This window comes from Sus scrofa, chromosome X (assembly GCF_000003025.6).
Source record: "Sus scrofa isolate TJ Tabasco breed Duroc chromosome X, Sscrofa11.1, whole genome shotgun sequence".
Classification (NCBI taxonomy): Eukaryota; Metazoa; Chordata; class Mammalia; order Artiodactyla; family Suidae; genus Sus; species Sus scrofa.
In genome coordinates, this window is record NC_010461.5 from 20,352,040 (window position 1) to 20,496,218 (window position 144,179).

The 144,179-nt window shown below is 44.8% G+C and overlaps 2 protein-coding genes and 1 pseudogene across 2 annotated transcripts in view; 2 read left to right on the forward strand and 1 right to left on the reverse strand.

The window, feature by feature from the left end:
• Window positions 14,357–81,356, forward strand: LOC100156694 (transcription factor SPT20 homolog). Its single transcript, XM_001926529.5, is given in 3 exon segments — window positions 14,357–14,455; window positions 79,061–80,242; window positions 80,245–81,356. Coding segments are annotated over 2 exon segments (2,274 nt in total). The 5' UTR covers window positions 14,357–14,455; window positions 79,061–79,080.
• LOC110257842 lies at window positions 26,313–29,142 on the reverse strand (annotated as a pseudogene).
• The window catches only part of PDK3 (pyruvate dehydrogenase kinase 3), a 112,288-nt gene continuing 102,274 nt past the window's right edge, over window positions 134,166–144,179 (forward strand). Inside the window, exon 1 of the mRNA XM_021080538.1 lies at window positions 134,166–134,658. The gene's annotated coding sequence lies outside the window, so the exon portion shown is untranslated. The remainder of the gene's footprint in view (window positions 134,659–144,179) is intronic.

A 144,179-nucleotide genomic window follows, 5' to 3' on the forward strand; every position in this document is an offset into this window, starting at 1 on the left:
GCAATAGCAAAGAGGTGAAAGCGATCCACCCCAATGTCCACTGACAGATACAGGAATAAAGAAAATGTGGATAAAGAAAAAAAAAAATATGTCACGCCACCTTAAAATAAAAAAGGAAGGATGTCGGCATTCCTGTGGTGGCTCAGCAGTAAAGAACCCAACTAGGACCCATGATGATGCAGGTTTGATCCCTGGCCTTGCTCCCTGGGTTAAGGATCTGGTGTTGCCGTGAGCTGCTGTGTAGGTACAGATGCGGCTCAGATCCTGTGTTGCTGTGACTGTGGTGTAGGCCTCAGCTGTAGCTCTGATTCAACCCCCTAGCCTGGGAACCTCCATATGCTGTAGGTGTGGCCATAAAAAGATAAATAAATAAATAAGATGTAAATTTTCAAAAAAAAAAAAGAAGGAAATCTTGTTACATGCTGCAATATGGATAAACCTCAAGGCCATTGTATGCAGCAAGAGAAGGCAGTCACAAGAGGACAAATGCTCTATGATTCCACTTACATGAAGTAACTAACGTAGTCAAAGTCATGGTGTTCTCTTGGGTCGCAGCGGGGTAAGGATCTGGCGTTGTCACTACAGTGGCTTGGGTTGCTGCTGTGGCAAGAGTTTGATCCCTGGCCCAGGAACTTCCACATGCCACAGGCACAGCCAAAAATACAGACATACGTACATACATAAAGCAGTCAAAATAATAGAAACGGAAAGTAGAAAGGTGGTTACCAAGGCCTGGAGAAACAGATGCTTGAGTTTTTATGTTTTCAATGTTTATCCTTTTTTTTTTTTTTTTGTATTTTTGCTATTTCTTTGGGCCACTCCTGCGGCATATGGAGTTTCCCAGGCTAGGGGTCTAATCGGAGCTGTAGCCACCGGCCTACACCAGAGCCACAACAACGCGGGATCCGAGCCGTGTCTGCAACCTACACCATAGCTCACGGCAACGCCGGATCCTTAACCCACAGAGCAAGGGCAGGGATCGAACCCGCAACCTCATGGTTTCTCGTTGGATTCGTTAACCACTGCGCCACGACGGGAACTCCTTAATTTTCTTTTCTTTCTTTCTTTTTTTTTTTTTTTGTCTTTTTGCCATTTCTTGGGCTGCTCCCACGGCATATGGAGGTTCCCAGGCTAGGGGTTGAATCGGAGCTGTAGCCACCAGCCTACGCCAGAGCCACAGCAACATGGGATCTGAGACGCATCTGCAACCTACACCACAGCTCACGGCAATGCCGAATCCTTAACCCACTGAGCAAGGCCAGGGATCAAACCTGCAACCCCATGGTTCCTAGTCAGATTTGCTAACCACTGAGCCACGATGGGAACTCCAAGTTAGTTTGTTTTTTAATTGTTATAGCCACACCTGCGGCATATGGGCGTTCTTGGGATGGGGGCTGAATGGGAGCTGCAGCCAGGGCCTAAACCATAGCCACGGCAATACCAGATCCGAGCCGTATCTGCCACCTAGGCTGCAGCTTATTCCAAGGCCGGATCCTTAACTCACTGAGCCAGGCCAGGGATTGAACTCACATCTTCACAGAGACAATATCAGGTCCTTAACCTTCTGAGCCAGAGTGGGAACTCCTATTTTTAGTGTTTTAAGGAACCTCCATACTGTTTTTCCATTGGGATGGCACCGATGTACATTCCCATAAAGGTTCAGTTCTGCAAGATGAAAAAGTTCTAGAGATCTGTTGCGCAACAGTGTGCATATACTTAAGCACTGCTGAACTGTACACTTAAAATGATTATGAAGGTAAATTTAATGTTATGTGTTTTTTTTAAATCACAAAAATAGCTGATTACCAGGCAGAAAGGGATAAATGCCACAGTAAGTATAGTAAGGTGCTTTGAAAGTTCAGATGGAGAAGAGCTGACAAAGTTGGTGGGAAGGCAGGAGAGGAAGCAGTTCAGAAAGGGTTTTATGACAGTGGCAGCGTTTGTAATGGATCTTCAAGAAGAAAAATGGGAGTTCCTGTTGTGGCACAGTGGTTAACGAATCTGACTGGGAACCATGAGGTTGCAGGTTCGATCCCTGGCCTTGCTCAGTGGGTTAAGGATCCGGCGTTGCCGTGAGCTGTGGTGTAGGTCGCAGATGAGTCTCAGATCCCATGTTGCTGTGGCTCTGGCGTAGGCTGGTGGCTGCAGCTCCGGTTGGACCCCTAGCCTGGGAACCTCCATATGCCACGGGAGAGGCCCAAGAAATAGCAAAAAGACAAAAAAATAAAAATAATAATAATAAAATAAAATAAAAAATAAAAAAAAAGAAGAAAAATGATTTTGATGTCAGGGATGGTGGTAGACATGGAATACAGAAAAGCACCTACATGCAAATGACCCAGTTGAGTACCTGAGATGAGCGTGGTGCCTAGGACACTGCTGGCCATTATGGTGCCTTTGTGCAGAGTGGAAAAAGATGGCTGCTTTCTCCTGAGGGCCTGACTTGGCAAGCAGAGTGTGACTGGGTTTCAGCCAGAGACCCTTTTGCAGTTCAAATGCTGAAGAATAGAATTGGCTGGTCCTAGGTCTACACAGAGATAAGAAACTCAGGGGGGGAGAGACATGTTGTGGTCACTCTGAGGTGTAGTGAAGTCCATGGGTCAGCAGAACATCCAGGCAGAAATAGGAAACAGAAAACTGAAAAGGTAGGACCAGTGTTTGAAGGGAAGTTTAGGATTCCAAGTGTGGACTGGGGAGTCACTTTCATGGTGTTAAAACCATGACTAATAAATTGGTCATCTGGTGCCACTTAAAGCCACATAGATTATAGAACATTGGTGTGGTCACCAAGGAGGCAGACAGCGCCCTCTGGTGGAAATACAAAAAACGCTCCTTATCAATACCACCCACTCTCAGTAAACAATTTGGAGCAAATACAATCCAAGAACATTCTTTTTGAGTTGAAACCGTATTCCCGCTGAGTGTCCAGTAAAACAATCATGTACGCTGTTCACACTTTCTTCCACACCAAGGTCCTGGGCCAAGCAGAAATCCTGAGAAGCCCTCTAACTCTGCCCCTTACAGTCTAGAGAACAGCCGAACTGGGGAAGACCCTGGCCCAGCTCCTTAGCCCCTGGGTCTCCTCTGGTCCCCTCTAAGGCACAGAGCCCCTCCCAAGAATAAACTTCATCTACTCCATCTGACCATCCCAGGGGATGAGGGGAGGGAACCCACTTGCAGGAGGAGAAAGAGAACTTTGATCTCTTCACTCCCCTGCCGAATGTTCCTCCACATTCTGCTTCCTGTTGGCAGAGGCTGAGTGTGGGACCCCACTATATCATTGTGCCCTGGATCCTGCCAGAGACCCTCCCTGATGCTGAGGGCAGCAGGTGAGGGCAGAGGGCTTGAAGACTGCATGGTGCCACTGCTTTACCTTTAATATCCAACCCAATCCTCACAAACAATTCTACCTAAGTATTATTATTATTATTATTTTGTCTTTTGTCTTTTCAGGGCCGCACCTGCAGCTTATGGAGGTTCCCAGGCTAGGGATCTAATCGGAGCTGCAGCTGCCAGCCTACACCAGAGCTCACGGCAACACCGGATCCTTAACCCACTGAGCGAGGCCAGGGATCAAACTGGCAACCTCATGGTTCCTAGTCAGATTCGTTTCTGCTGAGCCATGATGGGAACTCCTACCTAGGTATTATTATTTCCCACTTTATTCTTGGCGAAACTGAAGTTCAGAGAAGTTGCATAACTTTTCAAAAGCCACTCACTAGTAAGAAATGGACCCAAGCAGAGCTGCGTTTTTTTTTTGTTTGTTTGGTTTTTTTTTTTTGGTTTTATTTATTTATTTATTTATTTATTTATTTATTTATTTATTTTTTTAATCTTCCCACTGTACAGCAAGGGGATCAAGTTATCCTTACATGTACACATTATATTTTTCCCCCACCCTTTGTTGTGTTGCAACATGAAGAGCTGTGTTTTTTTAAATTGAAGTAAAATTCGCATACCATAAAATTCATACAATTCAGTGGTTTTTAGCGTGCGCACAAAGTTATGCAAGCATCATCACTGTTGAATTCCAAAGTGTTTTCCATCACCCTAAAAAGGGAACTCTACACATTAGCAGTCACTACTCATTCCCTCCTCTGCCAGTCTGCTTTCTGTCTCTGTGGATTTGTCTCTTCTGGACACTTTATGCAAATGAAATCATACATTGTGTGATCCTTTGTCACTGGCTTCTTTCACTTAGCATATTATTCTCAAGGGTGATCCCTGTTGTAGCCTGGATCAGTACCTCATGCTGTTTTATGGCAGGGCAACATTCCATTGTATAAACCACATATTGCTCACCCATTCATCGGTTGAAGGACATTTGCCTTGTCTTCATTTTGGGGGTATTATGATTAATGCTGCTCTGAACATTCATGTATATGGTTTTCTGTGACTGTGTGTTTTTTTTGTTTGTTTGTTTTGTTTTTTTGTCTTTTTGCTATTTCTTTGGGCCACTCCCGTGGCATATGGAGGTTCCCAGGCTAGGGGTCCAATTGGAGCTGTAGCCACTGGCCTATGCCAGAGCCACAGCAACGCGGGATCCGAGCCACGTCTGCAACCTACACCACAGCTCATGGCAACGCCGAATCCTTAACCCACTGAGCAAGGCCAGGGATCAAACCTGCAACCTCATGGTTCCTAGTCGGATTCGTTAACCACTGCGCCACGACAGGAACTCTGACTGTGTGTTTTTATTTGTCTTGGGTGTATACCCGGGGTGGGATTACTGGGTCATGCAGGAGCTCTCTAACTTTTGGAGGCCCTGTCGGATTGTTTTCTGAAGTGGGCGCACCATTTTCCTCTCTTCCCAGCCATGTGTGAGAGTGCCAACTTCTCCTCCTTGTCACAAGCAAAACTGATTTTCAAATTCTTTCTGCCTCCATCCCATCTCCCTTCAATATATATTTATGGCTTACTATATACCCAGCACCATGCCCAGCACTGGGCTTCAAGACACATACGCCTCCGTACTTGAGGAATCCTCAGCCCAGGTCACACACAGCATATGTTATCTTTGTTTTTTTTTTTAATTTTTAAAATTTCAATTAATTAATTAATTTTTAAAATTACTCAAATGAATTTATCACATCTGTAGCTGTATAATGATCATCACAATCCGATTTCACAGGATTTCCATCCCACAGCCCAAGCACATCCCCCCACCCCCCAAACTGTCTCCTCCGGAGACCATAAGTTTTTCAAAGTCTGCGAGTCAGTTATCTGTTCTGCAAAGAAGTTCATTGTGTCCTTTTTTCAGATTCCCCATGTCAGTGAAAGCATTTGATGTCGGTGTCTCATTGTATGGCTGACGTCACTTAGCATGATAATTTCTAGGTCCATCCATGAGCATATGTTATCTTCGTATGAGGCCCCTGCCTCATGTACTTGGCGTGGATGTCCCAGTCTCAGGTATCACATCTTGCAAAATATAAACTGTAAAGTTTATGCTAAGTAAAATTCACATACCATAAAATTCATACAATTCAGTGGTTTTTAAAAAAAGAATGACAAGTAAATAGCAAAAACAAAACAAAACAAAACAAACAAACAAAAAACCATTAGAAGTTGAGAGAGAAGCTGTGGAGGAAAGGAAAAAGCTCTATAGGGTAGCAGTTCCGATAGCACTCACACTGCTTTTGGAACAAGGCTGTCCCACATTTTCATTTGGCACCTGCCCCGCAGAGCCAGGCTCTGCACCTGGCCGAGTGCTCCATTGGGAGGGCACCACCCAATTATATGGCAAAGGCTGTGGCATGGAGAGGGGTGGAAAATTGGGCCCGCATGTGATTGACCACACCAGGCATTCAGTGACCTGGGAAATTTTTTATTCTGTGAGGACAGGAAGGAGTGGAGGGTCTTACAATGCTCAAATCTTCAACATTTCTTCTCTAGAGTGATACAGGATGACATTAGATTTAATAAGGAACTGTCGATCCTAGGCACATTCTATCTTAACTTTCCACATGGGCTAGAATTTGGAGCCAGTTGCTAGTTTATCTCCCAACTTCAAACACCGGAAAGCCTTAGCTAGTCTTGCTCACTGCTGCCATCCTAGAGAGGGTAAATTACTCTGATGAGATATCCCTTGAGCAGTAGAGCAGGCTAGACGGTGATGGCAGAGAATCAACCACAGAGAGTATCTGACTTCTTCCCTTGTCCCATCACATTGATATCCTTTCTTTACGTGACACTTCTTATCCAATTGCTATCATTTTTGTTACAAATGGACTCATAAATTTGGTGGAAAAGGCAGACATGTGTCCAAGGTCACTTAGCTAGTTACCGTAACACTCAAGGTTAGAACCCATATCTCTTTATTTTTCCTTTTATTGAGAAGGAGATTTGTTCTGTATGTTTATAGACTATCAAGTCATTTTTGTAAATATCATTTGGGGGCAACTTATTTTTATTATGTTTGTCTTTTTTTTTCACTTTAATTGCTGAGATATAAACATCTGTCATTGCCCTCCCCCCAAGTTTAGTTCGCACCAAAGCGGTATCATGGATCATTTTTAAGACTTTGAAAAAGTTCTTCATTGGCAATTCTCTTAACCATCAGACAAGAAATGAGAGAAACCCACCGTCTGCCTAATTCAGCTCTTCAAAAGAGTTGCACTTAGGAATATGTGTTTCCATCCCAGAAATGATTAGTGGATGGTTAAATTACAGGAGGAGGGAGAATTAACATTTTGAATGAAAGGGTATATAATGAGAGAGTTTGAAGTGGAAGAAAATTGCTCGCAAATAGAATAGGATTTTGAACAAGAGACAAACCGGTCCAACTCTATGTGAGCATCACCCATTTCGGTCATTACATTTTGGGCTCCTTTTCAGTTCTGGCCAGGCTTTCTTAACCTGCTGAAGGCTTAAACTTTACTGTCAAGACTTACCTGGCTGAAAATAGAGGTACATTGTCCTGAGGAGGTGTGCAGGCAATTTGATGGCATAGGAGCAGGATAAAGCTACTCTGTCTGCCTTCTCCCTTTTGCTCATCTTCTCACTCCTGGGCCCAGAGGGGTCTGGTCTGTGGGGAGGCACATGTGCTTAGGGCTTTCACCCACAAGGACAGAGACAGCCTCTCAGATTCTGCGGCCAGGGAGAACTAGGCAGAACTCTGGCTAATGACTCATGGAAGAGGCCAAAGGCATCATTTAGGTAAAGCCAGGCAATCCAGGTCAGGTGTACGGTTTTTCAGTGCATCGATACGAGACAACACTTTGGGACTTGATCCTGCTCACATGGTGGTCATAGGAATTGCTGAAAAATTCTCAGGGGCGAAATGGTGGAACTTTTTTTTTTTTTTTTTCTCTTGTCCGCTCATCTCTCATATATTGAGGGAATAGTTAATGTCTGCCAGCTCGGGGACACCTATGAGGGCTGCTCATTTATTCTGGCAAATCCACAGGCCTGGAAGGATGAGGGAGTCAGGGACGACTGACTGGTGGGTCAAGACTTGCCTCTTCTGGGTCTGACGAAGATCTGATGAGCATGCAGAGGTCAGGTGGATCTTCTACAGGCCCTCAGCGGGGCTCCAGTGTGAATGATCCCCATCCCGTGTTTAAACGGATAACTTTGCATAGTGAACTACCTGTGCGGGTTCTGTCACCTTGGGGTCGGCATTCGGAAGGAGCTGAAGCTAAGACCCAGCATTTGTGTCTCTTCAGAAAAAGGGGATGAGGGAAAAGGCATAACTGAAATGCAGGTGCTGTCAAAGACACTGGCAGGCACAACTGGCAGCAACAGCCTGTCAAAAAAACACATGGGAACAGACTCCCAGGATCTCCTGGACCATCCGTGCACAACTAAATTTATTCCCTTGATGACTGATCCAGCTGTTCAAGGGCAGAATGTCCTGACTTGTGTGGACCTGGACCCCACAGAGTAAAATCCCGCAGGCTGCACTTGTCTGCCCTTGGCCAAAAGGAGGGACTGAGGAAATGAAAAATAGCCCCACTGGCAGCTAGGTTGTGATGTTCCCAAGTGAAGATAAATAGCACTTGTGGAAAATGAATAATGTCTAGAGAAGGCCATTCTGACCATGTTTGGATCTAGAGAGAGAGCCAAGGCCACTCCTCAACCAGGAAAATGATTAACAGTCGCTCCTCTCCCTTCACTAACAGGACCTGCTGTAGATCCTTTACCAAGGACAATTCTGGCCCCTTCTTAATCTTCCGACCTCTCCAAGAAAGATGAAGATGCCCAATTATTGCACTGCTTCTGCCTCTTGACAACGTGGAATTCAGAACATGCCCCTTCTTCCTTAAGTTCTTCTTAGAACCCCGCACTGCCTGCCTAAATCCTGTAATCCCCTCCCCATTCCCTCTTTTAAAAAATAGTTTAAAAATTAGAGTGTAGTTGATTTACAATGTTCTGTCAATTTCTGCGGTACAGCACAGTGACCCATTCTTTTTCTCATATCGTGTTCCATCTTGTTCTGTTCCAAGAGACTGGATATAGTTCCCTGTGTTATACAGCAGGACCTCATAGCTTATCCATTCTAAACATAATAGTTTGCATCTACTAACCCCAAACTCCCAGTCCATCCCACTCCCTCTCTCTCCCCCTTGGCAACCGCAAGTCTGTTCTCTATGTCTGTGAGTCTGTTTCTGTTCTATAGATAGGTTCATCTGTGCCATAATTTAGATTTCACATATAAGTGATATTATATGGTACTTGTCTTTCTCTTTATGACTTATTTCACTTAGTATGAGAATCTCTAGTTCCATCGATGTCACTGCAAATGGCATTATTTCATTCTTTTTGATGGCTGAATAGTATTCCATTGTGTACATGTGCCCTATCTTTTTAATCCATTCATCTGTCAGTGGACATTTAGGTTGTTTCCATGTCTTGGCAATTGTGAATAGTGCTGCAATGAACATATGAGTACATGTATCATTTTGAATGAAAGTTTTGTCGGGATACATACATTTCCTCTTACTCAAGTACCCTGTGGCTCCCAGGAGCGAGTTCTTACCAGCTGCCCTGCCGCAAGCTAACTGAAGCTAATTGGGTTTTGACTATAGGTGTGTTCCTGCTCATCTGATGTCTGCACTGGCTTCTTTGCTTGCTACTGTCTGATTGCTACTCTATGATTAGCTTCAAAAGAGATACTAAGGGGAAAAACCCAAATACCACCATTTTCAAATGTCTGCTATTTCTTCTCTTCTCTTTCTCCTGTCTTTGACTTTGTTAGCTGGAATTTCTCTGTTAGTGACTTCTGTATCTGTGCCAAATACCATGCTAATAGCTCCCTCTGTGGTGTGTCTCTGAGTCAGTTTGCCCCATGGTAGAGTTTCTAAAGATGCAGAGGTAACAGCAGGGTCTCCATTGTGGCTCCATATGGTTGACGCTGTAAACTCAATGTTATACATCTATCTTTCTTTCTTTCTTCCTTTCTTTCTTTCTTTCTTTCTTTCTTTCTTTCTTTCGTCCGTCTGTCTCTTTGTCTCTTTGTCTTTTTTGCCTTTTCTAAGGCCGCACCTGTAGCATATGGAGGTTCCCAGGCTAGGGGTCGAATCGGAGCTGTAGCCGCCAGCCTACGCCAGAGCCACAGCAATGTGGGATCCGAGCCATGTCTGCGGCCTACACCACAGCTCATGGCAACGCCGGATCCTTCACCCACTGAGCAAGGGCAGGGATCAAACCCGAAGCCTCATGGTTCCTAGTCGGATTCGTTAACCACTGAGCCACAATGGGAACTCCTATGCATTTTTCTTTTCTTTTCTTTTTTATTTTTATTTATTTTTTTATTTTATTTTTTTTATTTTCCCACTGTACAGCAAGGGGATCAAGTTATCCTTACATGTATACATTACAATTACATTTTTTCCTCCACCCTTTCTTCTGTTGCAACATGAGTGTCTAGACATAGTTCTCAATGCTACTCAGCAGGATCTCCTTGTAAATCTATTCTAAGTTGTGTCTGATAAGCCCAAGCTCCCGATCCCTCCCACTCCCTCCCCCATACATTTTTCTTTTAAACATGGCCCTCCACCATTTCTTTCAACTTGAACTAAGGCTTCCCAATAAGTTGCTTGACTCTCTTCTCTGCAGCCCACCAGAAAACAAACAAAAATAAACCCTCCACACCCCACACTCCAAAATGACATCAGAAAGCTTCTCATTTTATTATGCAGAGCAATTTATTTCACTCAGGCCTCTACCTCAGCTCCCTTCTAGATCTAAGGACTCATTAATGAATGAGAAATGGAAACTAAGGTGAATATCTAGTAATTGCAGACAGTTCAGCATAGTGCATCAGCCTAGTCGACTACCTTGTGGCTGTTAAAAGAGGCCACTAAGGCCACCTAAAGTGAGGGACAGAGGAACCTGATGGAAAGGATCAGGGCTTGGGAATAGGGTGAGGTCAGTGAAGAACTTGCACACGATTTAACAGAGTGCCCAACAAACAGACTTTGGTAATCAAGATAAAAATATTCGAATGCAATATTTTTTAAAAAATCAGAATTAAAGCAAAAAAAAAAAAAATCCACAATAGACACCAGATCAAAATTGTAGGTGAAAGTTCAACCCTGCCCTTGCCTCGGACCTCTCCTGCCTCACCCTAGTCTAGCCCTGGTAAGGACAGTGACCAGCCGTGTGGGACCACCAGCTCCCTCCCACCTCTAGTACTGAACCCCACTGAGAATAAGGGCCAGTCATTATCAACCCCAAAGGAGGGAGACTCCCCCCCCACCCCTTTGGGTAGGGAATGGTTCTTCGGAGGGAAGGTGTTTCCATGTAGTCACATGTCAAGTAGATCATCCGAGGACTCGGGCTGACACAGGGAAATACAGCCAATAAAAGTGCCTCATCACGAAAATCTCCATAAAAAGCTACTCTATGAATGTAACCTAGTTGGGTGACTCATGGAGATTCTTAGGGTGCGAAATGGAAGCATGTCTATGAGTCAGAAGCAGCAAAGGACATCACCATAACAACCCGGGTCCCCAGGGCACCGCTGTCCTTGTAGAAGAGACTAAAGAGGCACATTATGTTTGTGCAAAAATATATGTGGGACAAATCAGAAGCCCCAAGGAACATGAAGGCAGATGTTTGGAAATGATATAGTTGTATATTCCGAAGGTTGGGGTGGGGGCTGATCTAATTGAGATTCAGTTTTATAATTGTTGTAAACCTATTGAATAGCCAGGCTGGGGTCGCCTGTGAAAAATCAGATTCTATATGCAAATAGGCAAGGACCAGAGAGTAATGGCCCTGAACAGAGACGACCGTGTCAGAGAAATCGCGTAATAATTGCGTGAAATCTTTTAAAGTTTTTCTTAGTGCTTTTTTTTGGGGGGGGGGAGGTTATCTTTTCCAGCAATAAAAGGGAAAATGAAGAATGTATCACATCCATGAAATGACCTGCTTAGAATATGGCACCATAGCCTGGAGTCCAGCAAACTTAAACTGTTGTCCAACCCACATTTGTGTGCCTGATGCACGTTGAGGCCACACCAAAACATTGGAGTCTGGAGCAGAGACAGGTTTACTGCAGGACCAAGCAAGGAGAGTGGGCAGTTCATTCTCCAGAAAGCCTGGACCCCTTGATGATTTTGGGGGAAGAGTGCTTATAGGCAAAGTTGGAGGCATGGGAGGCTGCAGGGTGCATGACCTTCTCCTGATTGATTGGTGGTGAAGTGACAGGATGGTGTTCCAGGAATCTCCATCGTCAGCCTTCTGGTTGCAACCAGTCTGGGGTCCACGTGCTTGTGCTCAGCCTGAAGTTACTGTCCTCCACCTGGGCAGGGGCCTCAGTTCCCGTAGACGAGCTCAGAGGCGCAGTGCTCTGTGTGTCCCTTCAGGAGAAACCAGGACCGTGCTTCACTGCGGCACTGTTGTTTCGTGACTGCTCCTCTGTTTCTGCTTTCCTTCCTTTCCCTGGTTAGAAACTATTTAAATCCGCTCTTTGGAACTCAGAGAAGGTCTAGGAGGCCGAAGCCTTTTTCTTGTCAACAAGAAATGGGGGACACGGAAAGGTTTTTGTACCCGGGAGTGTCCCATAGGCCCCTGCTCAGTTTCAAAATGACAGTCTCACATGATTATATGAGCATGAATACATGAGGTTTTATCGAGATCAAGAGCTTGGTTTTCCTAAGGGTGTCCTTACTAGAAACCAGTAGGTCAAGTTGCTATGAAGATAAAGTGCCTGTAGGATGAGGCCTAAAAGAAGCGCTCTGTATTCAAACAAACTAACAAGAGCAACAGCAAAGAACCATGGCCAGTGATTCTCACGTGTAGCCATGACTGAGAACTAATGCGTCCCGTGCTGTCCAACAGGACTCTCTAGAGTGGTGGAAGTGTGATGCCCGCACAGTCCAACGCAGTGTGGCTGTTGAGCACTGAAAGGTGGCTCGTGTGACTGAATTTTTAATTTTGTTCAATTAAATTTAAATGTAGGCGTTCCCGTTGCGGCTCAGTGGTAAGGAACCCAACTAGTATCCATGAGGTTGTGGGTTCGATCCCTGGCCTTGGTCAGTGGCTTAAGGATCCGGCATTGCTGTGAGCTGCAGTGTAGGTCACAGATGTGGCTTGGATCTGGCGTTGCTGTGCCTGTGGCATAGGCTGGCAATTCGACCCCTAGCCCGGGAACTTCCATATGCTGCGGGTGCGGCCCTAAAAAGCAAACAAAATTTTTAAATGTTGAGGTGAACAGCCACAGGTGACTACTGGCTAACGTGTAGAACAGCACAGCTCTGGTGTAGTAGCGCTCAGATTTCAACTGGTCAGAGTCCCCCGAGGAACGTGGTAAAAATGCAGAGCTCCAGGCTGCATTCTACCTCGGCAAGCCTGGGGCTCTGTTCTGTATTAGCTTGCAGGGAGAGTTTCCCATAGCTGCACTCTGCAGACTTTGGGGGATCTTGACATAATGCAGATTCTGATCGAGTAGGTTGGGCACGGGGCCCAGAGTCTGCATTTCTGACAGGCTCCCCTGGGATGCCTATGCTGCTGGTCCAGGGACTACACTTTGGGTAGCATGGCTCTAGGTTTTGGTTGTGTTTGTTTCTTTCCATTCCCTTTTTTTTTGGGTCACGCCTGGGGCATATGGAAGTTCCTGCTCCAGGGATTGAATCCGAGCCATAGTTGCAACCTGCACCACAGCTGTGGCAATGCTTGATCCTTAACCTACTGTGCCACAGGGGAACGTCCTGTATTTGTTTCTTTTTAAGGTAAACTCCTGAATGGATGCTATTAACCATTTTTTTGTTTCTTTTTAAAAATATAGTTGATTTACAATGTTCTGTCAATTTTTGCTGTACAGCAAAGTGACCCAGTCAAACATATATATATATACATTCCCCTTCTTATATTATCTTCCATCATGGTCTATCCCAAAAGATTGTATATATTCCCTGTGCTATGCAGTGGGATCTCATTGCTCATCCATTCTAAATGTAACAGTTTGCATCTATTAACCCTGACCTCCCAGTCCATCCCACTCTCCCTCTCTCCCTTGGCAACCACAAGTCTGTTCTCTATGCCTGATTCTGTTTCTATTTTGTAGATAGGTTCATTTGTGCCATATTTTAGATTCCAAATATAAGTGATATCATATGGTGTTTGTCTTTTTCTTTCTGAGTTACTTCACTTAGTATGAGAATCTCTAGTTGCATCCATGTTGCTGCAAGTGGCATTATTTCATTCTTACTGATGGCTGACCAGTATTCCATTGTTTATATGCACCACATCTTCTTAATACATTCATCTGTTGTTGGAAGTTTAGGATGTTTCCATGTCTTGGCTATTGTGAGCTATTAACCTTTTTTTTTTTTTTTTTTTTTTTTGCTTTGCTTTTTAGGGCCACACCCTTGGCACATGGAAATTCCCAGGCTAGGGGTTGAACTGGAGCTACAGCTGCTGGCCTACACCACAGCCACAGCAACGCCAGAGCCCCGACCCACTGACCGAGGCCAGGGATCCAACCCGCATCCTCATGGATTCTAGTCAGATTCGTTTCCACTGTGCCACGAAGAGAACTCCCTATTAACAATTTTTAAATGTACATGGTGAAAGTTTTTTTTTAATTTAAATTTGGGATATAATTGACATACAACATGTCTACAACACGTCGATTTGATGCACTTATATGTTGCAATATGATGACCGTATTTAGCTCACACCTTTACCATATCACATAATTAGCATTTCTTTCTTGTGGTGAGAACATTTAAGATCTAGTCTCTTAGCAACTTTGAAATATATAATGCAGTATTTGCTGTCTATAATCATTGTGTATGAGATCTCTAGGACTTATTTATTTACTAGTTGCAAGTTTATACCCTTTAATAATAGCTCCCCAATCCTCCCACCAGGGGAGGAAGAGTTTGGGACATCAACTACTCTTTCACTTCCCTCCCCTGTTCAAATCAGGCAGCTACATTTTTTCCTCCTGCACGTTGAACATGCTAGAATCACCCCGAAGGCTGCGCAGAGGTAGAAATCCGAGGTAAGTGGCACCCTGCTAGTACCTGAATTTTGTGCACTGCCTTTTTTTTTTCTTTCATGATTTACTGCCTGTTCTAGAAAAAAAGAGAGCCCGTGTATGTGTGTTGAGAGGGGCAGTCAACATGCATAGTGAAAGTGTAGTTGGCACAAGGCACTGTCGCCAAAAAATGAAAGGTCTGCCCAGCTTATGGCACAGCAATGGGATTTGACCTGTATTTGCCAGTATGAAACAGTTGTATTTCCTATAGATGTTAGAAAAAGTTCCCTAAAACTGTCGCTAAAACTTGACGATAAATATAGACTCCCAATTAGTCAATAGAAGAGAAAAGGGGATTTTTAGTGGGTCACAAACATGGCACTGTCTTAACATGGACTGACTTTTTAAGTCTCAGGAGGTGAAGTGGATCTTTTAATGCGAACTAATGGGCACCTTTTTATTTTTACTACCGGTGTGTTCCACAATGCCACCCATATGTTGGGCAGCTGCTCCTTTCTTAATAGAACTTCAAGCCTACAAAACTCCTATTTCGATAGAGAACCTAATTCTGCACTCTGCATCTCTGTTACAATCTGGTGGAAATTGCAGGTGCAGAAGAAAGGAGGGCAGTGTGAAAAGGCTGGCATCTCCCTCAGCCTGCCTGCCTGCGGGGAAGGAATGCTGTCCCCCAGGTTTTGTCTTCAAAGCTCTGGAGCTGGCCCCTGGGTGGAGAGTCTGTCTGATTGCTTTTCCTGAGATCACCTTTATATAGGTTGAGACCTCCAGAAATTACAGTCACCCACCTTCCTGCTCCTCCTTTAGTTCCTTGGCCATTTCTTCTCAGCCTCCCATTCCAGCTTATTCTTTTCCCAACCCGTAAATGTTGGCACCTTTCAAGATCCATTCCTAGACTTTCTTCTTTATGTATTTCACTGGTATGTTGCTTGGAACAAACAAAAGTTTTAGACACTTGCTTCTTAAACTGTGCCTCTCTCATTCCACAACATCCCTCTTCGGTCTCTCGTAGCTTCTTTCATCTTCACTTCCTCCTTTCCTGATCATAATGTTGTCATTTCTGTTTTTTTCTGGCATTGGCCTTGCTATCTCTTCATTTTTTTATAACTCGTCATTTGGCTACGCTTGGTTTCTTTTTCTTTTTTTGTTGTTGCCACACCCATGACATATGGAAGTTCACAGCCCTGGAATTGAATCTGAGCCACAGCTGTGACCTACGCCACAGCTGTGGCAACACCAGGTCCTCAACCCTCTGCCTGGGCCTGGGATTGAACCTGTGCTTCCACAGTGACCCTAGCCACTGCAGAAGATAACACTGGATCCTTTAACCCACTGCACCACAGTGGGAACTCCTGGTTTTGTTTTTTAAAACTCATTTTGACCTTTTTGATCTTTTGATGGAATTAAGTCCGTTTGTATTTATTGCAATGACAGGTAAACTTGGTTTTATTCCTTCTATGTTGTATTTATACTATGTCATTTGACTTTGATGATTCTTTTCCCTTTTCCTTTTTTTCCCTGGTTTTAAGTTGGCATCCATTCTATTACCCTTGTTAATGTGGACATTCCATTGTACTTTTCCATTCCCTTAATGGCAACTTGTTATATTCTCAGCTATTCTTCATCAGTTGCGTATTTTGTTACCATTATTTGAAAACAAGATACCGCAACTATTTTTCTCACCAAGACAGTCTATTTTCCCCTAAATCCTCTACTCCAATAAGATGATATTGTCAGACTATTTTAATTTCCCTTCCTCTTCCTGTTCAAACTGCGAAATTTCCAATGCTCTTTCTCCATGCTACCTCCATGCTCACCACATCCAACGTCTAGGTCTTTCTGAAATAGTTTAGTTCTAGATTATTATTAAAATTGCCTTTGCCGCACCCTCTTTTGTTTCAAGAATCCTTATCTACTACTGATATTCTAAGACATTTGTTTATGATTGACTTAGATTAAACTACATATTCTTTTGAGGTATCTAGTCATTATCCACTTAATTTAAACTTCAGTCTGTGAGGCCTTTGTTTTTGTTTGTTGTTTGGTTAGAATGATTTTTTAAAAATAATAATAATTATTATTATTATTTTTTGGTCTTTTTGCCTTTTCTAGGGCCGCACCCGTGGCATGTGGAGGTTCCCAGGCTAGGGGTCTAATCAGAGCTGCAGTCGCCAGCCTACGCCAGAGCCACAGCAATGCCAGATTTGAGCCACGCCTGCAACCTACACCACAGCTCATGGCAACACCGGATCCTTAACCCACTGAGCGAGGCCAGGGATTGAACCTGCAACCTCATGGTTCCCAGTCGGATTCGTTAACCACTGAGCCACGACGGTGACTCCTTAAAGAATTATTTTGAAAAAAATTGAAGTATAATTTATTTACAATGTTTCAAGTGTATAGTAAAATGATTTAGTTATATATATATGTATAACTGAATATATCTGATTTGAATAAATACCTGTGTATATATATAAATAAAATCCTCTTTTTTCAGATTTTTTTCCATTATAGGTTATTACAAGATATTGAATATAATTCCCTGTGCTATACAGTAGGTCCTTGTTACTATTTTATATACAGTATTATGTATCTGTTCATTCCACATTCCTAATTTATCCATCCCACCCCCATCTTTCCCCTTTGGTAACCATGTGTTTGTTTTCTATGTCTAAGAGTCTGTTTCTGTTTTGTAAATAAGTTCATTTCTATCATTTTAAAAGATCCCAGATGTAAGTGATGTCATATGATATTTGTCTTTCTCTGTCTGACTTACTTCACTAAGTATGATCATCACTAGGTCCATCCATGTTGCTACAAATGGCATTTCATTCTTTTTATGGCTGAGTGGTTAGAATGATTTTTCTTGAATAGACAAGCATGTGGTTGTTCAACCTCTTTAATTCTTAAAAAATTGCATACAGTGACAGTTTTACCTCTTCTCTTCCTTTTTGGATGCCTTTTATTACTTTTGTTTGTCTGATTGCTGTGGCCTGGGCTTCCAATACTATGTTGAATAACAGTGGTGAGAGTGGGCATCCTTGTCTTGTTCCAGATTTTAGTGGGCAGGCTTTCAGCTTCTCTCCATTGAGTATTCTATTTGCTGTGGGTTTGTCATAAATGGCTTTGATTATGTTCAGGAATGTTCCCTCTGTACCCACTTTGGTAAGAGTTTTGATCATGAATGAATGTTGGACTTTGTCAAATGTTTTTTCTGCATCTATTGAGATGATCATATGGTTTTTGACTTTTCTTTTGTTAATGTGGTGTAGGATGTTGATTGATTTGCATATGTTGAACCATCCTTGTGCACCTGGGATGAATCCCACCTGGTTGTGGTGTATGATCTTTTTTATATGTTGTTGGATTCAGTTGGCTAAAATTTTGTTGAGAATTTTTGCGTCTATATTCATCAAAGATATTGGCCTATGGTTTTCTTTTTTGTTGGTGTCTTTGGTTTTGGAATTAGGGTAATGGTGGCATCATAGAATGTCTTTGGGAGTGTTCCTTCTTCTTCAGTCTTTTGAAAAAGTTTAAGGAGGATGGGCACAGATCCTCTTTATATGTTTGGTAGAATTCACCTGTGAAGCTATCCGCTCCTGGACTTTACTTATATCTGGAGTCTAATATACGGCACAAATGAACCTTTCCACAGAAAAGAAAATCATGGACATGGAGAACAGACTTGTGGTTGCAAAGGGGGAGGGGGAGAGAGTGGGATGGATGGGTGCTTGGAGTTAATAGATGCAGACTATTGCCTTTGGAATGGATTGGCAATGAGATCCTGCTGTGTAGCACTGGGAACTATGTCTAGTCACTTATGATGGAGCATGATAATGTGAGAAAAAAGAATGTATACATGTATGTGTAACTGGGTCACTATGCTGTACAGTAGAAAAAAAATTCTAAAGAACAACAACAACAAATTAAGAAACTTTTTTTTTTACCTTGATGGATGAATGAAATACTGGCTAGGTATGGGATTCTTTGCTACAATTCTTTACTCTCAGTAGTCTCCTAGATGTTATTTCAATATATTCTACTTCTAGGACTTCTAGTGTTGTATAAGAAAAGCGTAGTACCAGAGGTCCCTGGTGGCCTGGAGGTTAAGGATCCAGTATTGTCGCTGAAGTGGCTCAGGTCATGGCTGTGGTGAGGGTTCAATCACTGGCCCGGGAACTTTAGCATGCTGCAGCTGCGGCCAAAAAAGAAAAAAAAGAAAAAAAAAGAAAAACCCAATACCTATCTTACTTTTTATTTGTAGAAACTTATTCTTTTTGACTAAACTTAATAATTTTAATTATTGAGATTTATAACTTTACCAGGATATGCCTACGTGCGTATCAGCTATTGCCACAATAATAGTATGTAACAAGCTACCACAAAAATTGCATTGATATTAAATAATACTCATTTATTGGTCACTCACACATCCACAAATCTAGACTGGGCTTGACTCTAAGATCCAGGTTGGGTCTAGGTCTGCTCAATATATTTCTCATTCTCCTTGAATCAGGAGACTCCCCAAGCATGCTCTTCTCAAGACAGAAACAGAAGTACAGGGTTGTAAGCCCACTATGCAGGTGCACTTCAAGGTTCTTCTTGTATCATAGCCATTAATAGCCCACTGGCCAAAGTGAGTCACATGCTAAAACTCCAAGTCAAGAGTTAGGAAAGTATACAGCAGAAACTGGCACAACATTGTATATCAACTAAAGTTTAATAAAAAAATCATCTAAAAAAAAGAGTACAATTTATTCGCCCATGTTATAGGGGAGGGGATCAATACTTGTTGAAGAGTAATTTAACTTACCGTAATGGGTAGATTGTTTATTCTGATGCTCATAGTACTGGGAACTCAGTGTACTTTTTCAACCTGTAAACTCAGACCTTCGTTTTGTTCAAGGAAAACTGTGTTTATTACTTGCCTGATCATGCTTCACCTCCATCGATTCCTTTTCTTCCTTCTTGTCCTCCTATTTTTGCTTGCCATGTCTCCTCAATCTACCCTCCAAGTCTCTTACCTTTGTTTCCATTTACGTTCCATCTTATAATATTTTTGAGACATTAAGCCTTGAGGTGTTTCTTCCCCTTCACACAGCTCACTAATTCTTGCCATGGTAGTAGCTGTCCTCTCCCTTAATTCAGCTCATGTATGTATGTTTAGGTTTGAAGCCATGGCATCTATTTACAGAAAGTTGGTGATTTTTAAAAAGTTATCTGTCCTTTAGCAATCCTTTTGCTGGCTGCCTGTCCTGCTTTATCGTCCTCCTTTTCGCTGCTGGAAACTCTTAGTTGTCTATTATTTTTCTGTATCTATCGTACTGAGAGCACTTGGGTATCGCCTGTTGTGCACCAGGCTTGGAATGATTTGAATCATCAGCTTTGTTGGGGGAAAGGAAAACTTAAAAGGGAAGGCTAGCAAAATAAGAGAAGGCACAGGGCGCCTTCCTTCTGTCATTCACTGGGGAAGCTTGCCAGTGCACCGCACCCTCCTGGACACGTTAGTATGGGTTCGTGTTCTGATAGAGGGACCTGCACCCTTCCTGTTCTCCTTTTATAGAATGAGCCTGAGAAAACAAAACAGTCTTATCAGTGAGGGGACACACACACTGCTTGAGTGCCCTTGTTGGGGGTTGGACACCAGCCATTTAGATTCGTTGTCTGGGCATTCCAGTTGCCAGCACCTGAAGCCTGTTGAAGGGCACTTCTCCATGTTTCCCTTGTTTCTGCATATCTTGTGAGCAGAGACATTGACAGTCTTTATTCTGGACTAACTTTCCAAGGAGGTTTGTATAGGGAATAGCCTTAGGAAATAGAGATAGTTTCTCCCTAATGGAGCCAAAGACAAGTTTGTTTGTTGACTCTTGTAATAAAGAGAATGTCTTTCTCTAGAGCAAAATTTGGGCAGGTTTGTTTGCAGTGCCTTTAAAACAAACCGTTGTTATTTCTGAAGCTTGGCTTCTTCCTCTGGGACACACACCCGCTGTGTCTGCAGTATTCACTTGCGCCCACCTCTGTGTTGTCCACATGAGACTTGGGTAGGCTGGGGAACCAATGCAAACATGAAACTCATACTTCCTGTGGAATGAGTAATAAAGTCCTTTGTCTCGGACCCAATATTCTTGTCTTCTGCTGGCATCCATGAAATTAAGGCTGACTTGTTAGTTTGCAAGCAAGGTAAAGTCTCAGAGCCTTCACGGTTTTCGACAGAGCTCATAAGATATGACATGCCATCCCATCAAGAAGCTGAATTCACTGGAAGCCCCACTCTCCACTCTGCTCCAGGCTCAGCCCATCTGTGGTCCAGGAAACCCAGAATAAGGCCATTTTGAGATAGTATTTATTCAATACAGTGGATTACTGGCAACTACGGGGTGTTCAATAATTCCTGATCTCTACATGGAGGAAGCCGCAGTCTACAGAAGGGTTGTCTTCCAATAATTTATTTATAGATTTTTTCTAGGATAATAACTTTATAAATGGCAGTTATACCTAGCCCCAGGTTTTCCTAGACTAGCCTTCTAAACTTACTAAGCCGGTTCAGTTTAGTGCTTAAGACTGTGGGTTCTGGAGCCAGACTACCTAGATTCAAACGCTGACCTCTCCTTAGATGTGTGACCTTTGACAAGCTGCATTAACCTCAGTTTCCTCACTGGATGACTTAACAACACGAACTACCAATAGGGTCATTTTAAGTTTTAAATGCATAATGCAAACCTTGTAATCGACTCCTTGCCAAGCTGCTGTATAACCGTTCAATAATCGGGTCACTACATATAATGTGAGCAAACTGGATCACCTGTAGTCTTGTTCATACAGCACATACTGCTGGAGCTGATGCTTATTACCTACTTCTATTTCTAGGGGAGGAGCTTCCATTACAGCAAGTATTTTTTTTTTTTTCCTTTTGCTTTTCAGGGCTGCACCCGTAGCATGTGGAGGTTCCCAGGTTAAGGCCTGAATCAGAGCTATAGCTGCTGGCCTACACCATAGCCACAGGAACGCAGGATCCTTAAACCACTGAGCAAGGCCAGGGATCGAACCTGCATCCTCATGGATGCTAGTCAGATTCATCAATCTCTGAGCCACGATGGGAACTCCAACAGCAACTATTCTTCTTTTTTTTTTTTTTTTTTTTTTTTTTTGTCTTTTTGCCTTTTTCCAGGACTGCTCCCGCGGCATATGGAGGTTCCCAGGCTAGGGGTCTAATTGGAGCTGTAGCCGCCGGCCTACACCAGAGCCACAGCAACTCGGGACCTGAGCCACGTCTGCAACCTACACCATAGCTCACAGCAATGCCGGATCCTTAACTTAACCACTGAGCAAGGCCAGGGACCGAACCTGCAACCTCATGGTTCCTAGTCGGATTCATAAACCACTGTGCCACGACGGGAACTCCCCTAACAGCAAGTATTCTTAACCTGGGGCCCATGGAAACTTTTGGGGATCCATGAGCTTTCCAGTCATATGATGAGCCCACTGGGGACAGGTCTTTATCTTGCCTTATATCTTTATATTCGCTGATCTCTGAGTATTCCCTACAATTGAATATGGATAACAAACCACAACTGTATTAACAAGATCTGTGAATTTGTATCCAATAGAAATTACAGATGACTTCATATATTATTAAATGCTTAACAAAGAAGCATATTTATTATTTATTATAAGGTTATTTATTTATACTTTCAGGGTTGTATTTTAGTGTAATGGGCTTCCTTTGTAATGCCGTATATTTTACTTTATGCAGATAAAAATGTTATTCTGAGAAATGATCCATAGCCTTCACCAAATGCCAGAGGCCTACTGTCCAGGGATTAAGAAGCTCTCCATCAAAGTAAAAATTGGCCTTGCTCTTCCCACTCAGTTCTCCCCAGAGATTCAGGAGTCAGAAGCTGCACCCAGTATTAGGAAACCTGCTTGGTCCAGATCTAAATTATGTCCTTGAATATATGAGCATAACGTACAAAGAGAATATATTGACATTCAGCTGTCTGACTCCCGAATCTCTCTTTCACATGGTATCAAACGTGGCAGAGGTAGAAGTTATTAACTCCTCTCAACCACCAACTTATAGCTAAGTGACAGATTATAATCGGCCATTTCATCCACACCTTGAGGTCTTTCCAGTCATATGATGAGCCCACTGGGGACAGGTCTTTATCTTGCTCTCAGGGAGGCAATGGTGATGTGGTAAAGGACATGGTCTCAGATCCCAGGAGGCTTGGGTCCAAATCTGGGCTCTGATACTTCATAGCTGGGTGACCTTGAACAAATTATTTAAGCGCCCACTGCCTCGTTTCCTCATCCATAACTGTACTTTCCTTACATGGTCCTCGCAAGGGCTGAGTGAGTTAAAACGTAAAAACAGAAGAGAGTGCCTTGCAGGTAGTGAGAGCAGAGGGGAAAAAATCCTGTATTACATAGCTTAAGTGTTTTTCCCAATGCAATTAAAGCAGCTAAGTTTTCTATTTTCCCTGCAGATAAAATACTGAAGTACTGGAGATGAAGGATTATTTTATTAGATTTTTGTGGAAAAGACACTTGACTATCTAAAACACTAGTAAGACTGTTAAGGCGTCCTCTTTTTTGCTAGGAAGAATGAACTTAGCTTTCTCTAAGGAACAGGTGGCCATGGTGCTATTTCAGGAGGCAACACATAACCAAAACCGAACACAATATTGGTATCAGCAGAGAGGTGGCAGAAGCAGGAACAGGACAGAAGCTGGAGACAGTCTGTCTAGCAAGGAACCTAATGTGTTTCTGTTACTTTTAAGAAATAAACAAAAGTTCTTTAGGAGAATTGGGTATTTTCCCAAACTTTGCTCAAAACAGCAATCTGGGATGGAATAACAGGTTTTTTTAAACGTATCATTTATATAAACAAATACATATTCTCTATGCAGATATACATACCTGAACTTCATGAGCTGAGCAGTATTTTCTCTCTGGAGTCCGATTTCCATTATCTCCTCGGTCTGTGTCCTGACCTCTGACTTGGGGTAGGGTGGAGAGCCACTAAAATCTTGAGTCTTCTGCTATTTCCTGTTCCTCCACAGTGGACTCATTTTTAGGCATGCAACATTATTTATTCTATTGAGATTTTGTCATATAGGGCATCAAACAAATTGCTAAAGGATAAAAGTACATGCATTTTGACTAAGATCTACATTCTGAAGACGTATTTACTTTTCTTTGGTATCTGTACTCCCTGCCTCTCACCTGGGGCCTAACATAGCACAGGACATGGGATGACCTCCCTATACAGTTGCTTTGAAGAAAGACAGACTCGAGGATTTTATTTCAAGGGTGACACACCCTCTTCTTCATGAGTGTGGCAGTTGTTCTGAGTTACCAACCTTGATGAGAATCATTAAAAGGAAATACACAAAGACCACCAAATGGTAACCCGAAACAAAGCTGCCTTTATTGCTTGCCTGGGAAGGGAGCATAACATCACTCAAGCACAACTTCAGCTGGTGTCTCCAAGTGGTACTTGAGAGGACCAGAGAGAGGGCAAAAGGCAGGAGGAACACCAAACCCAGGGGGATTCTGAGTTCAGGTGTCCGGCTGGCTCCCAAGGCTGGGTGTAAACTCTTCTTTGCAACTGGTCGTTGCGCTGCTTCACTTCTTAAAAGCTCAGGCACCATTCCTGAAGGTGTCCAGCGTGGGCTACATCGGGCTCTGACGGGTCCAGTGTCACCCCGATGGCATACCTGCCCCGTTGGCATCAAGTCAACCAAATCTTTCCTGAACGGGGTCGGTAGCAGATTAGCACAGCTGGGTTAATTAAGACTCACTGGTTACCTGTCTCTTCACTCATCTCTTTTGGACCCGCCAGACCCAATCTCCTTTGCTTTCCCCTTAGGGCAAAAGGCAGAGAAACATCCACGAGTACTTAGAAAAATAATTTCATGTAGACGGGTTGTCCTTCAGCACTGTAACAGGACAAAACAAAAGAGGCAGATACTTGTACAGAAATGTTCTAGCCACACTATTCACAGCAGCCCAAAGGTGGGAACAACTCTCATGGACATCAGTGGAGGATGGAGCAACAAAACGGGAGGTACACAAACAAGGGGATGTTATTCAGCCCTAAGAAGCAAGAGAAGTACAGGTACGTGGTACAACGTGGGGGCACCTCGAAAACATTCTGCCAAGAGAAGGGGACCAGACAGAAAAGGTCACACAGTCTTGGATTCCATTTTTAGGAAAGAGCTAGAAAGGGGAAGTCAGTCCATGGAGACAGAATGCAGACGGGTGGTTTTCAGGCAGGGGGAGAGGAAGACAGGCAGTGAGTGCTGAATGGGGACAGAGATTCCTCTTGGGGTGATGACAATGTTTTGGAAACAGAAAACATCGTGGTTGCACAACCCCGTAAAAGCAGTAAATGCCGCTGAATTGTACACTCTAAAATGATTGTTTCTTGTGTAAATTATACCACAATGAAAAAACACACAACCACGAAAAAGGAACGGACAAAAGAAAACAGAAACCGTCAGGGAGCTTTTGAGCCCCACTGCAACAAGAAAGGAGGACAGAAGAAATGAGGAAGCAGGGACAGCTGAACACGTGGTGACCCCTCAGCCAGGGAAGGGTAAAGGCGGAGGGGGAGCGGCTCCGCTGCAGACTCTGACCAGGTGGGAAACCCTTGAAAAGCAAACAGATAAACTCCTTTCCAAATGTCCAGCCGTTTACCTTCTGCAAGGAACCAGACTCTCAAAACTGTAAACGATTTTAGAAGGAGAGAAAACAACATCCCAGAAGGGCCTCTTCAAGGCCCGTGACTGCAGCCTGGACTCCGCGGGGACACCGGGTGCAGGTGGGGCCTTTGGAAGGGTTGAGGACAACCATGGGGGCAGGTGCCTCGAACCCATGCTGCACTCTTGCAGGCCCCGCACGGCCTCAGTGTGACAGTGACGAGCATCCTTTTGGGGGCAGTGTTAGCTTTTTCTCTTTTTTTTCCCAAGACAAATGTGGAAAAACTGCATTTCATACAATGTGCAAAAAACTTGTAAACTACATAGACAAGCACCCAAGTGCATTCTTGTGAAAGGCATCTCTCACATTTCATGGCTCGCTTCGGCACACATTAATTACACACAGTGAAACCCTCTGTCAGAAGCTAGGAGCCTCCTGTGGCACGCTCGCCAACACACATGGACCTGGAGGACAGGATGCTGAGTGAAACGAGCCAGTCCCCAAAGGCAAATCCCCTCTGATTCCCACTTCCGTGGAGTATCTGAAGCAGCCAGACTCAGAGACACAGAAAGGAGAGGGCCAGGGGCCAGGGGCTGGGGGAGAGGGAAATGGGGAGTGGGCTCCGTGGGGCAGAGTCTGGCTTCTGCAAGAAGAAAACAGTCCTGGAGATCCGCTGTACCACACACTGAATCCACTCAACACTCCGGAGCGGTCCACTGAAACACCATCAAGGTGGAAAGTCTCCTGTGATGTGCTAGTAACTCACCTAAAAATGTTAAACCATTGGCCATGTCAAAACAGGCCTGATTTTGACTTTACCGCTATTGGGGGTTTATTGCTTTAGCGAAGTTAGAGGCTTCGGGAGTGTCCACTGACCCTAGTTGGGATCTGGACACACTGGAGAACCGCACACTCAAAATAGTTGTCGACAACCACCACCAAAGCAATGGCTTAGGCCAAACCGTCCCAGTTTATTCCATCACCCCTCTGTTTCTATGTAAAAATGGTGGGGTCGAGTGTCTGTATCAACTCTGTACATCCTGCAATATAAAATAGGCACAAACCAAACCAAACCACCCCCCCACCCGCGCCCCAAGTGAGGTCGAAAGGCAGAATCGCCTGGTCTCCGCAGCTGTGCTCTGCAGGAGAAACGAAGGCAGCCTCAGGGCTGGGAGGCGGCCTGCGGGCCTCTGCTCTCTGGACCTTCGGCTGGGCTGGCGGCTTGCTGGCCCTGAGGGCGCTGCCCTGGCAGCACTGCGAAGGCTGTGGCCCCGGCCGGCGCCGCCTCGCCCGGCACGAGCCGCAGGCGCACCTGGGGCCGCGGAGCCGCTGGGGGCCCGGCCCGCTGCGGGGGGAGGCTGGGCCCTGGGCGGCCGCGGCCGGAGCCGAGGCCCGGCTGAGGCGGCAGCGCGGCCCGCGGCTGCAGGCAACCCTGGGCTCCACCCAGGTGAACCACCACCGCCTGCGGCACAGGGGGGACCGGGCCCCGGCCGCCAGAAGCGCGGGACCTTGACCCCAGGGCCGGGGGCTGCCCGGGGCGCGGCGGCGACGGCGGGCGAACCAGCAGCTGGAAGAGCCGCGGCGGCGGCGGGGCCTGCTGCCCGCGGCTCCAGAGGAGCGGACCGCGGGGCAGCTGCACCAGGGTCAGGGGCTCGACACCCACAGGCCCTTTCACCAGCAGCTGGACGCCTCCGCCTCTGCGACGGGCGGCGGGGGGCCGCGCTCCGGCCGGGGCCGGTTCTCCGGGGGCAGAGCCTCTCTCGGAGGCCGGGCCTGCGCCCCCGGGAGCCGCCACGCCGGGGCCCTTCGGGCCCGCGGAGGCGGCCGTCACCGGGGCGCCGGGGGGCCTCTGGGAGGCACCTGCAGCAGACAGGGCGGCGGCAGGGATCCAGCTGACTCGGTGCAGCTCCACAAAGGAGTTCTGGAAGAGACCTGGCGGCCTGGGAGCAGGGGCAGGCGACGGAGATGCCAGAGGGCCGCCCGCCTGCTGAGGAGTCAAACGGTCACCCCGCGGGCTCTGTCCTGCCCTCCAGGGAAGTCTCTGGAGTGGAGGCGGGTGTCTGGCTCCCCTGCCCAGCGCGGAAGACACAATGCACGTGATCTGAGGCTGTTCTGGTTCTTTCCCTGGAGGGGGCCCGAGACCCACTGGGCCATCGGAGCTGAGCGACATCTGCGCTGGACACTGGGCGCGCTCCTGGACCACTTCCTCCGACTGACTGGCCACCTGCCCAGCATCGGTCTTGGGCCTGGGCAGGACACTGTTGGAAAGGTCCCCCGAGGACGAGTCGGGGGGACACAGCTCTCTCTCCAGTGTGGCTTTTTTACAGGCTCTTTTTCTAGGGGCCCTTTGCCCAGAGGCAATTGAATTATCAAGCTGCTGCCCAGTGGTCTGCCTTGTTGCCTGGGACTGGTAGCCAGCCTCGCACCTTCCATCTCGTGCCTCCTTCCTGGGCCAGATTGCTGGCTGTGAGTCATCGTATCCGACAGCCTTCTTCCCCTTGGCATACTTCTCCACATCCACCTGAGAAGGTACCGCCAAGTCACAAGGTCTCTGTCTCCACGTGTCCACACAACTGCCTGCTTGAAAAGCTTTGAGGCCATCGCGCTCACCTGTTTTACTTTCTCTTATTTTTTTGCAAGAAGTCAGTACTCTTAGCTCAGGAGGAGGTGGACACTGAGACAGCTCCTGCTGCCGATTCAGCGAGGCCATGGCATACCTCTTGAAGCTCCTTTTCATGGGAAGAGTGTTCAGCTTTTGCTTGTTATAGAGCAGTCTGTTTGCTGTGCAGGCTACGGATACAGAAGGGTCTAGACACAGGGGTTCCGCTGTAGCCAAGATCAGCTGACTCTCAAGCAAAAGTTTGTCCTCCTGGGTCCATTTCTGGTTATCGCTGGTTATGGCCTGTACATCGCAGACTAAAGTCTGCATCGTGGGGCGTAAGAGAATATGCCTGCTTTGGTAGCCGGGAGGGAACTTCCCACTGGACTGCCTGTAGTCCCGTATTTCTGCTATGACACAGCCACGATGAAAAAGGTTAACTGGAGACTTTTCCAAGCGATCCACCAAAACGGGAGGTAATTCTTCTGCGTCCAAGTATTCGAGCAGTTCCTTTTCTTCATAAGGCAGTCGAATGCTCTCTGAATAGGATCCATTTTTTCCCTTGAGCATCAGCGAGTAGCCCTCCTTTCCTGGGTACAGGTTGACCACCAAACATGGCAAGGACTCTCTCCTAACAAGCTTCTCTAACAGGTTCACGTTGCTTCTCAGCTCCTCTGTAACCTCAGGCTCTCTTTCACATTCTTCAACATAAATGTCGTAAAGTTTTTCATGGAGCGACGGCTTCCCACTGGATGAGTATTTCCTTTTCGGGGGTCTCTGTTGGGCCCTTTCGGTAACATATTCCGCATGATCCAAAGCTTGTTCTAGAGCTCGCTGCATTGTGGTGCAAAACGGGAGCCCTACAAGAAGAGAATATGTGTGCCGATGAACTTCGAAAACCCTAGGTTAAAACCTTGTGTGCAAAATCGACGCGCACTACTGCAAACGCAGCCACTCCGCAGTGGATAGACCAGCCTTACCTCAAAATGGAGACTGAGAAACCTGCCCCCGAAGAAGCAGCGCGCTAAATACTTGCAATTTTCGGAAATTCCTAAAATGCTGTGAGCTTATCCTGCGCTGAGTCTTGCTTGCGGTGCTGCAGATGGACCGGAAGTGCATCGCCGGGCTTTTGGTGCCCGCACCGCCCCCCATACGCCCCCCGCCCCCCCTCTCTCGCGCATCCCAGTGTGCGCATGCGCAAGGCTCAGGCCTCAGCCTTCTATTGCCTCCTGGGCTCAGTGCCAACAGTCTGCACTTCCGGTGCTGCTGCTTGCTTTTCCGCTGTGGGCTGGGGCTCGCCAGGTTTTTCTGTTCATAGAACTTGGTTTTTTGTTTTGTTTTGTTTTTTTGTCTTTTTGCCTTTGCTAGGGCCGCTCCCACGGCATATGGAGGTTCCCAGGCTAGGGGTCGAATCCGAGCTGTAGCCACCGGCCTATGCCAGAGCCACAGCAACGCGGGATCCGAGCCGTGTCTGCAGCCTACACCACAGCTCACGGCAACCCCGTATCTTTAACCCACTGAGCAAGGGCAGGGACCGAACCCGCAACCTCATGGTTCCTAGTCGGATTCGCTAACTACTGCGCCACGATGGGAACTCCATGTTCATAGAACTTTGAAAGCGGGTGCCCCAAAATACAAGCGGACAACAAGAAAAATCCATACTTTTTAGGTGCGGCTTTAGTACACACCACTTTATTCAGAAATGCAGTTGCTGGCAAGGTCATGGAAGGTGGTCATTTTCTCCGCGATCAGGTCCCCAAGAATTATTCACTGTGTTTTGGAAGCCCTTCTTTGTTCTCAGTGGCAGGACTGCTCCTGGTGTCTGTCACCAATTTAACACACCCAGAGAGTCCCCATTCCTAGCTCTTGCCTACGTGGAGGTCTGTTGTATTTGGTGCATCAGAATCCTCTAGAGATCTCCTGCCTGATGGTTTTCATAGAGATGGGCATATAACGTGACATTCTTTCACCCAAGAGTTACCTTTTATTTCCCTAGGTACTACAGGAAGGGCTTTATAATTGTGTAAGTATATACTTATCAGTGTGTGGTGGGTAGTTACATTGTGGTTTACAGTTTAGGATTAAACTGTTTAAAAAGGTGGTTTGCATCTGATAGGGTTGAAAAGTATTGTTCCAGGTGATGGCAGTGCAATTTTTTTTTAGTTTTATTGAAGTATAGTTGATTTACAAGGCTCTGATAATTTCTGCTGTACAACAAAGTGACCTGGTCATATATATATATATATATATATATATATATATATATATATACACACACACACACACATATCCATTCTCTCTCAGATTCTTTTCCCACATAGATTATCCCAGAATACTGGGTAGAGTTCTCTGTGCTATATAGCAGGTCACCACTGGCTAATCGTTGCATATAGCCACTGTGCATATGCCCATCCCAAAGCCCCGGTCCAAGAAGTGCAGTTTAAATGATTACTCTAACTGTAGACCATAGTACCGTCTTCATGGTGGCTTATAGCGATAGGATTGAGGCCTTGGTCATTTACGGGCCATGGTTTTCCATTAATATTGTTGCCTTGAAATCTGCCAGCCTTTCTGGACAGGTTTTCTAAGGAATCTCTTGATGTTTAGATGTAGACATCATGATAATATGGTATTCTTTGTGAAGAGTCACAGATGAGAAGAATTCAAGACAAAATGGTAAAACTCCTGAATTATAGACCTCTGTAAGAGTTTTTCTAACCAATAGCCATTATGATAATTACATATTATAGCAGATACTGTCTGTTCAAAGAGGATTAAAAACTCCTGGGAGTTCCCTTGTAGCACAGCCGGTTAAGAATCTGGCATTGTCACTGAAGTGGCTCAGGTGGCTGCCATGGAGAAGGTTCCATCCCTGGCTACGAACTTCCATATGCTGCCGGCACAGCCAAAACAAAACAAAACAAAACAAAGCAAAACAAAAAGTCAACTCCTTGACTAAGTGTTCCTTAAATATGTGCCTTGTTCAGGAATAGACAAGAATAATTTTCTCCTGGCATGTCTGCTATCTTTGGCCAAATGCCTCCAGTCATGCCCCAGTATCAGCGGGTGGCTGATTCCAGGACCCTTCCCACAGATATTAAAACCCACAGATGAGATGACGAGATTAAGAAGATGTGGTATATATACACTATGGAATACTACTCAGCCATCAAAAAGAACAAAATAATGCCATTTGCAGCAACATGGGTGGAACTAGAGAGTCTCATACTGAGTGAAATAAGTCAGAAAGACAAACAGCATATGATACCACTTATATCTGGAGTCTAATAAATGGCACAAAGGAACCTTTCTAACAGAAAAGAAGCAGACTCATGGACTTGGAGAACACACTTGTGGTTGCCAAGGGGGAGAGGAGGGGGAGGGAGTGGGTTGGACTGGGAATTTGGGGTTAGTAGATGCAAACTTTGCATTTGGAGTGGATAAGCATTGAGATCCTGCTGTATAGCACAGGGAACTATATCTAGTCATTGTGACGGAACGTGATAGAGGATGATGTGAGAAAAAAGAATATTTACACACACACACATATATATGTATATGTATAACCGGTCCCTTTGCTGTACAGCAGAAATTGACAGAACATTGTAAATCAACTATAGTAGAAACAATAAAAATATTACAAAGAAAAACATCACAAACCCTGTAGATGCTCACTCCTTTCAGTAGGCCCTCCTATCCCTACCTCCAGTACTCTGTCCACAGATTTAATAATATGCCATCCAGGGTGGGTTGAAACCACGGATACAGAAGGCCAGTGTACTTGTCGGAGCTTCAGGATGGGGGGGGGTGGGCTTGAAATGAGTTTCGTGTCTTAATCCTTTTGAGCATCCCTCCCTGTGTCTCTTTTCCCACCACCTGCCCACAGTTGGGCTCAGTGTAAGACTGGGGAGTCAAGCCATATTTTGCTCTCCACGCATCCAAATAGCCAACGTTAATAAAGCCCAAATCCATGAAAGAAACATGAGCTCTGACCCTCACTCAAAGCACTGCCCAGTCTTCCGCCTTGAGTAAACGAGCTTAGCTGCCTGCTGGCCTCTGGCCTCTGGCAGGCTGCTCAGCAACCATGATGCCTTCACCTTCGGTCCCCAGAATTTACTGTGTGTTGGGTCTGAGAACGTGTCAGTGTGTAGCAGCAGCATTCCCTTTAGCTGGAGAAGCAAACCAGAAAGGGAAAGCTCCGCTTTCGTGGGGATCCAACTAGGTTATGTTGGAGGAGCAGTGGCCCCGTGGCCCTGTGTGGGGGTCAGGTTATCCTGCCAGAGAGTAAAGGAGTCCAAGCCTTTGGGGGCTGCTCCCGGCCTGCCGACTAGACCCCCAGCTTCTCAGCCTGCCCGAGGAGGAGGGCTGGGACTGGGGTGAGGCCCCCAGGGGCCTAGGGTACAGGGTGCAAGGAGACCCCACCCTCGGGTTGTGCACGTCCCAGCAGGGTGAGTGCCCTGGATGCCTCACTCACCTCACCTGGTCCCAGCCCTGCAGGCAGGCCCCTCACCACCTGGCACCTGCCTCCTTCCCACTCCTCTCTCTGCCCTCTCTCCTGTGCCTCCCGTGCTTCCTGTGCTCTGAGCGTGGTCTCCGTGCTCTTCAGGCCTCTGGGCCCTCTCTGCTTAGTCACCTGCTGCTCTCCACCGGTCTGTCACCTCGGATACCCCCTCCTGACTTCCCAGAAGCACACCTCCTTCTCTCTGCTCTTCTGCCAAATCACACATGCTGTAGGCCTTACGCGAGCCGGGCTTCCCTTTGGGAAGGAATCCAGTGCTTGCGCCGCCCTCCACACCCAGCCTCTGGATTCTCTGAGGGCAGACACGACGCCTCTGCCATCTTTATTTGGTCATCAACTTGGTCATACTTGGCACAAAGCGGGCGCAAGGATGAAGGAATGATTGACCCCGAGTTACTCTGGTTATTTCACCTCAGGCTCACGTAAGTCAATATGTGATCTCCTTTTTGGAGACCAGAAAAGTACCCAGGGCCAGGTCTGCCGCCTCTTGGGCTGTACTGTGCCGGGGCGTCTGAGCCTTGGCCCTAGGGACCTTTGTTGTGCGGGGGGAACTTGCTGTGCACTGGGAGGTGTTAGGCAGCATCCCTGGCCTTCCCCACTGGATGCCATTGCACTCACCCCCCGCCCCCCGGTGCAAGACCCACAAATGGCTCCTGCTATTGCCCAATATGCCATGGGGGCAAAATCGTCCCCCTGGTTCGGAGCTGCTCAGTGCCCACATACTCCGGGAGCCATGAGCCTGATCCCAATGCAGCCCCTAAGGGGACGTCCCTGGGTCCCCTGCCTCCGTCCCTGGGTCCCCTGCCTCCGCGGGGAGGTGTGTCTGCCCACCCTGCCTCGGGGTGGACTAGATGTGCAGCCGTGACGGTGTCTTTGGTCGGGATCCCCGGCAGCAACCCCTGACAAGAGGATTCAAGTGCAAGGCGTTTCTCTGGGAGCTCACCCCACCCAAGAAACACTGTCCAGGGGAAGGGCGGCTGAGTCAGGGACGGGAAAGAAGGTCATCAAAGGCCCCACCCGAAGTGGGCAGAAGGCTGCTCGAAGCAGCAGCCAAGCAAATCCTGCAGGAGGCAGGGCAGAGCCAGCCTCAGGCTGTCCTCCCCTCGAGGCAAGGAGGCTGGGCCCCGGATCCTTGTGGTCTCCTCTCTCTCATGGGCTCAGGCCCGTCCTGGGAGCAATGTTTCCTGTCACTCTGGGCTGCCGCCTGCGAGAGCCGCCCATGCTGATGAGGCCTGGAATGCCCTTGCAGACAGCGTCTCGAGGACTGGTGGAAGTCCTCTGTCCGCGTGGACAGGGTGGCAGGTACCATGGGGAGATGGCGGGGTGCCCCCCGCATCCGCTCCCCCTGGACTGAGAGAAGTGGAAGAAGGCGGCCATCCATTGCCGATGACGGAGAGAATGTGCCGAGTCACACATCTGGGCCCGTGCAGCGGAGAACCTGTGCTCCATCAGGTGAAATGGGCTAGTTCCTGTGCGTTTCTTGTCCGCTCTTAATGCCCAGCAGGCCGACACTGGAGAGCGTGACCTAGTCCTTCCTTCCCACCAGGAGGAGCCCGGGCTACCTGGCCCCGGGTGCGCTGGCTGAGGCTCTGTCCCTGGCTGAGCGTGTTTTCCAGGAGCTTTAGTTGGCCTGGTCAAGCTCCGCACGGCTCAGCCATCCCTTGCACTTGGGCTCCCTAATTGCCGGGTCTTTGCACAAGATAAGGTTTTTAAGAATTGTTCTCAGGAGTTCCCGTCGTGGCGCAGTGGTTAACGAATCCGACTAGGACCATGAGGTTGCGGGTTCGGTCCCTGCCCTTGCTCAGTGGGTTAATGATCTGGCGTTGCCGTGAGCTGTGGTGTAGGTTGCAGTCGCGGCTCGGATCCCACGTTGCTGTGGCTCTGGGGTAGGCCAGTGGCTGCAGCTCCGATTAGACCCCTAGCCTGGGAACCTCCATATGCCGTGGGAGCGGCCCAAGAAATAGCAAAAAGACAAAAAATAAAAAATAAAAAATAAAAAAAGAATTGTTCTCAGTGCAGACCCTCCTTGGAGCACATTAACAAGCGTGCTGGCTGAGTATAAGGATCCAGCTGCTGCCCTCCCCCTGCCCTCCAGCAGCTCAACATAGATGCACATGCTGAGAAAAGTCCTGGCCAGATTAAGACATGCTAGAGGAGGAAGGGACTGAATTAACTGCAAGATCACTTAGCTAGTTCACTATAGTCAACTGGTTTGTTCTAGAGAACACTAAGCTTTAGGTCTAGGTTTTGCTACCTCTCTCCTGCTGTAGCTAATTAGAGGGACAAGCTACAGCCTTGAAATGACAAGGATCAAGGATTGGGGAAGGTGAAGAGACTTTGCTTGTTGGTCTCATCTCCGCTTAACCCTCCGTCACTCGCATTGAGACGTAATGTGTTCCTCCTGTGATCAGACCCCAGCGTCAGTAAAGCAAATCCCAGGCAAGGTGGTAGCTCTGTGAGGTTGTGAGCGGAAATCACGCCCACCGCCTGTTACGTCATTCCGTACATCTCCTAGTTGTTTATTGGATCGAAGGACTTCTCAAAGCCCGTAAGTGTTGCTTTGTGTATTTATTTTCCTCTTTCCCCCTTTTCCTGAAATATGGGTCCCCCTTCAGTTTCTTCCACTTGCACAGCTTTTCTCATTTTACTGAAAAATAAATGAAATGGTATGTTTTTCTGGTTTTATTACTTTGTTAAAAGTTTCATCCTACTCCTTGAGATAAACAGTCCTACCCTGAGTCAGGGTTTCTCAGCCTCTGCCTGTAGACATTGCTGTTAGGTGCTGTCCTGTGCACTGTAAGGGTTTTGATAGCATCTCTGGCCTTATCCAGTAGATGCAAATAGCAGTCCTACCCCAGTTAGGACAACCAAACATGTTTATAGACATGGCTACATGTTCCTTGGGAGGCAAAATTATCCGCAGTTGGCTCACAACCCCATGGTGGGGCAGAGGGAATGGGATGGACTGGGAGTTTGTGGTTAGTAGATGCAAACTATTACATTTAGAATGGATAAGCAATGAGGGTCTACTGTATAGCACAGGGAACTCTATCCAATCTCTTGGGATAGACCACAATGGAAGATAATATAAGAAAGGGAATGTATTTATATGTATGGCTGGGTCACTTTCCTGTACAGCAGAAATTGGCACAACATTGTAAATCAACTATACTTTAATTAAAAAATAAAAAATTTTAAAAGTGCACCATGATCCCATAATATCACAAGATAACTGTGTTTGGAGAAATGAAGCAGCAATCTACAAACCCAAAAATGCTTGGCACCTTGGGAGTTCCTATTATGGCTCAGTGGTTAACAAATCCGACTGGGAACCATGAGGTTGTGGGTTCGATCCCTGGCCTCACTCAGTGGGTTAAGGATCCGGCGTTGCCGTGAGCTGTGGTGTAGGTTGCAGACGTGGCTTGGATCCCACGTTGCTGTGACTCTGGTGTAGGCTGGCAGCTACAGCTCCGATTCAACCCCTAGCCTGGGAACCTCCATATGCTGCAGGAGCGGCCCTAGAAAAGGCAAACTCACACACACACAAAATGCTTGGCACCTTAATTTCTAGGATGGTTCTTCAAATGACTAGATGTGACTTTTGTTTTTTGTTTTTGTTTTTTTGCTGCAATTACTGTTACGGTTGGCCCTGAATTATTTTGCTAATCCTCTAAATTTTCCATTGGACTTGATGAATTGAGTCTCTGGCCAGTAGGAGAGATGCAAACAAAAATATTATTAATTTTTAGAAGGTAGATTTTCAGAAATAAGAGATTTGCTTTTTTAATTCATCTGCCTGATAACAGTCACTAAGGATTTCCAAGTTTTCTAGGTTTACTCAACAACTGAGGATGTTTGCTCATTTCAGTAATTTTTTTCTCTGATCTTCATTCAATATTTGCTCTTTAAGTGTATGTTCCCTACACTTCATTTTGTTTTCTTAATGTCAGACTCACTCCTTCCCCTGCTTTCTCTAATTACAGTCAATTCTTCACTGACTTCATCAAGCCTGATGGCTTTAGCTACCATCAATACATAATTATGTCTCCAGCCTGGACCTCCCCTGGACTACAGGCTCATAATGTCAAAGATACCTATTCAGAATCTCTACATGGATGCCTCATAGTAATGTTGAATTTAATGTGGCCAAGCCCAGTTCCTGACCTGCTACTCAAACTTGTTCGTTTGGCAGTGTAACACTGGAGTTCCCGGCTCAAAAAACACCTCTTTCCTGGCTGGGATACGTCAAATTTTGAGTCAGGTTTTTTTGTTTTGTTTTGTTTTGTTTTTCCCTAGGGGAACCATGCATGGGTTTCAGGAGATCTTTAAACTTCCTAAAAAAGTAGATGAACTTCAGATTATTCCGGAGAACCTGTATGGTTTTGTTTCCTTTTGTTTTTGAGGTGGTGAGGTGGGAGCAGAGAAAGCATAGAGCATCTGCGGGAGGTGAGAAAAAGACCAGAGTCTCGTGAGGCCAGGAAGACATATTCCATCTACCATACAACTTTCTCATGGAGTGGAGGAAAAGACACCACCTAGGAAGAGACCTTGTGCATGTGCCACATGGGTGGGTGGGACAAACTGAGCCAGCCTGCGGGACTCACCATCTATGGCACAAAACGTTACCCATTTGGGAAACTGCACAATAAAACCGCCAAGGGAGTTAAAGTACCCAATCCAACTGTTTAAGATCAGCCTTTTTCTTCCTAAACCCTGAAGGCTAGATGCCACTTCCCAGCTGTTTCCCTTCATAGTTTCTCTGCTTTTGTGATCCCTCAAGGGTCTGTTGATAAGTAAAGAATGTGGAGATCAAATGAGAGCCCAGCCCATTGGAAAAGGGTAATTCAAGAAGACCACAGGTCCCCATTGCTGCGTTGTCTGTCTGTCCAGGGGAGTTTTCTTTGGAAACCCACGGACCTAACACTAAAGGCCGGTGAATTCATTTGAGAAGGAACCACTTTGTTGGAGGGATCTCTGCAGTGAGTTGTCTCAATCTTTGCACATGGGTCTCCCACGGCAAAAATGTTCACTGGCCCTTCTGCTTCTGGCCTGGGATGTCAGCACTGGCAAAGAGGAGTGTTTTGAATTTCCTCCATTAATCTGAAAGTTTTCTTCCTGAACTATACAGCGTATTCCATGTAGGGAAAGGCCTTAGAATCATCATAGTAGACCTTCCATGAATAGGAGCTATGTACCCCATAAGATAGGTGATATACTTCCCAGTTTATAGGCAAGGAAAGAGATGCCAGGAGACTAATCAGAATCATCCTGGCTGATAACAATCAGAGCAGAGTTTCATATCCATGGCTATTCATTAAAGTCACCTAGGGAGATTTTAAAACTAGCAACAGGAGTTCCTATCATGGCTCAGTGGTAACGAACCTGACTAGTATCCATGAGGACGGGGGTTCAATCCCTGGCCTCACTCAGTGGGTTAAGGATTCGGCATTGCCGTGAGCTGTGGTATAGGTCACAGACATGGCTCGGATCCCGCGTTGCTGTGGCTGTGGTGTAGGGTGGCAGCTATAGCTCCGAATCGACCCCTAGCTGGGAACTTTCATGTGTTGAGAGTGCAGCCCTAAAAAAAAAAAAAAAAAAAAAAAAAAAAAAAAGTCTAGCAACACATGGAACCACCCGAGAGCTTCAGTTTTATTAGTCTGGGTGGTGCCTGAGCATCCTTTACTTTCAAAAGCTTCCCAGAGCATTCCAATGTATAACTGGGATTGAGAACCAATACTTCAAAACTTCAGTCTTGTTTACTACCTCTTTCTGCCTCTTCCAGACAGCATCTGGTCCAAAGGTACCATTTTTACAAATAAGAACACTGAGGTCCAGGGAAGATTAATGATTTTCTTAAGGCATCAGAACTAGAACTAACCATTTTTTTAAAAAAAATCACAAATTATAACCCTTCTTTGCCTGTGCATCAGCTAAACGCAAACTTGGCTGAGCATAAGGATCACCTGATTGCTTGTCAGAACTAAAAACTGCCAGGGTCCATCCCTAGATATTACTATTAACTAGGTCTGTGGTAGGATTCTGCTGTCTGTAATTTAATAAGTACCCCAGTGATTACTATGATCAGGTCAATTTGTTGATTCTGTATCATTTTAAAAATTAGATTCCACATACAAGTGATATCATCTAATATTTGTCTTTCTCTGTTTGACTTACTCCACTTAGTATGAGGATCTCTAGGTCTGTCCATGTTGCAGCAAATGGCATTGTTACATTCTTTTTTTCTAGCTGAGTAATATTCCGTTGTATGTATATATACTACAGCTTTTTTATCCACTCATCTGTCAATGGACATTTATCTCAATTCTTAGCTAATGTGATTGTGGATACTTTCTAAGCTAAAGAAAATTTTAATTCTTTTCATGGTGGTACAAAAAAGAACTGAAATTTATTTTTAAAGATTTTTCCCTGTGCTAAGACATTGAGGAAAGGTAACAACCCTCCTTTATCAAACTCTAGACTTTCATTATGATTCCTTAATTCGTTCTTTCTTTGGTTGTTGTTGTTGTTTTAAAATGAAGTGGGTAGCTCCTTAATCAAAATAACATGGATATGCACTTCCGTTTGTAATAATTTGTGAGTTGAACTCAAATGGTTCTAGCTTTGGGAATGGAAAATAAACTGGCTACTACTCTGACCAGTTATCATGCACATTGCCACTCCGCTCTCTGTCCCGAGTTTGGTGGTCTCCAGTCAGGATGGGTGAAGCAGTTGTAGTCTTAGGTGACTATGCTGGAGACTGCAGCTCAGCAACCATTTGTCACAGGATCCCTGACTGAACACGCGACTCTACAGCCATACGCTTAAACTCCAAACTTCAAGGCAGTTTTACTAAGAGATGCAGTGGAAAGAACTTCTGGAATCCAACTCTGAAAACCTAGGGTCCCCCCACCCCCACCCCCACTAGCTATATGACTATGATCAAATCATTTTACTTGCGTGAGTCTTGCTTGCACATCTGTAAGGAGAGGATAATGATATCCATTCTACCTATCTAGTGATGGACATTTGGAAATTACATTGGTTAGCATTGGCCTCATAACAATCCCAAATCTCTGTGGTATCCGACAATATTTATTTTTCATAGATCTACAGGGTCTAGCTAATAGAGGCTGGGCTTCCTGGGCAACTTTGACGATACTGACTGGACTCATATGCCTGGGACATGACTGATCCCAGTAAGGCTGGACAAGGGTGATTAACCCAGACATAATCCCTTTCATGGAGACTGCAGAGCTGCAAGATCGCAAGAGAGCAAGCCCCATTGTGGAAGCACTTTTACAAGCCTCTCCTGTGTCATGTCTACCATTGGCCAAAGAAAGCCACATGGCTGAACTGAAACTTAAGGAGTAGGCTTTTATATCTGGCCTTTTGATGGAAAGATCCATAAAGTCACATACTAAATAGCATGGATAGGGGAAAGATGAAGAAATTGGAGTGTTAATGCAGACTAACACAGTTGATGCTTATAAAATGCTATGCAAAATATACTAATGTGATGAAACTTCTGCGATCCAGAATGACACGTAAATTAACCATATGTGAAGAAACTAACTTGAAAATAACTTTTATGGATAGAAGAGAGTATAACTCAGTTTATATTTCAAATATTTTCCTTTTTCATGGGTTTGTAGGTAGTGTTAAATATCATGCCTCGGTAAATAAATAATTGTGCTCCATAATTGTGCTCTAAGTGATTCAGAGATTTTTTTTCTTTTCTCTTGGTTTAAGAGCTTGAATAAAGCTAGTTGTATATGTCTGAGGTTCATTTTATAGTTTCGTTTTGCTTTTTAGGCCCACACCTACAGCATATGGAGGTTCCCAGGCTAGGAGTCAAAATGCCAGATCCAAGTCGCATCTGTGACCTATACTGCAGCTCATGTCAACACCAGATCCTTAACCCACTGAGTAAGGCCAGGGATCGAACCTGCATCCTCATGGATGCTAGTCAGATTTGTTTCTGTTGTGCCACGATGGGAACTCCCATTTTATAGTTTAAAGCTATGTTTTTCTGGCTGATTCCAGGGAAAAGGAGCAAGATCAGTTGGAGGTGAGCATGGAATATCATGACATGTTGTGAAGTAACGAAGTGATCAGAAAAATGATAGTGACATGCCACAGGTACCGAGGAGCCAGCTCGAAAGGTCTTCCACTGGCTAAATCTTAGACAATTTGAGCACCAAAATAATTATTTGCAATACTGAATTATAAGCCAGTGGAAAAGTAGATAGGTAAATGGATAAATGGGGGAGCAGGCTAGTGGGTTTTTGGCTTTAAATAGAATATCAAGGGCTGGTCAATGTGGAGGGAGTGCTATAGTTGGAAGATTATCATTTTGCAGACATCATAATAAAGCCTTGATGAGGCAAGAATCATCAATGGACACTAAATTTAGGGGAAATTTTGATGGACAGGATATTTCCATGGCTGTTAAGTATCTCCCCAGAGATTGCTCATCAGTAGCAAGGGAAGGAAAAAAATAGTAATTATACAATGGAAAAATTGGACAACACCTAGACCAGGTGACCAAAGTTAACATTACCAGTGAAGGAGAGGTGGACATCATGTAGCTCTAAAGGTGATACCCTGAAAAAGATAATGTTACCTCTTGACTGAGAGTATATGGTCTGAATCTAATCATGAGGAAACAGCCAGACACAAAACAAGGAGAAAGTTGTGGGGGCAGCATTCTTTAAATGTTAGTGTCATAAAACACAAAGGCTGTGTGAATGTTCCAGATTAAAGGGATCTGAAAAGACCTGGCAGGGAGTTCCCTTGTGGCTCAGTGGGTTAAGGATTCAGCATTGTCACTGCTGTGGCTCAGGTGGCTGCTGTGGCGTGGTGTTGATTCCTGGCCCAGGAACTTTCATAGGCCACAACCACGGTAAAAAAACAAACAACCAAAAACCCCAAAACCTGACAGCTAAATGCAACACTTGAGCCTAAACTGAACATTGTACTACAGGGGAGGTGAAAATACCACAGAGGACGTTGTTAGGTCAACTGACAAAATTGAAATATGGACAGTAGATTAGATACAAATATTATTGTTCTGGCCATGTTGAAGGAACAGGGACCAGACTTACCTTCCTACCTTAAACAAAAAGAACCAGATAAAATACATGACATGATGGTTCGCAGACACTGGACAATAGGCAGCACAGGACAGAGATCCCTAAGAGAAGAGAAACAAACGAGGCGAACCCTCTCTTATTGCCTCTGCTCACTGCTTGGAGCAAGTTTCCAAGCCTCAGTGCAGCAGGGGGAAACCCAGACAGAGCCCCCAGTCTTCCTGAGCTGAGGAGACATCGTCGAGAATTTGGAGAGGCCTAGATGGCTAGGATTTGCAGGGCGGAGGACCAGAGAGGAGAGTGCTACATGGAGATTGAACTCTGAAGGTCTGCAGAGGGCTTCCCTTGGGTCACCTGCTTAGCACTGACCTGTGGATGAGTTTCTAAGGATATTACGCAAGGCCCAGGGAATGAGCTCCCAAAAGTATCAGGTGAAAAACTCCCTGGAGATCACACAGGGTTGGGAATAGCTCATCTTCCCAATAGCCAGACTGGAGAACCCTTATATGGGCATTAGGTGGGGTACTTAGAAAGCTATGCTCTCAAGTAGTGGGATCAAGCTAGGCCTAGACCAAAGGCTGCTCTGGTCTGACTCAGCCAAACAAAGCTGAAGAGCAGGATGTGAAAGAAATTATTTCCAATGAACTTAACTACATTCCAGAGGAAAGCTCAAAATTACTTACTAAAAATTACAGAATATTACAAAAATTTTTAAAAAACCCAGAACCTAACAAAGGACCCAATGTCTGCCATCCAATCAGTCTGTAACTGTACTGCGGTTATGTAAGAGACTATTCTTAGGAAGGACACACTGAAATATTTAGGGAGCAAGGGCCATGATATATGACATTGGCAAAGAGGGAAGGTTGGAGAATAGATGAATCTGGGTAAAGAACATATAGAGGTCCTTGTAAAATATTTATTTTTACAACTTTTTCTAAATTTGAAATTATTTCCAAGTAAGTTAATTCAAAAAAGAAATATAAAAACAACGTTTCTTATGCCTCAGAAACTGGCATAATCCTTTTTGGATAATGCTGTGATTGTGCTCATTCCATCCACAGGAACGTGTATAACTTTTAATTATCACTTGCTACAGAGAATTGAAAACAACATTCAGGAGGGATCTTGCAAAGACAGCAAATTGGGGGAAAAAAGAAGAAAAATCTAACAAGTAACTATTTGTTACCATGATGGGCATTTGGAAATTCTTTAAATGTTGGCTTTTCTCCCTCATTAGCCAATGCTTCTATTTTGCTGAAGTGAGGGATTTTCCAGTTTACTTTCCTCCAACCTGTCATGACATTCCTCTCTATTGCATTCTGGGTGAATGGCATCTAGATCCTTTCTAACCTAAGTGTTGAGGAAATCTGACTTACTGGTCAAGGAAGGAACAGATCCTAGTACGAGGCAACCAGTGACGGAGACCTGTTCCCTGTCTCAGTGGGACCTAGCACTTGCGAGTGGAGCCAACAGTTCTCTCTGCAGCACTGGATGCTGCAGTGTTTCCACAGGTTCAGTCTAAGTTGGGGGCATACAAACCTTCAGTCTGATGGGAACTGGATTGACCAGAAGAGTCGGAAACAGACTTAACCAGAGAATTCTGGTTCCTGCTCTTCCTTGGTAACCCTTGAGGTCCTGCAATATGGGTCTAATGTTCTGTTGAGGTCTTCGCTGTTCTTATCTTGTGACCAGTGGGAATTATTTTTCTACATTGTGTGATGATCCTTAGCTAAAAGAAGAAAATGCCTAAGTTTGTGCTGCACCATAGTGATGAATGTAAATTCCCTTATTAGTTTGGATTTTGTGGCACCTGTAATATCCTATCCATTTTGGCCTGAGAGAGAGGAGGAGATATCACAGATTTTCAAGCCAATGGAATAGCCCCTATTTCTGATATTTTGGAATAAATTTGACCAAAAGAAATAGGCTATTAGTGGTGTGTGTGTGTGTGTGTGTGTGTGTGTGTGTGAGAGAGAGAGAGAGAGAGAGAGAGAGAGAGAGAGAGAGAGAGAGAGAGAGAGAGGAGAGAGAGAGAGAGAGAGGAGAGAGAGAGAGAGAGAGAGAGAGAGAGAGAGAGAGAGGAGAGAGAGAGAGAGAGAGAGAGAGAGAGAGAGAGAGAGAGAGAGAGAGAGGAGAGAGAGAGAGAGAGAGAGAGAGAGAGAGAGAGAGAGAGAGAGAGAGAGAGACAGTCCCTGTCTTTAATAGCCCTGGAACTAACTCCTCTAAGATGTTCAAAGAGGTGTTCATTGAACCTTTTCCTGTCTCATGGTATTTTTTTTTTTTTTTTGCTTTTTAGGGCCACCTCCATGGCATATGGAGGTTCCCAGACTAGGGGTCAAATCGGAGCTGTAGCTCCCGGCCATACCACAGCCACAGCAACACCAGACCTGAGCCACATCTGTGACCTACACCACAGCTCATGGCAATGCCGGATCCTTAACCCACTGAGCGAGGCCAGGGATGAAACCCGCATCTTCATGGGTACTAGTCAGGCTCATTTCCACTGAGCCACAGTGGGAACTCTCTCATGGTCTATTGACTTGATTTAATATGTAACTTCTCTTCCCACACTGGTCTTCCCTAATCAGAAACATTAGCAAGCCTAAAGTATTAAGTAGTTTTATTTTGGAAAACCATGAAAATTAGTCTTATCCATGACTAATGAAAATTTGTGATTCAGACAGTCTCTAAAGGTTCTGAAAACCATACAAAAAAATCACTAAGTAAAAACAAAATGGTTAGCCTGACGGGTAAAGGGGATATCGAAGTCATTGATAAGATTCTGCGCTACATCAAGCCCAGTGGTTCTCAACTTTGACAGCGTATAAGAATCATTTGGAGAGCTTTAACCACTTCCATGACCAGGAAGCCAAACACTGAATTGATTAAATCAGAATCTCTGAAGGTGGCTTGGGCATTTGCAGTTTTTAAACCTCTCCATTTATATGTGGAATTTAAAAAATAAAACAAGCTAGTGAATGTAACAAAACAGAAACAGATTCACAGATAGATCAAACTAGTGGTTACCAGTGGGGAAAGGAAAGAGGGGAGGGGCAATATAGGGGGAGGGAGTTAAGAGACCTGAACTACTAGGTACTAGGTATAAGATAAATAAGCTATAAGGATATATATATATTTTGCCTTTTTTTTTTTTAGGGCTGCACATGTGGCACATGGAAGTTCCCAGGCTAAGGACTGAATCAGAGCTGCAGCTGTTGACCTACACCACAGCCACAGCAACTCCAGATCTGAGCTGTGTCTACAACCTACACCACAGCTCATGGCAATGCAGGATACTAAACCCACTGAGTGAGGCCAGGGGACAAACGTACTGATGGACTCTAGTTGGGTTCTTAACCTGCTGAGCCACAATGGGAACTCTGCTACAAGGATATATTGTACAGCACAGGGAATATAGCCAATATTTTATAATAACTATAAATGGAGTATAACCTTTAAAAATTGTAACTCACTATGTTGTATGCCTGAAATGTATAATATTGTACATCAACTATACTTCAATTAAAAAAATGAAAGCTCCCCATGTGATTCCAATGTGTAGCAGCCAATGTTGAGAACCACTGATCTAGAGTGATATTTGACTTTCACCTTCACTGTCAGGCAGTATTTCTTTCTTTCTTTCTTAAAATTTTTTTAATGTGTTCAATTTTATTAGTCTCTCCTTTTGCATGTACTGCCTGTGTTTTTTTTTTCTTTTTTTAAAATTACTCAATGAATTTATTACATTTGTAGTTGTATTTCCATCCCACAACCCCAATTGGCCTGTAGTTTTCTTTCTCTTTTAGTGGTATCTTTGTCTGGTTTTGGTATCAGGGTGATGGTGGACTCATAGAATGAGTTTGGGAGTATCCCTTTCTCAGCAATTTTTTGGAATAGTTTCAGAAGGAGAGGTGTTAGCTCTCCTCTAAATGTTTGATAGAATTTGCCTGTCAAGCCATCTGGTCCCGGACTTTTGTTTGTTGGAAGTATTTTAATCACAGTTTCAATTTCAGTTCTTGTGATCAGTCCATTCATCTTTTCTATTTCATCTTGGTTTAGTCTTGGAAGGTTGTACTTTTCCAAGAATTTGTCCATTTCTTCTAGGTTTTCCGTTTTATTGGCATATAGTTGCATATGGTAGTCTCTTGTGATCCTTTGTATTTCTGTGATGTCCGTTGTTACTTCTCCTTTTTCATTTCTAATTTTATTGATTTGAGTGCTCTCTTTTTTTTTTCTTGTTAAGTCTGGCTAAGGGTTTATCAATTTTGTTGATCTTTTCAAAGAACCAGCTTTTCGTTTCATTGATCTTTTCTATGATTTTCTTTGTTTCTAGTTCATTGATTTCTGCTCTGATCTTTATGATTTATTTCCTTCTACTAACTTTAGGTCTTGTCTGTTCTCTCTCAAGCTGCTTTAGATGTAAAGTTAGCTTGTTTATTTGAGCTTTTTCTTGTTTCCTGAGGTGGGCTTGTATTGTTATAAACTTTCCTCTTAGAATAACGGCTTTTGCTGCATCCCATAGGTTTTGGAGTATTGTATCTTTGCTGTCATTTGCTTCTAGGTATTTTATAATTTCCTCTTTGATTTCTTCAGTGATCCATTGCTTGTTGAGTAGCATGTTGTTGAGTCTCCACGTGTTTGTGTTTTTTGCAGTTTTTTTTCTTGTCGTTGATTTCCAGTTGTATAGCATTGTGGTTGGAAAAGATGCTTGACATGATTTCGATTGTCTTAACGTTACTGAGGTTGGATTTGTAGCCCAGGATGTGATCAATTTTAGAGAATGTTCCATGTGTACTTGAGTATTCTTTTTTTTTTTTTTTGGTCTTTTTTAGGGCCACACCAGTGGCATATGGAGGTTCGCAGGCTAGGGGTCTAATCAGAGCTACAGCCGCTGGCCTACACCACAGCCACAGCAACTCCAGATCCGAGCCTCGTCTGTGACCTCCACCACAGCTCATAGCAACACTGGATCCTTAACCCATTGAGGGAGGCCAGGGACCAAACCCGCAACCTCATGGTTCCTGGTCAGATTCATTTCCACTGCACCACATGAGCACTCTGATAATGTTCCATGTGCACCTGAGAATAATGTGTATATTGTTGCTTTTGGGTGGAATGTCCTATAAATATCTATTAAGTCCATCTGGTTTAATGCTTCATTCAGGGTCTGTGTATCCTTATTGATTTTCTGTCTGGATGATCTGTCCATTGCTGTAAGCGGGATGTTAAAGCCCCCCACTATGATTGTGTTATTGTTGATTTGTCCTTTTAAGGTCGTTAGCAGTTGCTTTATATATTGTGGTGAACTTCTGTTGGGTGCGTAGATATTTAAAATTGTTATATCTTCTTCTTGAATTGATCGTTTGATCATTATGTAGTGACCTTCTTTGCCCCTTAAAATATTCTTCATTTTAAAGTCTATTTTGTCTGATATGAATATTGCTACTCCAGCTTTCTTTTGATCCCCGTTTGCATGAAATATTTTCTTCCATCCTCTCACTTTCAATTTGTATGTGTCCCTAGAAGTGAAGTGGGTCTCTTGAAGACAGCATATATATGGATCTTGTTTTTGTATCCATTCAGCCAGTCTATGTCTTTTGGTTGGGGTGTTTAGTCCATTTTATATTTAAGGTAATTATTGATATGTATATTCTTACTGCCATTTTATCAGTTGCTTTGGATTTGTTTTCGCTGCTCTTTTTTCTTCCCTTCTTTTTTTGTTCTCTCCTCTTCTGGTTTGATGACTATCTTTAGTGTTGTATTTGAGTTGATTTTTCTTATCTGTTTGTGTATCAATTGTAGATTTTTGGTCTGCAGTTATTCTGAAGTTTGGATATGAGTCTATATATATATGAGACTGTTTTAAGTTGTTCTTTTAATTGCAAGCTCATCTCCAGTGTCCTGCATTTGTACCCACCTCTTCTCATGATTTCTGATTTTGTTGGCATAATTGTGCATGGAAGATTTTGTATCTTTACTGTATATATACCTTTACTGGTGAGCCTTGTCATTTGTGGTATTTTTGTTTTCTGTTGCTGTCTTTTCTTTTCTGCCTAGAGAAGTTCCTGTAGTATTTGTTGTAAAGCTGGTTTAGTGTTGTTGAATTCTCTTAGCCTTTGCTTATCTGTGAAGCTTTTGATTTCTCCTTCAAACCTGAATGAGAGCCTTGCTGGGTAAAGTAACCTTGGTTGGAGTTTTTTTTCTTTTATCACGTTAAATATATCATGCCACTCCCTTCTGGCCTGCAGAGTTTCTGCTGAGAAATCTTCCAATAACCTTATCAGGGTTCCCTTGTATGTTATTTGTTTCTTTTCTCTAGCTGCTTTCAAGATTTTCTCTTTGTCTTTAATTTTGGTTAGTTTGATTAATATGTGTCTCGGTGTATTCCTCCTTGGGTTTATTTTATATGGTACTCGTTGTGCTTCCTGGATTTGAGTGAGTGGTTCCTTTCCCATGTTAGGGACGTTTTTGGCTATTATCTCTTGGAATATTTTTTCTGTCCCCTTCTCTTTCTCTTCTCCTTCTGGCACCCCTATAATGCAGATGTTGGGGCATTTAACATTGTCCCAGAGTTCTCTGAGACTCTCCTCATTTGTTTTCAATCTTTTTTCTCTTCTCTGTTCTGCATTCTTAATTTCCACTCATCTGTCCTCCACCTCACTTACACATTCTTCTGCCTCCTGTATTCTGCTATTAGCTGCTTCTAGTGAATTTTTTCAGTTATTGTATTTTGCATCTCTTCTTGTTTCAGTTTTATAGCTTGTATCTCTTTGGTTAGTGTTTCCTGTAAGTTATCCATCTTTGCCTCCAGTTTATATCCAATGTCTTGCATCATCTTCAGCATCAACAGTCTAAAGTCTTTTTCCTGGAGGCTGAGAATCTCCTCATTGCTTAGCTGATTTTCTGGGGTTTTTCCTTTCTCCCTCATCTGAGTTATAGTTCTCTGTCTTTTCATTTTTATAGGTTTTTGGTGTGGTGACCTTTTTCCAGATAATAGAGTTGTAGCCTCTCTCACTTCTGGTGTCTGCCCCCCTTGTGGCTGAAGTGGGTATGGGGGCTTGCTGTAGGCTTCCTGGTGGGAGGGGCTGATGCCTGCCCACTGGTAGGTGGAGCTGATTCTACTCCCTCTGGTGGGTGGGGCTTAGTCTCTGGATGGGATTAGGGGCAGCTGTGTGCCTGAGGGGTCTTTAGGCAGCCTGTTTACTTAGGGGTGGGGCTGTGGTCCCACCTGGATTGTTGTTTTCCCTGGGGCTTCTTAGGACTGATGGATGGGGCCAGATTTTCCCAAAATGGCCACCTCCAGAAAAAGGAACTGCTGCTGAATATTCCCGAGAGCTTTGCTTCCAGTGTCCTTCCCTCACAACAAGCCACATTCACCCCTGTTTTCCCAGGAGGTCCTCTAAGAACTGCGGTCAGGTGTGACCCAGATTCCTATGGAGACTTTGCTTTGCCCTGGGACCCAGTGCACGTGAAAGTCTGTGTGGTGCCTTTTAAGAATGGTGTCTCCGTTTCTGCACAAGCCCCACTGGCCTTCAATGCCAGATGCTCCAGGGGCTCTTTCTCCCAGTGCCAGATCCCAGCATGTGAGGGTTTGACGTGGGGCTCAGAACTCTCACTCCTGAAGGTGAGTCTCTGTGAACCAGTTAGTATCCAGTCTGTGGGGCTTCCCACCTGGGAGGTATGTGGTTGTTTATATCGTGAAATCACCCCTCCTACCTCTTGATGTGGCCTCCTCTTTGTCTTCTGGAATAGGATATCTTTTTGAAGGTTTCTGGTCTATTTGGTTGAAGATTGCTCAGCCTTTAGTTGTGAATTTCGTTGATTTTAGGAGATAAGTTGATATCCAGTCCTTCTATTCTGCCGTCTTAATCCCGTCCTCCTGTCAGGCAGTATTTCAAAGTAGAAAACCCAGGGGATGATTTTCAGTTGTTCTACATACATATATCTATCATGGCTGTTTGGTTAAACTATAAACCCCAAATTCCATTCTGTGCCTTTAAGCAATTTTGTCTTCATAGATTACTTTTTAGGGTATAAAAATATACTATTTTACCACAGTCCATACATTTAAGGGACCGTATATGGAAAATAAAGGAATGGATGGAGATGATGCACATAAAGTGTATAACAAAATGTATTATTGGCATACTGTATTAAGTTAAAATCAAAGAAAAGTTTTTCTTCATATCATCCAAGAATCAATTGGTTGAGAAGGCTTTACAGTAATGTTCCTTATTGGGTGTCTTTGCCCATTCACAGAAATGTAGGCTTTTTCTGGCATGCACCTCAAAACTCCTCCAGTTATTATCCTTTTCCAGTGCTGCTTCCACTTTTTTTTTTTTTTTTTTTTTTTTTTTTAGCAGAACTCACTTCTTGGTGCCAATTTCTGCCTTAGTCTTTTTATGCTACTATAACAGAATACCATAGGTTAGGGTGGCTTATAAACAACAGAAGTTTATTTCTCACAGTCCTGGAGCTGGGAAATCCAAGGTCAAGGTGCTGGCAGATTTTGTATCTGGTGAAGACCTGCTTCTGAGTCATAGATGACCATCTTTTCACTGTGTCCTTATGTGGCATGAGGGTCAGGGGAGCTCTTCAGAGTCTCTTTTATAAATACACTAATCATCTCCCAAAGGCTCCACCGCCAAATACCTTCACAATAGGGATTCGATTTCAACATGAATTTTGGTAGGACACAAACACTGTCTGTCGCTTTGGGGATGAGAGAAGAGAAGCAAAGAAACATCAGAATCACCTGGACAGTTTGTCCAAACCACATGTACTCCTTACCATCCTAGATTAACTCACTCCCTCCTTTTGGAACCACTGTCAATGCTCAGCCTTGAAGAAAAGTGTTAAGGAAGCCTATATCAGTAGGTTGCTTTTGGTAGCAAATGACAGAAAATGTAAATCAAAATGGCTTAAATAACGAAGGGATTTATAACCCTTGCAAGCCAAACATTTACTGAGTAAGTTGGTTTTTGGAGATCCTTGATCCAAAATACATCAGCAAGAATTTTTGTCTCTCTGCTCTGCCTTTTGCAGCCATTCAACCTAAAGATGCATCCCATTGGAGTCTCAAGATGGCTAGAGGCAACACCTAAGTTTCCTTTTTCTTCCTTCACTTCTAGAAAGAGAAAGAGAACTTGCTGCTTTCCCAGAAACAGCTCTAATATTCACTCTGATTGGCCTAGAACATGATGCGTGCCTACCTCTGAACCAATCATTGTATAGAGATATGGAGTGTGTTTATTGGCTTAGTTTTTCTTAACTGCTCCACCCCTGAGAAAGTGATGGCAGTTGGAAGGGAAAGTTGGAAGGTGGGAGAAGGAATTGATATTGGCAGTGTAGCCAACTAAGGCTGTGGGATGGTCTTAAAGTTAAGTGCAAATCAGTAATAAAAAATCATGAGACTCATTTCACCCATTCTTAGCACCAGTCCTGTTAATTTCTAATAGGGCTTCTTAACTTTGGCACTATGGACACTGGGCTAGGTTTTGCCCTTGCTCTGTGGGCTGTCCCATGCATTGTAGGATGCCTAGCAGCATCCCTGGCTTCTACCCACAAGATGCCAGTAGTAACCTCAACCATCACCATTCCCTCACAGATGTGGCAACTAAAAATGTCTCCAGACATTGCCAAATGTCCTCTAAGGGACAAAATTTCTCTCTCCAAACCACTGTTTTATAGTTGAAGCTCCTAGATAAAAATCTCTATCATAGAAGTAGAGATCCATTTTCATCAATTTCTCCAACGTTTAAGAAAATAATTTAAACTGTAGCGTGAAGAAATGTTAGATGTAAAGCAGAATTTCCTATCATCACACATGTGCATACATATTAAATTTATCCATATATTACTATATTATTTACTGCAATTCTTTTTAAAAATGTTCTCACATTTGATGTGAAGCCTAAGATGAAAGGTGTTACTAGATCACTTTTCAGAATTCCTCCTAAGCATCAGTTGGTAAGATTTCTCAGCCTCTTTCAGAGGAGAAGCATTGCACTGAATATTTGTAAATATTATTGATATTTGTAAATATTATGAGTGTGGGTGCTTCTGGTACATAGATCACACTTTGAGTAGCAAAAGGCTATAATTTGGCAGAATGCAGGAGGGGAAGTTTGAGCTCTGCTGTGCTCAACTTAGATCCATGTGTCTTCTCATTCTGGAACCCACCTAAAGAGCAGATACTATCTGGAACTGGTCTCATGGTGGAAGGCAAAAGGTCAAAGAGGGAAACAAAGCCATATCAAAGATACAATGGGGAGTTCCTGTTGTGGCTCTGTGGAAATGAATCTGACTAGTATCCATGAGGACACAGGCTTGATCCCTGGCCTCACTCATTCGGTCATGGATTCAGCTTTGCCCTGAGCTGTGGTGTAGGTTGTAGATGCAGCTCGGATCCTGTGCTGCTGTGGCTGTGGTATAGGCCAGCGCTACAGCTCTGATTCGACCCCTAGCCTGGGAACCTCCGTATGCCATGGATGCGGCCCTAAAAAGACAAAAATTTTTTAAAATGCAAATACAAACACTGTGTGTGCGATGATCGCCCATCATGTTTAAAATCAGAAATCTTTAAAGTGTCTTTAAAGCAAGTTACATGACCCAGCCCAAAGTCATTGGTGTAGGGGAATTCCTACATGTTAGAAAACACATAGTGGTAAGTGTTGCAGAGCATGCACAGGTGGCCCAAAGTACTCTCTACGTGGGAGAGTCAAGGAAGGCCTCAGAGAGAATATGATGGTTAAACCAGATTTTGAAGGATAAGTAAAAGTTCTTAGCAAACTGGGAATGGAGACCAAGGCGGGAGAAAGGGCACTGAAGCCAAGGGAAGAACATAAAGCAGAGAGCTACATGTTCTTCAAGAGGATCTCTATAATCACAGGGGAAGATGTTCAACATCATTAATCATACAGGAAATGCAAATCAAAACCACAATGAGATTTTACTTTATCCCCACTAGGCTGTCTCTAATCAAAAAGAACAGAGAATAAGAAGAGCTAGTAAGATTATGGAGAAATTGGAACCTTTTCACACTGTTGGTGGGAATGTAAGATGGTGTAGCTACTTTGGAAAACAGCCTGCTCCTTCCTCACAAGGTTAAACATGGAGTTACCTTATGATCCAGGAATTGCACTGCAACGTAAATACAGGCATACCTTGCTTTATCGTGCTTCACAGACAGTGCATTTTTTCCAAATTTAAGGTTTGTGGCAATCCTGTGTTGTCAGATGATGGTTAGCATTTTTAGCAATAAAGTATTTTTAAATTAAGGTGTGTATGGTGTTTTTTGGATGTAATGTTATTGTGCACTTATTACAGTATAGCATAGTGTAGACATAACTTTTATGTGCACTGGGAAACCAAAAAAATTCACGTGACTTGCTTTATTGTGATATTCGATTTATTGTGTTGGTCCTGAACCCAACCCGCAATATCTCCAAGGCATGCCTATATATACTCAGGACAACTGAAGGCATACATTTACACAAATACTTGCACATGAATGATTCATAGTTGTACTACTCATGATAGCCAAAAAGTGGAAACAACCCAAATGGCCATCAACTGATGAATGAATAAATACAATGCGGTATATCCATACAATGGAATATTATTTGTCAATAACAAGAAATCAAATACTAATACATGCTATATCATTATGCAAATGAAAGAAGCCAGACACAAAAGGTAAATATATGATTCCATTTATATGAAATGTCCAAAATAGGCAAAATTATAGAAATAGAAAGTATATTGGTGGCTGCCTAGGACTGAGAAGGGATTGGAGAGAAATGGGGAGTGACGGCTAATGGGTAAGGGGTTTCTCTTGTGGCTGATGAAAATGTTCTAAATGGAATTGTGGCAGTGGTTGCACAACTTTGTAGATATACCAAAACCATTAAATTGTTTACTTTTGTGGGTGAATTGTACAGTATGTGAATTATATCTCAGTAAAACTATTAGCAAAAAAATGTTCCACATGGTACACATGGTAAGGCATGGAGGCATAGGAACATAGTGTATTTAAGAACCTAAGCAGGAGTTCCCTTGTGGCACGGTGGTTTAAGGATCCAGTGTTATCACTGCAGTGGTTCAGACTCCTGCTGAGGTGAGGGTTTGCTCCCTGGTCCCTGAACTTCTACATGCCACAAGTGTGGCAAAAAACAAAAAACAAACAAACAATCAAGAACCTAAAAGCAGATTGACGTAACTATTATGGAATGGGAATGGACATGTCTAGGAAGGCAGGTAAGGATTAGATCATGGAGGATCTGAGGGCAGCTCACAGCAAGAAGAACATTTTAGGAATATTAATTCATATATGGAGGCTAGGTCTGAAGGAATGGGATGCAAAGAGGATAGGTAGTTGAGACTACTGAAGTAGATCCAATATTAGTTCATGAGGGCTGAGCCAAAATGATGGAAAGATCTTTCTTACACTTTTTTGTGTCCCTAACAACTTAACATGCCTGACACAAAACAGTGCCCAATACTGTTTAGTGAATGAATGAACGAATGAAGTGGATGATTACATTTTGCATTTTCATAGTTTCTGTTATTAGTTAGAAAATTTGGGGACACAACAAGGGATTTTGGGGAGTGAGCTCAGGACTGTAACATTTAGAGCAAGGATACTTTTTATGAGGGGAATTTCAGGAAGAGAGAAAAAATGATGGTAGGTCCAAAGGTATACTTTATCCCTCTGTTTTGCCTAAGGCCAGCCTACTGTGTGCCTGGGGATTTTTTTTTTTTTTAATGAAGAAATATAAGAGGCTGGTAAACTCCTTCTGACTTTGGTGCCTTCAGGCTTTTGTACCCATTAGCCAAGCAGACATAATCTACTCCCACACATAAGACAGAACCTAGTATACTTTACAGTATGTATGGACCAGATAAATATTTTATTTTATTTTATTGTCTTTTTTTTTTTTTTTTTTTTTTTGCCTTTTCTAGGGCCGCCCCCGTGGCATATGGAGGTTCCCAGGCCAGGGGTCTAATCGGAGCTGTAGACGCTGGCCTACGCCAGAGCTGCAGCAACGCGGGATCCGAGCCACATCTGCGACCTACACCACAGCTCATGGCAACGCCGGATCCTTAACCCACTGAGCAAGGCCAGGGATCGAACCCACAGCCTCATGGTCCCTAGGTGGATTCGTTAACCACTGAGCCACGACTGGAACTCCCAGGTAAATATTTTACTGAGGCTCAGTGACTAAGATTCAACCACCAGAAACCACTTAGATAATTTTGTTTTTCAATCCATTTCCTCCTGGTCAGCTATGGCCACCCTACTCCGCTGTGATACATCCTTAGATGATAAAACTGGAAGATCTAACTTCTATGTACTATAGCTTAGAGTTAAAGGTTGTGACCTAATTTCTAAGCAGAGCAGAAGAATCCTCTCTGGAGAGGGATTACACACAAGGAGATGAAGTGTTTATGTTTGTAATAACGGGATGCCGCCACAGAAGACTATGCTCTGTGTTAATGATTGAAGAACAATTTTATTTGTAGATTTGCAGGGTGTAGGCGTTGGGGAGGGTTGCACATTTGCCTCATTCTGAGCCATCTTCAACCTATTCTCTATGACAAGGAGGCTTCCTCTGGACTTCCTTTCCCTGCCTCAGTAAGACGAGCTTGGGTATGAGTAATTGAAAACTCTGTGCCAAGGGGGAGGGGGAGGGAGTGGGATGGACTAGGAATCTGGGGTTAATAGATGCAAAGTATTGCATTTGGAGTGGATAAGCAATGAGATCCTGCTGTATAGCACTGGGAACTATATCTAGTCACTTGTGATGGAACATGATGGAGGATAATGTGAGAAAAAGAATATATATATATATATACGACTGGGTCATTTTGCTGTGAAGTAGAAAATTGACAGGACACTGTAAACCAGCTATAATAGAAACAATAAAAATCATTACAAAAATAAAAAAATCAAGCTAAAAAAAGAAATAAAAAAGAAAATGTTGTATTTGCCTAATATTTGAAGTATAGACAAGGTAGCCCTGAGTCTAAGCTTGTGGCCACTGCTTGTGCTTACTTATGGCAAAAGGAAAGAATGTATGGAGTGTCCGGGTGTCTCACTGGGGACTAGTTACTAATTAAAATGATTGAAACCAGGCAGGTCAGTCAGGGACACTGTAGAAGAGGTGACTTTAGACCAGGTAAGCCTTCTGAAGAAAAATGTCTTATTTTTTTCCTAATCAAATGGTCTTTAGAAAAGTGTAGGGTTTGGATGTGAGGACCGGTGAAAAATTATGTTGGGTCTTTCCAAGGGCTTAGGCTCTGGTTCATCTAGAAAGACCTGTCTGTCTCTCAGTGGAATCATCCTGTCCCTTTGGGAAATGAAACCCTGTCTGGAACAACTCTACTCTCATTTGGGCTCTTCATGTCTTTGGAGCTCCTAGGGTGTCCCCTGATGTGTCTCAAGCCCCAATGGCTGTGGTCTGAGTGTGCTTCTTGGACTCCCAACAACTACAGCTGTACTTCCTGCTCTACTACATACATCATTTCTGAGCTGGCACAAGGGATCAAACTGACAAATCAGACTTACAAGAATCATACATCTTACCCAGCATCAAACTTTACTACTCATTTCAAAGACACAAGGAATCATGAACACAGGCAAAGCGGGGAGAAGTCAGGGACTACCAGTGCAACTCTCTCAGCCCTTTCTTGCCACGTTAAGACACATACCAGCTCAGATTTGACATATGAGGTCTCTAAGCAATATATGCAGTCATCACTTACAAGACAAGAGAGCTACTTTGGTGATGGTACGTCTCCATTTTCTACTCTATTACATAGCTTACATTTTCTGGGGAGCCATGCCCCATAGATACATACATTCCAAGTTTGTTTATCGCAAACAATGCCAGACAAGCCAAGCGCCTCCTCCTAAAAGCAATCCAGAGATAAAGACTCTTCTACTAATTAATACTATTAGTGTGTTTGCTAGGAATCTGCTTTTAGCATGCATGCAAGGAGATTTGACTGGCTCACATTTCTTTCCTTCTCAGGGAGTCAGTCCTTCCATAGAAGGAGAGACTAGGAGTTCCCATTGTGGCTCAGCTGGTTAAGAACCTGACATAGTGTCCGTGAGGATGCAGGTTCGACCCCTGACCTTGCTCAGTGGGTTAAGGATCCAGTGTTACTGCAAGCTGTGGCATAGGACACAGATGTGACTCGGATCCAGTGTTCCTGTGGCATTCAGCTGCAGCTCCGATTCGACCCTTACCTAGCCTGGGAGTGGGAACTTCTATATGCTGCAGGTGCGGCTGCAAAAGGAAAAAAAAATAGGAGAAACTAGATTGCAGTCTTCTGCTTTTCTTCCCAGACCTCAGAGGACAGGCATGGGAAGCAGAGTGCCTTCTTTGTTTGTTTATGTCTGCCCAGACTGTGAAAGGTCTGGGGCACTGGGAGAAATGTGGGTTTTTGTTTTTGTTTTGGTTTTCGCCTTTTCTAGGGCCGCACCCGTGGCATATGGAGGTTCCCAGGCTAGGGGTCTAATTGGAGCTGTAGCCGCTGGCCTAGCCAGAGCCACAGCAACACGGGATCCGAGCAGAGTCTGCGACCTACACCATAGCTCATGGCAACGCCGGAACCTTAACCCACTGAGCAAGGCCAGGGATCAAACCCTCAACCTCATGGTTCCTAGTCGGATTCGTCAACCACTGCGCCACAACGAGAACTCCAGAAATGTGGGTTTTAAAGTTGGACCTATAGACAAGTGAAGCTCAAGTCTTAGGCCTTCCGCTTTCTGTGTTACATTGAAGAATTCATTACAGCTCAGTCACTCCATCTGAAGAATGAGAATATTTATCTCGCTGGTTTGTTGTTATACCTGCATGAGTCTTTGTGTGTGAAAATACTTCTTAAACTGTTATGAGCTATGTCCCTGCACTCTATTATAGCTGTTCTCAGTGTCTTCAGCTCTTTCTATTTGGGGGTTCACCTGTGGCCTGTTCTGAGGTTGGTGGCTCTGGACTCTGAGTGCAAGGCTTCTTAGTGGTTAAAGCTGCATGTCAGCATCATGGCATCCTGGATGACAGGAAGCCTTTGTTTTGAGAATCTAACCTGGATCCTGGATTCTTCTTCTAGCACCACATTTTTCATTATATTTCTTCTCATAGTCTGTATTATATATTTGTATAAAAACAGTAATAGGAGTTCCCTGGTGGCTCAGTGGCTTTAGGATCTGGCATTGTTACTGCCGTTGCTCAAGTTGCTGCCATGGCATGGGTTCAATCCCTGGTCTGGGAGCTTCTGCAGGTCATAGGTAGGGCCAAAAGAAAGAAAAAGAAGAAAAAGAAAAATACCCCAACAGTAACAATTAATATTATTGAGCATTTACTACTTGCTAAGTACTCTTCTATGTCTTTTTAGGTTGTGGGTTCGATCCCTGGCCTCGCTCAGTGGGTTAAGGATCTGGCGTTGCTATGAGCTGTGGTGTAGGTCACAGACGCAGCTCGGATCTGGTGTGGATGTGGCTGTGGTGTAGGCCGGCAGCTTTAGCTCTGATTTGACCCCCAGGCTGGGAACCTCCATATGCTGTGGTGCAGCCCTGAAAAGCAAAAAATAACTAACTAACTAACTAACTAAATAACTAAGAAATAGTCACCCGTGTTGTTTGCAGTTATAGTTGGTTCATCTCGAAGAAGGTCGGTATATTATTAACCCTACTTAATGGATTAGAAAACTGAGTCCCAGAGAGGTTAAGTGAACTCGCTCAGAATAGCTAGCAGACAGCTGGAATTTGAACTCAGGTAGTTTGACTCCATTCTACTGATCATTATGTTGTACTGTTCCCCATAGCTATTTATTTAATGTCCATCTTCTCCACTATACTGTAAGCTCCATTTTTTTTAACCCAACATCCAGCATTTAGCACATTCCAGATAATCAATAAATATTTCCTGAGTAAATGAATAATGAAGGGATGAATATCAGATTGGGCTGCTTCTACAATTCAGTGTTTTTGCCTAGGTTGCTGTAAGTGCATGAGAAGGTTCTGGATCTTCCTTTTGCTCACTTTGATGAGTCACTCACACCACCTGTGGTCGCAGGCGCCTGTTATCCATTCTGCTAAAGAAAGATTTGCTTCTGTGTCTAGAGCTTGGAGACCTCATCTTTTCCTCGCACCCGAGGGAAACACAAGGGTAATACCACTTGAGTGCTGCTCTGGGAGTTGGAAGGACTCCTCTACAAATTCCTGCCTCTTCCAGTCTCAGAGCAATGGGAAATGATTATTGCATTTTTTTAAAAAATGGCCACACCCATAGCATGTGGAGGACCCAGGCCAGGGACTAAATTTGAGCCACAGCTATGACCTACATCCACTTTAACCCATTGCACCGTGCTGGTAATGAACCTGCCCCTCCACAGCAATCCAAGCTGCTGCAGTCAGATTCTCAACCCATTGAGCCATGGGGGGAAGACTGATGATTGCACTTAAACCCTCAGCTTCTTGTGCAGAGTTTTGATGTCCATGGACGGTTGGTCTGAAATTCAGGATAACTTTTTTGGTCTGGTTTTCTCTTACTTTGTCTATCAGTAAACCTTGTCCTTTTGGTGTCATTGAGGCAGGGACATTCAGAAACTGCTTTTAGTTGTATTCCATCCAAAACAATGTGAGTTTAACTGTGGGGTTTGTGCATCCCAAGCTCATGCTTGATTGCACTCTTCTTCAGGATGAGTGATGAGACTTCAAGGAACAGCCTACTGTCTCCTCTGAAAATTACCTTCAGAGGAATTTTTTTATACCAACTATCTTAAAATCCACAAATGATCACTAGGGAATTTCCAAAATCAAAAGAAGGGGGTCACTTTCTCTGATATTCAGATTTCTTCCAGCACTCTGAAGCCTGGTGCTATAAACTAAGAATTTAAGAAATCATATCAACGTTTCTTTGTATTATTGGCGAATACTTTTTCTTAGAACATTTTAGCCATCATTGTGACAATTCTGTGTACTGGGCAGAAGTAAACCACTTAGATGGAGAAAACCAACCCAAGAGTTAACTATTACCCATCTAGTGGTCTTATTCTCAGTGTTTTCTCCTTAAATGAACGCTATATTCAATCTAGGAAACACATACGTTGAAGAACACACCTGAGTGTATTGTAAGAAAGCTGATTATTTGCACTTCTTATGGTGTAGGATGGGGCTTAGCAAACTTTCTCCCTGAAGGACCAGATAGTAAATATTTTAGACTCTGAATACTCTACAATCTCTTTTGTAGCTATTCTAGCCTGCTCTTCTAGTATGAAAGTGGCCATAACAATATGTAAATTGTTACACTTTATGTGTTCCACTAAAAGTTTATTTACAAAAGCAAGGGCAAGCTGTATTTACCCCACGGGCCATAATTTGCTGACCCCTTGTCTGGGAGACTTGACAGAAAAAAATTAATCCAGGGAACCAAATCCTTATAAAACATAAGTAGAGAAGTAGGTATCTTCCCTAACATTAGCAAATCTTTTACAGAAATATGTACATTCCCCGTGGTGTCCTAAATAAAAAAGTTGAACGTGACAATGAATGATTTCAAATGGGGATATGTACAGAAAAGAGTTAACATAGCAGCCCAGACCTCTGTCCTTTGAAAAGCCTGCTTATAAGGTTGGTTATTGACTGGCATCTGGGAACTTAGATTTGGGTAAAGTTCCCACCCATAAGTGATAAGACTGGCTCACTGTGCATAAACTCCACAAGCAATATGGTTTATGCTGAACGCTTGCTTCCCTTCTGAGAATCTAGGACTTGTATACATGCTACGCAGAGGCTGTCTATGTGACCAGCCTGCAATTAAAAAACCAGCCTTCACTAACAAAGTACTGTGAGTTCTCCTGGTAAATCAGCAAACCTGGAGGGAGTCTTGAGTACCTCTAAATGCAGAATACATTCTTTCCTACTTTGTCCACTTAATATATTCTCCATTCAGCTATGAATCATTGTTAAAGAACAGTATATTCAAGACCCTCATGATGGCTCTAGGACTATTGCAATAGGATTTTCCACTGGAGCAGAGAGTTGAATTCTGCTCCAAATACAGCACAGACAAGTGGGAATTTATAGCCAAGGAGCAGAGTGAGGAGGTGGTCACTGGATGGAAAACTGCTAAGAGAAATATCAGGGGTGAGGTGGGTTCTAGCTAAACCCACCCAACAGGATTCTTTACTGGAGACAGGCTGGGGTGGTCAGATTTCCCCTGGTGGGTGGTGGAGGATGAGAAACCTGATCATATATTGAGGGTGATCAGATAGAGAGGGGAGGGGTTCTGGTTAAACTGACTGAGCAAGGTTCTTGCCCAAGTTTTTATAGAAACTAGATTTTATGAGAAAGGATGCAGATGGGTCTGAGAGAAGGTCCAAGAGCTTGCCTGAAGTTTGGTCAAGCAAAGAATCTCTGTTGCCATCAACTTTTAATTATGGAGATGTTCCTGATCACAGTGAGAAAACCTGGGTTTAACATAATAGGAGGTTTGCAGAATCTGGAGCTAGGAGGTATGAGAAATTGCAAGACAGTGCGTGGTCAGGGACCCACTAAAAGGAACTGAGCCACCGCTTACTGGAAAACTGGTCCAAATCAGCAGAAACATGGCTTGATGATGAAACTGTGACTGTTGGCAGCCTATATATAACTCAACTGCCTTATCTGGGGTCAACATAACAGACTTGATGGGTAAACACATTTGCTAAAAACCACAGCCAGACTTGGGGTTCAGTAAGTAGCCTGTGCTCAGCTTCCTTACAATGAACCAATCTTGAGTTGACAAGCTTGATTTTGTTCAACCAGTCATTCTTTGTGAAACATTCTAGCTTTGCTTTTAGAAGTCCTGCCCTTGCTTTTTGTCTGAGAGGGTCTCCACGGGAGCTGCTCTCCCTTGTGTAGTCCCTAAATGTAAGTAAATCCTCAATACTTTAATTATCTCTGAATTACTATGTGATAGTTGGAAGACTTCATTCTATAGGTCCTAATCATGCTGTATTCAATCAGATTTTCCCTGTCTTGTCCAGAGGTAAACTCACCTTAATACTATGTCTCAAAGTCTTTATATCTCCGTTATCGTCAATCACTTTCAAGCTTGTGTACAGGGAAACCTGGGATGATCTGAATTATGCAGATGTCACCAACTGGAAAAATCAAGGAAACCACCAAAATGAAAACACACAGCAACGGAGAGGAAGACAAAATCCAGAACGTGTGTGTGTGTGTGTGTGTGTGTGTGTGTGTGTGTGTGTGTGTGTGTTGGGGGGTGGGGAGGCGTTCTTTTCCACATCTTAAGAAAAAAGTTGTCTCTCTAGGACACAAGAAATTATTGTGGGGGGGGATACTTTTCCTATACTCTTTTATATTCGGTAGCTGGGGCCTGCTAATTGATAAAAGACAGATTCATAGGAGAAAAGGTTTATTACTTCTGAACATGGGGGCCTCACAGAAAAGGAAGTGGAGACCCCCATAAGGACTTAGATCCGGGGGCTTATATTCTATTTTAATAAAGGGCAGTACATTTGTGGAGAAGTGGTAAGACAGAAAAAGGGGTTGGGGCTTCCAGGGGCAGTAAACTGTGGGAAGGTAAATAGACGAGAGAAACGAGTAGAAGATAAATGCTGTTTAGTAGGGTTTGTTATGCTGACCCATCTCAAGACTGACTTTTTGTCCCAGCTGATAATGGTTGTTTTCCTCTTCCTGGTTTGGGAGAAGGGAGGGGGAACTCTTTTACAGGGGAAACTTGCGATTTGTTTCTAGAAAGATAGGGGGAGGGCAGAGAGCTCTTTCTCGGCCTGTGCTGGCTCTTACCTGCCTTTAGCTCAAAATAATCCTCATGTCAAGGTGGGGGTGCGTATTTGGATCCCCTTAGATTTATGAATTAGTTGTATGCCCTCACTCACTCGTAAATGATCATTTTACATTTATGCCTCTTAAACTAAATGGTCCTTAACTTACAACTTCCTAAAAAGCCAGCTAACATTTCCCATCTCCTCACCCCCACCCTATTTGCTTGGTAAAGGTCTTGAGTACCCCACCCCAAATCCACTTTTCTTTATGTTTGTTCGACTCCCCCTCCTTGCTCTTTTGTACCTTGGACTAAAAAAATATGCACAACCTAAATGTTGAAAGTTATGTTTTATTCGGTGGTCAAAACTGAGGACTTGAGCCCGGGAGGCAGCACCTCAAGTAACCCTGAGAAAACCGCCGAGAAGGCAAGGGGGAGCTAGGATATTTAATAGGAGTTTTTGCAGCAAAGGACAGGTAGGTGGGAAAAAAAGATTACTGTTAAGAAAATAAAATGAGGTATCTCAAGGAATTTAGCACTTTTCTATGTATGGGAAGATGCAAGAGTCTGAGCTTACTGAAATCATTCCTTTGATATGTACCTCAGCTACTTGGCATCAGCATCCTGTATTTTCGCATCCTGAGTTTCCTCCGGGCTCACCCATGGGGGTGGCTGCAGTCTGATGGCTGCTGGATGGCATGTAGTCTTTGTTTCACAGGTGGTTGCAATCATGATGACTATGACACCCTTTGTTTACTGACATAGCGAGCAAGATTTTATTTCTCAATACTCTGTCTTCAGATTTCACATCCCGCCCCCCAAAACTTGCCCTGTCCTTTAAATGGTTGGAGCTTCACCAAGGGGTCTGAGGGCCCAGGGGACAGCATAAATTCCTTTCAGTAAAACAATAGATTTAAAAATTGTTTTCTAAAAAATTTTTAAAATTTTATTTATTTATTTATTTTTTTAGGGCTGTGACATATGGACATTCCCAGGCTAGGGATCCAATCGGAGCTATAGCTGCCGGCCTACACCACAGCCACAGCAACATGGGATCTGAGCCGAGTCTGGACCTACACCACAGCTCACAGCAGCGCCAGATCCTTAACCCTCTGAGTGAGGCCAGGGATGGAACCTGCATCCTCATGGATACTAGTTAGGTTTGTTACCACGAGGCCAGGGATCAAACCTGCATCCTCATGGATACTAGTTGGGTTTGTTGCCATGACAGAAACTCCTAAATGTTCTTATTACAGTTGAATTACAATGTTCTGTCAATTTCTGCTGTACAGCCAAGTGACCCAGTTATACATGTATATATACATTCTTTTTCTCATATTATCTTCCATCATGTTCCATCAAAAACAATAGATTTTAATGGTTAAAAAATCTCACAGACCTCTCTTTTGTGAGGCAAAAGCAATTTAATACTCTAATTAAAGGCCTTTCTCATCCAGCAACAGATGAATGGATAAAGAAGTTATGGTATATATGTATGTACAATGCGATATTATTCAGCCATAAACAAGAAGGAAATCCTGCCATTTTCAACAACATGGATGGAACTTGAGGGCATTATGCTAAGTGAAATAAGTTAGACAGAGAAAGGGGAGAAATAAATTGGGAGGTTGGGATTGGCATATACATACAAATATATACAAAATTGACAAATAACAAGGACCTACCGTATAGCACTTGGAAATCTGTGATAACTTCTATGGGAAAGAGAATCTGAAAAAGAATATGTATATATATAACTGAATCACTGTACAGCTGAAACTAACACGATGTTGTAAGTCACCTATAGACTCCAATTAAACTTTAAAAATAGAGAGAGAGAAGTATAGTGAGATTTCACTTATATGTTTAATCTAAAGAAAAAAAGACAACTAAAAAGCAAAACCCAAACTCATAGAGAAAGAGATCAAATATGTGGTTACCAGAGGTGGAGGATGGGGGGAGGTGGCATTGGATGAAGGTGATCGAAAGGTACAGACTTCTAGTTATAAGGTAAATATACAACTATGTACTGTCATGTACAACTATATAGTTAACACTGCTGTGTGGTATATTTGAAAGCTAAGAGAATAAATCCTAAGAGTCCTCATCATAAGGTAAAACATTTTTTTTCTCTTTTTCTTTTTTTTCTTTTATACCTTACGAGATGATGGATGTTAACTAAAATTATTGTCATAAGCATTTCATGACCAAAATAAGTCGTAGGGACCCTGCTCCAGCCCTAGCCTGGCTAAGGCTCTCTGCCTCAGTAGGGGAGGGTTGTTTTTCTGCTCACGTTTGAGTAGCTGAATAAGTGAGCTGAGATCAACACCACACACAAGCTTTATTCAGAGACCAAAGAATGGACACGTGGGAACTAAGTTTGCATCTTCTTGTCCACAAGGGAGAGGGATTTAATTTAATTTAATTTTTTTTGGTCTTTTTGCTATTTCTTGGGTCGCTCCCGTGGCATATGGAGGTTCCCAGGCTAGAGGTCTAATCGGAGCTGCAGCCACCAGCCTACACCAGAGCCACAGCAACGCTGGATCCGAGCCGCGTCTGCGACCTACACCACAGCTCACGGCAACGCTGGATCCGGATCGTTAACCCACTGAGCAAGGGCAGGGATTGAACCCGCAACCTCATGGTTCCTAGTCGGATTCGTTAACCACTGCGCCACGATAGGAACTCCAAGGGATTTAATTTTAAAGATTAACGACAAAGGAAGGAAGAGTGAGGCTAATGAGGGGAAGGCATCTGCATTAGTCCCCCCAAGAAGGAGCAGGGCTTTTGCCTAGGGAGGGAGTGTTGCCATCCCCTTTCTATCCTTTTCTGATCCTTGATGTCTGGTCCTGGCCACCCGTCATTTAATATACTAATGTAGGTCTATGGCCATACCACCTGAAAGTGCCTGATCTCGACTGATATACTAATGTGGTAAAATCAGCATATAATGAGACTCAGAGCCTGTTGGAGGTCAGATTCATTGCTTTCTTGATCCCAGCTTTTCCCATCTGGTTGTTTGTTTTTTTTTTCATAGCTTCCTTTCTTATCTCTGGACCCTTTAGGTTAAAGATTTATGTTAACTCCTGCTAAAGGTGGGGGTCGATAGGTTTTAAGCAAAGACCTGGAACAGTTCTGGCAACAATTTCACAATATATGTTAAGTCCAATCATCATGCTCTACACCTTAAACTTATACAATGCTGTATGTTAGTTATATCTCTATAGAGTTGGATACCAATGGGAAAGAGTTTGCATTCTGAAAACACCAAAAAAAACAAAAACTAAAATGAAAACAGAAACCCCACAACCTTTCTTTTGTAAAATGTTTCCATTGTTCTTACCCTCCCCTACCACTTTATTATTTTTATCTTTTTTATTTTTCCTCTATTTAGGAATTTACTGCATTATTTTGATACTTCATTGCTTTTTTTTAATTCAACATGTAAGAAATGTTTATTGATCACATAACTCTGGCACAGTCATTCGAGATGCAACATCGAGCAAGAAACAGTTCTTATCTTTGACATGCTTCCAGTATAGGGACCAAAAAAAGGGAAATGAGCAATTATGATAGTATGTACACTAATGGAGTAAGCAAGTCATAGGAATATACTGGAGAAACACTCATCTCAATATTAGGCTCTATCAAACAGTCTAAAGCAGAGACACTCGCTTTGTTTCCATTTTTCAAAATCACTGTCATGGAGACCACTGTATTTGGCTGACCTTTGTTCATTGTATTCTAGTACATCACAGATGACTTTTTCCATGACCCCAGACCAGGCGATAACGGTGCATTCAGTAGTTTACAGAGGATTCTTCGTTCACAGTGTTCCTCTAGTTCTACCCATCCTTTCTCCTTGCTATAGATGATTGTGTCAAGGATTGAAACTCCTTGGTAACAGCCAATTGTATTTCTCTCCTGACAATTTGAAAAAATATTTACAGAGATTAAAGATAGAAGATGCCCGACCTGACCAAGGCAGTGGTTCTCAACTTTGAGCATGCATCGGAATTCCTGGAGGGTTTATTAAAACTCAGATCGCAGGACCCACCTCCAGCCAGTGTCTGAGGCGGGAGTCAGAGCATTTGTACTTCTAACCAGTTTCCAGATGCTGCTGCTGCTGGTGGTCCTGGCACCGCCGCACTTTGAGAACCACTGGACCAGAGAAAAGAGAAGTGTTCCTCTCAAAACCCCTGCTGAGTCTTTGCATTACTAAAAACAGCCCTCGGGGTAGACGGCTTGTTCTTCCACAAGAGCATGTGAAGGGCACGTTTCCTATGTCCTGTTGGCATCTGGGCAGGAGGTAGAAGAGGGGAGGAGAATCAGCTTGGCCAATTATAGAATCTAATTTTGGGTACAGCACTTCTTTGCAGGTTGCATTGCTTTTGGGAAAGTTTGTCCTGTTTAATTGGATTTGAATCTATTGCTGAGGATGATTTTCTTGTCCTTGGGACAGATGTTTATTTTGCCCAGCATTTACCGGCTGGGGACGGCAGCAATCAAGGGCTCAGTTTCATCCCAAGCTGAAAGGAGAGGGAATTCAAAAGGATTTGATTTATCACCCCAGAGACGCTGGGCTCTTCTGCTGGACTTTGGGAATATACTGCTTGAGAATTACAGAGCCTTTGACTTCATCTAAAAATGCTTAGAGGGGTGCTGCTTTATTTAGGTTTATTCCCCAGAAGAAGACCTTGAGATGAGGATTTGTATGAGAGTGGTGATTTTTTTTTGAAGTAAGTGCTTCCAGGAAGACCTTTCAAGGGATGAAAGAAGCTGGACTCTGAAGGGATGGAAACCCGAGGCCGTGCCCTTCAGGCAAAGACCCAGCCTCATCCTGACCTCGCGCCATGCTCTGGAGTAGAACTCATGCCTCTGAGTTTGTCCGAGCTTCAGGCCTGGGGTTTGGGCTTTCACACTCTTGTGCCTGCCTGGCTCTGGAACTGGCTCTGGCTCTTTACAGTGGTTTTAATAGCCTAAGGGTAGTCTTCCAAAAAGGGTCTCAAATGCAGACGATGAGAAGCAAAAGAACACAGAAGCTGGGAGAGGATTGTATAGAGACTGTAAATGGGATCCACGGGGGCTGGGTGAGGCGCAAAGGGAGTGAAAACTGTCCCCTGAACACATTTGAAGAAGGGGCTCCTTCTCTCTGTCCAGAAGGGAGAGGGGACAGTGAGCCTGCGAGCAAGGCTGAGAACTGGGATGCTCCTCATTGATGGTGTCCTTTGTTCTTTTCCCTTGGACTATGGGAGAATTCTTTTGTTTTCTTTTTTTTTCTTTTTAGGGCCGCACCCGTGGCACATGGAGGTTCCCAGGCTAGGGGTGGCATCAGAGCTGTGGCCGCCGGCCAACACCACAGCCACAGCAACCCCAGATCCAAGCTGCGTCTGCGACCTACACCACAGCTCATGGCAACACCAGATCCTTGACCCACTGAGCGAGACCAGGGATCAAACCTGCATCCTTAGGGATACTAGTCGGGTCTGTTAACACTGCGCCACGATGGGAACTCCCTGGGAGAATTCATATTTAGCATCCAGTTCAAAAGTATTTTCTACCCTGTGATACCAATAAGTTACCCCCAACTTGTCAGTCGAGTCTTAAAGGGAGGGCAGGCCCCTGCAAGGGTGTGGTGCACCCTTCATTGCTCCATAATACCATTGTCACATGGAGCACGACAGGGCTGCCTGGGGTAGTCCAGAGCCGGAGCTCACAAAGCAGAAAAGGAGGTGCTAAGTGAATGACTCTAGAGCAGACAGATAGATGACAGCCCTCCTTTTCTCCAAATATAATAGGAAAAAACTCACCTTTGAAGAGAGTAGGGAGAAGCTACTCCTAGGGTTGCACTTAGAGTGTAAGTGTCATAGCGGATGTGAGAGGTTCTTACAAGAGATGATGCCTTCTTACCTTGGCCTTGCAAAGACTAGGTTGTTAGCAAAATGGCGATGGCACGAGGCGTTGACTCTCTGAGACAGATGAACCGATAATGAATGATATTTCCAGAAAAATGTAGGCCAGGAGTCAGATCCAGCTTTTATATATGACAAAACTACAATTATAGTTGGGGTTATCATCTTTTCTTAGTAATGCATTTCAACTGTAATTTGGTATTAGACAGTGTTATATATTTAGTAACATTAGTCAGCCTTGTTAAAATGGATCTGATGACATAATTTTTTTCCCTTTAAAAATATATTAAGTTTTTACTCTTTTCAAAAGGTAGGATGACTAAATCGGAGATACTGTGTCTATAGGAACTTCTTTGGGTTAGGCAATATAGTATCCTTGAATATCTATATAACTTTAATATATACATGTGTTATGTAAACATTAAAATTACATATTCCAAAGCTGACTCTTTTCCCTTCTATTTACCACATCTATTTATCGACTTTGTATATTTATTACTATTTAAATAATAGTTACATAAAATTTTAGCATTTATAAAATTGTAAAATATATACAAATGTCATTTTATTTTTCAGAGTGCCAAGCATAACTTTCCATTTTCTGAGCTACATCTGGTAATTCTTGAAAAAACGTGCAATCTATGGACTGGCTTGGGATTAGAGTGTTTGTGGACAAAGGTTTTTGGTTTCAGCCTGAGTCCACTCTCCAACCTCAGCGGGTATCATCTAGTGGATGTAACTGAATGACAATGCTCATCTTGCTTTGCTTCCAGATCCTGATTCTGCATGTTACTTTCATTATAAATCTCCTGGGAATGAATGTGTTTTGGATCTGCCCATTTTCTGGTGATTTCCCCCTTCCCAGTGTTTTGAGGGTCAGCTAATTGAAGTTCTGGTGGACTGTCAACCTCCTCTGAAGACATGCTTCACCTTGGGAAGAATTGGAAATAGGAAATAAGAAAAGAAGCAGCTGTGATTTCTAAAGTCCTTTATAGAACAGCTGCCATTTTCCATAGAAATGTTAGGAAGCCCAAAGGCTTCTTGGCAGCGCGTTTTAATTTCAGGAGAAAGATAAGGTTTGTTTTGGAGTTCCCGTTGTGGCACAGCCGAAACAAATCTGACTAGGAACCATGAGGTTGTGGGTTCAATCCCTGGCCTCCCTCAGTGGGTTAAGGATCCGGCGTTGCTGTGAGCTGCAGTGTAGGTTGCAGACGCAGCTCAGATCCTGTGTTTTTGCTTTGGCTGTGGTATAGCCCAGCAGCTATAGCTCTGATTCGACCCCTAGCCTGGGAACCTCCATATGCCGCGGGTGTGGCCCTAAAGAGCAAAAAAAAGTTTTGTTTTGTTTTTCCAGGAAAAACCAAAACCAAGAGGGATATTTCACTAATGGGGTTGTTTCCAAGTGTGCTTCTCCTAGGCCACTGCTGATTGCATTGAGGAGGAAGAGGCCACCAGCTCCCCACTTTCCCCTCAGGGGACTGTGGGGGAACGTTCCATTCCTGCAGGCCTTTTGGCCTGGTCATTTTCCCAGCACACACACTGCCAAGTCTTTTCTTTCTTTCTTTTTTTTTTTTCTGACCTCAATTCACAGTTTACACTCAACAAATCCAGCTCCCTGCCCTGGGTGTAACTAGAGACAGAGATCATCCCATGATGTAAACTGAGATTATGTAAACTGAGTTTTTAATGTAAACAGAGATCACCTGCTCTTTAGCTCTGTTGAATTTCATAGCATTCCAGGGGCTACCAGTTATTGAGTGCTCACAGTGTGCAGTGTTTGCATGCCTTAATCTCTCCAAGCCTCTCTAGTCTGGATTTTACAGATGAGGAAGTAGAGACCCAGATTTTAGAACTCGTCAAAGCTCACACAACTGGGACAAATCCAGAATATGGTTTCAGAGCCTGAGTTCCTACGACTATATTGTTCTGGTTGGGTTTCTTCTTCATTTCCCCAAAGACTCTGACCTTCTTATGTGTTTCTGAGATTTGAGATCTTGGAAACAAAGCATTTTATAAACTTAAGTTAAAGAAGAATGACATTAGATGTTCTGGGGAAGGCTGCGTGCATCTTTTATGTACGTCTTCCCCAGCCCCACCTCAATTTCAATCAGACATTAGACAACCAGATAGCACTCTTTTGTTAGAGAGGTATGAAATTCTATAAACCTAGAGTCAGTGAATCACAGGCAGCAGAATCCAGGTCTTCTCTAATTCTCCTCACCATCCATCACATAAAACGTACATTTATTCTCTAGTGCTGCTATAATATTACCACAAACGTAGTGGCTTAAAACAACACAAATGGATAATCTTACATTTCTGGAATGCAGAAGTCTGAAATTGATCTCACTAAGAAAAAATTAAGGTGTTGACAAGGCTGCATTCCTTTTTGGAGACTCGAGGGAGGATTTGTTTCCTGGCCTTTTCCAGCTCCTTGAGGCCATCTGCATTTCTTGGCTCATAGCTCTTTCCTCCATCTTCAAGGCCAGCAGCATAGCATCTTTCAATCTCTCTCTCTTGCTCTCTGACTTTCCTCCCTCCCTCCATCTCTTATAAGGACCCTTGTGATCATATGCCCCCCCCACCCAAGATCAAGGATATTATCTTCATCTCATGCTCCATAGCTTAATCAGAGCTGCAAAGTCTCTTTTGCCCTGGAAGGTAACATAGTCACTGGTTCCAAAAAGTAGGATGTGGACATGTTTGGGGGACCATTATTCTGTCTACTATGAGTACCTGGTTATGTGCAGGGCTTTGGGCTAAGCCCTAGGTAAACAGTAGCAAGCAAAAATAGCAGTCCCTGTTCTTATGGTAGTTTACAATTTAAAGAATGCTACTGTCCCCCAGCTTCCTCCAATCTTGACCCTGCCAAAAAGATTGTGAATTATATGTGATACCACATAAATCAACAGAAGGCACTTATTTTCTTGAAGCTAGCAACTCTGAGTCAAATTCAACTCTTTCCCTGTTTGCAACTCCTGTACGCAATTACTTATCAAGCCCTGCTCAGTCTACCTGAGAAATGACTCAGGTATTTCCTTTGCAACTTCACTAGCATTGACCTCATCTGTTCCCACTGGGCTGTTGTAGTCAGTTCCTAACCTGTTTCCTGCCATCAGTCTCACTCCCTTCCAGTCCACTGTCCTCAGCATGGTAGTTGGTTAACATGCTAAAAGCAGTTGTTCTTTTTCTTCAAACTGTTTATTAGTTTCCCCACTGTCTTAAAGAAATAAAAGTTTTCTGAGGCAATCAGATGGGTGGTGGTGAAGAAAAAAATGTCTAACCAACTTTTAATGAATTCTTACTGTGTCCCAGGCACTTTTCTATGGATATGGTTTTATGAGCTGTGTCACTTAAACTTCAAAACAACTAAACGAATCAGGCCTCCTCCTCTTCCTCCTCCTCCTCCAAATTTATAAATGAAGAAACAGGGCTGCAAAAGAATCAAATAACTTGCTCAAGAGCACACAGAGGGAGTTCCCGTTGTGGCTCAGTGGAAACAAACCCAACTATTATCCATGAGGATGCGGGTTTGATCCCTGGCCTAGCTCAGTGGGTTAAGGATCCAGTGTTGCCTTGAGCTGTGGTGTGGGTTGCAGCTGTGACTAGGATCCTGCGTTGCTGTGGCTTTGGTATAAACTGGCAGCTGTAGCTCTGATTCGACCCCTAGCCTGGGGACTTCCATATGCTGTACCTGCGGCCCTAAAACAAAACAAAACAAAACAAAACAAAAAACAAAACAAAGAGCACACAGATAATTAATGGAATTAGGGTTTAGACCTGACAATCTGTAGAAACTGACAGTATGATTTTAAAATGTGTGGAAAAACAAAAGGGCTAGAGAGAGCCAAAATTACTCTGCAAAATAACAAAGTTGGAGCTTTATCACTACCTCGTTTCAAAACATACTAAAATGCTACAGTAATTAAGACAGAATGGTATTGACACAAAGATAGACAAATAGATCAGTGGACCAGAATCAAGAGTTCAGAAATAGGGCTTTGAATATGCAGTCAATTGATTTTTTGCAAAGGTGGAAAGGCAGTTCAATGTAGAAAGGATAGTTTCTTTAACAAGTGATACTGGAACACTTGGACATCCATGTGCAAAAATGAACTTTGATTTATACTTTACACCTTATACAAAAATGAACTAAAAATGGACAACAAACCTAAACATAAAGATTACTAATATAATTCTAGAGGAAAACATAGGAGAATACCTTTGTGACCTTTGGGTAAGGAAAAGATTTCTTAGATCTGATACCAAAAACACAATCTAGAAAAGGAAAAAGTGATCCATACTGAATCTCCATACTGTTCTCCATAGTTTTTGCATCAATTTATATTCCCACCAACAGTGTAGGAGAGTTCCCTTTTCTCCACACCCTCTCCAGCATTAATTGTAGATTTTGATGATGGCCATTCCGACTGATGTGAGGTGATACCTCACTATAATTTTGATTTACATTTCTCTAATAATTAGTGATATTGGGCATCTTTTTGTGTGCTTTTGGGCCATCTCTATGTCTTCTTTGGGGAACTCTCTATTTAGATCTTCTGACCATTTTTTTGATTGAGTTGTTTGTTGTTTTGGTATAGAGTTGCATGAGCTCTTTATATATTTTGGAGATGAATCTCCTGTCAGTCGCTTTGTTTGCAAATATTTTCTCCCATTCTGTGGGTTTTCTTTCTGTTTTGTTAATGGTTTCCTTTGCTGTGCAAAAGCTTTTGTTTAATTGGATCCCATTTGTTTATTTTTATTTTCATTACTCTAGGAGGTGGATCCAAAAAGATATTGCTGTGGTTTATGTCGAAGAGTGTTCTGCCTTTGTCTTCCTGTAAGAGTTTTACAGTATCTGGTCTTACATTTAGGTCTTTCATCTATTTTGAGTTTATTTTTATGTATGGTGTAAGAGGTTGTTCTAATTTCATTCTTTTACATGTAGCTGTCTAGTTTTCCCAGCACAACTTATTGAAGAAACTGTCTTTTCTTCATTGTATAGATTAATTGACCATAGGTGTGTCAGTTTATTGATAGGCTTTCTATCTTGTTCCATTAATCTATATCTTTTTGTGCCAGTACTGTCTCATTTTGATTAATGTAGCTTTGTAATATAGTCTGAAGTCAGAGAGTCTGATTCTGTTTTGCTCTTTCAGAATTGTTTTGGCTATTTGGAATCTTTTGCGTTTCCATACACATTAAAAAATTTTTATTCTAGTCATATTTACAAGTGTTTATACTAACTTTGTTCATACTCACCCCAAACTGGAAACACCCCAAATATCTTTCAACTGTTAAATGGGTAAACAAACCCTGATACATCTATACAACAGAATATATACAGCAATAAGAAGGAACAAACTAGTAATACAGGAAACAACACGGGTGAATCTTAAATATAGGTATTGTAAGGAAGCCAGTCCCCAAAGCTGTATGATTTATGACACCATTTATATGACATCCTGGGAAAGGTGATCTATAGCCACAAAAACATGGGGTTGCCAGAGACTCTAGATGATGGCGAAATGATTCCTAATATTCATGAGGGAATTTTCTGTGCATGATGGAACAGTTATGTATCTTGACGTAGTGGTGGATGCATGACTGACAACATTTTTCAAAACTCACAGAATTGTACAATGAAAATTGTAAAATTTACTTTACATATATTATAACTAAAAAAATTTTCATGCTTAACCTCAATGAGTATGGAACAAACCAGTTGACTATAGTGAACTAGCTAAGTGATCTTGCAGTTAATTCAGTCCCTTCCTCCTCTAGCAGGTCTTAATCTGGCCAGGACTTTTCTCAGCATGTGCATCTATGTTGAGCCGCTGGAGGGCAGGGGGAGGGCAGCAGCTGGATCCTTATACTCAGCCAGCACGCTTGTTAATGTGCTCCAAGGAGGGTCTACACTGAGAACAATTCTTAAAAACCTCATCTTGTGCAAAGACCCAGCAATTAGGGAGCCCAAGTGCAAGGGATGGCTGAGCCGTGCGGAGCTTGACCAGGCCAACTAAAGCTCCTGGAAAACACGCTCAGCCAGGGACAGAGCCTCAGCCAGCGCACCCGGGGCCAGGTAGCCCGGGCTCCTCCTGGTGGGAAGGAAGGACTAGGTCACGCTCTCCAGTGTCGGCCTGCTGGGCATTAAGAGCGGACAGGAAACGCACAGGAACTAGCCCATTTCACCTGATGGAGCACAGGTTCTCCGCTGCACGGGCCCAGATGTGTGACTCGGCACGTTCTCTCCGTCATCGGCAATGGATGGCCGCCTCCTTCCACTTCTCTCAGTCCAGGGGGAGCGGATGCGGGGGCACCCCGCCATCTCCCCACGGTACCTGCCACCCTGTCCACGCGGACAGAGGACTTCCACCAGTCCTCGAGACGCTGTCTGCAAGGGCATTCCAGGCCTCATCAGCATGGGCGGCTCTCGCAGGCGGCAGCCCAGAGTGACAGGAAACATTGCTCCCAGGACGGGCCTGAGCCCATGAGAGAGAGGAGACCACAAGGATCCGGGGCCCAGCCTCCTTGCCTCGAGGGGAGGACAGCCTGAGGCTGGCTCTGCCCTGCCTCCTGCAGGATTTGCTTGGCTGCTGCTTCGAGCAGCCTTCTGCCCACTTCGGGCGGGGCCTTTGATGGCCTTCTTTCCCGTCCCTGACTCAGCCGCCCTTCCCCTGGCCAGTGTTTCTTGGGTGGGGTGAGCTCCCAGAGAAACGCCTTGCACTTGAATCCTCTTGTCAGGGGTTGCTGCCGGGGATCCCGACCAAAGACACCGTCACAGCTGCACATCTAGTCCACCCCGAGGCAGGGTGGGCAGACACACCTCCCCGCGGAGGCAGGGGACCCAGGGACGTCCCCTTAGGGGCTGCATTGGGATCAGGCTCATGGCTCCTGGAATGTGTGGGCACTGAGCAGCTCCGAACCAGGGGGACGATTTTGCCCCCATGGCATATTGGGCAATAGCAGGAGCCATTTGTGGGTCTCGCACCGGGGGGCGGGGGCGGGGGTGAGGGGTGAGTGCAATGGCATCCAGTGGGGAAGGCCAGGGATGCTGCCTAACACCTCCCAGTGCACAGCAAGTTCCCCCCGCACAACAAAGGTCCCTAGGGCCAAGGCTCAGACGCCCTGGCACAGTACAGCCCAAGAGGCGGCAGACCTGGCCCTGGGTACTTTTCTGGTCTCCAAAAAGGAGATCACATATTGACTTACGTGAGCCTGAGGTGAAATAACTAGAGTAACTCGGGGTCAATCATTCCTTCATCCTTGCGCCCGCTTTGTGCCAAGTATGACCAAGTTGGTGACCAAATAAAGATGGCAGAGGCGTCGTGTCTGCCCTCAGAGAATCCAGAGGCTGGGTGTGGAGGGCGGCGCAAGCACTGGATTCCTTCCCAAAGGGAAGCCTGGCTCGCGTAAGGCCTACAGCATGTGTGATTTGGCAGAAGAGCAGAGAGAAGGAGGTGTGCTTCTGGGAAGTCAGAAGGGGGTGACAGACCGGTGGAGAGCAGCAGGTGACTAAGCAGAGAGGGCCCAGAGGCCTGAAGAGCACGGAGACCATGCTCAGAGCACAGGAAGCACGGGAGGCACAGGAGAGAGGGCAGAGAGAGGAGTGGGAAGGAGGCAGGTGCCAGGTGGTGAGGGGCCTGCCTGCAGGGCTGGGACCAGGTGAGGTGAGTGAGGCATCCAGGGCACTCACCCTGCTGGGACGTGCACAACCCGAGGGTGGGGTCTCCTTGCACCCTGTACCCTAGGCCCCTGGGGGCCTCACCCCAGTCCCAGCCCTCCTCCTCGGGCAGGCTGAGAAGCTGGGGGTCTAGTCGGCAGGCCGGGAGCAGCCCCCAAAGGCTTGGACTCCTTTACTCTCTGGCAGGATAACCTGACCCCCACACAGGGCCACGGGGCCACTGCTCCTCCAACATAACCTAGTTGGATCCCCACGAAAGCGGAGCTTTCCCTTTCTGGTTTGCTTCTCCAGCTAAAGGGAATGCTGCTGCTACACACTGACACGTTCTCAGACCCAACACACAGTAAATTCCTGGGGACCGAAGGTGAAGGCATCATGGTTGCTGAGCAGCCTGCCAGAGGCCAGAGGCCAGCAGGCAGCTAAGCTCGTTTACTCAAGGCGGAAGACTGGGCAGTGCTTTGAGTGAGGGTCAGAGCTCATGTTTCTTTCATGGATTTGGGCTTTATTAACGTTGGCTATTTGGATGCATGGAGAGCAAAATATGGCTTGACTCCCCAGTCTTACACTGAGCCCAACTGTGGGCAGGTGGTGGGAAAAGAGACACAGGGAGGGATGCTCAAAAGGATTAAGACACGAAACTCATTTCAAGCCCACCCCCCCCCATCCTGAAGCTCCAACAAGTACACTGGCCTTCTGTATCCGTGGTTTCAACCCACCCTGGATGGCATATTATTAAATCTGTGGACAGAGTACTGGAGGTAGGGATAGGAGGGCCTACTGAAAGGAGTGAGCATCTACAGGGTTTGTGATGTTTTTCTTTGTAATATTTTTATTGTTTCTACTATAGCTGATTTACAATGTTCTGTCAATTTCTGCTGTACAGCAAAGGGACCGGTTATACATATACATATATATGTGTGTGTGTGTAAATATTCTTTTTTCTCACATCATCCTCTATCACGTTCCGTCACAATGACTAGATATAGTTCCCTGTGCTATACAGCAGGATCTCAATGCTTATCCACTCCAAATGCAAAGTTTGCATCTACTAACCCCAAATTCCCAGTCCAACCCACTCCCTCCCCCTCCCTCTCCCCCTTGGCAACCACAAGTGTGTTCTCCAAGTCCATGAGTCTGCTTTTCTGTTAGAAAGGTTCCTTTGTGCCATTTATTAGACTCCAGATATAAGTGGTATCATATGCTGTTTGTCTTTCTGACTTACTTCACTCAGTATGAGACTCTCTAGTTCCACCCATGTTGCTGCAAATGGCATTATTTTGTTCTTTTTGATGGCTGAGTAGTAGTCCATAGTGTGTATATATACCACATCTTCTTAATCTCGTCATCTCATCTGTGGGTTTTAATATCTGTGGGAAGGGTCCTGGAATCAGCCACCCGCTGATACTGGGGCATGACTGGAGGCATTTGGCCAAAGATAGCAGACATGCCAGGAGAAAATTATTCTTGTCTATTCCTGAACAAGGCACATATTTAAGGAACACTTAGTCAAGGAGTTGACTTTTTGTTTTGCTTTGTTTTGTTTTGTTTTGTTTTGGCTGTGCCGGCAGCATATGGAAGTTCGTAGCCAGGGATGGAACCTTCTCCATGGCAGCCACCTGAGCCACTTCAGTGACAATGCCAGATTCTTAACCGGCTGTGCTACAAGGGAACTCCCAGGAGTTTTTAATCCTCTTTGAACAGACAGTATCTGCTATAATATGTAATTATCATAATGGCTATTGGTTAGAAAAACTCTTACAGAGGTCTATAATTCAGGAGTTTTACCATTTTGTCTTGAATTCTTCTCATCTGTGACTCTTCACAAAGAATACCATATTATCATGATGTCTACATCTAAACATCAAGAGATTCCTTAGAAAACCTGTCCAGAAAGGCTGGCAGATTTCAAGGCAACAATATTAATGGAAAATCATGGCCCGTAAATGACCGAGGCCTCAATCCTATCGCTATAAGCCACCATGAAGACGGTACTATGGTCTACAGTTAGAGTAATCATTTAAACTGCACTTCTTGGACCGGGGCTTTGGGATGGGCATATGCACAGTGGCTATATGCAACGATTAGCCAGTGGTGACCTGCTATATAGCACAGAGAACTCTACCCAGTATTCTGGGATAATCTATGTGGGAAAAGAATCTGAGAGAGAATGGATATGTGTGTGTGTGTGTGTGTATATATATATATATATATATATATATATATATATGACCAGGTCACTTTGTTGTACAGCAGAAATTATCAGAGCCTTGTAAATCAACTATACTTCAATAAAACTAAAAAAAAAATTGCACTGCCATCACCTGGAACAATACTTTTCAACCCTATCAGATGCAAACCACCTTTTTAAACAGTTTAATCCTAAACTGTAAACCACAATGTAACTACCCACCACACACTGATAAGTATATACTTACACAACTATAAAGCCCTTCCTGTAGTACCTAGGGAAATAAAAGGTAACTCTTGGGTGAAAGAATGTCACGTTATATGCCCATCTCTATGAAAACCATCAGGCAGGAGATCTCTAGAGGATTCTGATGCACCAAATACAACAGACCTCCATGTAGGCAAGAGCTAGGAATGGGGACTCTCTGGGTGTGTTAAATTGGTGACAGACACCAGGAGCAGTCCTGCCACTGAGAACAAAGAAGGGCTTCCAAAACACAGTGAATAATTCTTGGGGACCTGATCGCGGAGAAAGTAAATGACCACCTTCCATGACCTTGCCAGCAACTGCATTTCTGCAAAAACCAGTGTGTATTAAAGCCACAGGAAATATTAGAGATTTTTTTTCTTGGCTGCTTGTGCGTTCAAGATTTTATGAAACGAAAATTCCGGTGTGGCCCAGCCCTCAGTGGTAATGCAGGCAGCAGAACTGGATGAGTGGGCAGCTGGTCTCTCGCGCCCAGGAGGCAATAGGAGGATGAGGCCTGAGCCCTGAGCATGCGCACACAGGGACGCATCCCAGGGGAGAGGCGGGTGCCTGGGGGGGAGGGGTCAGGGTCAGGTGTGGGTTAGGGAACACCTCACATCCACTTCTGGCCCATCTGTAGCCCTGCAAGCAAGACCCATCCTGATAGCAGATCACACCCCTTTAGGACTTTCCTCAAATTGCAAGTGTTTAGCGCGCTGCTTCTTCGGGGGCAGGTTTCTCAGTCTCCATTTTGAGGTAAGGCTGGTCTATCCACTGTGGAGTGGCTGCGTTTGCAGTACTGTGCGTCGATTTTGCACACAGGTTTTAACCTAGGGTTTTCGAAGTTCATCAGCACACATATTCTCTTCTTGTAGGGCCCCCGTTTTGCACCACAATGCAGCGAGCTCTAGAACAAGCTTTGGATCATGCGGAATATGTTACCGAAAGGGCCCAACAGAGACCCCCGAAAAGGAAATACTCATCCAGTGGGAAGCCGTCGCTCCATGAAAAACTTTACGACATTTATGTTGAAGAATGTGAAAGAGAGCCTGAGGTTACAGAGGAGCTGAGAAGCAACGTGAACCTGTTAGAGAAGCTTGTTAGGAGAGAGTCCTTGCCATGTTTGGTGGTCAACCTGTACCCAGGAAAGGAGGGCTACTCGCTGATGCTCAGGGGAAAAAATGGATCCTATTCAGAGAGCATTCGACTGCCTTATGAAGAAAAGGAACTGCTCGAATACTTGGACGCAGAAGAATTACCTCCCATTTTGGTGGATCGCTTGGAAAAGTCTCCAGTTAACCTTTTTCATCGTGGCTGTGTCATAGCAGAAATACGGGACTACAGGCAGTCCAGTGGGAAGTTCCCTCCCGGCTACCAAAGCAGGCATATTCTCTTACGCCCCACGATGCAGACTTTAGTCTGCGATGTACAGGCCATAACCAGCGATAACCAGAAATGGACCCAGGAGGACAAACTTTTGCTTGAGAGTCAGCTGATCTTGGCTACAGCGGAACCCCTGTGTCTAGACCCTTCTGTATCCGTAGCCTGCACAGCAAACAGACTGCTCTATAACAAGCAAAAGCTGAACACTCTTCCCATGAAAAGGAGCTTCAAGAGGTATGCCATGGCCTCGCTGAATCGGCAGCAGGAGCTGTCTCAGTGTCCACCTCCTCCTGAGCTAAGAGTACTGACTTCTTGCAAAAAAATAAGAGAAAGTAAAACAGGTGAGCGCGATGGCCTCAAAGCTTTTCAAGCAGGCAGTTGTGTGGACACGTGGAGACAGAGACCTTGTGACTTGGCGGTACCTTCTCAGGTGGATGTGGAGAAGTATGCCAAGGGGAAGAAGGCTGTCGGATACGATGACTCACAGCCAGCAATCTGGCCCAGGAAGGAGGCACGAGATGGAAGGTGCGAGGCTGGCTACCAGTCCCAGGCAACAAGGCAGACCACTGGGCAGCAGCTTGATAATTCAATTGCCTCTGGGCAAAGGGCCCCTAGAAAAAGAGCCTGTAAAAAAGCCACACTGGAGAGAGAGCTGTGTCCCCCCGACTCGTCCTCGGGGACCTTTCCAACAGTGTCCTGCCCAGGCCCAAGACCGATGCTGGGCAGGTGGCCAGTCAGTCGGAGGAAGTGGTCCAGGAGCGCGCCCAGTGTCCAGCGCAGATGTCGCTCAGCTCCGATGGCCCAGTGGGTCTCGGGCCCCCTCCAGGGAAAGAACCAGAACAGCCTCAGATCACGTGCATTGTGTCTTCCGCGCTGGGCAGGGGAGCCAGACACCCGCCTCCACTCCAGAGACTTCCCTGGAGGGCAGGACAGAGCCCGCGGGGTGACCGTTTGACTCCTCAGCAGGCGGGCGGCCCTCTGGCATCTCCGTCGCCTGCCCCTGCTCCCAGGCCGCCAGGTCTCTTCCAGAACTCCTTTGTGGAGCTGCACCGAGTCAGCTGGATCCCTGCCGCCGCCCTGTCTGCTGCAGGTGCCTCCCAGAGGCCCCCCGGCGCCCCGGTGACGGCCGCCTCCGCGGGCCCGAAGGGCCCCGGCGTGGCGGCTCCCGGGGGCGCAGGCCCGGCCTCCGAGAGAGGCTCTGCCCCCGGAGAACCGGCCCCGGCCGGAGCGCGGCCCCCCGCCGCCCGTCGCAGAGGCGGAGGCGTCCAGCTGCTGGTGAAAGGGCCTGTGGGTGTCGAGCCCCTGACCCTGGTGCAGCTGCCCCGCGGTCCGCTCCTCTGGAGCCGCGGGCAGCAGGCCCCGCCGCCGCCGCGGCTCTTCCAGCTGCTGGTTCGCCCGCCGTCGCCGCCGCGCCCCGGGCAGCCCCCGGCCCTGGGGTCAAGGTCCCGCGCTTCTGGCGGCCGGGGCCCGGTCCCCCCTGTGCCGCAGGCGGTGGTGGTTCACCTGGGTGGAGCCCAGGGTTGCCTGCAGCCGCGGGCCGCGCTGCCGCCTCAGCCGGGCCTCGGCTCCGGCCGCGGCCGCCCAGGGCCCAGCCTCCCCCCGCAGCGGGCCGGGCCCCCAGCGGCTCCGCGGCCCCAGGTGCGCCTGCGGCTCGTGCCGGGCGAGGCGGCGCCGGCCGGGGCCACAGCCTTCGCAGTGCAGCCAGGGCAGCGCCCTCAGGGCCAGCAAGCCGCCAGCCCAGCCGAAGGTCCAGAGAGCAGAGGCCCGCAGGCCGCCTCCCAGCCCTGAGGCTGCCTTCGTTTCTCCTGCAGAGCACAGCTGCGGAGACCAGGCGATTCTGCCTTTCGACCTCACTTGGGGCGCGGGTGGGGGGGTGGTTTGGTTTGGTTTGTGCCTATTTTATATTGCAGGATGTACAGAGTTGATACAGACACTCGACCCCACCATTTTACATAGAAACAGAGGGGTGATGGAATAAACTGGGACGGTTTGGCCTAAGCCATTGCTTTGGTGGTGGTTGTCGACACAACTATTTTGAGTGTGCGGTTCTCCAGTGTGTCCAGATCCCAACTAGGGTCAGTCGACACTCCCGAAGCCTCTAACTTCGCTAAAGCAATAAACCCCCAATAGCGGTAAAGTCAAAATCAGGCCTGTTTTGACATGGCCAATGGTTTAACATTTTTAGGTGAGTTACTAGCACATCACAGGAGACTTTCCACCTTGATGGTGTTTCAGTGGACCGCTCCGGAATGTTAAGTGGATTCAGTGTGTGGTACATCGGATCTCCAGGACTGTTTTCTTCTTGCAGAAGCCAGACTCTGCCCCACGGAGCCCACTCCCCATTTCCCTCTCCCCCAGCCCCTGGCCCCTGGCCCTCTCCTTTCTGTGTCTCTGAGTCTGGCTGCTTCAGATACTCCACGGAAGTGGGAATCAGAGGGGATTTGCCTTTGGGGACTGGCTTGTTTCACTCAGCATCCTGTCCTCCAGGTCCATGTGTGCTGGCGAGCGTGCCACAGGAGGCTCCTAGCTTCTGACAGAGGGTTTCACTGTGTGTAATGTGTGCCGAAGCGAGCCATGAAATGTGAGAGATGCCTTTCACAAGAATGCACTTGGGTGCTTGTCTATGTAGTTTACAAGTTTTTTGCACATTGTATGAAATGCAGTTTTTCCACATTTGTCTTGGGAAAAAAAAGAGAAAAAGCTAACACTGCCCCCAAAAGGATGCTCGTCACTGTCACACTGAGGCCATGCGGGGCCTGCAAGAGTGCAGCATGGGTTCGAGGCACCTGCCCCCATGGTTGTCCTCAACCCTTCCAAAGGCCCCACCTGCACCCGGTGTCCCCGCGGAGTCCAGGCTGCAGTCACGGGCCTTGAAGAGGCCCTTCTGGGATGTTGTTTTCTCTCCTTCTAAAATCGTTTACAGTTTTGAGAGTCTGGTTCCTTGCAGAAGGTAAACGGCTGGACATTTGGAAAGGAGTTTATCTGTTTGCTTTTCAAGGGTTTCCCACCTGGTCAGAGTCTGCAGCGGAGCCGCTCCCCCTCCGCCTTTACCCTTCCCTGGCTGAGGGGTCACCACGTGTTCAGCTGTCCCTGCTTCCTCATTTCTTCTGTCCTCCTTTCTTGTTGCAGTGGGGCTCAAAAGCTCCCTGACGGTTTCTGTTTTCTTTTGTCCGTTCCTTTTTCGTGGTTGTGTGTTTTTTCATTGTGGTATAATTTACACAAGAAACAATCATTTTAGAGTGTACAATTCAGCGGCATTTACTGCTTTTACGGGGTTGTGCAACCACCGCCTCTGTTTCCAAAACTTTGTCATCACCCCAAGAGGAATCTCTGTCCCCATTCAGCACTCACTGCCTGTCTTCCTCTCCCCCTGCCTGAAAACCACCCGTCTGCATTCTGTCTCCATGGACTGACTTCCCCTTTCTAGCTCTTTCCTAAAAATGGAATCCAAGACTGTGTGACCTTTTCTGTCTGGTCCCCTTCTCTTGGCAGAATGTTTTCGAGGTGCCCCCACGTTGTACCACGTACCTGTACTTCTCTTGCTTCTTAGGGCTGAATAACATCCCCTTGTTTGTGTACCTCCCGTTTTGTTGCTCCATCCTCCACTGATGTCCATGAGAGTTGTTCCCACCTTTGGGCTGCTGTGAATAGTGTGGCTAGAACATTTCTGTACAAGTATCTGCCTCTTTTGTTTTGTCCTGTTACAGCGCTGAAGGACAACCCGTCTACATGAAATTATTTTTCTAAGTACTCGTGGATGTTTCTCTGCCTTTTGCTCTAAGGGGAAAGCAAAGGAGATTGGGTCTGGCGGGTCCAAAAGAGATGAGTGAAGAGACAGGTAACCAGTGAGTCTTAATTAACCCAGCTGTGCTAATCTGCTACCGACCCCGTTCAGGAAAGATTTGGTTGACTTGATGCCAACGGGGCAGGTATGCCATCGGGGTGACACTGGACCCGTCAGAGCCCGATGTAGCCCACGCTGGACACCTTCAGGAATGGTGCCTGAGCTTTTAAGAAGTGAAGCAGCGCAACGACCAGTTGCAAAGAAGAGTTTACACCCAGCCTTGGGAGCCAGCCGGACACCTGAACTCAGAATCCCCCTGGGTTTGGTGTTCCTCCTGCCTTTTGCCCTCTCTCTGGTCCTCTCAAGTACCACTTGGAGACACCAGCTGAAGTTGTGCTTGAGTGATGTTATGCTCCCTTCCCAGGCAAGCAATAAAGGCAGCTTTGTTTCGGGTTACCATTTGGTGGTCTTTGTGTATTTCATTTTAATGATTCTCATCAAGGTTGGTCCTTGATACTATATCCCCTTTGAGGATCTTAACTGTCTATATTTTCTTTCTTTTTTTTTTTTTGTCTTTTTGCAATTTCTTGGGCCGCTCCCAGGTATATGGAGGTTCCCAGGCTAGGGGTCGAATTGGAACTGTAGCCACCGGCCTACACCAGAGCCACAGCAACTTGGGATCCGAGCTGCGTCTGCAACCTACACCACTGCTCACGGCAACGCCGGATCGTCAACCCACTGAGCAAGGGTAGGGACCGAACCCGCAACCTCATGGTTCCTCGTTGGATTCGTTAACCACTGCGCCACGACGGGAACTCCCTTAACTGTCTACATTTTCTTAATAAATTTTTCATTCCTTTCAGCACCATGAAAATCTGGAGCCTCTTCCCTACCCCAGGTCAGATTCGTGCCTTCATCTGAAATTAGTTTCCTGCAGACTCTATCATCACCACTTAACTGCCGATTCTTCATAGTCTGAGGAGGTTGTATGAAAGCCAGTGGCCTCAAAATTTTCCAAGAGAGCCGATATTGTGATCCAGGTAATGATCATCTAGGAAAATTCTAGAGGGATAGAAGAGCAAAGCAGATCATAGAGACAGAGCCTTGAGCATGATCTGGGTACCAGGTCAGCAGAGGTCACGCCGCCCAAACCTTGGTGCGGAGGCTGGTGGAGACTGGAAAACTTGAGTCACTCTCTTGCTGTCCATATTCAAAATAACCATGAAGAGGCATTAACCATCCCAGCCATCAATTAAAACTCATCTATCCCACCTGTCCCCTGAGGCGCCTGGAGTCGAATCCGAGAGGGAAGAGGGACCTCTGCTCTTTCCCTTTTCCTGTCACTCCTCCTCACCTCCCCGTCCAGTTTCAGGGTCTCTAGCTCCTCAGCACAGATGCCAGCAGAGCGGCTGTGAGCTGGGCGATGGGTACGTACAAGTGCATTATTCTTTCTTCTACTGTGGCATATATTTGAAACCGGCCGTACAGATGTGAATTGCTTTATCGTGTTTTTACTAATGGAAGGTTTGAGCCAACCCTGCATCAAGCAAGTCTCTCGGCAAGTCTTTTTTTTTTTCCCAGCAGCATTTGCTCACTTTGTGTGTCTGTGTCACCTGGTAAGTCTCATAATATTTCGAACTTTCTCATTGTTAGGGTATTTGTGATGGTCGTGTGTGATCAGTGACCTTGGATGTTACGGCTACAACTTGAAGACTCAGATGATGGTTAGCATTTTTTTAGCATAAAGTATCTTTAATTAAGATAGATACATTTCTTAGACATATTGCCACTGCACATTTAATAGTCTACAGTATGGTGTGAACGTAACTTCTATAGGCACTGGGAAACCAAAAAATTGGTGTGACTCACTTTATTGTGTGACCGGCTTTATTACGGTGGTCTGTAAGTGAACCCGTAGTACCTCCCTGGTTGGCCTGTACGTATCCGTGTGAACAGTCAAGGTCCTGATGTTCCTGCAGCCAGCCCCACTCCACACCTTGCCCCATCCCGAGTGTCAGCTTGTGCCCAGAGTCCTGCTGGGCCCTGGCCCTCGGCTTGCCCTTCCTTCTTCCCGGCTTCGCTGCCGTAGCCTCAGGCAGCAAAGGGTGTGCGAGTTAATTGTTAAATTCAGTTCAACAAGTTCCTCATTAGGGACAAATTACCTGAGTTTGAAATCTGCTAATTTTCCAATCAGAGTGAGTGTTTGCACTTGTGATTTGGAAATAATTACCATATGGTAAAAGCAAAACCTATGTGGGGATGAAAGTAAAGGTGAGGGGGGACAGGCGCGTCTTGCTGCATGGGAAACTCAGGACAGCACGTGTGGATTAGGCGAGGTGCCTGGGGGATTGAGATGAGGAGGCTTTTCTGTAGCACCGTTTCGCAAAGGCCGTTTCCTTCCTTTGCTAATCCTCTGAAAGGTGAGCTTGGTCTTGAAGGGAGAGCACTGTGGCCTTTATGGGCCTGAACTGAGTCTGGAAAGAGAAGCGTCTTTTGAGTTCAGTTCTTTCACCTAAAAATACATCCATACTTTTGCTTGGATCTGTCCTCTGTCGGAAGTGGCTGCACGAGTTAGAAAAAAGGACACTTCCTTGGGAGCGGACGTGATGAATCGAACCATCCTTTGGGGGATCTTACGGTGACTGTCTTCTGGAAAGCTCATCTGAGAGAATGTGAAGGACTGTGGGATAATAATTGCTGCAGAATACCACTGTCAACAGGAGGGTAGAAATCTGGGTCCTTCACCTTTCAGTCATTTGTCCCTCCCAATTACTGCATCACTAGTTCTAAAGCTCGGGTAAAGAATAGTCAAGGTTTCAGGTAGTGTACAAGCCAATGCAGAAAAACTCCTCCTGAGACACCCTGCTTTTGAAATTGGGACCCAGAAAAAAGCTCATCACCCCTGAGAAGGTGATAGCCCTCCTCCTTTCTGATACATGGAGTTGTCCACGTTCTCAGGTTTCCCTTTGTGCCTCGGCTGCCAGGAAACTCAAAACCACATTTGAAATGGAAATCACCAGGTTTCTCTTTATGGTTGGTACGTGAGCATTCCTTGCTCCTTATTTTTTAAATTTCTGTTGCCTTTTGTTGTAGACGTGTGCAAATTGTTTGTCAGAGGAAACTGGGAACAAATCGCTCTGTACATGCTTAATTATGCATTATTAAATAGTAGCTTCTTGGAGTTCCCGTCGTGGCGCAGTGGTTAACGAATCCGACTAGGAACCATGAGGTTGCGGGTTCGATCCCTGGCCTTGCTCAGTGGGTTAAACGATCCGGCGTTGCCGTGAGCTGCGGTGTAGGTTGCAGACGCGGCTCGGATCCCGCGTTGCTGTGGCTCTGGCGTAGGCCGGCTACAGCTCCGATTCAACCCCTAGCCTGGGAACCTCCATATGCCGCGGGAGCGGCCCAAGAAACGGCAAAAAAAAAAAAAAGTAGCTTCTATTCATTTATATACATTGCCTCTAATCTTTGGATAACCTCACCCATTAGGTATTACCGTCCTCTTACAAATGAAGAAACTGAGGCTCAGATAGGACTTGCCTGAGGCAATAAAGCTATTAGTGCAGTCCATACCTGTGCATGGGTGCATGAAATTAATGTTAACAGGTCTGGATTCAGTGGTGGACTGTATACATGAAACTATTTGATTTTTTCCAGTCTCTACTTTCAATGCAGCACCAAGCTCCTTTTCCCATCCTTTAATGACATCTTGGGCAGATCTCATAACTTTCTGGGTTATCTTGGTTGGTAAAGCTGACCAGTCCCAATTGCAATTTCAATACGGCATCCTCTGGGAGACAGAAGGGAGGCAGAGATCTTCTGCGAATATGGTCCTTTTCTAGGTCTGATGCTGTGATCTGCTGAGCTGGGGGAGGTGTGTGTGTCTGTGCATCAGGGGCTGTTCTCTTTTTCACCTGGGCTCCTCCTCCCTGGAAGAAGAGCAGCCAGGCTTGCTGACTCCCACCCATCTTTTCCAAGTTCTGTCTGCCATCTCTTGGACAGTCCTCTAAGTAAGCACTGTGCTCCTCCGAATGGAGCTTTGGGAATTACTGAGGTCCTTTTTTGAACTCCGAAGGCTATGGAATCATGGGTCAAGGTGGGTGGGTGTGATGTTCCCATTGTCTTTCCGGGCACACTACCCCTTGATATCTTTTGATCCTCTCTCGTTCAGGTATCTCTCAACCACAAGGGGGCGGCAGACTCCAGGTTCACACACAACACAGAGCGGAGAGCGAATTTGTTAAGCTGTCCCAAGAATTCCTCGCCAACAGCTCTCGGGGCTGCAGGGTGGGGCGGCAGACCTGAGCTGCTCAGCCAGAGTTCAGGCCGGAAACTGGATGCCCGCTTTCCCTTCCCGCAGACCTTCCCCTCTCTCTCAGGGTTCTCCCCTAGGCGTCTGGGTGGGGGGAATAGGGGCACCCCCTCTCTTCGTCTCCCCTCCCCTTCCCAAGAGAAAGCAGCCTCTCACCGGAACAGCGGACTGTCCACCCTCACCTTGCCGTCCTTCCTGTGTTTGCACAGGGTGGTTCCCTGGTGGTTACAGCGAATCAACCCCGTTGCAATAGGGCCACTGTGCCACTCCTTAGCGTTCCTCCTCCCAGGGCTGGAGGAGTCTTTCTTCGGGGTGGGGGAGGAGCACCTGATGCTTTTTGTTTCCAGCTTTGAGCTTTAGCAACTCTGAGACAACAGGAAAAGACACACACACACACACACACACACACACACACACACACACACACACAGCCTTGCACCTCCCCAGCCTTCTCCCATTCTTGTCTATTTAAAAGCTCTGACTTTGCCCGCCCATTTTTCAGTGGGAAAGGGCAGAGGCCTATGGCTGATGAAACCATTTCTCAAAGGACTGTTGGGAGTTTTCTCTTTTTTTCCTTTTTTTTTTTTAATTTTCCCACTGTACAGCAAGGGGGTCAGGTTATCCTTACATGTATACATTACAATTACAGTTTTTCCCCCACCCTTTCTTCTGTTGCAACATGAGTATCTAGACATAGTTCTCAATGCTATTCAGCAGGATCTCCTTGTAAATCTATTCTAAGTTGTGTCTGTTTTTTTGCTTTTTAAGGCCACACCACAGCATATGGAAGTTCCCAGGCTAGGAGTCCAATCGGAGCTGTAGCTACTGGCCTATGCCACAGCCACAGCCACATCTGCCACCTACATCACAGCTCACAGCAACGTCGGATCCTTAACCCACTGAGCGAGGCCAAGGATCGAACCTGTGTCCTCATGGATGCTAATCAGATTCGTTTCTGCTGAGTCACAACAGGAACTTCCTGGGGTGAGTTTTCTAAAGAGTTTATTGTGAGACTTGAATAAGAAGTCTTTGGGGAGGATGGGGGGCCCACTTGGGAAGCTTTAGCCCTCCACCCTTATAATCACTCTGGGGGGCGTTCTTTGATGTGGAAAAGTGGTGTTCTTCCAGAATCTTGTTATGTAAATATGGCTTTGAAACAAGTCCCCTCCTTCCAGTGTCCCCACTCAGCACGATTATTCTTGGGCCCTAAGTGGCCCCTGTACAGAGGTGTTCTAACTTCTACTGGAAATAAGAGGCGGACAGGAAAGGGGATGATTTTAGGAAGTGTTATTTGGGGCTTTGCATCTTCTTCATACCCTTTGAAAAACCGGGGTTATTTTGAAATTATTTTTTTGACATTGTTTGGAGAGTAGGGCATTTGACCTTGAGATTATGGAGGTGGCTGGTTATTAGTAATGAGGTCCAGGGTAAAACCATGGTGGCTGCCTGTGGGAGGTGGTGAACACAGTTATTGGAAGAGAGGACATCAAGGAGACAAGGGGGTGGCTATTGGAAGGACTGTCTATGTGAAGAGTGAAATCACCAAGAATTCTTTTTTTTTTTTTTTTTTTTTTTTTTTTTTTTTGGTCTTTTTAGGGCTGCACTCATGGCATATGGAGGTTCCCAGGCTAGGGGTCAAATTGGAGCTGCAGCTGCTGGCCTACGCCACAGCAATGCCAGATCTGAGCCACATCTGCGACCTACACCACAGCTCATGGCAATGCCCGATCCTTATCCCACTAAGCGAGGCCAGGGATTGAACCTGTGTCCTCATAGATGCTAGTCAGATTTGTTTCTGCTGAGCCACAACAGAATTCCACCAAGAATTCCTATGTAGTGTTGAAGAGTGACAATGAATCAGGCCCTAGAACTTCAAGGTATGTGGGGGAGTTGACTTCCCATAGTGGGGAAGAAGACTGGTTTGATTTTAGGGGTCATTTAGATCAAAATGTCTTTTAATGTTGGTCGAGAATGTGCTTATAGGCAAGGCCTTGTGTGAGGTCCTTGAAGGAGGAGTAAGGCGCATCCCCTGTGGGATTAAAGCCTACTCAGAGGAGAAAAAATTCTAACTATGGGAGGTGAGAGACATTACCTAAACTTACTGTGGTTATTATTTCACCATATATACGCGTGTCAGATCATTATTACATTGTACACCTCAAACTGATAGTGATATATGGCAATTAGATCTCCATCAAACTGGAAAAAAAAATTAAGTCTCCTCCGAGAGAGAAAGCAAAGACATAGATGACTATACCTTAAGGACTCTGGCGAACACTGTTAGAGTCTTACTCGATGGAATTGGGGGCAGGCCTCGCAAAGGAGGTGACCTTTGGGTAGATCTTGGCTGGCTTTTGGTAGGTGGAGCTGGGTGCAGGAAGAGGGTGTTCTGAGAGGAACAGCACGAGCAAAGGAACAGGGGAGGCCGATGGCTCAGAGGAGCGGAAGGGAAGGATGAGGCCAAAATGACAGGTTGGCTCCACATCATGGATCTTCTTGGTCATTAAAATGAAACAAAGCTCCAGTGTTTGAGTGAGGAATCCAACAGCGTCACAACAGGACTTAGAACACTTTCATGCCTAAAGGGAGAGAGAGAAATTCCAAAGCTCTTCTTCCACTTAACAAAGAAATCGGTCAGGTATATTTGTTCCTTTCCACGCAAGCGGAATTGACAGCTTAAGTATGATAATGACCAGAGTGACTCATTAACTACGATGCCCATAGTTGCAGATCTTTAAGTGTTACAGGTTCCATTTTACAAAGCGTAGCAACACACTCTGATGTTCAGGTATCTGAAGAGATAGGCTTCTTTACAAATAACACTTCCCAGGACAGTTTTATAGGAAAGGAAAACAGACAGGACCAAGGCCTTTCATTCAAGCCTGCACACTGGCCAGGAGAGGGGGACAGATCCTTGAGTCACTGTCCCCAGTTCTAATTTGGCGACATGGAACTGGCTTCGTGCCACACAGTGGCGTCTGCTTCTCTGCACCTGTAGGGGAAGAGGAGACATTTTCTCTTTCTGAGACTTTCGTACCCACGGTCGGGACTGGCAGTTCTAAGATAAAGCACTAGCATCTCACAAAGCTTAAGTCTGATAATATGGAAGGGAAAAAGGCTGTAGAGAAGTTTAACAAGTTAAATATGAGGTAGATAATATTAGGTTGGACCGCACAAAATTGCTGATATTTGATCACTTTTGCCCAATGGAAATGGCAATTTCATATGGTCCAATCGAATAGCTACAGTTTAAGTCTTGAAGACCAGGTAGAAATAGGAAGTTAATTCGGTACATATTGGGGAGGCGGCCCTGGGGGAAAATGCTCTGATTGGAGCTCTGATTTAGTACGGTTTATGTGGCAGGAATGTGAAGGAGGAATTGGAGAGGGGAGCCTCTGGATTGTGCCTTACTGTCATATCCATTGGCTGTGAAATATAGTCCTAGATCTGCATCCGTGGGATAAATTGATTAGGAAGCAAAGCTAACATGAACCTTTTGTTTTATTTGTTTATTTATTTATTTATTTTTGTTGTCTTTTTAGGGCCGTACCCGCAGCATATAGAGGTTCCCAGGCTAGGGGTCCAATCAGAGCTACAGCTGCCGGCCTGCCCCACAGCCACAGCAACACCGGATCCGAGCCGTGTCTGCGACCTACACCATAGCTCATGGCAACACCAGATCCTGAACCCACTGAGCGAGGCCAGGGATCGAACTCGCAACCTCATTGTTCCTAGTTGGATTTGTTTCCTCTGCGCCACGATGGGAACGCCTAACGTGAACCTTTTAAGTTAAAGATTGAGAGTTTAAATTGCTCCCCAAATGACCAGCTATACTAGGTGGACTGTAAAAATGGGGTTTTGCACTCTAATAGGCCCAAATCTTGGTGAACTGTTCTACCAACTTGATTTACAAACCACTGACATTAAGGGGGCCAGGAGGCAATTTGAAATCCATGACTTCCCATCCCCACAGATCCCACACAGCCCGGATGCAAAAGAATCCTCTGGAGAAACACAGATGTATAGCTAAACAGTAATACTGGAGCTGGTATTTATCATTTTTAATACTTTTGTGTGTGTGTGTGAATAAGGCAGACTGACAAAGGACTCAAGTCCAAGGGCTTATAAACTCCTCACAGGGCTTTGGGGCAGGCCTGTGGTAGCCGTGCAGCATCTCCGAACAAATCCAAGTCACAGAACAGGCTCAGTAGCAGGCAATACTCGTATCCTCCTCGTTTCTCGAAAATTGGTGTCACCAGGACCCTGGGGTGGGGCCTGAGAATGTGCATCCCTAACAAGTCCCCAGGTGGTGCTGATGCTGCTAGTCCTGGGACCACACTTTGCGAACCACTGCTCTCTTATGGGGAAAGGTCTGACTATGCCAGTGAGAAGGCTTCTCTGCTTCTGAAGAAAGAAAAAGAAACAGGAAAGGTGGGGTGGGGAAGCCTGGAATCCTCAGGTAACCAAAGTTATCCAGACAGGTCTGCAGAGTGGAACCTGAGAATTAGCATTTCTCAAGAAAAACCCATTCTTTGTTGTTGCTGCTGCTCTGTTGCTGGGCCAGGGACCACCCACACTTGGAGGACCACTGTCTGCGTGCCAGTCACACGGCTGCCCTCCAGAGTGAGTGCCCTATTTCCAAATTTAAATCTGAGCTATTCTTAGAGGAGCCCCTTCAAAAATGTGGGTTCTCTGGGCAGAAAGCCAATTTTCTCCCAGACCAAATACCTTTTCTTAGTGAAATGGGTAGAAAAGACAGAGAAGGACCTTGGGGTCGGGGGAGAGGAGAGCAATGGCATCACCCAGTAATCTCTTGCCAGAGACCTGTTGGTTCCCAAGCTGCCAGATCTCCAAGGCTAAATATATATCCATGCGAGTATTTTAAGCAATAGAGAAAAGAGGAAAATATCAAAGGTGATGATCCAGACACAATGTTATTAAGATTCATTTTTTAAACCTGCTGGCTCTGTTTGTTGCATTGAAACCTTTTGAAAGAGAAGAGCAATCACTGCTCTTTGACCTGGACATTCTTGGAAACAAGAGGGTCTTGATTTTTATAAGAATCAACCTGCCTTCTAGAATGCCATTTTCTTCATAAAAATACCCTGTTTGGTATTTCTTTGCTCTTCCTGGGAAGGCGTGCCAATTTTAAAATCCCTTTCTCTACTTAAAAGTGGTATTATCAAATATCTACTTAATAATTAACTGGAAAATAATACTTTATTATATCAAGGATGAGCTTGGAGGCCTCAAGAACTGGTTCCTTACCAATGCTAAGGAGGAGATAGTTATTGGCAGAGGGTGAGGCCTACAGTAAATGGAGGTATAAAGGCACCTCTATTTGATCACATCTTGAAATTGTAGGGTTATTATCAAGTCTCCTTGCGAACTGGCAATGTTCTAGTTGTTATATTTTAAAAACATTTTTTATTGGCGTATAGTTGACTTAACAATGCTGTGTTAGTTTCAGCTGTATAGCAAAGTGATTCAGTTATACATATATCCATTCTTTTTCAGATTCTTTTCCCATATAGGTTCTTACACAGTATTGAGTAGATTTCCCTGTGCTATACGGTAGGCCCCTGTTACTTACCTGTTTTATATATAGCAGTGTGTATAGGTTAATGCCAAACTCTTGATTTATCCCTCCTCCCAAGGTTTCCCCTTTTGTTGTGTTTTGAAGCAAAGCATAAGTATGGTCATAAGAAAATAATCTGGGGGAAAGTTCCCGTCGTGGCTCAGCAGTAATGAACCCGACTAGTATCCATGAGGGTGTGGGTTTGATCCCTGGCCTTGCTCAATAGGTTAAGGATCTGGCCTTGCCACCAGCTGTGGTGTAGGTCACAGATGTGGCTCAGATCTTGCATTGCTGTGGCTGTGGTGTAGGCTGGCAGCTGCAGCTGTGATTTGACCCCTAGCCTGGGAACTTCCATATGCCACAGGTGTGACCCCCCAAAAAAAGAAAAAGAATCTGGGTCCTCTTTTTCCCAGTTCCCATGATAACTTTAACGTGGTAGTCATTCACTGAAGTAATAGAGGCATTAGACAATTAAGGAAGGAAATTTGCTTTATAACCAGTGGCATGACCCACAGATACCATTTCTCCCTGCTACTGTGGAGGGCCCAGACTAGCAGCATCAGCACCACCAGGGAAACTTGCTAGAGATGCACCTAGCACCCAGGATTATCCTCAACTAACTTAGGCTCTCTGGACTGTCTCCCATGTCCCATCACAGCTTGTCTATGGAGCATGGGTTCAGTTGCAGAGAAATTAGTATGATTTTATGAATGATAGTACAAATTTCTCTTTTTAGTCATCAGTTATATTGATCTTCCCAGCCATTGTTTCTCTGAAAATTGTCTTCAAAGAAGAACATCAGCCAAGTGCCCTTCTGGCCATCATAAGGTCAAATCTGCTTCCTCTAGTCATGAGAGCCTTTCAATCAAACTTTCTCTTGGAGGAGGCAAGGTCCGTGTTACTGAGAATCCATAACTAGGATTGCCAGATTTAGTAAATAAAAACTCAGGACCCAATTGAATTTGAACTTCAGGTAAACAATGAATAATTTTTTAGTAGAGCTATATCCCACATGTGGCTATTCAAATTTAAATTCATTAAAATTCAATAAAATGGTCAATGTAATTCCCCACTTGCACCAGCCATATTGTCAAATGCTACATGTGGCTAGAGGCTACTGTATCGGACAGTGCAGATTAGTGTGGATTAGAGAGAATTTCCATCATCAGAGAAAGTTCTGTTGGACAGGGCTGGCTTAGAGCAAACCAGGAAGACGTTCCCGGAGCCAGGTCCCCAGGCAGATGGTCTAGGCTAGCAGGCTCTTGACATGCCATCTCTTCCTCCTTCATGTATAAAAATACAGGGGATCCGCAGAGGTCATAGGAAATGGGCTTGCTTAACCCCGTGTCTATTAGCCAGGCTGATAACACAGGATCTGGGCACAACCAGTTGTCAAATTCTGTCTAGCTGCTCCTGAATGAAACAAATCCTTTATATTTGTGTAGGCCTTTGCAGGAAACAGAGCATTTCCAAGTCCACATAGGATTTTATTCTCACATTAACTCGGGGTGGTAGGCAGTCACCTAAGAGAAATGAGAACATAAAAGGGAAACCAGTGATGGAAGGAATCTCCTCACTCTGTAGTGTGGGTCCTCATACTTGAGCCTGCATCAGAATCTCCTGGAGGCTTTGTTCAAGCGCAAATTACTGAGCCCTGGCAAAGTAGATCTGGGCTGGGGCCCAAGAATTTGTGTTTCTCACAAATGTCCAGGTCAAAAATGCCGGATTTGGAGTTCCCTTCGTGGCTCAGTGGTTAACAAACCCAACTAGGACCCATGAGGATGTGAGTTCAACCCCTGGCCTTGCTCAGTGGGTTAAGGATCCTGTGTTGCCGTGAGCTATGGTGTAGGTGGTAGACATGGCTAGGATCTGGTGTTGCTGTGGCTGTGGCATAGGCCGGCGGCTACAGCTCTGATTCAACCCTTAGCCTGGGAGCGCAGCCCTAAAAAGAAAAAAAAAAATGCCAGACCAGGGACCATACTTTGAAAGCCACTCCTATTGTGTCATGGCCCTCCCCCAGCCTAATGATACAGGGAGTTTGGGTCTTTCGTTGCTCTGACCCTGTGGACTGTTAACTCCATTAGGGCTGCTGTGACAAACTACATCTGTTCACTCATTGGGATCATTATCACATTTATCCTTTGTGCAGCTTTTATCCATCAGCTGGTTTTAATAAATTGATGGTAAGTTGAAGTGAAAGCCATGTCTTTGCATTTGACTCTGGTGTGTCCAGACTGTGGTCTGGCCAAGCGCATTGGGTAGGTGTTTTAAACACACACACACACACACACACACACACACACACACACACACTCTGAACTTCAGAAAACAGAAAAAGGAAATCATTCACTCAGGGTCACAGAGTTAGTGAGAGGTAGAACCAGGATATAAATCCACCAAGATTTCCAACTTCAGTTTTGGTACTAAGAATGCCCAGGGATTTGGGAAAGTGTTCTGATATTCATGGTTTTTAAAAATTGGGGTTCATAGATGCAGATTATTGCCTTTGGAATGGATTAGCAATGAGATCCTGCTGTGTAGCACTGGGAACTATGTCTAGTCACTTATGATGGAGCAGGATAATGTGAGAAAAAAGAATCTACAGATGTGTGTGTAGATGGATCACCATACTGTACAGTAGAAAATTGACAGAACACTGTAAACCAGCTATAATGGAAAAAAATAAAACTCATTATATAAAAAAAAGGTAGTGGAGTCTGTTCTAATTTCAAATGTAGAGGCTTCCAAACATGGCCTGGATGTTGGGACAGTGAGTGGAGATAAGCTGAGCCTTTTCATGCCTCAGCCAGATGACTCTTTCATCTGCTACACTGGTAGTTTTCACCATTTTACAGCTTTCAATTATTTTTGTTCAATTGTTTGACACAATAGATTATGGGTTAAAGAGAGGAGGCCTCAAGAATACTAATTTAGGGAGTTAATGGGATGGATAGGGAGTTTGGGGTTGGTAGTTGCAAACTACTACATTTCCAATGAGGATAAGCAGTGAGGTCCTACTGTATGGCACAGGGAACTATAGCCAATCTCCTGGGATAGAACGTGATGGAATATGAGAAAAAGAATGTATGTGTATGTATGACTGGGTCACTATGCTGCTGTACAGCAGCAATTGGCACAGCACTGTAAGTCAACTATAACAACAAAAAAGAATACTGATTTAGTGCACAGAGTGAGCTACTGAACTGTACACTTAAAAATGGTTAAAAAATAGAATGAATGAGCTAGTGAAGGACATAAACACAATCATCCTGAATTTTGACCTCAGATCTGTAAGGAATATTCGTATCATTTCTTAATACTTGTGAGTATCTCTAGTTCTTCAGAACAAAAGTTAAAAGGAGAAATTTTTATCCAATTTGGCTTTTCCTTTATTGTAATAAAATTATCCAAACCCACAGTGTGTTATTTCTGGAGAAGTACTTGCAAATAGCAGCCAGAAAGTGCTCATGTCTCCTCTTTTAGAAACAAAACACGAAAATTATAATAATAAAGTAATTGATTTCTTTAAAATGCAAAATTCATGAATTCCAAATATCAGGTCATGGAAGCAGTTTGGAGGGTTGTAACACGTAGTTAAATTTCAATCTACTTATTAATACACATTTGGTCCCCAAACAGAATATTATGATGTTATTTTGAATTTGTAGATAAACTATACTCTTTCTTGCATGTTTAATTTAAAATAAAGTAAGCAGCATGCATCACTTGTTAAATGGAGGAAAAGTCAAACTTTGTCCTTGTATATTATGAATATTACTAAGGAACATATTAAAATGGAAATTATAAGGCGATCTTTAGTAGTATACTGATCTAAGTTCATTTTTTAAAGCTTAAAGTTGCTTTCTCTTATACACCACACTGAAATAGCACAGTGATTTGGCATCTCTGAGGAGGTGATGAGATTACAGGTTTCTGCGAATGCGGTTTATGAGGGTGGAAAGCAGAAGAGTGAGGGTGACTGCCGTGAAGAGGGTAGGGTAGGTTGGTGTGTGTCTTGTGTGACTTTTTCTTGAGGCATGGCTTCTGTGCTATACTGTTTCTAGTCAAGTAATGGAAATCCAGTTCCAGCCAGTTTAAACAAAAAGAGGGATTTATTGGCTCAGGAAACCAGCACATCGGGAGGTAGAGCTTGTCTCAGGGACTCTCAGATGCCAAATGACATCATAAGGGCTCTCTGCCAGCCCTCTCCTCTCAGCTCCGAGTTTCCCTTCATGTTGGTCTCCTGATTGCCTAGATAGTCTTCCATGTACTGGGGGGAGAAGGCAAAGGTCATATCATCCCAGCTTAGGTGACCTCAGAGACGAGAGCTCCTCTCCTCTACTGTCCATAGATGGATGGACAAACATTATAGGAGGGAAGCAAGACAGGAGAGAAGAAAGAGACAAAACTCCAGGGAAGAATCCCATTGGGCTCTACTTGGCTCACGCTCCCTCCTCCAGGGGCTGGGGAGACGGGGTGTCATGATTGGCCAGGCTGTGGTGACATGCCACCCTTGTCATGAGGTGAGGACAGAGGACCACACAGGTAGGAGAAAGGCATTTCCACAGGACAGCGGGGCTTCTGTTCCCAGAAGAAAGAGGGCCGAGGTGCCGAACAAAGACAAGCTACAGACAACGGCCCTGGTCTGTGTGTGTGTGTGTGTGTGTGTGTGTGTGTGTGTGTGTGTGTGTAACCCAGAAGTCTTCAGGGTGTCCAGGTAGCCTGGAAAAGAGCGCACGCTCCCATCTGAAGAGTGGCTGCTTCTGGTTGGGGGCAGTCAATGGAGACACTGGCAGGAGATTGGAGGCAGGATGAGAGCCTGGGGTCTTTCTTCCCCCAGCACCTCCCTGCCCGGCAGAGTGGGGCAGCAGCTGTGCTCCCACCAGGCAGCCCTCTCCTGGAGTTACAGCGTCTACCAGTTTCAGAGGCTGCTCCCTTCTGGCCTAGGTGTGAGACTGCTCCCTCCGTGACTTGCCCCAGGGTGTTTCACCAACCCCTGTGGGTTTCCTCTAACCCCACCCTCATTCTGCCTCTTTATTAGGCGCTCCGCAGTTCCACTTTCTAAGCCTGCCATCTTGCACCGGCAGGACCTGCTGGGTATGCTGCCCATCCTCCCCACCATCACAGTTCCAGTCCTCCTGGATCCCATCTGCTAAATATTTCCCAGGGAGCCCTGCTTCTGTACCCACAGAGCCCATCCTGGTCAGGGCTGTCGCCTTGGCCAGCCTGTGTCTGCATAGGTTCACGGGCAGGGAGACTTTTGCTCTCTAGAACTTCGGTCCTAGCAATGGATGGAAACCATTGCTCCTAGCAATGGACAAACTCATAATGTTTAACAGACATTTACTGAAGGTGTAGGAATAACACAAAGAAATAACAAGGTAGAAGGGAAGACAAAACAGTCTGAAAGCTCTGTGTCCTGAGTCTCCTCAGAGAGCTATGTGTGCCCTCAGGAACCTCTCTCTGGTTCCGGGGGCCCCAAACAAATTCCCTTTTATAGGCCATTTTGCACCTGGCAAGAGACTTTGTACTAACCCCTGGGACTGTGCTGGAGGTCACTTCCGTGGGCCTGATCAGCAGAAATAAGTTCTTTGAGGTGCCGATGGAGCTGGTGTATTGGCAGGAACTGATAGCTCAGGTGTTCAGGAGTCGAATTGACTTTAAGAGCGGTGTTGACCAAACTGCTGCTGTCATTTGCTGGCTAAAGGCAAAAAGAATCTGAATAAAAATGTTAGCTGTGTTATAAGAAAATGCATTTAAGGGAGTTGCCATTGTGGCTCAGTGGTAACAAACCCCACTAGTATCCATGAAGATGTGGGTTCGATCCCTGGTCTCGCTCAGTAGGTCAAGGATCTGGTGTTGTCATGAGCTGTGGTGTAGGCTGCAGATGTGGCTTGGATCCTGTGCTGCTGTGGCTGTAGTGTAGGCCAGCAACTGTAGCTCTTAAGTGACCCCTAGCTGGGAAATTCTGTATGCTGAGGATGAGGCCCTAAAAAGAAAAAAAAATGCATTTAAAGTATGAAAAATTGGAGTTCCTATCATGGCTCAGTGGTTAACAAATCTGACTAGGAACCATGAGGTTGCGGGTTTGATCCCTGGCCTTGCTCAGTGGGTTAAGGATCCGACGTTGCCATCAGCTGTGGTGTAGGTTGCAGATGCAGCTCGGATCCCACGTTGCTGTGGCTGTGGTGTAGACCGGTGGCTACAGCTCCGATGAGACCCCTAGCCTGGGAATCTCTATATGCTGCAGGAGCGGCCCTGGAAATGGCAAAAAAAGACCAAAAAAAAAAGTATGAAAAATTACTGGATTGCTCTGTAGCCCTGGAGATGGATGCACACAAGGCCCATTTGGTTTTTAACCAGAGATTTCAACAACGAGAGAATAAAATTATATTGGGTAGTTTTGTGTTACCAGGCTTTATACTCCCATGTCTTCTGAGGACTGGAGAGTCAGGGGAAACAAGAGGCAAACAGGAGGGGACGTGCTTGAATGTCCCCTAAATGAAAACACAAGGCTGCAGCCTGTCAAACTCCACTTGCTGCCGACGTTATCTGGGACCCAGGGGATGGGGGAAGAGGTTACCTCCCCCCCATTCTCTGGCCCACGTCTCAGGCAGCGCACTAGTCACCCTGCAAATTAGGGCGGTCATGAAAGGGATCTCAGTATCGGTGCATGGGAGTCTATAGAAGTTGGCGGAAGAGAAATAATTTTATTTAGTCTTCAAGGGAAAAATCAGCTATGCCAGCCTCTGTCAAGTAGGACTTCCTGTTGTGTTGACTGGGGCGGGGGTGGGGGGGGACCACAATGGGAGCATTGTGAGTTAAGTTTTATTTGGGGGCCCAATGAGGACCATAGCTTGGGAGACAGCCTCTCAGATGGCTCTGAGGAGCTGCTCTGAAGAGGGTAAGGGAGAGGTCAGGATATATGTGACTTTAGTGAAGGTGGATACGTGCAGTCAGGTGCACATTTTGGCCTAAGGCCGCTGTTTGTCCTGAGGCGCAGGTGTCACCATTAATGATTTTACTGCTTTTCTAGATATGAGGACATGCAAGCAATTGGGCTCATAAAATCTTATCTTGGAAATATCTAACTAAGGCCTTTTCTGCCACTTCTCTCCAGAGTACAGAGCGCCTCGCCCTTGATCTCTGTACCCTGAACTCCTTTCAGAAGATGTTGAAGGTCGGCCACTGCAGTAGCTCATGATTAAATCCTTGTAGAGGCAGACGGCCAGTGGCAATTTTTAGTTGGCAGTGGAAGTGTTCTATATCTGTGCTGTTCCATTCTGGCAGCCCCTAGCCACAGGTGGCTACGGAGCACATGAAATGTGGTTAGTGGAACTGAGGAATTGAATTTTAATTAATTAATTAATTTTTTGTCTTTTTAGGGCCACACCCTCGGCATATGGAGGTTCCCAGGCTAGGGGTCTCATCGGAGCTGTAGCCGCCAGCCTGTGCCAGAGCCCCAGTAACGCCAGATCCCAGCCACGTCCGCAACCTACGCCACAGCTCATGGCAACGCCGGATCCTTAACCCACCTGCAACCTGATGGCTCCTAGTCGGATTCATTTCCATTTGCCAAGAGAGGAATTCCTCCTGAATTTTAATTTAAATAGACACATGTGGCTAGAGGCTGCCAACTTAGACATCATAGCAAATTATGCCAAACACATCTGGATTTGGGGCAGGAAACTAGATGGTTTATATAGGCTTGGATTTTACTGCTTGTCACAAGGTTAGGCCTGTGTACACACAACTTGGTTGTATCGTATTTAAGATTTAGACAACCTACTGGGTCTGTAGCCGGAGGAGGTGTTTGAAGAAAGAGGACCAAGGCCAGGGCCGGAGGAAATTGGTGAAGGGCATGATGAATCAGTATCCAGGTGCATACAGGCGCATGGCCTGGCTGAGGGAGAAGCTGCCAGAGGATGGCCACTTGGTCCCACAATCAATGGACTGAGTCTTTGGAGCTGAGACAGGATCTATCCGCATAAAATGCACGGTGAGCAAGACAGGCCCTAATGCCAAAATGCTGCCAAATAAATACATATGTAACTATGCAAATGCACAAATAAATAGAAAAATACACCAATACAACGTGGATCAGAGAAGGACAAGGTCCAGGTCAGCCACGGATATTAGGACCGGGCTGCCTGGATTGATCGCTGGCTCTGCCACTGGTTGTGTGACTTTAGGCAAGTCGCTCACTCTCTTTGTGCTCTGATTCCTCATCATGAGACGGAAGTGCTAAAAGCGCCATCAAAGGGTTGCTGTGGGGATTCAGTGACATACTGTACATGAAGCGCTTAGAACACCTGGAACGCAGGAGGTCTTAGCAGTTGTTGGAGGGCAGAGGAAATGGCCGAGTCGAGACAGGGCACAAGTTTTCATGACCTACATCCACGCAGCGCCTCCTTTACATGTAACCGAAACTGCGGGTGAACAATTTGATCCTAGGCAGAGTTGTTATTTATGGTGTAATGAGCTATTTTCAAGTTGACTCATGTAACAAAAGTTTGGAAAATGTAGGCGGAAGGTCTGTAGGTAAATGTTCTCAGAAGTAGAGCCTGAAATGAGGGTTCAGTTTTCCTAAGGAGGAAAGATCCCAGGCGAGGGGTCAAATTGGAGCTATAGCTGCCGGCCTACACCACAGCCACAGCAACGCCGGCTCCTGAACCCACTGAGCGAGGCCAGGGATCGAACCTGCCTTCTCCTGGATACTAGTCAGGTTCTTAACCCACGGAGCCACAACAGGATTCCCAGCAAGGCGTGAACCTGAGGGAAGTTCTAGCCGAGGCCAGATCCCCAGGGGAGCTCTTGAGGATAAGTTACGCCCCAAGAGGTTGTCCCAGAGCCAAGCCAAGTATCTGGGCTTTCAGATGCCCACACCTGGCAGTCACTGGCTCAGTTCTCCCCCAGGAAGCCTACAGCTCCAGGCACATCTGCACTAAGGGCGAGGCAGCGTCCCAAGCTGAGAGGGCAGGAAATACACACAAAATCGCAGGGAGGGCCACACAGAAATAGTAAAAGTAATGAAGCCCCTGACCCGGCCTCGTGCTCTGGGTTTTGCTGAAGAAGGCTGGGCTGCAGACTGAGGCACATTGATGATGCTGATTGCTGATGCTCACACGCCCTAGCCGCTTATGTCAAAGTTCAGGCTCTAGAAGATCCTTTGCCCAATTGCTTCTAGTGCAGATTCCCAGGCCTCATCTGCAGAAATTCTTTCCAGTCGGTAGAGCCCAGAAAAGCTCATTTGCAACATGCTTCCCAGATAATGCGGCTGTGGGGGTCCTCGGGCCACGCCCCGAGCCCCACTGCGAAAGGGACTGCGGGTGGTGGGCAAGGGGGCTATGTGACCAGCGGTGGGGTGGCTGGCGGCCACTTTCCAGGGAGCACCTAGTCAGCGTCACCAGGAGCTCACAGTGAACCGACGTGGAAAAAGCGTGCAAACTGCCACCTGAGATGCCTTCGCGGGGGGCGGAAAGCAAGCTGGCTGGTTAGGGAGAGGCTGCTGACGCATCTGTGCTCAGTATGTGAGCCCCGAGGGCAGGGGGATGTGACCTATGCATCCACAGTCAAGGGACTTCTTAACACGTGTCCCCTGGAGCAGACGCACATGGTTTACATGGGAGGTGACACCAGGGAGCACCCGCAGGGAAGTGGGGACAAGAGGAGGTGGGCACTCAGGACAGGGCAGGTTGGTGTCAGTGAGCCGGTAACTATTGTGGGCCACCTCGCCCAAGCCCTCTGGGAACAGCTGGGGGGCTGTGTAGCATGCATCTGGCCCCACTCAGCGGTGAGACCCTAGGGTATGTTGCTGTCACATCCCTTTCCTCTGAGCTCGAGGGCTTCTCCGTGGACCCCCTGGCTGCCCCGGGTTTGCAGTGAGCATCTGCTGCAGTTGGAGAAAGCCTCAGGCGGAGTGGCAGATGCTGGTGATGAAAAGTATCACGCGGGCAGGACGCCTGCAGTGTCTCCTAGGGTGGCTGGGACTTGTTCATCTTGCAACCAGGACGGTCTCTCACCAAGCTGCCTGCTGCCCCTGTGCAGAGTTGATGGGTCAGGTGGATCCACTGGTCTCTAACTGGAGGGCAAGCTTCATCCTCTGATGCTCCCATTGGTCTACTCAGCCTGGCCTAGGGATCCTAAGGGGTCCACAGCCTCCAGATCATGAGGTTCCAGAAGACTTAGTCTGCTGGTGCTAAGGAATTAGTGTCTCCAAGGTGAGGAGGCGGCAAGAGCTTCCACCCACCCTTGCCTTGTTGCATTTCCTGTTCATTCTGTTGCTGGATCTTGGAGCCACGAAGGGATTTTGGAAAGCTAGCCCTGCCCCCCCTGCAGCAGACCAAGCCCCAGAGGGCCCGCCAGCCTTCACCGCAGAACTGCCTTTTCTACCGCTTTCTTCTTGGTTTCATCTCTGGCCTTGATCCTTTGCCACTGTCTCCTTTGTTTACCTTTCCTACCTTTGCAGTGCTGATGAAAACACGCGGAGAATGCTCCACCCCCCCTCCCCATTTATCATCAGTGAGGTGACAGAGGGAGGGAGTGATGGGAAACAGGAGAAAATGATCATTCGACCTAGCCAAGAAAGGGATCCCCAGGCATGTCTCTAGCATTCAGGAAAGATTTTTGAAAAAATCTACAAAATAGGGGCATGAGCTCATGGTCAGAGAATCTAAAAGAAAGCTAGAGATGAGCAAGAGAAAATGGTTGCTAAAAAAAGCATTCAGGATACCTCACCACAGAGGAGGCTGGAGAAGAGAGAAAATGGGGCAAGTCTAAGGAGACCGTGGAGGCTGCACAGCCGGCTCTTCGTAGCTGTGATTTTGAAAGGGAGATACGCAAAACCAAAAGTCTGGCGTCATTAAAGGAGACACACAAAGCGTGTCTTATATGTGTCAGGATGGACATCAAAAGACCAGAATAAGCTCAGATTCAAGAACCATACAAATGATCACAGTCAAAAAGCTTTTCTCTTCCAGCTGAAGTAGGAATAAGGAAGGGATGGGTCTGCTTGGGGCAAGCGAAGTGATAGAAATAATGGCAGAGAGAAACACACACACCTTGTGGTTGGTTTCTCCTTTTTCTTAGAGTTTCTTAAGAAACCAGAAAGGGTGGAAGACTCTTGGTTAAACCAGAGGTCAGTGACGAGGTAGGGAAGAGGCCCTGGGTGTTTGGAGCAAGGTCAAGTCAGGCACTCTGTGGGTGGAAGGGGTTGTCATTGAGGGTAGTGTGTTCAGTTTTGTTGTTGTCAAAGAAGCGTTGTCTCACCAAAAGGGAGAGGGCACTTGAGGAATGAAGGATCTGAAAACCATGGGCTGCTGGTGCCGGGCGGATGAAGTTAGAAGACAGGGAGGTTTGCAGGAAGGGGTGAAGGGAGGCCATTTGGAGGACTAGACCCCGCTGTGCCAGGGTGCAGAGTGCAGCTAAGCCCAGCGGGTTGACATTATGGAGAAAGACAATTCGACATTACAACTTCCTAAGGCTGGAATTCCCGTCGTGGCGCAGTGGTTAACGAATCCGACTAGGAACCATGAGGTTGCGGGTTCGATCCCTGCCCTTGCTCAGTGGGTTAAGGATCCAGCATTGCCGTGAGCTGTGGTGTAGGTCGCAGATGTGGCTCGGATTCCGAGTTGCTGTGGCTCTGGTGTAGGCTGGTGGCTACAGCTCCGATTAGACCCCTAGCCTGGGAATGGCCATATGCCGCGGGAGCGGCCTAAGAAATGGCAGAAAGACAAAAAACAAACAAACAAACAAAAAAAAAAAAAACTTCCTAAGGCTTCGAAGTAATTGCTGTTGACTGACTGCCTCAAAACAGTGCTGTCTCCATAGCGGTAAAGTTCAAATGGAGAGTAACTGAATCTGTGGACTGTTGTGGAATTTTCTAATACAGTTAGAACGGTTACGTTAGAATCCCAAGCATCTCTCTTTAGCCTTTTCTTTTCCCTTGTCTTTTCTTTTGTCTTTATAGGGCCACACCCGAGTCATTTGGAGGTTCCCAGACTAGGGGTCGAATTGGAGCTGCAGCTGCTGGCCTACACCACAGCCACAGCCACGCCAGATCCAAGCCACGTCTGCAACCTACACCACAGCTCACAGCAACACAGGATCCTTAACCCACTGAGCGAGGCCAGGGATTAAACCTGTGTCCTCATGGATGCTAGTCAGATTCGTTTTCCCTGAGCCACGATAGGAACTCCGGTCCTTAGCCTTTTCTATGCCATGGACTCCTTTAAGAATCTGATAAAATGCCCTCATGTGCCAACATATCACCTTTTATGTTCAATTTCAAGGAATTCACTTTCCCTGAAACAGGATCATAGTCCCGAGTTTCAGAAGCCCACAACTAAAGGGATTCTTCTCTAAAATACAGCTATTCTAAGTCCTTTCCTTAGAATTTGTACTTTCACAAATCTCTTTCCACTGGTCTGTTGTAAATATTTACATGGCACAGTGAAAGCAAAAAATTGGACAGTGTGCTAATTCATGCAACCAGCTAAGTGGTCGACCCAAAACTTTGTTTCCTAATGTATGATGTCCATCTTGTGGCAGCACTTTCTCTCAACACCTGTGTGTTGGGCACTTGTCACACACTATCCAATGCCACATCCCAAAGGCTCTACTTTTTAAATAGTGAAAGGACTGATTCCAAATTGTTTGCCTTGGGCTTCCTGCCATGGGTATCTCGGGTCAAAGTTATGGTCTAATACATAGAACCACCACCAGATGGCACTATTGGGAAAGTCTTGCTTTGCAAGTTGGTTTCCCAGCTCTGACGTCTATTCTAAACATAGCCTGGCAAAATGCTTATGGAAGAGGGCGGAGAATCTATTACGGGGGAGGAAAAACACCAATGACAAGACAGCCTGCCACTTTCCTAGATTTTGATATATAGAGTCAAGCTTTGATTACTTTCTTCTACTTCTTAATTGTCTGCTTTTGGAGGCAGATGCATAGATTTATATAACGTGTAAGCATTTATTTCATGCACATGCATATAGTTTCTGCCTCTGCTGATGCTCTATGTGATTTAGAAGCTGCTCATAATGGGAGGAAAGAGCCTGTTCTTCTTTTGGATTGTAAACTTGCACATTCATTCTTTTATTGCCTCTGTCCCCCTCTTTCACTTCCAGTAAGAATATTCACTTTGCACGGAAACATCACAAAAGTCCTTTCTGGGAAAGGAAAATCTTGGTTAGATGGGCTCTCTCTGCTGCGAACGTCAGGCCAATTGGAAATATGAAAGGGGAAGGAGGGGCAGCGGTGGGCTTGGATGGAAAGCAGGATTATTCCCTGAAATGGACATGTCTCTTTGATCCTGTCTTGCTCCTTCCGACTTTTTCTGAAATGATTTTCTTTGAACCCATGTTCATGCTACATTAAGCCTCATGTTTCTGTTTCTCATTTTACTGCTTGAGGTGGCCCTTGCTGCCCCTTGGTAAGCTTACTTACATGAGGGAATGATGTTGATTAAAGTTATCTGTGTTGAAGAAGAACCCGCTGTTGGTTGGTGGTCTTTGGCAGGCAGCTAGCTAGCAGCAAGAATCTCACAACAGATGCCGTGTCTCTTTGGGGGCATGGCTTTGGCCAGCCTCCTCTTCATTTTTGTACCTGAAAGTGGAAAATCACCACTTTACGGAACCACATACTCTGTGGGGGAAAAATATTGGAAATTACCCAGTAGAGGAAAGCGTCCTTTCTAATGTCTCTGAAAAGAGGTAGTGCAGAACCCCCCACCACCCTCAAAATAGGGGAGTCTTTTCTCCTTACATTTTATTCCGAAGATCGTTCTGTTAGAAACTTGCATTTCTGAGCAAAGAGATGTGAAGCAGAATTCTGGAGTGGTACAGCTGGAAGAAGCCAGGCATGTCGGCTTTGAAAAGGCATCTTCCCTGGTCTGACTCAGTGCTGGGCATTCCAGGCCAGGAAGAGAGTAAAGAGACACTGTTCTTCTCCTCCAGGAGCTTCCAACCCAGTGGGAAAGACAAATACACAGAGACCCCATGTTATGCCTGGAATTATAGTTGAGTGCCAAGAGCAAAATAAAATCAAAGTACAGCTCTGCTTGGCTGGGCAGGGCTGCAGCAATTGAAAATCTACTAAAATGCAGACTGTTAGCAAAGTCAAATTATCCTTTGTCCTCGAAATGTAAGTCACTGGCTGGATGTGGGCTATTTTTCTTTTTTATACTCTTCTCCTCTTTGTAAAATTTCTAAAATAAGCATGTTTAGAAATAAGCATGTTTTTTGGCTCTTATTATAAAAGTAAGTAGGAGTCTGAAGAGGAAAATGTATGCTTTGGGGGGGTAATACTCACACTAATGTTAACAAAAGCAAACACTTGGTGGTTACTATGGTGCCAGGTGCTGTTCTAAGTGTTTTCGCATATTAACTCATTTAATCCTTCTGGTCACCTTATGAAAGAGGTGCTTGGCTTAAACCCATTTTACAGAGGCAGCAGTTGAGGCACAGGGAAGTTAAGTAGCTTGCCCATCAGCATTTGAGTAGCTGGGCAGGCTGGTTCCAGAGTTGGAATTAAAGTCAATGAGTTCAGTAAACTTTATGAAGCAAGAGTTTTTCCTCCTGAAGTAATTTCCCAGATAAGGGAAGGTTGCCATCCTGTCTCAGGATTGGGCTGAGGAATGACGCGTTCCTGGAGCAGAATGGGACAGGAAGGGAGATGCTGAGATCGGAAGGTCAGGCCTAAAAGGCTCAGTTACTTGGATGAACCTGCAAGTACAGACCAAAGAGTTACCAGCTGGTTGGCCTGGCCTGGCCTAAAGGGTTCTGGGAAGTAGCAAGTCTGGAGTTTCCTTTGTGGCTCATCGGGTTAAGAACCCAACATAGTGTCCATGAGGATGCAGGTTTCATCCCTAGCCCCGCTCAGTGTGTTAAGGATCTGGCGTTGCTGTGAGCTGTGGTATAGGTCGTAGATGCGGCTTGGATCCCGCGTTGCTGTGGCTACAGCTCCAATAAGACCCCTAGCCTGAGAACCTCTATATGCTACAGGGGCAGCCCTAAAAAAAAAAGAAAGAAAGAAAGAAAGAGCAAGTCCCTCTGTAGAAAAGCTCCTCACTCTGGGAGGGAGCATGGATGGGGCAGTTGCCACAGGTAAGCAGAGTATCGTGGAGAAAGGGCTTGGGCTTCCGGTCAGGGTTAGAGTTCATGTTGAGGTTGGGGTTAGGGCTCAGCGTTAGCGTTACGTCATAGGGTTTGATGTGAGAGGGTTGATGGTAGAGTTTGGTACTTGGATTAGGGTTAAGGGTTTGGGTAACCGTTAGAGTTAGGATCTGGGGTGAGGGTTAGAGGTTGGGATTAGGGTTGGCTGTTAGGAGTTAACGTTAGGTTAAGGACTGAAGGTTGGAGCTTAGGGTTAGAACTTAATGGCATTATAGAAACAGCTATTCTACAGGTAACGTAAAAAAATAAGCGAAGAACCTCCCTGAGTATGGGTAGGTATGTAAATGCACGGTCCTTTTGGGCAGGAAAGTGATGCTCTGCAAGAGTATTGCATGCCATCCCTGTGCTGGTGGCGTCACACACACATGCGCACATTGTTACGTACTTGTTGTCAGGTCCTGCTCGTGCCTGTATGTCCTCATGTGTCAGTCAGCTAGTGCAGCAACTGTGATGTATAATAAACCACCCTAAACTCATTCACTCTGTTCACACAGTAATTATTTATTCTTCCTTGTGCACCTGGCAATTGGCTTATCCAGACGAGCCTTGAAAAGGCTTGGTCTAAGATATAGTTGGATCTAGGACTACACCAAGGGCCTCTCACCCTCTTTGAACCAGCATGCTACCTGGGATGTGATCTGCTCACAACAGTGGCAGAAACACGAGAGAACAAGCCTAACCACAAAGGTGCATTTCAAGCCTCTGCCTGCATCCCTTCTGCTAACATCCCATTGGGCAAAACGTGCCACATGGCCAAGTCCAATGTCAATAGGATGGAGGAATCTACTCTACTTCTAGTGAGAGGAATTGAAAAGCCTTAGCACAAAGATTATGATGTGGGGAAGGATGAAGAATTGAAGACAATAAGGAAATCTGCCATACCGCACATTTACCAAACTGAATCACCCCAGGGATGAGCTTTGAACCCTAAACTCATCGTTCAAATCTGCTGAGCTAATAAGCTCTGAGCTCTATAGAGAGAGAAAGAGAATTGCTCTTCTAATATTCAGTATCAGAGTGACCAAGCCCCTCGAATCTTGTATCTCAGGATCAGACTTTTCCAGCTTTTTAAGGCCGTGTCATGTCTGGGCACATGTGGGAGGAGGCCCTGCCTCACTTCTCCATCATTGCTCAGCTATTCAGGGGTCTGACCTTTTTTTCCCCCCTGCGGGATTCCCTTGTCACACTTAGACATAGCACTTACCATCCACTATGGCTGCTACTACTTCTGTCCCAAGGGGTGACAACTGACAACAATTCTTTGACTAAACTTGAGTCAGTTTCCTCTGAGTTCTCTTTTTTTGTTTTGTCTTGCTGTGTTTTGGTTTTTGGCCACACCCATGTCATGTAGAAGTTGCCAGGCCAGAGACTGAATCTGAGGCCACAGCAATGACTCAAGCCACTGCAGTGACAATGCCAGATCTTTAACCGAATAAGCCACTGCAGTGACAATGCCAGATCTTTAACCCAATAAGGACAACTCCTGAGTTGTCCTTTTGACTGTGCCTTAACTGTATGCTTGGTCCTTAGCCTGCTTAGTCCAGTTTTAGCAAGAATCCTGCTGAGAAAGAGAAAGACAAATACTGTATTATATTACCTATATGTGGAATCTAAAATATGGCACAAATGAACCTGTCTACAGAACAGAAACTGACCCACAGACATAGAGAACAGACTTATAGTTGCCAAGGGGAGAGGGGGAGGGAGTGGGATGGACTGAGAGTTGGGGTTGGTAGATGCAAACTATTACATTTACAGTAGATAAGCAATGAGGTCCTACTGTATAGCACAGGGAACAATATCCAGTCTCTTGTGATAGACCATGATGGAAAAGAATATTAGAAAAGAATATTAAAAAAGAATATATATATATATGTGTATATATATATGTATATATATATATATGAATGACTGGGTCACTTTGCTGTGCAGCAGAAATTGGCACACTGTAAATCAACTATACTTTACTTAAAAAAGAATCCTGCTGAGTCAGTTTAGTGAAAATCCCCATCCTTGATGTCCGATCAGATTTCTCAGTCCTCACCCTCGCTATCTCTCATCACCCTGGCCTGCCTTAACCCAGAAACCTATTGTGTCATTCTAGCAAGAACCCCACTAGCCGTGATGTCTCCTCAAAGTAATTTTCCATCCATTGACCCTGCTCCTTGCCCATAAATCTCCATTTATCCATGTTGTGTTCAGAGTTGAGCCCAATTTCTCTTCCCTGCTGCTTCTTCCCCATTGCAGTAGTCCCCTTCTTCTTCTTCTTTCTTTCTTTCTTTCTTTTTTTTTTGTATTTTAGGGCTACACCAGTGGCACATGGAGGTTCCCAGGTTAGGGGTTGAATTGGAGCTGCAGCTACTGGCCTATACTACAGCCACAGCAACTCAAGATCCAAGCCCTATCTGCGACCTACACCACAGCTCATGACGATGCTAGATCTTTAACCCACTGAGCAAGGCTAGGGATCGAACCTGCGTCCTCATGGGTGCTAGCCAGATTCGTTTCTGCTGAGCCACAATGGGGACTCCCAGTAGTCCCCTTCTTGAAGCGTCTTCCTTACTGTCTTTTACAAATATCTGAATAATGTTTTATTTAACAGGGGTGAAAGGAGAAAGCACGGAATGCTGGGTGCTGCAATGTCACAGCATAGTGGGCACACACAGAAATGGCAGACCTGGGTTTGAAATCTACATATTTTGCTCACTAGTCTGTGATTTTGGGGAAGTGTCTCTGACTTTCAGTTCCCTCATTTGCAAAGTAAAGATAACTCTACCTGTCTCACAGGATGTTGTATGGTTCAAGTGATCAAGGTGGTTAACACCCAACGTGGTGCCCAGCACATAAAAGGCACTTGATACTGGTTTATTTTATTTTATTTTATTTTAGGGCCACACCGGCAGCATATGGAAGTTCCCAGGCTAGGGGGTCGAATTGGAGCTGCCGCTGAGAGCCTGCACCATAGCCACAGCAATGCGGGCCCATAAAGAGAGGCAGGAATTTTCCGCTGGGCACTAAAATTCCAAGGGATTCTTGGCATATGAGGGGAAGGCCAGAGAGTGGGAATAGATGGACTCCTCCCAGACTGGGCAGGTAAGGGCTTAAGCACTACGTTTGAACAATTCTAGGCTGAAGGAGGGCTCCTTCGAACTGGAAACCAAAGTTTGGGACCCCAGTTGCAGAGTAAATGTAGGACACAAGAAAACAATATGGAAACATCTTTGCATTCTCAAATGCTAATGGGTATATTCTTATGGTAGTGGTCTCCGGATCTGACACGCACCTTTATTGATTGATTGATTGATTGTCTTTTTTTTTTTTGTCTTTTCTAGGGCTGCTCCTGTGGCATATGGAGGTTCCTAGGCTAGGGGTCGAATCGGAGCTGGAACTGCCGGCCTGAACCACAGCCGCAGCAACCCAGGATCTGAGTCGCGTCTGCGACCTACACCACAGCTCACGGGATCCTTAACCCACTGAGGGAGGCCAGGGATCGAACCTACCACCTCATGGTTCCTAGTCGGATTCATTAACCACTGCGCCACGACAGGAACTCCCGCACCTTTATTTTTTTTTAAATAAATTGTATTGACCTATAAGTTGACTTACAGTGTTGTGTTAGCCTCAGGTGTACAGCAAAGTAAATCAGTTATGCATATACACATATCCTTTCCTTTTCAGATTCTTTTCCTGTATAGGTTATTGTATGGCTTTGAGTAGATTGCCCTGTGCCATACAGTAGGTTCTTGTTACTTTTTTTTGAACTCCAGATTTGTTTGGTCTTTTATTATGGCATGAAACATAGAACATAAAATTTATCATCTTAACGATTTTTAAATGTACAGTTCAATGGTGTTAAGTATAGTCACGTTGTTGTGAGTCAGGTCTCTAGAATGTTTTTATCTTTCGAAACTGAAATGCTCTATCCATTAAAAAACAACTCTCCCTTCCTTTCTCCTCCCCTCCAGCCTCTGGTAACCACTATTCTAGTATCTGCTCTGTGAATTTCACTTCTCTAGGTACTGCAAGTAAGTGGAATCATACGTCTTTTTGTGACTGGCTTATTTCACTTAGCATAATGACCTCAAGGTTCATCCATGTTGTAACAGGTGGCAGGATTTCCTTCCTTTTTAAGATTGGGTAATATTCCATTGTACATGTATACTTTATTTTGTTATCTATTTATTTGTCAGTGGATATTTGGGTTGCTTCCACATCTTGGCTATTGTGTGAATAGTGCAACTGATTTTTTGGTGTTCATTTTATATCTTGCGACTTTGATGAATTTTTTGTTCTAACAGGGTTTTTTTGGTAGACTCTTTAGGGTTTTGAAGTACAGATTTTTTTTTTTAAGAGCAGCTTTGGCGTAACAACAAGATAGTAATGTGAGACTGAAATTATGAGTCTCTAAATAGTTCTTGTGAAAGTAAGTTGAAACTTCACCAAAGAGAAAGTTTATCCACATTCCATTAAAAGTGAAATTCACGGCACCATCTATTTTCCCCCCTCGAGGTAAAAAAGAGTAGAGCGATTGTATAATAGTTACCATTGTCCATTACATAATGGAGGGAAGTGGGCAGACTTTGTCACTTAATCTGTTGTAATATTCATGCATGTGACATTTTTCTTTTCAATGGCATGTCTATTCCTTTATCCTTCTAGGGAGATTTCTGATAACCATAAATAGTTTTCATCATGCCAGTGCAGAACATAAAACACTGCTTAGGGCTTCTGGAGACTTCTGATTACAGTGAGTATATTGGACATGGTATTTCAGCCTTACAGTTACTAAGTTCACAGGAAGAGCTGGTGGTACTAGTAAAGGAAAAGGTCTGACTTTGAGGTTCATCTTATAGGTCAGTGCTAGCATCTTGTCAGGAAGTAATAAGGTTCTTAAGCATACCAGAGAGGAAAGAGCCAGAAATGTATTTGCAAAATCTCATTGCAAAGTAGGAATCTCTTTTTCAACAGATTCCTTCCTTGCCTATAGCCATTCTTCAGTTCCATTTGACATTGATGGCATTCTTGCAGGTCAATGCACATGTGAAAGAACCAAAAGCATTATTTGCTACAAGTTGAAAGAATTTTACTTTAAAGAAAATATTCTGAGACATTGATTTTCATCCCTAACCTTTTGGGACATGCGGCAACATTACTGGATTAATTTTAAACATGTTCTATTCTGGATCCATCAGTTTTTAGTTGCCAACACCAGAATCTACTCTTTCCAGTTTAAGGAGTTTATTTTTTATTGATTGATTGATTTTTCGGCTATGGCATGCAGCAGCTTGATGTGGGATATCAGTTCCCAGAGCAAGGATTGAACCCTGGCCACAATGCTAAAAGTGCCAAGTCCTAACCACTAGACTACCAAGGAACTCCATTTTTTTTTTTTTTGTCTTTTTGCCTTTTCTAGGGCCCCTCCCAAGGCATATGGAGGTTCCTAGGCTAGGGGTCTAATCGGAGCTGTTGCTGCCGGTCTATGCCACAGCCACAGCAACCCAGGATCTGAGCCGGTTCTGTGACCTACACCCCAGCTCATGGCAATGCCAGATCCTTAACCCACTGAGCAAGGCCAGGGATCGAACCCGCAACCTCATGGTTCCTAGTCGGATTGGTTAACCACTGTGCCATGACCTGAACTCCAGGGAACTCCAAATTTTTAAATAGCTTTCATGGAATTCCCATCGTGGTTCAGCGGAAACGAATCTGACTAGGATCCATGAGAACGAAGGTTCAATCCTTGGCCCCACTCAGTGGGTTAAGGATCCAGCATTGCCGTGAGCTGGGGTGTAGGTCACAGACACAGCTTAGATTCTGCGTTGCTGTGGCTGTGGTGTAGGCCGGCAGCTGCAGCTCTGGTTTGACCCCTAGCCTGGGAACCTCCGTATGCCACGGGTGTGGCCCTCAAAAGACAAAAAAGGAAAAAAAAATATTAAATAGCTTTCAGAGTCTTGGGGAGGACCAGAGAGCCAGGCTTGGAGGTGGCACAGCTGGAGAAGCAGACAATTCTCCCAAATGTTCCATGGGACTGTTCTAGAGAAACCTATTCACCTCAGTGTTTATGGTCTTGGATGTACCATTCAGCTCTGAATCCATGCACCCAGCTCACTTCATCATTATTTAAAAAAATAAATGCATTTGGGAATTCCCACTGTGGTGCAGTGGGTTAAGGATCCTGTGTTGCTGTAGCTGTGGCATAGGTTGCAGTTCTGGCTCAGATTCTCTCCCTGGCCTGGGAACGTCCATGTGCCATGAGTGTGGCCAAAAAAATAAAATGCATTTGGAGTTCCTGCTGTGGCATAACAGGATCGGGGATGTCTCTGAAGCGCTAGAACTCAGGTTTGATCCCCACCCAGCACGGTGGATTAAAGGATCTGGCGTTGCTGCAACTGTGGCATAATTCGGAACTGTGGCTCAGATCTGATCCCTGGCCTGGGAACTTCGTATGCCTCGGGGTGGCCACAAAGAAAAAAAAAAATGCAATTGGATTTGAAAATCTTTTAACAGTCTTTAATATGTAATGGACCATGACATTCCCTTACTGACTGAGTTCATTTAAGTTGGGCCAACCCCTCATTTTCTAGAGAAGGAGTGGAGGCCTAATGAGATGATATGACTTGGGCAAGGTCTTCTGCCTCTCAGGCTGTTCTAGCGGGTGAGGATGGGAAGGGGATGGGTCTGCCCCAGTCTGTCAAGGGTGTTGAATTAAAAAGACATTAGTGGTGGTTATGGGTATCATCAATCACTAAACTCCTTTCATTAATTTGTCACCGGGAGGATGAGGTTTGCATCTCCCACCTGCATTTTTTTTTTTTTTTTTTTTGGCTTTTGTCTTTTTAGGGCCTCACCCATGGCATATGTTGGTTCCCAGGCTAGGGGTTGAATCAGAGCTGTAGCTGCCGGCCTACGCCACAGCTACGGCAATGCCAGATCCAAGCCTTGTCTGCAACCCACACCACAGCCCACAGCGACACTGGATCCTTAATCCACTGAGCAAGGCCAGAGATCGAACCCTCATTCTCGTGGATACCAGTTAAGTTTGTTAACCACTGAGCCATGAGGAACTCCTCGATCTCTCGCCTACCTCAATCTGTCCCTAACTAACTCTGGCAGCTTGGGTGACCTCTCTGCCTTCAGTATCCTCATCTCTAAAATCCCTGGAGAACTGACCTTGAGCCTCATACTAAGCTACCATCATTGAGTGCTCTGCTAAGTGCTGTGTGTGCGCCTTCTCCTTTAATTATTATACCTACACTAGGAAGCAGATAGTTTCATTAGTTTCATTTTATGGGTGGGGACACTGGGCCTAAAGAGATTCAGAGCCATTCCCAAGGGGGTAAAAATCAGAGCAGCAATTCAAGTAGAGCGCCGGCTAACGCCAGCGCACTTGCTCTTGAGTTCTGCCTCTCCATCTTTACAGAAAATTCTAGCCCTAACCCTCTATTGTTCTCTGATTGAACCTTGATACCTCCGTGGGATTTGAGTGCCCCGTTTGCTCCTGTAAGACCTGTAATTGCCTACCGAACTACGCTCTTTCTGGTTTGGGCCTAGCGTGATGTAATGATGCTTGTCCCTGTAACAGGGACAAGTGTGAGGATTAACCAGGTGATGATTGCTAAGTGTTTTGAGCCTGTTGAAGAAAAGCTTGGTCTGGTGGGCTTCCGTGTGGGAAAAGAATTATTTTTAATAGGAGTGAGAAGGTGATTAGCATTCATTAGCTAGAAGCATTTTGGTTTTAGGCTATCATTTTGGTTTTAGGCTATCATTTTGTTTAATGATTTCCAACCTGAATAAGCAGTATAACAAGTGAGCCTCAAAATCAGTTAGTCAACCAAAAGGCAAACCTTTTTGTAACCAGGAGAGAGGGGAGCTTTACAGCCTTTAAACAATATAATCCAAGAGCACCCCCGCCATCTTACCAACTGGCAACACAAAATATGTGGGTTTTAATCATTAGTCTGTGATAGCTGAACAGCCAGCCGATAGGAAGCTTAAATCTAGTTTATTCCCTGGGGGGGAAAATAAGCTTAGAATCATGTGGTGTGTTTATTTTATTTATATGTTTTCAAATGGACTGCAAAGGATTAAGAATTCAAATGCTATAAACATAGCAGTCACGTAACACCTTCACCTAAAAACGATAAGCTAAGCCCCTAGGAAGATACAACCAGGGCTCATGGAAGTGGGGCCCTGGCTTTCAGCTCTTATGCTCTAAGGGGTCAACAGTACGTGCTTTGGGCTAGACCCTGGGGCACTGATTGCTTTAGACACGTCAACCTCCCTCATGCCCCAATCTCCGTTAGATCTCCCCTGCTTTCTCTTTCAAGGCACCTTGAACTTCCCTCATAATCTTATCCCTAATTTTTCATCATAATTTATTGATGCTTGCCTCTTCTGCCATGCCATCAGTTCCATGTTTGTGTAGCCAGCACCGAAGGCAGACTCTGGCACCTGGAAATATTTGTGGATTTGTGTGTTCCTGAGGAGAATGGTGAGGAATGAGTGAGAATCCAAAAAAGCAATTGAAATAAGATTTAAAACCCTCTTTCATCTTTCTGAGCTCTTCATAAAAATGCACCTTGCTCAGCTAGACTTTGATTTTCCACATTTGTGCTGCAGGAGTTGGTGTGGGCCGCCTCAAGTTTGTCTTCAGTCCTCTGATGCTGCTTGGTTCATGCCCAAGGTATAGGCATAGGTATACAGTGCAGTGACTCAAAAAGGTGGGATTTAGAGTCAGCAGATCTCAGCTCAAATCCTAGTCCCACTAAAATCATGTGACTTTAGGTTATTGTGGCAGCCATGAAAGGGTGCCACTCTGACCTGCTGCCTCAGGAGCATCATTGACTGAGGGCCCAGCTCCTGCCCCTCTGGATTCCCCGCTGCATGGGCACCTAGGCTCTTTCCCATGGGCTACTCCCAGCCAATGACGAAGCACTGTCAGGATACCAGTGCAGACCATCGCGGGGACATGTGGGACTCCGCTTTGGCTTGAGGACTCCTCATCCTCCTGGCTGAGACTTTTCTAGAGCTGCATGGCTCGTTCTGTCTTTCCTCCGCAGGACCAGGGGTGCTCTGCATTCTCCTCCCCGTACTGGCAGCAGACCCCTCTATAGCTCTTGCACCTCTCATCCCATCTTGGCACCTGCTTCTTGGAGGACCCAGTGAATCAACACAGTTAGTCACCTAACCTCTCTCTGATGCTGATTCCTCATCTGTTAATTCCCTTGCAGTGATGATCAGTGTGAACGGTATCAGAGGAGTTTCCATGTGGTGCAGTGGGCTAAGGATCTGGCATTGTCTCTGCAGCAGCTCAGGTCGCTGCTGAGGTGCAGGTTTAGCCCCTGGCCTGGGAACTTCCATAGGCCATGGGTATGACCCCCCCCCCCAAAAAAAGACCCAAACCCAAAACAGCCTCAGAAACATGGCTGGCATCCTGTACACAAGAGCTATCATTCATTCCCAGCTATTGGCCTTGACATCACCCACTCCAGCTCCTTCCATTGACTCTCTTCACTGAGGTATCTTGTAGCTCTTCCTTTCCATTCCCGAAGTATCAACTAGCTTGATGCACCCCATCTTTGCAATTCACCGGTGTTAACATCCTGATAAGAGCAGCGTTTTTAACCGGAGTCTTCTGTGTCATAACTTGTAAGTCATTCTAACTATAGAACTGAAAGAAATCATGACACTGTATCTTTGGCATCCTCCTAAGTCCCCTCTCTGCCTCTCTTTCTCATCTGCCCCCATCAGTGGTGGAAGGAATAGACTTCAGCTGTCTTGCCTCTGGCCCCGGTAAAGCGCATTGTCAGAGAGGATATGCCAGTGTCTATTCTGTATTTAGCTGCCTATTCCTCCTGCCCAGAGGATGGACCTGCCTGGGCAGCTGGGAGTAGGAGTGATGGCTCTCTGGCTGCCTCTCTGGACCTTGCTTTTGAGCACACCATTCTCAAAGGGCAGTCGCTCCCTCTAGATTGGGCGTGAAGTTCTTGCACCAAAGTGGTTGGCCATGTGGAGTAGATCTTGCCTGTCCCTGCAAGTGCACATGCTTTGGCACAGCACGTAGCAGATACTGTTTGATTCCTCTTGCCTTATTACTCTTATTTCCAACCAGGCTTCCCTTTGTGGGATTGTTCACAGCCACCCGTTTATTTTCTGAGCCTTGATTTCATTAGAACTAGAGCCTAGAATCTGTAGACACACTTGAACCAGGCAGGAAAAAACTTCGAGATGTTGCAAAATGCTGAAAGCGAATGCTGAAGCCTATCTTCCCTTCAGTGGAGGAATTCCCACTGTCTTCAAAATAACTTGGAAGCTCTTGTCTTGTGACTGTCTGACCTGCAGACAGGCCGAGAGTGGTGGCATTCATCCATATATTACCTACTAGTTGAGTTTATTTTCTTATTCTTTGGCTTGAAAATAAATCTAACGGAAGTCAGTGTCTTTCCTTCCCCCGCTACAGTGGATCATCCTGACCACCCCTGGAGGTGTGCGCCCTGCTTTGGACGCCACTGGTTTGCTTGCATCTGGTCTCCACTCCTCCGCCTGTTCTTCAAGAGCCTTCCTGCCCTGCACCCACCACTCCGAGGGCACTCTGTTCCAGTCTGCTCCCTCCTCCAGCCTTTTGTTTGTTCCCACTTCTGACGTGTGGCCTCCCTCCTGCCCCATTTGCATCCGTGGTTTCTTCATCTTTCCTTTCCCATGGGCCTCATCCAAGCTATTGCAGCCCAGAATGATCTCATTCCGTTCCACATCCCTGGAACACGTCTAGCCCTCACCATGCTTTTTTTTTTTTTTTTTTTTAAACACACCACCTACTTAATTTGCCTATAGCTGAACTCTAACATCTGCCCATACGCTTGAGTGCAGAGAAGACAGAGAGCTAATTGGAAGTGACGAGGTTTTTATTAAGTGGCGCCAGGTCCTCCATCCCCAAACCAGCCCATGGGCTGGAGGAACCTCCCGGGCTCTTAGCATAGACTGTGTTCTTTGGCTCTCCCAGCATTTGGCTCCTCTGGTGACTGGCTGCGATGGGTAAACAGTGGCTGGTTTATGGCACGGAGACAGTAAGGAAGCCATAGAGAAATCACTCTGACTTCTAGCTGAGAAGACTAGACACAAGGGTACCAGGCTCAGGGTGAGTTCCCCATGTTTCTCATAGATTCCAGTTTCTGTTCTGCCTTCCCAGCCTGAGTCAAACACATTCAAAATAAGACTTTTGTTTGTTTGTTTGTTTGTTTTTAGGTCTGCTGCATACGGAAATTCCCAGGCTAGGGGTCAAATCGGAGCTGCTGGCCTATGCCACAGCCACAGCAATGCCAGATCAAAGCCACATCTGCAACCTAGGCCACAGCTTGCAGCAACGCTGGATCCTTAACCCACTGAGTGAGGCCAAGGTCTCCCAAAGCATAGAATTTACCCACTTTTTTCAGCTTTATTAAGATATATTTCACCTACTATATCATTCACCCATTTAACATATACAGTGGCTTTTAGTAAACTTACAGATTTGTGCAATCAGTTCATGTGATGCTTGGTGGTTTTTTTTTTTTCTTCTTCGTCTTTTTGCTGTTTCTTGGGCCGCTCCCACGGCATATGGAGGTTCCCAGGCTAGGGGTCTAATTGGAGCTGCAGCCACCAGCCTACGCCAGAGCCATAGCAACGCTGGATCTGAGCCGCGTCTGCAACCTACACCCCAGCTCGAGGCAACGCCAGATCGTTAACCCACTGAGCAAGGGCAGGGACCGAACCCGCAACCTCATGGTTCCTAGTTGGATTCGTTAACCACTGCGCCACGGCGGGAACTCTGATGCTTGGTTTTATGTGTCAGCTGGGCTAGGCTACAGTCTCTGGTCATTCAGTTAAACACTAATCTAGGTGCTGTGTGAAAGTATTGTGTAGATGTGATTAAATTACATAATCAGTTAACTTTAAGTAAGGGAGATTATTTTAGATAATCTGAGTGATTCAATCAGACAAAAGACTTCAAGCACAGAGCTGGGGTTGCCCAGAAAAAGAAATTCTGCCTGCAGACAGAAGCTTTAGCTTATGCCCAGGAGTTCCAGCCTGCTCTTGCTGACAGCCTGCCCTATGGATTTCAGACTTGCCTAACCAGCCCCGCAGTCGCATAAGGTAATTCTTTGCATGAACTCTCTTAATATGTTTCCTGTCATTTGTATGTCTCTGGTTGAACCCTGAGTGATACAAACCCACTTTGAAAATACAGAAACTAATCTCCATTTTCCATAGAAGCTAATCTCCGTTTTTCTTTCCTAAGATCCCTCAAAATCTTCTACCCTTTTGCACTATGTTCTTAAGGGTACTTCTACTTCCTTCCTGTTCCCAGGGGCTGTCTTGGATTTAATCTTTTCCCATGCATGTGGAAGTTCCTAGGCTAGGGAGCTGTAGCTGTCACCTACACCACAGTCACAGCAGTGTGGGATCCGAGCCGCATCTGGGATGTACACTGCATCTCATGGCATTGCCAGATCCTTAACTCCTTAAGGCCCTGAGCAAAGCAGAGATCGCACCTGCATCCTCATGGATACTAGTTAGGTTCATTATCACTGAGCCATGATGGGAACTCTTGTCTTTGATTTAATCTTGATTATATATAGGTATAGTCAAAGAAAATTTCAGCACCACCAAACAGTTTGTTTGGATTGTGTTTAAAATCTTTCCTATTATAATTTCCACTGGAATGTAAATTCCTCTGGGTCGGGGGAAGGATCGTAGTCTGCTCTGCTTATTGAGATATCTCTCGAGCCCAGAACTGTGCCTGATGTGTAGTATATGCTCAGCAAACATTTCTTGAATGAATGAATGATGTGTAAACTCCTTGAAGGGAGGAGAGGGTCTTCTTTTACATCCCCCATAAAAGCCTAACAGTGTAGAAGCATCAAGTGTGCATGTGGTAAATTGCAAAAATGGCCACCAATCTTTCCCTTCACTATTTCTGCATATCTTAAAGCTAGGCTTGGCTGTGTGAATTGCTTTAGTCCATAGGACGTGAGCCCATGTGCTACAAGCAGAGACTCGAAAAGTGACTAGGTATTGGGGCTACATAGAGGAGGACCAAGGCATCCCATCTGACAGTCTGCAAACCACCAGAAATGTATGAAGCCATGCTAGATCATGCAATCACCCACCAAGCTACAATCTGAACACAGAGACTCATGAGCCAGTCCAGATCAGGGGAGCTGCCCAACTAACTCATTAAAGCATGACCAAAATATTTGTGGTTTTAAGCTTCTAAATTGAGGTCCTTTGTTATACAGTAAGAGATCAATTGTGGTTTTTCTTTTTTAAAATGTTTTTTACTTTTTCCATTATCTTTATTTTATAGTGTTCTATCAATTTTCTACTGTACAGCAAGGTGTCCCAGTCACACACACACACACACACACACACACACATATATATATATATATATATATTCTTTTTCTCACATTATCCTCCATCATGTCCCATCACAACTAACTAGCTATAGTTCCCTGTGCTATACACCAGGATCTCATTGCTTATCTGCTGAAAATGCATTAGTTTGCCTCTATTAACCCCAAGCTACCAGTCCATCCCACTCCCTCCTCCTCAGCAACCACAAGTCTGTTCTCCAAGTCCATGTGTTTCTTTTCTATGGAAAGGTTCATTTGTGCCGTATATTAGATTCCAGATATAAAAATGATATCATGTGGTATTTTTGTTTCTTTTCCGGACTTCACTTAGTATGAGAGTCTCTGGTTCTATCCATGTTGCTGCAAATGGCATTATTTTGTTCTTTTTATGGCTAAGTAGCTTTCCATAGTGTATATATACCACATCTTCTTAATCCATTTATCTGTCAATGGACATTTAGGTTGTTTCCATGTCTTGGCTATTGTGAATAGTGCTGCAATGAACATGCAGGTGCATGTATCTTTTTCAAGGCAAGTTTTGTCTGGATATATGCCCAAGGGTGGGATTGCTGGGTCATATGGTAGTTCTATGTATAGTTTTCTACAGTATCTCCATACTGTTTTCCATAGTGGTTGTCCCAATTTACATTCCCATCAACAGTGTAGGAGGGGTCCTTTTTCTCTACACCCTCTCCCACATTTATTATTTGTTGACTTGTTAATGATGGCCATAGGTGGTACCTCATGGTAGTTTTGATTTGCATTTCTCTAATAATTAGGGATGTTGAGCATTTTTTCATGTGCCTGTTGGCCATCTGTATATCTTCTTTGGAAAAATGTCTATTCAGGTCTTTTGCCCATTTTTCAATTGGGATGTTGGTTTTTTTGCTGTTGAGTTGTATACGTTGTTTGTATATTTTAGAGATTAAGCCCTTGTCATTTGCATCATTTGAAACCATTTTCTCCTATTCCGTAGGATGTCCTTTTTGTTTTCTTTTTGGTTTCCTTTGGTGTGCAAAAGCTTGTCAGTTTGACTAGGTCCCATAGGTTTATTTTTGCTTTACTTTCTGTTGCCTTGGGAGACTGACCTAAGAAAACATTTGTACAGTTGATGTCAGAATGTTTTGCCTATGTTCTCTTCTAGGAGTTTGATAGTGTCTGGCCTTATGTTTAAGTCTTTAAGCCATTTTGAGTTTATTTTTGTGCATGGTGTGAGGGTATGTTCCAGTTTCAATGATTTACATGTGGCTGTCCAGTTTTTCCAGTGTCACTTGCTGAAAAGACTGTCTTTTCCCCATTTTATATTCTTGCCTCCTTTGTCAAAGATTAATTGACCATAGGTGTCTGGGTTTATTTCTGGGTTCTCTATTCTCTTCCATTGGGCTGTATGTCTGTTTTGGTATCAGTACCACACTGTCTTGATGACTGTGGTTTTGTAGTATTGCCTGAGGTCTGGGAGAGTTATGCCTCCTGCTTGTCTTTTGTTCCTCAGGGTTGCTGTGGCAATTCTGGGTCTTTTGTGGTTCCATATAAATTTTTGGATTGTTTGTTCCAGCTCTGTGAAAAATGTCATGGGTCATTTGATAGGGATTGCATTGAATCTGTAGGTGGCTTTGGGTAGTAGGGCCATTTTTATGATATTAATTCTTCCAACCCAGGAGCATGGAATATCTTTCCATTTCTTTGCATCCTCTTTAATTTCCTTGATTAATGTTTTATAGTTCCAAGCATGTAAGTCTTTCATCTCCGTGGTCAGGTGTATTCCCAGGTATTTGATTTTTGGGGGTGCAATTTTTAAAGATATTATATTTTTGCGTTCCTTTTCTAATATTTCATTATTAGTATACAGAAATGCAACCGAATTTTGAATGTTAATCTTGTATCCTACTACTTTGCTGAATTCATTGATCAGTTTGAGTAGTTTTTTCGTGGAGTCCTTAGGGTTTTCTATATATAGTATCATGTCATCTGCATACAGTGACAATTTTACTCTTCTCTTCCAATTTGATATCTTTTATTTCTTTTGTTTGTCTGATTGCTGTGGCTAGGACTTCCAGTACTATGTTGAATAAAAGTGTACACAGTGGGTGTCTTTGTCTTGTTCCAATATTAGGGGGAAGGCTTTCAGCTTTTCTCCATTGAGTATTATATTGGCTGTGGGTTTGTCATAAATGGCTTTTATTATGTTAAGGTATGTTCCCTCTATACCCACTTTGGTAAGAGTTTTTATCATGAATGGATGTTAGACTTTGTCAAATACTTTTTCTGCATCTATTGGGTTGATCATATGGTTTTTGACTTTTCTTTTGCTAATGTGGTGTAGGATGTGGATTGATTTGCATATGTCAAACCATCCTTCTGAACCTGGGATGAATCCCACTTGGTCGTGGTGTATGATCTTTTCTATATTTTGCTGGATTTGGTTGGCTAAAATTTTGTTGAGAATTTTTGCGTCCATATTTAACAAAGATATTGGGTAGTGTCTTTGTCTGGTTTTGGTATTAGGGTGATAGTGGCATCATAGAATGTCTTTAGGAGTGTTACTTCTTTTTTTTTAAAATTATTTAATTGTACAGTGGCATTGTTTAATTATAATTATCATAAATTCTTTGATGGAGAGGAAATCAGAATCAGATGTAAGACTTCAGCATTCCAAGAATGATGTCAAATGATCCCCTTCATGGTGGATTATGCACTTATTTAATATGAGATATATTTCTTCTCCGGAGATTCCTTGTTTGTGTATCAATTGTACATTTTTGGTTTGCAGTTATTCTGAAGTTTTGATATAAGAATCTATATGTATACGAGATTGTTTTAAGTTGTTGTTCTCTTAATTGCAAGTTCATCTCCAGTGTCCTGCATTTGTAACCCACCTCTTCTTATGATTTCTGATTTTGATGGTATAATTGTGCATGGATGATTTTGTATCTTTACTATATATAAACCTTTACTGGTGAGCCTTGTCATTTGTGGTATTTTTGTTTCCTGTTGCTGTCTTTTCTTTCCTGCCTAGAGAAGTTCCTTGAGTATTTGTTGTAAGGCTGGTTTAGTGTTGCTGAATTCTCTCAGCTTTTGCTTATCTGTGAAGGTTTTGATTTCTCCTTCAAATCTGAATGAGAGCCTTGCTGGATAAAGTAATCTTGGTTGGAGGTTTTTTCCTTTCATCAGTTAAGTATATCATGCCACTCCCTTCTGGCCTGCAGAGTTTCTGCTGAAAAATCTGCCAATAACCTTATTGGGGTTCCCTTGTATGTTACTTGTTTCTTTTCCCTAGCTGCTTTCAAGATTTTCTCTTTGTCTTTAATTTTGGTCAGTTTGATTAATATGTGTCTCGGTGTATTCCTCCTTGGGTTTATTTTATATGGTACTCGTTGTGCTTCCTGGATTTGAGTGAGTGGTTCCTTTCCCATGTTAGGGAAATTTTCGGCTATTATCTCTTGGAATATTTTTTCTGTCCCCTTCTCTTTCTCTTCTCCTTCTGGCACCCCTATAATATGGATGTTGGTGCGTTTAACATTGTCCCAGAGTTCTCTGAGACTCTCCTCATTTGTTTTCAATCTTTTTCTCTTTTCTGTTCTGCATCCGTAATTTCTTCTAATCTGTCCTCTACCTCACTTAATCATTCTTCTGCCTCCTGTATTCTGCTATTAGCTGCTTCTAGTGAATTTTTTGTTTCAGTTATTTTATTTTGCATCTCTTCTTGTTTCAGTTTTATAGCTTGTATCTCTTTGCTCAGTGTTTCCTGTAAGTTATCCATCTTTGCCTCCAGTTTATTCCCAATGTCTTGCATCATCTTCAGCATCAACAGTCTAAAGTCTTTTTCCTGGAGGCTGAGAATCTCCTCATTGCTTAGCTGATTTTCTGGGGTTTTTCCTCTCTCCCTCATCTGAGTTATAGTTCTCTGTCTTTTCATTTTTATAGGTTTTTGGTGTGGTGACCTTTTTATAGATAATAGAGCTGTAGCCTCTCTTATTTCTGGTGTCTGCCCCCCTTGTGGCTGAAGTGGGTATGGGGGCTTGCTGTAGGCTTCCTGGTGGGAGGGGCTGGTGCCTGCCCACTGGTGGGTGGAGGTGATTCTAATCCCTCTGGTGGGTGGGGCTTAGTCTTTGGATGGGATTAGGGGCAGCTGTGTGCCTGAGGCTTTTTAGGTAGCCTGTTTACTGAGGGGTGGGGCTGTGATGCCACCTGGATTGTTGTTTGCCCTTGGGCTTCTCAGTGCTGACTGATGGGTGGGGCCAGATTTTCCCAAAATGGCCACCTCCAGAGAGACACACACTGATGAATAATCCCGAGAGCTTTGCCTTCAATGTCCTTCCCTCACAACAAGCCACATTCACCCCTGTTTTCCCAGGATGTCCTTCAAGAACTGCAGTCAGGTTTGACCTGGGTTCCTGTGGAGACCTCGCTCTGTCCTGGGACCCAGTGCACGTGAATGTCTGTGTGCCTTTTAAGAATGGGGTCTCCGTTTCCCCCAGTCCTGTGGAGCTCCTGCGCACAAGCCCCACTGACCTTCAATGCCAGATGCTCCAGGGGCTCTTTCTCCCAGTGCCAGATCCCAGCATGTGAGGGTTTGACGTGGGGCTCAGAACTCTCACTCCTGTAGGTGAGTCTCTGTGAGCCAGTTAGTTTCCAGTCTATAGAGCTTCCCACCCAGGAGGTATGGGGTTGTTTATATCATGACGTCACCCCTCCTATCTCTTGATATGTCCTCTTCTTTTTCTTCTGGAGTAGGGTATGGGTTTTCCGGTCCATTTGGTTGAAGATTGCTCAGTCTTTAGTTGTGAATTTTGTTGTTTTTAGGAGAGAAGTCAAGCTGCAGTCCTTCTATTCTGCCATCTTCTGGGAGTGTTATTTCTTCTTCAACCTTTTGGAAAAGTTTAAGAAGGATGGGTATAATTTCCTCTTTGTATGTTTGGTAGAATTTGCCCATGAAGTCATCTGGTCCTGGACTTTTCTTTGTAGGGAATGTTCTTATAACATACTCAATTTCATTTCTAGTGATCAGTAGGTTCAGTTGATCTGTTTCTTCTTGATTCAGTTTTGGCAGGCTGTAAGTCTCTAGAAAGTTGTCCATTTCTTCTAGGTTATCAAATTTGTTGGCATATAATTTTTCACCATATTCTCTCTCTCTTTTTTTTTTTTTTTTTTTTTTTTTTTTGCCTTTGCTAGGGCCACTCCTGCAGCCCATGGCAGCTCCCAGGCTAGGGGTCTAATCGGAGCTGTAGCCACCGGCCTACGCTTGAGCCACAGCAATGTGGGATCTGAGCCACATCTGCGACCTACACCACAGCTCATGGCAACGCCGGGTCCTTAACACACTGAGCAAGGCCATGGATCAAACCGGCAACCTCATGGTTCCTAGTTGGATTTGTTAACCACTGAACCATGACAGGAACTCCTCCTATGTTATTTTTTTTTTGTTTTTTTGGTTTTTTTGTTTTTGTATTTCTGCAGTATGCATTGAGACTTCTCCTTTTTCACTTCTTATTTTGTTCATTTCTTTTTTTGTCTTTGTGTCTTTTTAGGGCTGCACCCATGGCATATGGAGGTTCCCAGACTAGGGGTCTTATTGGAGCTATAGCCACTGGCCTAAGCCAGAGCCACAGCTACATGGGATCTGAGCCACGTCTGTGACCTACACCACAGCTCATGGCAATGCCAGATCCTTAACCCACTGAGTGAGGCCAGGGATCAAACCCGCAACCTCATGGTTCCTAGTTGGATTTGTTAACCACTGAGCCATGACGGGAACTCCAAGATTTTTCTTCTTTTTTGAGGAAGGCCTGTATTGCTGTGAATTTCCCTCTAAGCACTACTTTTGCAGCATCCTGTAGATTTTGAATGATAAATGATGTTTGTCAATAAATTTCCAAGTTCAGATAAAGAAAGAGGTGTCATCCCACTTCAGGTGCCAGTTCCAAGTCCTGGGCCACCTGTTCTTCTGGCTATAAATTGTAGGTTCCCACAACCCTCTCTTCAAGTTCAGTGGTTTTCTAGAATGGCTCACAGACCTCAGAGAAATACTTCACTTACATTTATGGCTTTTTTGTAAAGGATACAACTCAGGAATTGCCAGATGGAAGAAATGCACAGGGCAAGGTATGGAGAAGTGAGGGGCGTGGTGCTTCACTGCCTTCTCCAGGAGCACCACCTCCCAGCAAGTCCATGTGTTCACCAACCTGGAAACACTTTGAAATTTACTGTTCAAGAGTTTTTAATAGAATTCCATCTCCAGCACCACCTCCCCTTTCCAGAGGTTGGTGGGTAGGGCTGAAAATTCTAACCCTCTGATCACTCATTCTTTTTGGTGATCAACCCCATTCTGCACCTACCTAGGGGTCCCACCCTAAGTCACCTCATTAGCATAGACTCAGGTGTGATTGAAAGGGGCTGGTTGTGCCTAGCAAAAAAAAAAAAAATTCCTATCACTTGGGAAATTCCTAGAGTTTTAGGAGCTCTGCCAGGAACTGTAGAAAAGACTAAATATATTTTTGTATTATATCATACCCAGAAATTCTACTCCTAGATATCTACTCAAGAGAAATGAAAGTATATATCCACACAAAAGCTTCTATGTGAATGTTTATAGCAGCATTATTCATAATAGCCAAAAAGTAGAAGCAATCCAAATGTCTACCAGTTGATGACTGGATAAGCAAAATATGATCTATCCATACAATGGGATATTATTTGGCAATAAAAAGGAATAAACTTCTGGTAAATGTTATAATATGGATGACCCCTGAAAAAATTATGCTAATGGAAAGGAGCTGGACACACAAAAAATATATCGTATGATTCTATTTATCTGAAATGTCCCACATAGGCAATGGTATAGAGATGGAAAGTAGATTACTGGTTGCCAAGAGCTGGGAGGGTTGGCAGGAATGGAGAGTGACTGCATGTAGGTAAAGGGTGATAAAACAGTTCTAAAATTAGGTTGTGGTAATAGTTTCACAACTCTTTGAATATACTAAAAGACACTAACTTATACACTTTAAATGGATGAACTGTATGGTATGTGTATTATGTGTCAATAGAACTTTTCACAAAACTGAGCAAGTTGGCCAATTATTAGTAGATAAGCTGAGTTGACTTTGTATCTCAAATGTGCCTAACATATATCTTTATCTCAAAACCAACATGCACAGAAAAATGCATAATAACATGTAACACATAGATAATGTTTTGTAATCCTCCTTCTTTTTTTAACTTTAAAATAGACTTGAGCACTTTTCCATGTCATGACATAGTCTTTTACGACATAAATTTTTAACAGATACAGAGTATCCTGTTGTATGGCTGAACCTTATTTTATCCAGCCAAGTCACTATGATTTGAATGGTTTCTAATATGGAGCTATTATCAAACTCAGTGCCATAAACAGGCTGGTGGGCTTTGTATTTTTGACAGCATCTATGACCTTTTTTCACTGATCACTGTAGGGTCTCTCTCTTTTAAAAACTTTTTACTAAAGTATGATGTATGTATATAAAAGTGCCTATATCATATGTGTGCAGGTGGATATATTTCACAAACAACGCACTTGTGTAAGTAGGATCCACCTAAAGAAACAGAACATGACCGGCACTTCAGAAGCCCTCTCCTGCTCTCTGGGTCTTTTTTTCTTTTTCAGTTGAATATCGGGTGTCAGTACATCAAATTGGCAAATCCAATAGCCCCCTTTGGAGCAGAGCCAGTAAAGCCTTCATGGATTACCACTTAACATGCACTCGGGTCTCTGTGTGTATTTGCGCCTTGGCTCTCCCACTTTCAGTGCTGTGGTATCTAGTAACCATAATCCTCACCCAAGAGTCATTTGACTTGAATTTTCACCTTTTGGGTAGCTTCAGGAGCTGAATGGGCAGCTGCCAAGTTGAGCTGGCATGGGCAAGTGGCATGACCAGGCAGGTGGCACCTTCTTCCCTGCCCCACACACCCTTCAGTGCCTGTAAGGGGGAGCCTAAGAAATGGTGAGCAAAGGCCAGATGTTCTCAATGAGTAGATTGCAAACTTGGGTGCATATCAGAATCCCTGGGGAGCTTTAAAATGTAATGATACCTGGGACCCATCCACAGAGATTCCGATTTAATTGGCCTCAGGTATGGCCTGGGCATGGAGATTTTTTTTTTTTTAAATACCCAAGTGATTCCCAGGTGTAGCTGAGGCTGAGAACTTGTGCTCTAAACTCAGACTCTCTCTGGTGTCAGCATTAGCTGAGGATTAAGTGCCACATCTCACTGACTCTGTAATGTTTTTTTTTGTAATTCACACCAACTTTTTTTAGCTTTCCTTTGTGCAACACAACTTTAACATCCTGCTGTCTCCATAGGTTGAACTGGCATTCTCTCAGAAGGTTGTGGATATGCCAGGTCATTTAGCCTGAATGGGAATTAAGAGGTCTTAAAACAATAATGAGTTACAAAAGTCTCTCCTTAAGCATATTTATGTGCTTTCCTATCTTTCCTGCAGATGATGTGTCCTGATAGAATAGGGTGCTCACTGGGAGAAATGATGGTTTCAGATGTGTAAATTACACAAGGGAGATTTGCAAAGCCATCATGTTGGATCCATCTGATTTGTTCCCTGTTTCCTGCAGAGGACACAAGACTTTAAGAAGGGCACTCTGCAGGCAGGGAGAACTTTCCCAAACAGAGGCCCAGACAGCATACTTGAGAGGTGACTAAAGGTTTCTTTTGTAAGTTACCTTGAAGGGGGAAAAGGAAATCCTTGGTTTATAAGCCACAACCAATGGACTGAGCAAAAGTCAGATAAAAGGAAGAATAAGGAGTCTGAGCAAAGCAAGAAGGGAGATGAGTCTGGGGTAAGTGGGTGCTTCCAGGGTGTGAAGGACATGCAGCTGATCCCCAGTAGAGGAAATGACCAGCTAGCTTACCAGGTGGAGCTGTTGGCAAGTGCAAGCAGAGCTTCCCAGGTACTGAGGCACAGGAAACACAGGTAAGTGTCATCTGTGTTAGACAGAAAGGGTAATAAGCAATGAAGGCAAGAACACAGATAGGGAAATGTCTCCTGATGCCCAGGGAAATGCCATGCTCTCCATAATTTCACCCTCCTAAATGTTGGCCTGGGAGTGCTGATATGTGACCTGGAGTGCCTAGGAACCGCATCCTTTCCCAAAGAGTGTTCAGTGGACCCTGGCCAGGAGGTCATCTCCAACAGAGCTCAGAGCTGATGATACACTTTCCCACATGATTTCAAAGCAGTGGTGGGTTCTGTCTTGTATTTATACAACCAACAGAAGAATCTATTTTGGAGAAAACAGGCAAAGAAGGGAGCTGAGGGTAGTAATTTTGTAGCCTGCTCTGTAATTTAGTCTGGTATTCTCTGCTGAAGGAGAAAATAGTCCCTGTGTTAACAGACAGTGGAGAATGAGAGAAGGAAAGATCAAGGAATCTGGATCCTGGTCCTGAAATTTTCAGTGTATTAGGAAGAGGGGAAAAACTTTTCTACTCCCCCCCCCCATTTTAACATCATAGAAAGACACACAGATGAAAATATAGATGGGTGGAGAGATAGATGAATATAGCAGGGTGGGCCGTGTAACAATAGATAGATGAGAGAAAGTGAGAGTATTGGCCAAGAGCATAGACACTGAAGACAGACTGCTGTCTGTTTCAGAGTCACAGCTGCCACCGATGAATAAGTGACCTTGGGCAGGTGATGCACCTTCTCTGTGCCCTAGTGTCTTTATCTGTAAAATGGGATGATAAGAGTACATACCTCACAGAGCCTGGCACAAAGTAAGCTAATACAAGTTCTCTTTAATTTTATTATTATCAGGATATTTTGAGAGAACAGATAAGAACTCTCTACCGCAGCCTGAGGAAGTCAGAGCGAATAGGCTCCCAAATCGGGGATGGGGGTAGTAGCTTGGGCTGAGTCTCCAATGCTACCTAGGAATTGTCAAGCTAGGAGGAAGATGGTATTCCCATTCTAGATAGAGGAGTGGGGCCTGTGGTTGAGGAAGATGTTTGTAAGGAAGGTTTTTAAGTGATTTGTGTTTTTGTGTTTGTTTTGTTTTGTTTTTGCTTTTTAGGGCCACACCTGCGGCATATGGAGGTTCCCAGGCTAGGGTCGAATCAGAGCTATTGTCTGCGACCTACACCACAGCTCACAGCAATGCTGGATCCTTAACTCACTGAGGGAGGCCAGGGGATGGAACCCGAAACCTCCTGGTTCCTAGTCAGATTCGTTTCCATTGTGCCGTGACGCAAACCCTGGTGATTTGTATTTTTTGAATCAGGTCCTTCCATGTTTGAAAAATAGGTGAACACATATATGAAAGTCACAATGTTTTGTTGTGTTTTTTCCTTCCAGTCCACAGGTGACTGGATCACAATATCTTGTGAAGCCTCCTAGTCTCCTCCCCAGGGTCTGTCGTCTCCAGTTTGAAAGTCATTACTGGAGTCGGCTGTGTCCTGAACTCAGGTCTTGCTTTCCTATGACAGCGCTATCCACACGGAGAGCCAGCGAGGGTTTTCAAACGGAGGGACTGCGAGGGAAATGGTTACTCAGCATTTGTCTCACCCTCTTCTCAGGGCACTTTTATGTACGGCAGAGTCTACACACCTAAAACTACATTTCCCAGACTCCCTGGCAGCTGTTTAATTTCAGTCCTACCAATCAGAGGCGGTCAGCTGAGACAAATTCAGACCTCTTTTATTTTTTTAATTTATTTTTGTCTTTTTAGGCCACACCCATGGCATATAGTTCCAGGGCTAGGGGTCGAATCGGGAGCAGACCTCTTTTAAAGTGGGGGAAGAGGCATGGTGGGAAGCTTCTGTTTTTTTGGCTGCAGCTTACAACAGGTCTGGTGTTCCTCCGAAGCCAGGGGTTCCAGCAGTGGCTTCCTGAATCCCTAGATCACAGCTGACGTCGGGCCCCTGGAGCCAGCGGCTGCGAGGGCAGCTTGACGGTTTGCTTACACAACCCCTTCCTGAGGGTGGTGTTTTGCTCTCAGGAGAACCGAGTTAACGTGCATCTGGTGTCTGCTGTAACCGGGACCCAGACCTGCTTTCTTTCCACCTTTGTCCAGTGCAAGGTCAACCCCACTCCCTCTGTCTCCTTCCCCTGCCTGTGGCCCTTCCCTGGAGTCATCCGGTCTTTGGGAAGGGAATCTCAGCACAGGCTTCTTGGTTACTTTCCTCCCAGGAGACACCTGGGCTTCTTATGCAAATTTCTCTCCTCCCACTTAGGCAAATCTGCAGTTCCTCTGCCTTGAAGCTTTTTGTTTGTTTAACCTTAAAAAAAAAAAAGAGAGAGAAATTAGCCTGCTTAACACCTTGCCATAAAGTGATGCCACTTTGGGGTGGAAAGAGTGATATAGCCTTGGGGGAGATGCTAGCAGAGCCAGCCAGAGGAATTAGGGAAATAAACTAACTGAAATGGAGAGGCAGGGCTTTCCAGATAATTTCTAAAGAAAGCACATTGTGGTGGGAGTAAGGATCTGTCCTCTGAGGTTGCAAGACTGATCTTTCAGGCTCTTAAACTTAAAGGAAAGTGAGATAGGGAGTTCCTGTTGTGGCTCAGCAGGTTACCAACCCCACTAGAATCCATGAGGATGCGGGTTTGATCCCTGGCCTTGATCATTGGGTTAAGGATCTGGTGTTGCTGTGAGCTGTGGTGTGGGCTGGCAGCTGCAGCTTCAATTCAACCCCTAGCCTGGGAACTTCCATTTGCCAAGGGTACGGCCCTTAAAAAAAAAAAAGAAAGAAAGAAAGAAAGAAAGAAAGAAAGAAAGAAAAAGTGAGATCAAGAGTAAACTCTAGCTCTGACCTGGGGTGGGGTGCCCTCTGCCAGGCCTGGGAGAGTTTCCGCTCTGGACAGGGGCCCCCAGTGCACTATGGGGGCCTTGCTCTATGCTCAGGCATCTGGCCCAGGGTGCCAAGTGGGAGCTGAAATCCAGCCCGAGCCCCACTTGCCAAACTGCGGGCCCCAGCACAGGGCTTTATGCTCCTAGAGGAAGGGATGGGTGCCTTTAAAAATCTGCATTAGTGTGTCATAGGGGCAGTCCTAGCTCCGGGTGGTGGGACAGAGGAGAGAGGCCTCTATGTGAAGCCTTGTGACAGCTCAGCTGGAAGGGTGCTTCCTCCCCTACCCTCTAAGGCAGGAGCCCAGCCCTCTCCCAGCTCTGCCTGAGACAGCAGTTTGCCCTTTTATTACATAACCACATGGAAAGGGCAAGGTGGCGTTGACTTTGTTACTGTTTCCTCTGCCAAGTCTTTTTATGTCCTAAAGTGCAGGTTAGGAACTCCAGCATCATTGCTGAGACTTTGAAAATTGCTTAGAAAGAGCCCTTCATGTCTAGAGAGGGTGCAGAGAGGGAGGGGAGAGGGGAAAAAAAAGGAGACCCAGTTCTCTCCGACTGCAAACTGCCAGTTTCCTTTCTAGAGTGACTAACTGCATTGGGTCTTTTGTTCCTTGCGTGGGGAGCATGTTCAACAAATAGAAAACCGGATGAGGTTGTTTGCAGAAATGCTTTGAAGGTGCCAGACCCTCTGCTGTAATAGCAGTGCAGGCCGTGTTTTCCACTGTCTGGAACCACATACACCAAAAACAGGCAACAGGTCCGACCAGAAGGAGCTGCTTGGGCGCGGAAGCCCTCAGTCTGCTCTTCCCGGGGCACCTCCTCCACGACGGCGGCGGCGGTGAGTGGGCAGTGAAGGATGTGTCAGCAGCAGCTTGGGCGGAGTCCCCATGCCCTCTGGGACAGGAAAAAAACGAAAGTGCATGCCAGAGAATGTGGAGTTTCAAGCCATAAAGGTGGTCACTAAAACCACTTTTTTAAAAGCACCAAAGAGAACAACAACAAAGAACCGTGTCATGGTGAGCTGATTTTCTCCCTCGGTGGCAGATGCTTTGCTTCTCCACTCCCAACTCTCTGCATTTTCATGCGCAGCGCCCCACCCCCAACTTCAACAGTCGGCAAGGGCGGCTCAGCCCTGAGATGCAATCTGGATGCCATTGCAACTCCAAAGTGCCCTAGCTCCTCAGGCGTGGGGACTCCAGCATAGGTGTTCCCTCTGGTCACCCGGTGTCCCCCAGCAGGATGATGTTCCAGCGGCCCACAGTGACAGCTTGCTTGATAACACCAAGTGGCTTCCTTCCCTCCCCTTCCTGTGCTAGCTTCCCCACTGCCCAACCCAAGTGTCCGGAAGGCTCCCAAATCAACTTCTTACTCTGCAACCCGTGTACCGAGGTCAGTGGCTGCTGCTGGGGGAGCCCCCACTAAGACATCCTCCTACCTGTATCTGTTCTATTGAAACTTGCTCTCTTCCCCTGTTTAACAGGTTTCACTTCCCTCTAAACTGTTTATCCTCAAATTCAGCACCAAGTTGGAGCGACTCCTCCATCCAATTGATATGTTCAATACAGGCATATCCACATTTTAAAAAATCCTTCTGTGATTCTAAGGCACTTTCTTTGGTAGATGGGAATTTGCTATATTAGATATTTGTTCTGATATCTGAATCATAGACAGGCTTTCACTTGGCAAATGTCTTCTCTGATCGTTTACCAAGGGAGGGCCATGTTTTAAATATATTAGGGGAATTTAGAACTCAAATGAATTCTTTTGTGTGTCCTTTCATTTAAAAAGCCCATGTGGGAGTTCCCACTGTGGCTCAGTGGTTAACGAATCAACTAGAATCCATGAGGATGCGGGTTTGATCCCTGGCCTCGCTCAGTGGGTTAAGGATCCGGCATTGCCGTGAGCTATGGTGTAGGTCACAGATGTGACACAGATCCCGCATTGCTGTGGCTCTGGCATAGGCTGGTGGCTACAGCTCCGATTGGACCCCTAGCCTGGGAACCTCCACATGCCATGGGTGCGGCCCTAGAAAAGACAAAAAGACAAAAAAATTAAACAATTGAAAAAATATAACATGTTACTTGAACCCAGAAATTCAGTTTCTGGGCACTTACTGAAATAAACTCAATTAGGAAATCTAAAAAATAAAGCCCACATTTATCTTTATGAATTTTCACGTTATTGTGTTTCCTTAAAGTGAACTATACTCACTTTGATTTAAACAGGATTTCACCTATAAGTCTCTCCCCTCTTTTTATGCTATTTATATGAGTGCTATTTAGGCCATTACCAAGCAACTAATACAGATCTATCTGAAATACAATATCGATGGTACAGAGCCTACAGGGAATTATTTGTGTTTCCCAGCATCGCTTTAGGATTACCATATTTCTTTTTTTGTCATGAGTTTATTGAGGAATGCTGGGTAAGTCTCTCTGACACTGCATTCTTCAGTTTTTAAAACTAATTAAATGTTAATTAATATTTGCAGTTATATGAACTAAAGAAAGAATGTGACTGTATCTCTCTTTTAGAAGCAAAATACTAGGGCTTATTTCCATGTAAAACAGTGTTTATATAGAGAAAATGAGAAGTCAAAGAAGTAGAAGAAAAAACATCTATATTTCTCATGCATGCAGGAAACTCAACATTACATTAGTGTATTTTCTTCCAGTCTTTCTATGTATAATTTTTATGTTTTCATTATCTTCATAGCATAAGCACATTCTATGTTATTTTCTCTTGTTGGACATCAGATATCATCTTAATAGCAACATGAAATTCCAGTGGGTAGATAAGCCACAGTTTACTTATCTAGTTACCTATGTTCAGACACTTTTTGCCTATTTTTGCCATTATACATAATGGGCAGCAGGATTTGGTGTACATTGTAGTATGTTTTCTCAGTTTTTTTTCCTCCAGCATTTGTTAATCTTCATTCATGATGGGTAGCTCCCATGCTACATAGATAATGGGTTTCTATACCTTTCTTCCATACATATTGAGTTCCTGGTCTTTGCTGGGCATCTCTGGGGAACCAAAGATGAATAAGTCACAGCATTGATCTGCAAGGAGCTTGGCATATGGAAGAGGAACACAGACAGAAATAAGAGCAACCTAGGAAGAGTTCTACACAGGGTATGAGAGCTCTGCCCAAGGTATTGTGAAAGCCCAGAGGAGCAAGTCTAACTTGAGCCAGGAAAGGGTTTTAGACACATGAATAAGATCCCAACAGACAGCACAGATAAAGACAATAAATCAGGGTAATGTGATAGCAATGGGAGGAAGGCAACAATGGTAGATAGGGTGAATAGGGGAGGCCTCTCTGAAGAGGTAACGTTTGAACTGAGACTTGAATAACAAGGGGTTTCCAGCCAGTCAAGGGCCTGATGGGAGAGTGCTTACGGCAAAGAAACAGCGAGCACTAAGGAGACTTCAGTTAACTTGGCTTATTCAAGGAAGAGCACGATGGGAATGCCATGCGTGAAAGGGAGCGTTGTTGACATCAGGCAATGGGAGAGGAAATGAAAATAGGTTAAAAAAGATTGTAGGGGAGTTCCCATCGTGGCTCAGTGGTTAATGAATCCGACTAAGAACCATGAGGTTGCGGGTTCGATCCCTGGCCTTGCTCAGTGCGTTAACGATCCGGCGTTGCCGTGAGCTGTGGTGTAAGTTGCAGATGCGGCTTGGATCCCGCGTTGCTGTGGTTGTGGCATAGACCAGCAGCTACAGCTCCGATTGGATCCCTAGCCTGGGAACCTCCATATGCCGCACGAGTGGGCCTAGAAATAGCAAAAAGAGCAAAAAGACCAAAAAAAAAAAAAAAAAAAGATTGTAGGGCTGATTTGAGAGCTCAGCTCATCTTGGAGAGCATAAATCAGTCGTGGTACTGATACATAAGGTTGCACGATTTTTTCGATGCTGCTGAGTAGCAGTGGAAGTAGAGAAGGTAGATGGTCGGATTGATATATGGTTGGAGATTTCAGAACACGTGTAACAAAAAGATAGTGGGGCAGGAGTCCCCACTGTGGTGCAGTAGGTTAAGGATCTGGTGTTGTCTCTGCAGCGGCTTGGGTCACTGCGGAGGCACGGGTTTGACCCCTGGCCTGGTGCAGCGGGTTAGGGATCCAGCATTACCACAGCTGTAGTGTAGGTTGCAGCTGCAGCTTGGGTTTGGGTTCTGTCCCTGGCCTGGGAACTTCCATATGCCACAGGTGTGGCCAAAAAGAGAGTGGGATATGCTGGGAATAGAGAGATTATAGTGTTGTGCTCTAAGAGCTAGGCTGGGTAAGTGGAAGATGAGAAGGTTGGGAAGAGGCAAGTGTGACACACAGGAAGAGAACAGAATGCTGGCAATTGGAGGTCTTAGAGGATTTAGAGAACATATGTGATGGAAACAAGATAGGGTTTAATCCTGAGAGTAGAATACTGGAGTTTAAGAAAGCAGAGTTCAGACAGCTTTGGGTGCTACCAAAGTCCATTGCTGAGGTAAAATGGAGTTGATGGTTGAAGAAGTGATCAGAGAAGCAGGGTATAAGATGGGTGTTGGGACTTCATCAAATTAAAAACTTTTGTGTTTAGCGTTCCTGCTGTGGCAAAATGGGTTAAGAATCCAACTGCAGCAGCTCCGGTTGCTGTGGAGGTGTGGGTTCAATCCCTGGCCCAGCATAGGTCGAAGCTGCAGCTCAGATTCAATCCCTGGCCTGGGAACTTCCATATGCCATGGGTGTGGCCATAAAAAGAATAAAAAATGTTGTGCTTCAAATGTCATCACTAAGAAAGTAAAAAGACTGGAGTTCCTGTTGTGGCTCAGAGGATTAAGAACCTGACTAGCGTCCATGAAGATGTGGGTTTGATCCCTGGCCTTGCTCAGTGGGTTGAGGATCCAACATTGCTGCAGGCTGTGGCACAGGTCGTAGATGCGGCTTGGATCCTGCATTGCTGTGGCTGTGGAGTATGCCAGAGGCAGCAGCTCTGATTTGACCCTTAGGCTGGAAACCTCCATATGCCATAGATGTGACCCTAAAATGACAAAGAAAAAAAAGAGAAAGTAGAAGGACAACCTACACAATGGGAGAAAGTATTTGCTCCCATTGTATCTAAAGTATTAAAACATAACTAACCCAGATAAAAAGGAATAGGCAAGGAATGTGAGTAGACATTTCTCCAAAGACAATATACAAATGGGCCATAAGCACATGAAAATATGTTCAACATCATTAGCCATAAAGGAAATGCAAACCAAAACCACAATGTGATACGGCTTCACACCCACTAGGATGGTTATAATCAAGTAAGCAGATCATACGCAGGTGTTGGCAATATTGGAACCCACATTCATACACTGGTGATGGGAATGCAAAATTGTCTGGCTGCTTGAGAAAATAGTTTGGCAGTTCCTAAAAATGTTAAAATTAGAGTTACCGTATGACCTCGCAATTTCACTCCTAGGTATATACCCAAAAGAAATGAAAGGATCGGTCCATACAGAAACTTGTACACAAAAGTTCACAGCAGCATTATTCAATAGCCCCAAGTGGAAACCACCCAAACGTCCATTAACTGACAAATAGATACACATAATGTGGTGTGCCCATACAGTACTGTGACATGGATGACCCTTGAAAGCGTCATGCTAAGTGATTGGAGACTGTTGCAAAAGACCACATATTCTATGATATGTGATTCTATTTACATAAAATGTCTGGTATAGGTAAGTCTGTAAAGACAGAGAGTAGATTCGTGGCTGCTGAAAGTAAATTAGGGATTGGGAATAATAGGGAGTGACCAGAATTTTCTTAATGAAATACAACAGACTAGATCTTTACATCTCGGCTCAGGTACTATTTCCTCAGAGTGTCTTCCTTTATTAGGTCAACAAATTCCCCTCTCTTGGAATCTGTCCTTTGTCGCACCAAGCACAGGTGACGGCTTGCATTTCTTGGCCTCATGATTGGATGAATATTGGGTTCCCAGGATGTGGATGCAGATTCATTTCATCTCCTGTACCTAGCACAGTGTCTGACACAGAGCAGATTTGTAGATGCCTGCTGAAAGAAGGAAGAAAGGAAGTTGGTAGGTTGGGGGCCAAAGTTCTCGGTGAAAAGACCAGAGAAAACTAGAGAGAAAGGAATAAAATGGGGGATGTGGATGAGGTCTCTAAAGTAAAGGTCTCCAGGACAATGTTTTTCGAACTGGGGGTTACAACACATTAGTGAGTATGTGAAAACGACATACTAAGTTGTGGTCTTCATTTTAAAACATGAAATAGAAAACATCAGAGTGTTTTTCACATACCAAGAGTAAAAATTTTTGGAGTTCCCACTGTGGCACAGTGCGTTAAGAATCTGACTGCCGCAGCTTGGGTCACTGCGAAGGCATGAGTTCCATCCCTGGCTGGGGAACTTCCATATGCTCTGGGTGCAGCCATTTAAGAAAAAGTAAAAATTTTCATGAGACTTTTGTTTCAATTATATACATATATACATATGTATATTATGTCAAGGTTTCACTGCGAGTTTAAAATAAAAAATTTAAGAGACACTCCTGTACGGTACCCGTTAGTTCAAATATTTCTTTTTTCTTTTCTTTTTTTTTTTTTTTTTTTTTTTGGTCTTTTTAGCTATTTCTTGGGCCACTCCCGCGGCATATGGAGGTTCCCAGGCTAGGGGTCGAATCGGAGCTGTAGCCACCGGCCTACGCCAGAGCCACAGCAATGCGGGATCCAAGCCGAATCTGCAACCTACACCACAGCTCACGGCAACGCCGGACCGTTTAACCCACTGAGCAAGGCCAGGGACCGAACCCGCAACCTCATGGTTCCTAGTCGGATTCGTTAACCACTGCGCCACGACAGGAACTCCCAGTTCAAATATTTCTAAGTGTAACTCTTTCTGAAGCATTGATCATTCTAGTGTGTTGAGAATCACAGAAGACCTTTGATAGTTGGCACTAGTAATAGCATAACATTTTAAAAAATTCATTTGTTAAGTATAAAACATTAATTTCTCAAGCATAATTTGAACAGTAATGGAATTTCTTAAGTACCAATAAACATTAATTTGGTTTCTTAAGGACAAATTAAACAATGGTTGCAATCTATATTAAAATGTTGTTCAGTCTCTAAAAGTATATCAACAATTATGATTATTTCTGATCATTTATGATTAAGAAACACGGGAAGCCAGTGTTTAGTGAAGACACAACATGTCCTTTATTTAAATTTTTTACAGTGAGTTATTTCAAGACAGTTTAATTCTAAGATTTCTTTCAGTGTTTGCAGCATATCAAAGAAGCTTAACAATTATTTGAAGTGTGTGTGGTGGACAACACAGGGGCTCTGGAGCCAGTCAGGTCTGCAAGGAATCTTGGCTTAGTCACTTAATAGCTGTTTGACATTTGACAAATTGGTATGTTGGGGTCTTGGCTTCCTTGTCTGTAAAACAGAGAAAGTAATATTAGCTGAAACTTCATGAAATTGCCACTTGTAAAGGTCAAAAATGGTCAACTAGCAGCAATTTCATATGCTTCCCCTAATGATTACCTTACATGGTAGTTGTGAGGATCAAATAAGATAATATTTGCTTGATAGCGGACACAATGCTTTGATAAAGGTGAAAAACATTAACGTTGTTGTTTAATTACCTCTTTTATTTTATTTATTTATTTTTTTTTTGTCTTTTTGCTATTTCTTTGGGCCGCTCCCGCGGCATATGGAGGTTCCCAGGCTAGGGGTCCAATCGGAGCTGTAGCCACCGGCCTACGCCAGAGCCACAGCAACGCGGGATCCGAGCCGCGTCTGCAACCTACACCACAGCTCACGGCAACGCCGGATCGTTAACCCACTGAGCAAGGGCAGGGACCGAACCCGCAACCTCATGGTTCCTAGTCGGATTCGTTAACCACTGCGCCACGACGGGAACTCCTAATTACCTCTTTTAAATTGGCAGAATATACTTTGGTCCATTGCACATCATATACTTAATTTGTACCTTGCTTTAGTTCAGGAACAATTTAAGGAGACTGTTTTGTACAAAGTTGGTATTAAACAAGTATTCGGATGCTAGTGAATTAATGTTTCTGCTTCGTTTTGGTTCCTTTGTTATTTATGAGCCATCATTTTGTACCTTACTAGAATTGAATGAAACACTAGAGAGCCAAATTTGGACTAATCTTTTTGAAAAGAGTTTGTATCAAAGTCTCCTTGTGTGCTTCTGTGACAGGTTCTTTCCTGCAAGCCAGCCCCCTGTAGTGGTACCTGGTGGATGCTTCGCAGTTGGTCCTCTGGGAGTGAGGATGTATGGGTGAGGGTGGACCCAACTTGTAGCGTTTGTCAATTTCCATGGTGTGACTACTTCCATCACTGCTGACTTCAGGCTACCAGCATGACATCATCACCAAATGCAGAGTTGGGAAGAGCTGAGTGCAGTGAACCCTTCTGAGCTAGAACCAGTTGGCTCCAGCGCGCCCCTGGCCCTACCTAAGACACAGTAACAACCCCACCTATAGGGCAGTGCTCTATGCGCTGGAACTGATAGCGTTTGTAAAATACTTGGTTTTTTTGTTTTGTTTTGTCTTTTTAGGGCCATGCCCAGGGCATATGGAAGTTTCCAGGCTAGGGGTCGAATTGGAGCTGTAGCTGCTGGCCTATGCCATAGCCACAGCCATGCCAGATTGGAGCTGCTTCTGTGACCTACGCCTTAGCTCACGGCAATGCCGGATCCTTTAGCCCACTGAGTGATGCTAGGGATCAAACCCGCATCCTCATGGACACTAGTTGGGTTTGTTAACTGCCGAGCCATGACAGGAACTCCAAGACATTTGATTTATATTATGTTGCTAATAAAGAACATTCACAATTACTGAACATTTTGGAAAAACACAACTAAAAGCAAGACTGTAAAAATGGAACAAAATAATTACAATATTTATTGCTATCCTAGATCTGTGTGACACCTTCTCATTAAATTGCTTTTCTTGATGAGACAACCTGCAGGGTTTTGCCCTTCCTTTTTGACTTTGTCAACATATTATTTTAATGAGTAAAATACTAAGTAAGCATTCACAAGAAAAAAGTACTATGTAATTTTATTTATTGACTTTCTTGATGATCTTATTGACTCAGATGTTGGGAAACTCCTTTTTAAAATTTTTTTTATTGAAATATAGTTGACTTACAATGTTGTGCCAAGTACAGCAACATGATACAATCATGTATATATATAAAATACACACACATTCTTTTGATTGTATTATCTTCCATCATGGTCTATCCCAAGGGATTGTGTATAGTTCCCTGTGCTATATAGTAGGAGCTCATTGCTTATCCATTCTAAATGTAATAGTTTGCATGTACTAGCCCCAAACTCCCCATCCATCCCACTCACTCCCCCTTCCCCCTTGGCAACCACAAGTTTGTTCTCTGTGTCTCTTTCTGTTCTGTAGATAAGTTCATTTGTGCCATATTTTAAATTCCACGTATAAGTGATATATCATATGATATTTGTCCTCTTTCTGGCTTATTTCACTTAGTATAATAATCTCTATATTTTTTTGTTATTTATTTATTTATTTGTTTGTTTATTTTTGTCTTTTAGGGCCATACCTGCGGCATATGGAAGTTCCCAGTCTAAGGGTTGAATCAGAGCTACAGCTGCCAGCTTACACCACAGTCAGAGTAATGCAGGATCCAAGCTGCATCTGCGACCTTCACCACAGCTCACAGCAACACCAGATCCTCAACTCACTGAGCAAGGCCAGGGATTGAACTCGCATCCTCATGGATGCTAGTCAGGTTCCCTACTGCTGAGCCACAATGTGAACTCCTGCACCGTATTTTAGATTCCACATATAGGTGATATCCTATGGTATTTGTCTTTTTTTTTCTGACTTTCACTTAGCTTGAGAATCTCTAGTTGCATCCATGTTGCTGAAAATGTCATTATTTCATTCTTTTTTATGGCTTAGTAGTGTTTCATTATATATATGTACTACATCCTCTTTAAAATTTTTATATTAATTTTTTTAAGTATAGTTGATTTACAATGTTGTGCCAATTTCTGAAGTCATACATATATATACTTTTTACTTATTATTTTCCATCATGGTCTATCCCAGGAGATTGGATATAGTTCCCTGTGCTATATAGTAGGACCACATTGCCTATCCATTCAAAATGTAAAAGTTTCCATCTACTAACCCCAAACTACCAGTCCATACCACTCCCCACCCCCCTCCTCCTTGGCAACCACAAGTTTGTTCTCTATGTCTGTGAATCTGTTTGTTTTGCAGATAGGTTCATTTGTGCCATATTTTAGATTCCACATATGTGATATCATATGATATTTGTCCTTCTCTTTCTGACTTACTTCACTTAGTATGATAATATCTAGTTGCATCCACATTGCTATGAATGGCATTATTTTGTTCTTTTTTATGGCTGAGTAGTATTCCATTGTATATATATGTACCATATCTTCTTAATCCAGACATCTGTTGATGGACATTTAGGTTGTTTCCATATCTTGGCTATTGTGAA